Below are 121896 nucleotides of genomic sequence, written 5' to 3' on the forward strand. Positions count from 1 at the left end.
ATTGATTGCTTTTTGAGATAGTTGTTGGTTGATTTCATAATTGGTATAATTTTTCACAAGTACATGAGTGTCATGCCATGATGGGCTTTAGAATCCTGGTAATGCAATGGCCCGTAGTTCAACCTTAAGATCAATAATGTATTAAAACCAAGAGCTTATTGAAATAATAAAAGGGTTTTCGCCAGGGAAGAAAGGCAAGGAAAGAAAAATGCACCAAAGAGAAGTACTTGATTCTACGCCAGGCCTTCACTGTGAAGTGCATTGTTTTCATGCCATAGCTTTTACTCCAAGCAAAAAAGCAAAACATGACAGAGAAAGTCTTAGTGATGTGAAAACTCTGGACTCATTGATGTACAATATAATGTGTGAGCAGCATAAAGCAGCACTTGATAATTCAAGAATCCAAATGTCCAAACCAAAGTTGTGAACACACACTGTTCATTTTTTCATATTTGGATAGCAGTCATCGTGTTGATGAAGCAACAATCCCAGACCGTCTTGCCTACACAGGTCATTATTTGCAGTGCGTGATCAGTGTATAACATTTGGCAATCTGTGGTTCCCTGCTGCTATCTCTTCCTGTTGGATCTTCCTGTTTTGACAGTGTTTGAGAGAGGAACACTCTGTGAGGTGTCAGGTGAAGACTATATGTGACAGATTTGGAGGGGAAATCAAGAGAAGACAAACAGGCAGCTAAATGCCTGGGAAATGCCTCAGCTCTCAGACAGAAGGCGATAAGTGCTGTTGACGTGGACATGACAAGCTAGCAACAGTAAACCTCAGGACACGCAGTCCCACCGGAGGCCCGGGAGTGGACACAATTCTCGATGACTGCTGAATGTGCTTAACAGCTCTTATGAAGAGAATTAACAAGAAGTGCGAAGCCCCCTTCGCCCCCCCCCCCCCCCCCCTCTTCCCTCACCACCACCACACACATCCAACTTCAACCACCTCTGCCTTTCCACTGTAAGCTCTTTGATGTTTCCCTGTTTCTCCTCAGCAGTCAGCTTTGGTTTTGATCAAGGTTTGATTTTCTGTGACATATCTGATACATATCATGAAAGCAATACAAGCCCTCGTAGAGAAGCAGGGTGTCTCTAAACTTTAACTGTTGCAGAGCGGTATACCTGAATAGGGCAATGACAGAAGTACATCTCCTTTTCACACTGGCTGCAAAAAAAAAGGTAAATCTGTGCCTAAGAATTTATACAAGTAAAATGAATGTGTAAAGTTTCCTCACACTGGTGTTGATTTCTTTTTAAAGTGTTTATGGCTGTACACTGTCATGAGAGTTTGACAGAGGAAAGGGAATATTGCGCTTTCATTTCAAAAAATATCAGAGGATCTGGCCTTTCTATTCTGAAGACTACAATGCAAAATCAGTATCATGAGCTATAAAAAAAAAAGCCTACTAAGAAGTTTATATTACCATATAATTAAAAGGTAAAACATGTGATGTCATCAATGTACAAGTAAATATATCTTCTTTAATGTTTCCGGTGGTGGAAATGATGGAATTTATTTGACAGTTGTTTTATAGTTACTTTGCACATAAGGATTTTACACATAAATGTACAGTGAGCTCATAAAATGTGCATTTTTATTGATTAACTACCCATCAGTATATTATCTCAACCTGTAGAACATCTAAATGCTAACATGTTAATGCATCAGTGATAATAGTCCAACAGTCCAATATAGCCAGAAATATAATATAACAATGGCAGGGGCCATTCTGCTGCATGAGTATTTTTATGTTTGATACTTCAAGGTCATTTTGTCTGATACTACATAAGTACTTTTACTTAATGTGGAAGTATTTTAACACTGGTATTGCTGCTATCACGTAAAGCTGCTGTAACAGATTTTTGGGCCACTTAAGGTGCAACAAGTTGTGAACACATCGACATATTATCAACTTTTAAGTTCTTCCACCGCTGCTAGTTTGGGCAATAAAGCAGATGCTACACAGCTAATCACTGACCAGTTTTCCTCAACTCGAAGCTTTCTGAATAACACCCACATCTCACAGGATCCACCTCACTGGTCCATCTAAATCTGTAATGGCTAAAAAAAAACTGATGTATGTCGTTGGTTTGAAATGTTCACACAGAATTGTATGGTGAATCAAAATTGGGATAAAACATTTGAATTACAGAACACAACTGTGATGTCTGCCCTCCTGGACTGCCAGATCATGAATATATATTGCATTATGAAGATGTGATGACATTTAGAGCAATCACATTTAACCCTCTCTCCTCTTGTGCCTCTGTTTCTCCTCTCTCCACTAATGCATTTTGCAGCAAGGGATGCATCTTAAAAGATTCAGGGAGAAATGTCAGCCGAAGCAGGCACTGCTTGAGAGCTGGGGTCATTGCAGACTGGTTTCTGAATTCTGGAGAACACACACATACACACGCACACAAGGGTGGTCTATCCTTCACCCCCCCCTCCACCCCCCTACCCCCCACCACCACCCCCTTTCTTTTTTTATCCTATTCCATTCTGTCTCAGCCCCCTTCCACTCTAAATATTCCTGTTGGTTTACCCTTGTCCATGTGACTGTGTTGGAGGCAGCACAGACGCAGTACCACGAGAGAGAGGCTTTGGGCGCTGTCTCCCACCTCATTACCAGATGCAAATGAAACGGGTACACATGTTTAATATTTAGTGGCAGCAGAAATGTCAGGCTGGCACAAGATGGAATTAAACAGCACTGTCAGCGCAAGTGAACTCAAGGCTTTCTCAGCTATTTCACTTCATATTGAGTTACTGTCACAATTTATTTCACAGCGGTGGGACGACTAGTGTGAAAATGTTCTGTGATGCCTTTAAGGATGGAAGGGGAATCAAGGAAGAAGTGTGAAGGGTATTGTTCTGAGGAGGCTTTGTATTTATTTCTGAGCTCTGTGACAAAGCTTTATTGTCTTAACAAAGCTCTACTATTCATCAAGTTTGTTTTTTTTTACATTATTGTGACTGCATTTCTGTTTCATTGGATAGTACACAGTCGACTGATTAAACACAAAAGTGAGAGCTGGCATGATATAAGAGAGAGCCAGACGCAAACTCACAGTGCTGTTAAGTACAGTAGATAATATTATGCACATTGGACTGCTGAGCTGCAGACCTCCCAAGAGATGGGTTTGGTTTAACTAATCCTGATGATCCATACCCGTATCAAATGTGTCAGCTAGGCCACACCAATAAGGCATGGAGGATTTCAAGCAACGTGGCTTTGCTTTCTGCTATACTATGAAACTAATATTCCTAATAGCTCAAAGAAATATCACATTCTCGAAAACAGTGGAATATGTTGTCTGCGAAAAGATGCCAATTGGATTTTGCACTCTTGTCAGCACACACCAATGCATATTATCAGAGTCAGGGCTAAAGCAAGTTAATGTTCATTCTAATCAGCATGGCAGATAACACCGGGACCCACAGGGACCTAATTAAAGATACTGTACATGAGTGGTTTATCTTCACAGCACTGGAAAAAGTCCCCACATCAGTTTATCCCAGTAAAGAGGCTGGAAGTAAATTTCAGTATATGTTCAGTTGTTATTTCAAGTATAGAAGCAAATTTTGACTCATACATTTTGCTGCCTATCATTTTTAAATGGCCTGGTGAGCAGTGAGGTGAATGATGGTAGGCAGATCAAAGAGAAAAGGGGCCTTGGAAAGAAAAAAAAAAGTTGTCCTCTTAATTAATTGAAAGAATTATAGCACTATATTGTTTGAGTGAATGGAAAATGAGAAAGTTTTGCTGTGGACAGGCAGTCAATGAACTCCCACTGCCTTCTAAAAAAAATAGAACAGTTTCATTATTCCAAGGTGAGGGCTTTAAAACAGCATTTTAAATGTTACCCCGCTGTTCAAGATCATGAAAACCTTTAATTTCATGCAAATGAACAGCAAGGAGCATGGAGCTTAATGTAAACGAATGCTTCTTTTGTACTGCTGTAGAAGTGAGCTGGAGAGAGAGGCCAGGACGAAAATTCCCAAGGATTCTTTAATTGCTATCTGAAATTATGTAAATCCCTCTGCTAGGCTGAGTGCAATTATCCAGCGCCTCTCGCTGCCAGCTTTACTAATGTCTAACAAAATATCGGTGGCTGACATTTAGACGTGGTAATGCAAATGAGAATTAATTTTTCTTCCAAGACAAAGGGCAGTCGAAAGATCACACCATTTTATACAATAAAGTAGGGTTTGCAAGATGACAAAAAATGTTGATCAAGAAATGAGCCAGGTACTGAAGCCCATTTTATATCAGTGCAGCATGGTACAGAATAAGATTATTTTCTCTATTCTGCACTATTAATCTATTTCTACTGCCACAGAGAGGTATGCTGCAAGCAGTAGACATTCATTTAGGGCTGGAATTAATTGCAGACTGTGCCTCATTTTTAGTAATGATATGGGGAACCCTCCCCGCTCCCCATTGTTAGAACACGTCCCTGCCATGGCTGTGATGTTAGACTGTTTGGGTCACATTTTTCCATTTATCTCCCCAGGTACAGAGATGGATGTAGGCCAGGCAATGCAGCCTGGTGAGACTCCCCTGTGTGCAGCTCAGAACACCTGTCCCGCTGTGCGTCGGCACCCCCAATCTTTACCAGGCCAAGGAGGAGCACCATCTCTCTCCGTAACACTTTCCCCAACCCATTGCCTCTTGGGACCCGAAGGAGCAAGATGAAGGGGAAACCTAGAGACCGGTGTTCACTGGGAGATCTGCCGCCCAAAACTGCATTTCTTAACCAGAAATCAAATTACAACCTGCTGACGTGGAGGAAAACTGGCTATTAATATTTTAGTATGGATACTGTGTGCAAGACACCCCCAGCTGCGAGATTTCTCAGATAAAGGAAAAAAACATTGTGATACACCAACAAGTGCCTGTCTACAATGCTGCTACCATGCCGGCATAATGTATCAAAGTTACTACTGTGTCTGGTAGCAAAAAAATAAGCAGTCTAATGATGCACTGCACACGTGGAGTCAGTAGTAGCCAGTTTACATCATGTGTAGCTGTTGTGGGATGAAAAGCAGTGAACACATGGGATAATGATCTCAATAACTATTTGTGATTAATCACGTTAATAAAAATGGAATTCTGTGATTAAAAATCTATCATTAAACACATGACTTCCAGAGTCATATTGTTTTGATTTTCCAAACCACTTCCTTCACCAAAATAATGCCAGCAGTTGTATATTAACATTTTTTTTTTTTGCTTCCTATAATGTTAAGAAACTACATACCCATTGTATTGCATAATGTGTCAAACTTTGACGTACAGATATTCAGATTTTCTAAATTACTTTCAAATGGGCTGTTATCATCAGTCTGTTTCATGTAGGGAACAAATCATCCCAGGTCACAAGAAATAGGCTTTGAAAATTCAACACGAAGGACCTTTATTTTGTTTCGGAGATGGCCTGTCCAATAGAGAGCTTTATCGTGCATGCTAATGTTATCTCGGGCTCTGCACCTACTGCTAATGTGTTGCATTTGTAGGTATTTACTATTGTATATAACCCCCACTGCACCTCATATCACCCTCCTTCTCCTCCTCATCTCCAGTCTTCTAACCTCCATCTTCCCTGCCCCTCCACCACCCGTACATCCATCAGAGTGCTGTCATGGTAGAGGGGCTTCGATGCTCCTTCCTGATGCGGCCATCAAGGCCCTCCATCTAACACAAGCCGACACATCATAATAACAGTAAGAGGCCTTTCCTGTCCAGTGTCATGCTTGGAGAGATTAGTTCCCCTCCACAAAACCCAGGTAATTTGCTTTTGCTGAAACACATTTGTAGATCGTATTCTTTCAGGTTAACTAGTTCATGAGTGGAGATGAGACACTTGCTGCACAGTGTTTGCTTCTTTCTGCCATTATTCCTCTCAGCTGCTTTAAGTACAAACCAAACAGCTTTTCTTACCTATTTGCCGTGTGTCCTCTTGCAGGTGAATGTTGTAGCAGTTCAAATTGTTATCAGTGCTTTTGCTTTAAATTTATGCTTATTATACCCACATGTATAATAGTGCATAAAAACTATGCACTCAGTACAAACCTTGCACTAACTTTTTTGAGCATCTCTTAATGGAAAACAAGATCATAACACAAAAGTGCTGCAAATTGTCTGTCTGTTATACACTAAAACATTTCTTTTTTTCCCAAACTTTGACTGTAGAGATACATCTGTTTTACTTATCATACTGTCCATGTTAAATCATACACAGAAGAGAAGATGACCACTGGGGGACAAGTCAGTAAAGCATAGTTGTTTTATGGGTGTCATTATTTTCTACTGAATTATTGGGCGGGCGGGTTACAGATAGGTATAGAGTTTGAATATGTCACTGACTTAATGGGACATTAATCCATCTGTAACCCTTATGTCAAGTCTCAAATTTGGTCTGGGCTTTTAAAAATATGTTTTTTAAAAGGACACTAACACTACAATTCATTTTCTGAATAAGCTGAAAGAAAAACAAAAAAAAAAAAGTCTTGGAGCAGGAGTTAATTTCTGCAGGTCTAATGTCTATTTCATTCTTTATTAATCGCAGAGGGATGCTCTAAATCCCCTCCGTGTATGAATGGGCTGTGCTCTGTGTCTTCTCACATTTGCTGCATGATCATATTTCATAAACACTGCATTTGAATTTTTATGTACAGAGTATGCAATATTCATGATAAACTGAATATGTAAATAGGTAACCTTTATTTATGAGTCCCTGCCAGACTCATACTCTTAAGTATTACTTTGGATGATAAGATGGATAGACAAAAATGTTAGTTAGGGGAATACTTGTGTGGCCGTGGAATGATTGATAATTAACAGCTTAATACATACAGGTTGGAGATCATAATTCTCCTGCTTTTTTTCTAACAGTTTCTTTTTTCAAGCCAGGAAAAATAAATGATGATATTTGTAATTCTAAACAATGACAAAAAAAAATTACTTTTAATAATTCCACTGAAACAGAGACTTGCTGACTTCTATTAGGATGTATAGTACCACCTTACAGAGCTGAGATTATCTACAAATTTATTTGAATGGATCATCCAGGAAAGGGCCCAAAAATAGTCAAGTCTGTATCTTTTAGTCACACATTTAATCCTAATGCTACATTCCATTACATTTCCAGCCTGTAAGTGCCTTGGAATTACCCGTCCCATCCTGAAGCAGTCCTTTTTCTTATTGTTTAGAGTGTGGTTAGCATGCCGGAGATGCTCCAAATACGATTTTACATCCACTTATGGAAATCCATTGTTCCTTGAACATTTTCCACATACAAACCAATATATGCTTTTCTAAGAGGTCTAAGACCTCAATTACATCAAAGGCAGTTTGTCCTGCTGCTGAGCTGCCTGCTAAAGGGCTTAAACAACTGTGTCAATGCTACCCCCTTGTGACCGCACAGCAGCAGGAGCATTTCCAAACAGCCGTCTTTCACTGCAAGAAACACTGGAGAAATGGTCCACTTCAATAACATAAAAGACAATCTACATATAACATTTTAGCTTGTGTGAAATATCAAAAAAGACTTATATCCTGCACATAGTTTCAACAATAGTGTCCATTATTCTCCACTGGCATTTCTATGTAACACACCTTTAATACAACAGAGCAGTAGTCTGTGTGGTACGCCTTGTTTTGAAGGGCAATCATCTGACGTCTTTACTGTAGTTTGAACTATGAAGTATAAAAAAAGAATAATAGAATAATAAAGATGAAAAGAAACTCTGAGAATCTTTATTTGCACAATGGAATTGAAATGTGTCATCACAGCACCTATTGCATTTGTCGCTCCCAGATCTCTTTCATTAAAAACCAAAGATGTCTACAAAGTTGCTATGCTGACGTGCAGACAGATGTGCATGTCAGAGGCATGAGAGGGAATATTTTGGAGGGCACTCCTCCTGCTGTCCTAGCCCTGGCAAGAGAAAAGCATGCAGTCTTTTATTGTATGGACTTGAAAAGAAATAATTAGACACACAGATGTATAATTCTACAAAGCTGCATGGCTCACTTGTCACATGTGGCAGAAAGAAAAATAGGGCTGAATTCTCTGAAGTGCAGTTTGCCATAGGCTGCCACTTTTATTTCCCAAGTTTGCTCTTTGCACAGAATATTTTTAAGGTCATAAAAACACCAAAAGATGCTGCACCGGCATTTTTTAAAAGTATAATAATCATGTTAACAATGATTATTGTAAATTTCTATTACAAAATATGATCCTAGTTGAGGATTTCTCAGATGATGAGATGACATTTCCCATCAACTTCAACAAATAGTGTGAGGGAGTAGATCATCAATCAGAATGAAAACGTCAATACTAATAAGCATGTTGCCGCCTGAAAACTAAGTTGTCTAAAGCCATGCCAGGGAAAGCATCACTTTTCTTACCATACTTTGCATATTTTTTCCAATTTCATAATATTAAGAAAATAAGCGCATGGAAAACAAACCTACGCAGTTTAAATGAAAACCTATGATTGCCCTGTAAAATTGAACATAGTGAAGTAGCTGCAGGTTAGGTCACATAATCCACAGTTGTTGCTCATAACTCACTTTGCTCCTATGAGGCGACGTCAGCTGAGGCCATATTAGGGGGCTGCACTATGCTGACATCTCACACAGCCCCCCAGGTTAGGGCATGTCAATCACAGGACATGTGATTGCAGGAGTCCCCGCCTGTCCTCTCATTGACACCTCCCATTGACTTTCCTTCACGCAGATCAGTGAGCCTAAACCATTTCATTCAGGGTGACCCATGGTCCCCCCCCCACTCACCCCCATCCACACACACACACACACATGCTGGACAGGTTGATTTGTGCCTCGCTGGCAGCTTTCAACACAGCTCTGACTTTTATCCACTTAAGTATGTATATTTTACCTGACTGTATGGTTTCATCTCTCATTAATAGTCTGTGCATGGAAAAAGTCAGCACACTGGAAAGCATGACTCCTAGCACCATGTAAGTATGCTACCAAAACAATGTTCACTTCAAAAGAAGAGAAATAGTGTTTGAATTATTTTTTCCTCTGACCTTAGGTCCATATATGTAAACATGTGACCTAATACCATGCTACAGCGCTGTTATTTATGTCATATAATCATTTCAACTCCCTCAGGATGCAGTCGGCACACAAACATGACCAAAATACATATTTAGATTTATTTGTCTGCAACTGTCCAATAAAACATATCCTTTGCATTTCCATCTCTGGGCTTTAGTCCCAGTGGGAGTTGCTGGCTGAGAAATGTTGTGCTTTCAAGCTTCAGGGAACAGCGATGTGAGCAATGTTCAGGGTGGGAAAAAAAAAAAAAAAAAAAAGTGGTACGCTGCCTAAGTGTTGTACTATAAAGAGAGAAGAAGTAGGTTTTCACATTCCAAAAGCCTCCAAGGGGTTTTAGCTCTGCAGTGGAATGTGGGTGCAATCATCATACTCATCTCAGGAGAGACTATAGCAGGCTCGACCACTCACTCAATCTCTTTGTCTCATTTTCCTTTTATTTCTCAGTCTGTAGCATCATTTTCATGCTTCTTTTTGTCTGTCCATCTCCTAATGCTCTCTCTCTCTCTCTCTAAAACGAGCCATCTGAGCGGCATGTTTTCTATCAAGGAGAAGCATTTTGAAATACCCAAATGAGCCTTGGTTATGTCACTCCCATTCGTGGAAATAAAATGTACAACTTTGTAATGAAACAAGTCGATTGTAAAAGGAGAATGAAATATTTTATGATGTGCTTATGAAGAAAAAAAAGGAGGGCTTGATGAAAGCTATGCCCTTCAGTGCATTGTGGATTTCATCCTCATGCCATCCACACATGTTTTAGGGTGTTTGTGGCAGGAGAGGCATCCCCTCTGTGACCAGAGTCATAAATGAATTACTATAAAAAGGGTTACTCAAGGGCTAGATGGCTTTTACGTAATTGTGCGGTGGTGAAAGGGGGTAAGGGTCTGTCCATAAAATTTCAATAAATTGTGCATTTTCTCAATGACTTGTTGCCCCAGTGAACGTACAGTAAGAAGACCAGACTGGAACAAATGGGGTGCAAATGCTGGCAAAGGTAATGCACTTTTGGAACTGTTAAAAAGGTAGCGGTGTTCTTTAATAGCATTTGCATATTTGGGTTTATTTTAAAACAACTACAATGTCATCAGGGGTCACTGACATACCTTATGTGATATCTGTATAACAATTGACTGCTAAGTGTAGCTCATATTCACACAATCTTACACGGCTAAATGAAATTCATAACCAGCCAGCCTTTCTCCCTTGAGTAATACAGCAGCTTTTCTTATTTAACACGCCTTTAAGTATAACACCAAGTTAACTAAGTTACAATATAAAACATTTGGTGCTTAAATGGTCTAATTTTCCACAGAAAATGAAACTAAAGCAAATTGAATCAAATATTTTTTTTCAAGCAGACTGGTGCTGACACACAACACAGGTGAGCTCTAACAATATGATAATATGATAATACTACTTAAAGTTGTACATGTAGCTTCAGTATAATGTACATCATTTTTCAAACTAACTGATATTAAACCATCCTGTCCTACCTCTCTGAAATGGTTGGCAGCTGCTCTCTGGCTATCTGGAATATTGGTTTCTCCCACTTTCTGTAATTAGCAATGATCAAGAGGAATTATAAGCGGCGGTTAACAACATTGGACTCCTCAATGACCCTGATAGATGGTCAATTATAGTGATCAGGTCATGGCGTTTATTGGATTTAAAGTGGCAGTGATGGGCCCTCTTGGCCTAGTGTGGGTAATTATCACATTTATGCATGATTTAAGACGACGGTGTATAACGAGAAAGACTTGACTTAAATTTAATCATTTTCTTATCTATGTATTTATGCAAGAGTTAACAATGGATGGCCATGAGTGGAATAATGCAATGAGACTGGGATTAGTGTGATATTCACGTACTGTATAGCCGCTGTGCAGGATGTGTCATATCTGAGTCTGGTGGAAAATTTACTGCTTCAGACATCTTGTGCCAGAACTGGACTCATCTCCGGATTTTTCATGCTTCGCTAATGTACAGTATGTGTGTAATTCACTTCAGTGTATCACTGTTATGTTTTATATTACACTTTAACTTGTCTTATAGCTCTGTGTTTTATTGTGACCTCCTCGAGGAGCTACATGTTTAAAGAATGCTCAGACTAAAACTCATCTCATGGTCAACAGCCTCTAGTTTTGCTTGCAGGGGAAACATGCCAATAGAGAGCAGATGCTATACACTGATCACAGTTGTCAATACGTTTTTCTCTTCCTCCCCGTCATCCATTATTCTCTGCCTGTTCCACAGAAAAAGGCATTTCGCCACTCTTGCTTATAGGCACCCACAGACAGCTCTCTGAATCCAGACACCTGAATATGATCAACTCAAAATCTGCTGCTCTGCTCCTCTGGTAACGGAGGGAATACATCAGTGCCTTGTTTATTTACTTTTTCCACATGCCAGAAAAGGTCAGAGTCAGAGGATTATACTGCATGGCCCAAGTAGAACTCAATAAAAGCTCAGCAATGAAAACAATATCATCCATATTTTAAACAGCTGGCACCAAACAGAGGGAGCCTTACACCAGGGTGCCAATTATTCTACTTCTCAGGGTTTTGCAGCAAACCACAGTTACTCAGGTGTACTTCCCAAATAAATCCATTATTACATACACTATAGTTCCCAAAAAAAATCTGAGATGAGTAAACAAGTATGATAGCTATCTTTCACATTTAGGTGTATTTTCATCATAAACCATCAACTAATACTTAACACTGGAGGGAGAAAAATGCAGATTTATTGGTGTTTAAATGCAGATGTTTTTCAGGCAGGGAGTGTGGTTGTTTTCATAGTCTGGGTTTGTTTTCCCTCCATGGACTTATTAAAGTCAGTGCAGCACAGTCTGTGCTCTATAATCCTGATGTATTATTAATCATGTCTTCCTGTGCAACTCCAAAAAACTTCCCTTTTTGATTTTTAACGTGAAAGTGCTCTGAATTTGAAACTGAGCCAGGTCCAAGGTGACAGGATGCTTTATTTTTCTTACTGTTACAGAATCCAAAGCAAGTAAACACAACGGCTGCATTGTTTGCTGTTGGAAATAGTTTTGGCACAGGCTATGTCTTGTCCATGTACAATGTAACATGTGCATAGAGCATGGTGTTTCTAGCATCTACTGTTGTGAGTTCACAAGCGCTTTCATGCTATAGAGATAGCTGTTGACAGGTCAAAAAATGTGGTGCATAAACAAGAAATGTCATTTCTCTGGTTGTGTCAGGATTTTCTAGCGTTAAATTGTCATGTAAACAAAAGTTTGGCTCCAATAAGACCTTCACTTCTCATCGATTTAAAGAACCACTGACTTGTCTCATTCATGTTGTCAAATTCGTCCCTTGGAAACTTTTCCAAATGCCATCAGCTATGATGCTAAATGCCAGTACTCTTTTTTAGTATTGTCAAAATAAATAAAAGTGCGATAAAATTTGATTTAAAAAACTTTTTTATATGACACTCTGTCTCAGTGAAAATTGATGAAAGAGATTTTTTTTTTTTTACCAATACTAGTTCACAAATGATGCAGATGTCAAAAATGACAAATATGATTCTGTTTCTTTTATCTGTCATATTGTGTATTCCTTTATCAAATTTTCACAAACATTTCAAGAGAGAGTGTTAACCTGTGCCTTTATGCTTGTGATTCCCTTTGTGAATATTCATGTAAGTGAGTTATAAACAGGATGTAGGGTGATAAATAGTCTAGATATACAACTCTACAACAATGCGGGAGTCTATACCACCGGGCCATCACGGCAGGTGCTCATGGCATTTTTTTCTCTCTTTTTTTTTTGCCTCGCTTGGGTAAGATGATAATCCAAGCCTAGTCCACTGACAGACTGCAACATGATTCACTTGGACAGTGACTGACTGCACATCCAATTTGTTTCAACTCCAGAGCAGCAGCTTATTATCTGAAATGCATGAGATGTCTGTGCATGAGAGGCGTGATCAGCTGGGGCATGCGCCGGGGCTGCTGGGAAAGTAATCAATAAGGGATTGTCTCTTGTAGTTTAGGCCGACACATTATGACAGAGCTGAAAATTAAACAGGCAGATATTAATAATAATGGAAATCAGAGGCTCATGGGTGAGAACAGGGGGAGGGGTGAAACTCAAAATATGTATCATGTTCAGCTGTGGCTGTATGTGTACAGGAAGGGGGTGGGGTGTGAGTCTACTTGGTATTTTGTTTGGGGGGTTTTTTTCCCCCTGAAATATGTGAAATATGAGATACATGCAACAGTGATGGCGTGGTGTGTACCTTTTAGAAAATCATCTTACATGAACAGCATTGCCAAATATTTCACAGGCATAAATGTGCCTTTTTTAATTAATAGAAAACATTTCATTAACCATATTTTGAAAAGCTAATTTCTACTAGTTTTATGATGTTTCAGGTCACAAAACTGAACTTTTTGGCAAATGTTTTTCCTTGTGGGTGTGGCATGTAATTGATCAATAAAAGTTCATTTGAGATTGATGCTCATAATAAGCAACAGCTGAAATGTCACATGAGAAATCAGACTCATAGTGGAGAACACAATGTGACTGTAATGCATGCATAAGTTATTATTTAATATGGACTTAATTACTTTTATTTTCCATTTGTCCACCCCATGTACACTTCTACTGAGAAAATATGGGTACGTGGCGTATCCTATGAGCATCCACTAACGGCTCAAGATGGGAATCTACACAAAAAGGTATCTTGCTGCATGATATAACAGTAGTCGTGGGCAATAAGAGAAACACTGAAAGAAAGTGAGACAGCCAAAGATTCCCCTGCCGTGTCAATTAGCCTTGGCAATCCGTTTCTATTGTTTGAGCAACAAACGCGCCATCCTGGGTGGGGGTGGGGTGAAGTGGGGGAGTTAACAAACTGCATTACAGGCTATTACAGATGCAGTGTCATTGATTATTTATACCCTTATAAAATGCCTGGCTCCCCAGTGGACCAGGCTTGTTTGGCTAGCTCTGATAAAATGTTCCCTCTAAATCACCGCACCCGGGCAAACAACACATCCAAATACATAAGAGAGTTGAGTGACAGTCCTGTGTGTGTAATAGATGTGAAGATCACTGTATCAAAAACAGGGAGAAAAAAAAGAACTGACTATCGCTACATCTTATTAAACTAATAACTCTTCGTATTCCCTGTTTTTCTTTACGTCTTTCTGATATGTGTGATTTGAAAGTTGGACAGTAGCCTAGATCACATCCCTCCTGCAGATTTGTTCACAGTGGTTATTTTGCATTAGTTAGCAGGGGAGCAGATGGCTGCTACTAGTGAGCTCATGAGGAAGTCAGCACTTTTTTGAACTTTCATGTTGTAGGTGTCTGTGCTGGAGCAGGGCCTTCTTCAACCAGTCACCTCGCCATGGGAATATCCCCTCTAAGATATTAATGGTCGCCCTTGCCGAGCCGACCACCTCAGCATGCCCACTGGGACGCAGAATAGCAAATGCCACACCTTTCAAAGCCTTGCTTCTTAATGACACTACACTGACATTGTGGCACCTTCGAAAACTACCTGAATAACATATATCAACCGCTTAGTCAACTAAAACACCCGTGTAGTAGTAATTTGACACACTGCCCTCTAAATATTTGTTATTATTAGTAAGATATATTGCTGCTCATGAAATGCATCCTTTATCATAGGTTAAAGGTCCGAACGCCAGATGTCTTACGGCACAGCATGTAGGAAAAAAAATGCAAGACATACACAGTATGTCGAGATAGTGACAAACGCATGCCAACACAATTGCAAAGAGGTAAAGTAAGTCCATATTGGATACACTTCCCAGAGCACGGAAAGTATGAAAGAGAGGACAACATCTTGTATCATCTATCTTCCTTAAATGCTGAAGCCGTGACAAAGTGGATGGAGAAATTATGATAAATGATAAGACGTATTTAGTCAATATCTGTAATTCTCTTTCTTCACTCTGCTGTGTTTTTATCCTCACATTGTTTAGTTGAAAAGACACCCGGTCATTTAAATAGCACTTTGAAGGCCAGATTGTGATCAAATTGAAATGGGCATTGTACATGTTAATATCAATATCTCCATCTAGGAGATAGATTGTCAAGGTGCCTTTTTGTGAATTTGTATCTTATTTACACTGTGAGAGAACCATATCTGGATGCCACACACTGTAGGTGTTTTTTTTTACCTGGCTTTCCCAGAAAACACAACTCTGGACTATCAGCATAACAAGCATTTTTTGTGTGTGTTTTCTGTTATTTGACCACATCATGAACTCAGTTTGAGAATGAGAAAATGTTTTTCAGTTAAAAAAATTATATTGCACATATATTAACTAGTTTAACACAAAGAAACACTATCAGCATACCAAAAGATGCGTTCACTTACAGCGGAAAATAAAACTTCACCATCCTTAACCAGCCATAAACAGAAACTGATATCGTAAAACCTTGGCTTCATAAACATGATCTGCTATCACATATTGGGTGGTTTTCCCCTCCAGATGTATTGTTTTTAGATTTGAGTACATACTTACAAGTTTCAGTGTTGACTTTGGGTTAATGTCATAAAATTATCCTATAACTGATTATGAGGAAGGGTTCAGGGATCAGATTCTGTGTCTGCATTTTTTGATCTGATTCTTCACATGTGATTTATTAGACACCACAGATTGGATTCTGAGGAAATTAAGTAATGATGTGTACCAGCAGTTTCATAATTCAATCGTTTATTAGGAGAAGTAATTTAAGACATCCAAGGTTCCAGAAGTAAATAAAATGGATCCTTGTTTCTGCACAAAATTAGGCATCTGGATGTTGGAGCACTTCTGAGGCTTTGATGGACTTGATACTTTCTGAGTTAAATCATCACAACAAAAGCTTTGAAACCACATTGGAAAAAAATGTTCCCAAGGAGCATTGCAGAAAGAGACATCCCATTACCAAGTTTAGAATTCCTTTTCTTGTGCCACTAATGGCAGACTGAAGACAGAGAATATGCATTGTTCAGTCCTGTTAATACATTCAGCAGTTTAAATCAATTACCTTTCACATTCTGGGTCAATTGTTGATTATTTTTTATAACCTTTTGAAACCTTTTTGTGTTTTTTCAGGAACGCTCTAATGGCAAATATGTTAACACTGTAATGTAGGAATTGTATGTCGAGAACATTAGTACTTATGGCATTATAACAGAATACCAAATGATTAATCTTGTTATTCATGTTAAGTAAAAGAAAAGTTGAAGACCTATCAAATTAAAAAACACACAAAAAGCAAGATGAGAGCCCCTTAAAACAGCCACATGGGTAAGATCAAAACATTGAAGTAAAATCCTGAACACTAGTCCAAAAACTGATGGGTCAGGAGAAAGATTTTTAAGTCTGTCCTCAAGAAAAGCCAGTGAAGTTTGAAAAGGATGGGGGCAATATGTTGGTGGTTCCACTGTCTTAGCAGCAGAGAACTCTTTAGAAACCTTAGAAACAAGTCTTATTTCTTGTGATTCCAAAAACAAGAGCATAGCAGTAGTCCAGCACTTTCCAGTCCCTTTGCAAAGAACGTAAAGCTTTGTTTGTTTGTTTTGTTAAATAATTTAATTTTTCCCCCCATGAATACAATAGTGTATGCAAACACCTGCAGCTGGATTTACGCTACTTTCCCAAAAACTGTCACCTTACTTGCAAATTAGCTTAAAGAAATCTTGTTTTAAAAGAATATTGTGCCCGACTCTGAAAACTTTTATATAATCTTGAAAAAACAGTGTAAGCTAAAATACACTTCTTTTTACAGCAGATATTTTGACATATCATAGCAAGCACAACACAGCACAGCACAGGTGTAATTAATACTATTAACAATGGCTGCATACCATTTGGTTTAGCCAGTTCCAGGGCTTTGGCTTCCTACATGCTGGCTCACTGCTGGCATTGTTAATGTTAGTTACACCTGTGCATCTCCTGCAATGACAAATCAGTCAAAACGTCTGTGCCTCCTACACAAAATGTAAACTGTTAACTTGTGACCACTGGTGTAATGACACTGGAAAGTGGCCCCATCTAGCCAGTAAGAGGACGTGCTCTAAGCTGGCAATGAATTGAGTGAGATGTGTGTCAGTATGAGCAGCCCAGGGAACTGAGAACATGACAGGAAGATGAGTGAAAAGTACTATGCAACACAACACAACATCCCCTCCAAGGAGAAAGTGGCTGATAATGTGTAATGTCTTGTTACACTGCACACACCCAACCCAACTATTCAGAATCCACACAGAATATCAATTTCCTACACTAGATGAAAAGCATCTAATTACATGACCGAAGGATGACTGAAGGATGCAGTAATGGAATGAATGGTGTCGCTGAGAAACACCTTGTTACATACAGTTTCCTGGATGCCATCAGTCATACTGCAGTGGAGAAATACTGCAGCAACAGGTAGCCGACTGTACTGTCAATAGACCTCAAACCTCTCTGTGTGCTTTAACACACAAATCCAGAGAATCCAAAAGGCAAAGGACGGGGACAAGAGAAAAGGACAAGGGAATCATACTGCCCAAAAAATGTTTGCAGAGTCGATATTGAACACCGTTGTTGAGGTTACTATTTATCTCATGCCAGCCAAGTTGGCACGCACATCTGGCGCTGGGTACTTAGTGCAATTATTTATGATTTCCTCCAAGATTTAAAAGCTCTTCGCCCGGCCTTGTAATGCAGTAACTGATTGCACTGCTAATGTAATTAAGGGGAGATTATGATGTCCACGTGGCACACCAGATGGTGGCATTCACAGCGATGGGGGAAGGCACAACTGGCACACCACTGCACAAGGGCAGTGAGGCGCAGTCAGTCGGAGCAGTCCAGACTCCCCACCAGACGGAGGAAAGTATATGTGTGTATGCATGTGTGTGTGTGACGTGCATGCACGGATGCATGAGAGTGTATGGGTGTGTGTTTGATGATAAGTTGAGCTATAAAGTGTAAGCTGGTATGAGATGAGATAAAATACCATGGAAGAAGCCAGACTGACCATCTCTAGATGCGTGAAATAGACATGCACTCTCAAAAATGTAGCATATAGGTCAAACAAAGGTCTTTTGATCTTGGGAGGTTAATTATTAAGGAACCTATTCTTCTTTTGAGTGCGATTTTATTTTTTTTATACTAAAAATGTGATGAATTACGGAATGATTCAGACAGTTCCTTCATTTTCAACTTATGCAATTCACTGCTTTAGCCAAGAAAACAGACGGCATAAATGGAAAATTAAATCACATTTGGCAAAGCCATCATGTTTCAGGAGATTTTTCAGCCGAGGCAACAATGAGACTAGACCAAACTGACCTTTAATTAGGAAAAAAAAAGCATGATAGTGTAAAGCATTGCAAGGCTGTATCCTATGGGGGCACTAAGGGTAGGCTTCTTAAAGCATGTTATTATAAGCTATTCAGGAGACACAGGGTTTTTTTTATGTGTAGACAGAAAAGAGAGGAGGAGGGGGTGAGGGTCATATATGAAATGAGACCTGCAGATTTCTACACAGCCCATAATGGGTTCATACGGGTGACGGGGACATTGGGGCGCAGTAGATTTCCCAAGTTGAGATAGGGATATTATTACTCTCGGGGTGGCAACACAGAAATCTCCATCTTCAGTCCCCAGACTAGTGTCAGCAAATTACAAAACACAGTGAATGACCTTTACACACAAAAAGAAAACCTTTGCTGTTTTTTTTTTATCATTTGGGTGCAAAGTCATTCACTGAGGTATAATTTTGGCCCAGGAGCTCTTCTGTCATCCACTGATTACCTCTCACAACTATACAACATTGTTAAGACTTACCAGAATATGCGTATGATATTTTGTGCATGTTAGGATGTTCCGGTGTTTATGGGGTCGACTTAAACTGAGATACCTCATAAAGTGTTCACGAAACAAAGCGTGAACAAAGAAATCACAGTTTTAATGAACCTTTTCAAAATGCCAGCTGTAATGCTATGCATCCTACGTTGGTTGCTCCCCCACAGAAACCTGCCACGGCCATCATTCATCTTACCCCGCAATCCTCAGCATGTGATGTGCCGCACATTAAAACACTGTAATAACTGATGGCTTTCACAGTTAGCATGTGTTGCTGATATCTCCAGACTCTCAACGAGTGTTTCATCACTTATTCCATAATTAGACCATTACTTTAGCAGGTGTATCTCTTCTCAGCCGGATGTGTTTTTTTTTTTTTTTTTCCGCTGACACCTTAGATTTTATCATATCGACTTTAGCACCGCCACAAATTCTACATAAAATTAGTATGCCTGTGTCAGGAGGTTGTCAACACCTTGATGTGAAAGCATGTGTTTGTAGGTTGTGTGTGTCTGAGCTTGGTTGTGTGATGGTGAGGAGGGTGGGTGTTAAGCCTACAGTAGCTGACGAAGTAAATTAAAAAACAACAACAACAAAAAAACTTCTGCTGTATACATTTCTCTGCTAGAATTATTGTCTCTGATATTGATAAATGCTGCAAACTTACTGCTATGGTACACAATCTTAAGAGCACAGCAGGTTGGGATAGCCATTATGCTATCATCCATTCATTTTCAGTTTTGATGACCATCACTTTCTCATTGGCATACATACAGTACACACGAAGGCTGAAGAAACACCCCTATGAGCTATTGCAGGAAATTTAAAGCCAGTTAGTCAAAAATAATAACAGAAGTAAAAGAGCCTATAGTTTCCCTATGCTTACCACACCAGCACTGTCAATTTAAATACTGAAAAGTTTAGGAGGTACGCAGTGAGGCCTACATTTTTACAATTTCAGTTACTACTACTTAAAGAAATGGTTCAACATTTTGGAAAATGTGCTTATTTACAGTCTGGCCACAAGTTTGATGAGAAGATTGGAAACAGTGAGACAGTTAGCCTGGCTCTGTCTGTCTGTGACAAAACCTGCCTCCCAGCAACGCAAAAGCACACCAATAATTTTGCTTGACATCAACAGGTAGCGTGGAGGTGGTGAAAGATCTGGTTGCATGAGACTGTCCTCTGAATGTCTTCCCTCCAACTATAGAATCATTTAGGACTTGCATTTTTTTAAAAAAAATGGGAAAACTGATCACGTCATGAGCAGCCATGTAAGTATATAAATATATAAATACATTTCACTGTGTGTGGCCCCAATGAAGATACCCCTCCAGCATATGGCACCATGTTACAAAATAGAGCAACAAGTCTTTGATTTGAATAAATTAGGATAATAGTTGCAAAATGAAATCATTTATTTGACTGGTATGATGGGGGGTAGAAATGATCAACTTAGCGATGGGAAAGCATCTGTCACCCCTCTGTTTTTAGGACAGTGTACAAAGAGGCTTTTAAGTTTTGTACTCTGGGAGATGTACAACCTAATGTTACAGCTAAGTTAATACATTGCTCTTTATCTTACTTTTATTTGATTATAGTAATGACATGTGATGATTAGAGAGACAACTGACTGTCAGAAGGCGTGACCGGTAGATAGATCCATGTAATGATATACTTAGTGATGCACATCCTTAATTTAGTTACCATGGCCAAATTAGATCTTAAAAGTTATTGCAAAAAGAAATACACCCACGAGTCAATGTGGCATTGTTGGCCCTGGCCTTTATTCTCTACTTATACACTACTCACACTGACAAAGTAAACTGCTTACCATTTATATAGCTTTCTGATGGTGCTTTCATATTCTGTTCTCATTTGTAGAATTAAATCCATTGCTTCTGTGTAACTCATGATAGCTACAGTATAAATAATAAAATAGTTTTTAAAAAGAAACTACACTGAGTAAGTTTGTGACTGGGCCCTCAGTTAGGTTAAATTAAAATTACTTACCAAAAGAAATTGTGCATGGCAGCTTACAACATACAGAGCACTACAGTAACATACTGTAGGCCTGTTGTCTATTAAACTAGGGAGGAAGTGAGGGCTGAAAAATATCACACAGTTAAAAGCTATACACGCTGATAAATAAACAGAAATTGAAAATGGCTATATTTGTTGTTGTAATTATAAAAAAATAATTTAAAAAATGGAAAGAGGGACTTTGGTTGTTTTGGTTAATCATTTACTATCAGTCATACCCGGAAGCATTACCTTCCGTCAGGTTGGCGGGGTGAAGTCCGAAGTCGAACAGGTGACAGCAGTCAGGAGACCGACACGTTTCAACCAGGTAAATAAAACCAAACGACGCCTACTGTGGATTTTAGTTTCACTTACCTACGGTTGAGACAATTTCTGGTGGGTTTAGGCTATATTTATCTGCCAGGTAGTTACACAACAGATGCACAGTTGTAGCTACAGTAGCTAACAGTTCACCGGGAGTCCTCATGTGGACCTCCGTAAGACATGTATCACAGTCATTAAGTCAACTTACCTGAAACCAAGAGGTTTTCTGATCAACTTCACAAAGGTTTGCTAACATTTAAGTGTAGAAAAAATGGGAGATGGTGTTTGAACTACCATACGAAGCATAAATGATACCATTTTAAGCTAAGATCCACAAAATCCTGAGTAGCGTTAGTTAAAAGAATGAGAAAGGAACAAATGAGGAACTAACGGCTCATTAATTAATGAATAACTAAGTTTCTAAATGCATGAATAAAGAGAACAGAGAGACTATGCCAATAAACTAGTATAAATTTTTAGTCTGCTGTCAGACCACTCTTTCATGTTTAGCTCTTATTTTATATTAGCACCGTATCAGCTGCTAAAGCTTTCTGCTAACTTACCATAATACATTATGTAGCCACACTAGATGGTAGCTAGCTTCCTAGCTAACTGATAGAAACATATTGTGACAAGGTATATATATAATAATACAATGATATAAATTGATAATATAGATTGATTATTCACAGGTAACATGTTAACTCCTCGCTTTTACCAACTTGCATTTATTCCACCTTTTCAACACTGAGGCGATGGCTGCTGCTAACATTTGAAATGAGACAGACTCAATATTATTATTCCCACATACAAATTTTGTAACCGTTAATTAACTTATAATAAGTAATACAATACAAATCTCACAGATAGTATCATACACATGCATATCATACAAATATAAATACTTAACATATATCACAATATCATCATTAACATTCTGTTTTATACAGTAGGCTAATATACCTTCACTGCTTTATGGTTAGAACTTTAAGTTCAATACAGTCACCATAAGAGTGATCAGAAGAACGTTTAGTCGATTAATAGATTAGCTGATAGACAGAAAATTAATTGGCAACTGTTTTGTGAATTGAATATTCATTTTAATAATTTTTAAAGCAAAAATCCCAAATATTTGCTGGTAGCATCTTCTGATGATTTAATGCTTTTCTTTGTCATAGAATTTCTTTGGATTTTGGATTGTTGGTCAGACAAAACAAGACATTTGAAGACAGTACCATGGACCTTTACTTTGTCATTTTTCACTATTTTATAGATTAAATAATTAATCCATAAAATAATTAGCAGTTTAATTGATAACAAAAATAACTGTTAGTTGCAGCCCTGGTCACCATAGACCATTCAACTATTCAATATCAGTTTCAGTTTTCAGGTATATAGCCTATACCATGTAGGAACACTCTGAGGTTTTCTTTGGGAGACGGAAATAAGTTTGGATGGATTTTTCTTTGGTCTGCCTTGATGAGTCTCTCAGCCTTGATGTCGTGCTAGAAAACAAAGCTCATTTTGAACAAATTAATGTTACAAAGAGATCCTTCATTCTATTAGCTAATTTGCTATCCTGTTTCATTTGAATAAGTACAGCTATCTAACATTTGTTAAAGAGACAGCTGTTTCTGGAGTAAACCCCCTAATTTGATCAGCTTAATTGCAATAGATTTTGTAAACATCAAGATTGAATGCAGTAACTTTGTCAGTTAGTACAAGAATGCTTTAAACCTAATCTAATAAAATTGCATAGGGAACCTTTGCAAAGCCACTTACCCTGTAAAAGGCTTGCATACCCATTAGGCAAAAATTCCCTTAGACAGGAATAGATAGCAATTGATTGGGACTTCCTTGAAAATATGTGATCACTCCCTCTAATTTGTGATTTGGTGAAGTCATTGGGTGGTCTCCAAATGCTGTTTTGTCATTGGTTTCACTTGTCATTTTATCCTGGATTAGAAGGCCACTTTTTCTTCTGGATCCTAATAAGCCTCATCAAGAAGTCAATACTGTAGTGTTCTGGTCATTTCAGCCATGAAAACCCCCTGTCCATTCTCCATGTAATGACCCCTAAGGACGAAATCCTCAATGTGTTTCCGTAGCTGCATTTTTGTATATTTATATTTGTATATTCAAAGTCAGATTTAAATCAATGTTTAACAATTTTTTAATTGTCCTGTATGTCCCAAAGTACAAGAATGTTTTTGTACCACATTGTTTTCAACATTTACATGCATTATTAGCAAATCTTGCATTGATTCTCATGATGGATCTGAAATTCCTTCTCAGAAGTGAAAAAACTGTGGATCAGTGTAGTAAGAGAACTCTGGTGAAATGCCAGAAGCGTGCTGAGGCTCTTCTGCTTTTCTAACAGAGCTTCGACATGTCTGAAGTAAGCGACCAGCTGCCTACAGAGCCCATCTCTGCAGTTGGAGTAATCACTTCACTCAGCAAGGCTCCTGATGGCTACTATGTTGTGAGTACTAATTTTGAACTGTAGGAGACTATTCGTCATGAAACACATAGGATGGTTTAGTAGGATTGGATCGTGCATATGCATTTTTTTTAATCTCCTTTACTTTAAAAGCCACGGGTGATTTTTTTTTTTTTTAAAAGAAAGAGAAACAATAATTTACTCTTATGAGGCTCCTCCATAAAACTTAAAATGTTTTTTCCAGCATTATTACAGGGACACAATCTAAAATGTCAATCAGTGACTTCTAATGCATTCATTTCTGTAAGGTTTTTGTGTTTTCTCTCCGCTGTCGGTTGTACACATAATTGTTGTAACTGGCGTACAGTATAACACACTGCTATGATGTTGGCAGCCTTCCAAGGTGTTGGTGATTTATTTTTTCTTTTGTTAGAGCTGTTAGATGACTTATTCATAAAGTTTACTTTGATGATTAGGAGGATTCCCTTCCTGACATTGTTATCTTGCCACCAGTATCACTGACACACCAGAGGCAGAGGTTTAATGATGGTTCGTTTATGCCACACAGAATCATTTTAAGTTTGTCCCTGTGTTTTCGTTATATCCAAGTATACCGGAAAAAAACATCAAAAATAATAGGAACGTGTAAAGATGTAAAGTAGCGCAGGATCCGCTGGTTTGTGTTAACTTTTTTCTTTGTGAAGGAAGAGTTTAAAAAGAGAAGAGTATGCGAGTTTAACAAAGCACAAAACAAGCTTAAGGGCAGATCCCTCTTCCTCTCTCTCTCTTCCTATCTAGTCTTCTTGTTGTTGCTTTCACCCTACGCCCCCAAACCCTCCCTCTTCCCCCAGTTTTTATCTCTTCCTGCTCCACCCTACACACCCAGCTTGTTCTAATGTCTGGCAGATGATGGTGGGTTGGCATCTGAACGAAGCCACTGGCAGGGAAACTGCATACACACCACACGGTAGTGACAAACAGAGAGAAACCCCGTCAGACTTCCTCCTCAGCTGCTCCACTGCGCCAGCACGTTAATGTTGATGTGCAAGTATTGTGCATGAACCGGAGGCCTAAGACCTAGACTCTGACTATACATTGCACTAGTTTGCCACTGTAATAGATGCACAGTATATGGTAATATTTTTTGTTAACCATCATGTAGTACACCTGGGTGGTATTCCAGAAAGTGGGTTTAGTGAAAACTCTGAGTTTGCTATCCCTGAGAGGAGGGAAACTCTTTGTTTTCAGTTCCAGAAAGAGAGATAACTTAAACTCGGGGTCAGTTTCCATGGTAACTGGCTCTGTGAACCTAACCTGCTTGCTGGCAGGTTTTCTTCAACAAACCCTGAGTTTCTCTTTGTATGCTCCCTCTGACAGAGCCAGACAACCTCTTCATTCATTCAGTCCATATCAAAGCATTTATTAGTGGAGGTTTACTGTCTGTCAGAATCAAAATCCTGGCTGGACATTAGTTTGTTACTCAAGGACTATTTAAAGTTACCACTTCTATGTACATCAGTCATTTCTTTGAACAGCAGTTTTTGCTCTCGCACTCAGATATTACACAGCGTGAATTCAGCCTGAGCTCAGAATAAAACCTCTGCATGTCCTTCTGTTATAACACTGACTGCACACAAGACAATGAAATCTTTATTGCACATAATGTGCGATCTCTCTTTAAATTTATAAAATTGATTTGACACTTTATACATGTAGGATCAATGAATAATTATCTCTATCACTCATGATGTGATTGGTCGTACTGATGGAACATCATTCCTATAATATTGGAGATTATATGTTAATATTTCTGAGTGAGCAGGATCGAGCAGCATCACCGAATGTTGTTGAGCCAAGATATAAATAGATCATAAAATCTACCGTATTCTAACCTTGATGCCTTTTCAAATGCAAATCACCAAACACATTATTACTGGATTGTGAGCTTACAGTCCTGTCTCTATGTCTTTGATCTATATATTTTTTAAATCTTTAAGTATATTTTTCATCTTCAGTTGCTGCCTCAGGTGTTTTGCCCCCATAAGATTAAATATATTTAAAATGTAATGTAGCTACAGCCTGATACACAGTCAGATTCCACTTTATCATCCATTAAGGAAATGTAAGTCTGGTAAATGATGAATAAATGGACAACACTGAATAAAACATTATTGTGTTAACTTATTGACACTTTTCCTGCTCCGACTCTCTACGTCTACAGGATCAAAATGAAGGCTCTGCCTTTAATTTACCTGTTACCATGGTGAATCGTGGTATTGGAACTCCATTGGTGATGGCTTTTTCCATTCACTATGCATGCACTTAACTCAGAGTGAACATACTCAGAGTTGATTGAACCGACTGATCAGCTGTTCTGGAGCCGTTCATCAGCTCAGAGTTCAGGTTAGAGTTTGTTGAACCTACTTTCTGGAATACCACCCTTCTGTCAGACATTTGGAAGTAGTTTGGGCTCAAAGCTTAATTCAGAGAAAGGAACACCAGGAAACTATTACTGCAGTCAAGTGCAAGAATGAAACGACTATTTTATGTCACCTTGTGTCATTAGATACATCAGTTTATGTATGTTTTTGGATCATCATTTGGATTATGAACTCTGACTGCCACAAAAAATAAGATGACTGGGGCATAGTGGAAACTAGCCCCAGTCTCATGTATTGGCAAGCTTACATTTGGGTCTCAGAGCTAACTCATCAGTTTCTTTCAACAATAATTAACGAACAATGTTTGAAAAACCCAGAACGTCATTTGAAAACAATTACTACTGTTCTGACGGTATTTTCTGAATTCTCAAAGACCCTTCCAAACATCTGGATTTTACACAATACTGAACAGTTTTAGATGCAATCAACAGCATTTAAACCCAACTGCTTATTATGGTGATTTTTTATGGTTATGGTATTATGGTGATTATGGTGAGCCACTAGTGGTGGCTGTAGGGATGCCAATATCAGCTGGTTGGTCCACCACTTCGGTCCAGACTGAAGTATCTTAACAGCTTTATGCCAAAGTGATCCCCTGAGTTCTCCTCTAGTGTCATTGTGAGGTTGACACTTTTGGTTTTTAGTGAAATGTCTCACTATCGGATGGATTGCCAGGAAATTTGGTACAGATATTCGTGGTGCCAAGAGGATAAATCCATATAACTTTACAGATCCTTTGTCTTTTCATTTTGCACCACCAGTGGGTCAAAGTTTTCACTTATTCAGCAAAATATTTCAACATCTACTGAAGAAAATGAATTGGCACAAAACTTTGTACAAACAGGATGGATTGCTTTGAAACTTGGTACAGAAAATAATGTTCCACTCAGGATGAATTGTAATAGATTTGCACTGGCAAAACTAATAAAATACCCATCAGCCTCATCTGTATGTTGTGTTTAGTTCTAATTAGCAAATGTCAGCATGCTAACACACTAAACTAAAATGATGAACACATTAAACATTATACCTGATAAACATCAACAATTTAACATCGTCATTGTGAGTACATTCTGACGTTAGCATTTAGCTCAGAGCACCACTGCCTCCTGCCACCAGTGTCTAATTACAGCCTCACAAAGCTGCTAGCATAGCTGTAGACTGTTAGTCTTGTATGTGAACGTATCATTGCTTCCCGTCTGTCATGTTTGTCCCTGTTAGGATATGCTGGAATATATTCATGGGAAACCAAAGTTGCACTCTAGATATTGAATCTTACATAGTGTCATTTTTAGTGATACATTTCAATCCGTGTTAGCTTCCTTTTGTAAAAATAAATAGATAAAATGAAAAAGCATGTTCTTCAAGGTAATTAAATATCAAAATCATACCTGTGAATAAAAAAAGTCAAGTACAAGTCAGCCTCTAAGATAACATTCAAGGCTTTTCAGACGCTGAAGCTCTATTTCAAATGCATTTGTCCCATCTTCAAGAACATCTTTTGAACATCAGTATGTGGTCTTTCATCTGTAGACTTGAAATACAAACAAAAATATCAACACTTCACATCAGCGTACTAATGCAGTGCTGAGAAGGGGAAGTCTCAGGATATTACACTGTATTGATTTTTTTTTCCCTTTCATACAAGACTTCTTTTCAAATTCCTCCTTAATACTGACTGCTTACCATACTTACCATACTTTTTATACAGCAGATCAAAGGGCTGATTAACTCTTTTGCTCTCTGATACGATGCGCTCACATCTCTGAACTTGAGCAGGTTGTTCCAACACAAGAGTGCACAGGCCCAGATCAAACACTGTTCCACTGGGATCAGGAGGTTTGCTGAAGCACCAGCAGCCACCCAATATCAAACGCCACGAGCACACTCACACACATTTACACTCTGTGCAAAGGGTTGCAAAGGGGATATGTGTGCATTTCAGATTCACCTGAGCGTTTGACATGTTACCCTCATAAACTCATTACAGAAATCTAAGTGTATTTGAAGAAACATAGTACTAGCTTCAGATTGACTTAGGGTTTAGAAATCCAAGCTGCACTTTTTTTTTTCTTTTTGAGGAATCATTTGTGCTTTAAACTATTCACTCTTTTTGTGAATAGCTAAAAGAGTTTGAAGAGAAGATAGGCACCACTCTCATGTCTGTGCATTACCGTGAGTATGAGGCTAGGGCCAGATGGTGATTAGCTTATCTTAGCATAAATACTGGAGGCAGGGGGACACTAGCTAGCCTAGCTTTGTCTAAAGTTAAAAAAAAAAGCAACCGGCACCTCTAAAGCTCCCTAATTAACTTGTATTCGTACACAAACAGAAATTTGAAAAAGACAATTTGTGGTATTATGAGGAGTGACTTAATGTAACTATTAAATGGCAAAGAGCCGGGAGCAGTCACTTCCCAGAGTACTGACTCATCAGCTATAGGTTGCTGGGCAACCAGCAGAAGTGCTGCACAGAGGTAAAGGGCGGATAAACTGTTGTTTGTCAAGACAACATGTCACCACTTACAGTAAGTCCATCTAAAACCATAAATTCGGAGAAAGTCAAACTAGCTGTTTCACCCCACTTTAAGGTTTTCATTGCTAAGCTAAGATGAGAGTCAGTCTTCTCATATAACTCTCAGCAAGAAAACCAACAAGCTTATTTCCCAAAAGGTCGAGTTATTACTTTAAATCAAAGAGTGTTTTCTAAGTTTCACAACTGCAGTTTTTAATATATAGTCAGGAGTCAGTTTGTCTATTTTCAGTTGAGAGATAAGATCTAAAACAGTTTCCTCCTTTAACTTTTTCTTGTCTTTGAACAGACCGGTTTCCTCTCTTATGTATTCCCCAGGTGGTTTCACTCTCCAGAGATTCTTGATTGTATGCCTTTATATCCTTTTATTTACAGCCGAGCGTCTCAGTGCATCACACTAACTCGCTGTCACTGTCTGTCTTCCTTCATAGGAATATTCAACCCCCCAAAGTGTCTCATAGGTGGGCTTTCAGATCACTGTAAGCGTAAGATTTTAGGAAGTGGCGGTTGAATCTGTCATTTCGTTTCAAATCAAATGATTGCAATATCAGAGCTGCGACATCTCTTATCAGACACGCAGCACTTCATTGATTGAGTTCTGTGTAATAACGAAGCCGTACGGTGGCGGATTCGAAAGTATTAGAGAAGAGCCACTGCAACTTAACGCATGCCTTTCCCGCCGTGGCTCAGCAGTCGGCGTTTCACATTCAAGCTGCGTCGCATCCTTGCTGCCGGCGGCTGTGGCAGGATGATGCCTGAGGTGCCTCCTAGGAGGACCGTGCCCTCGTTACTCCTCAACTTGACTTTGGGTTTCACAAAGCGAGCCCTTTGTTTACGCTGACAGGATGCGCTGGCTACTGACCTGGAAAAAGTGGCCAAGACGGGTTGTCTTGTAAGGAAGAGGGAGGCTGGTGATGTATAGGCTCCTTCTGGGACCTTTCATGGAACTGCTGTTGGAGACGCCCCGCAATCCCTCTCTCTCTGCTCATCTTGTGCTTTTTTTCTCTCTCTCTCTCTCTCTCTCTCTCTCTCTCATCCCGCTATCTATCTCTGCTCCCCACTCTAGTCTCCGCTCTCATCCCATCTAGTCAGTGGTGGTTTTGCATGAATCTCCCCATGCCATGTTTCCCCCACCCAGCCACCGGGGTCATTCATCATTATTGTCAAGGGGGTAATGTGTGTGGGTGGGTGCAGAGATCTATGACTTCTTCATTTGAATGAACCTCATTAGATTGACTCTTCTTTGTAAAGGATCCCTTTAGAAAATAACTCTGGCAGTTATTTAGGTGATTCTCACATGATAGCCAATGGAACATGACGTTTCAGCCAAGCATATTTGCTCGAACGATGGAGGAGTCTCTGTGATGCAGTCTGCAGGTTCTATTTTGCTTTATCATTCTGCCCTGCACACCTACATTTACATAGCAATGTAGTGTAGGACCTTGAGCTTGACTTGTGGTGCCCAAATGCTGTCAATATGATGCAATCTATTTTTTTTTTTACCGACTCCACTGATCATTTACAACTCCGAATGAGCCTATTGTACAAGGACACGCTGCTTAGGTGCTTGAATTTAGACTTATTTAGGCGCACACAAATTGAAATTGCTTTAAATCCTCAGTAATTTATTCTTAGAAGACCTGTCTCGTTAAATAATAGAAGGGTGTAGAGCAGTGAAAGCATTCAAGGTGCATGTGCATCGTTCTCAGTTTACCTGTGTCTCACTCAGGGGATACTACAGAAGGTTTTTAAAAAAAGATACATTCCACATTCACCCCAAATATAATCTCTGCTTTCCCATAGAAGCACACTGAAGTTTGGTTTCCTTATTAGAGCAGATCGTTGTCAGGGCATCTTTAATCAGCCTGGTCCCGAGGGATGATATTTTTAGCCACCTTTTTTGGAGGCTAAGACTCCTTTACCCACACAGAGCACTAATGAGATGGAGCGCTAGTGTAGGCAAGCGTTAATTAAGGCTAGTATGCAAGGGAAGAGGCAAAAGCAACACGCTCATGGCATACATACATTAACTTTATCCCACCTCCTGCATTTTTTTTTTTTCTCTCCTTGTTTTTTTTTTTTTTTTTTCCTTCTTTTTTTCACGTAGGTTGCACAAACAACAGATGGCTCTGATGCCGACCTGTGGAAGGACGGCTTATTCAAATCCAAGGTCACTCGCTACCTCTGTTTCAACAGAAAAACTGTAAGTGTGAATGTAAACTTCTCACTTTCCCTATGCATTCTGCACTAAAACCTCATCTGCAGCTCCTTTTTTTTTTTGTTTGCAAGCGGTTATTAGCTCGGTTTCCTGCCGCCGGAATATATTTATGCACTTTGCACTTTGATCAGTGAAAGTCTCATTTAAAAAGGCCAGTGTTGGCAGTGCAGTTTTGAACTTTTACATATAATGGATTTGCATGCATATTCCAGTTGAATAATACCTCAGTGAGATATTTTTCATGTTGTAGGTCCTCCTGAGGATATTATTTATGGTTATTCATGAAATAACAATGAGCTGTATTTTAACTATTCCTAATTATTCAATCAACAGCGTCCCTGTAGAGAAAATGGTTACTAAATAGTGATTCTTGAAAGGTGATGCACATATAATTGTGAATATAAAAGTATAATCATTTTCAAAGTAAGAAATGACACCACAATAGACACTTTCATTAGAGTTGAGCTATATATAGAGCTCTCAATCTGAGCTCTTATGTGAGGGAAATGATCTTTGATTGGTTCACATATTGCTGTTGGGTCATTTTGGACTGTGTCTGCTGCCTGTAGCCTCTACAGTTGATGTGTTGCTGCATGGCTGTCAGCTGCTCTATGGCCATAAATACACCTGCTGTCTAAACTTAGTGCACGCAGGTTGCCATTGGCTGTCTATTAATGAGTTCTTCTTGGTTGCAGGAAGATAATGCAGACAGCATTGTAAACAAAACCTGCATTTTTGTTATTATTTTGCATCAGCTCAATTTTTAGGACTTAATCAAGTCTCCTCTTTACAGTATGTCCTCTAAAAGCCAGACAACTTGGCAGCCTCATGCCTGAGCTCAATCTGGTCCTTAGTTTAGTATATAGCATACAAATAGCCTTCCACTAGTTCCTGTATATTATCTTAAAATGTGTGTCCACATTGTTTTGAAGACTTTGACACAAATAAAACATGACGGAGCCATCAACAAAGGCTATTTTGTCTGCCAGTCAATGGAGCTCCCACTGTAATTGTCTATGACAAAAACAGATTCTGTAAAATTAGCCCCTGAATTATGTGGGGGGAAGTAAATAGTTTGTGATTTATCATACTCTAGGTTGGAGGTAGAAAGCCCCTTTTGTCAGGTCCTGATGGAAAAAATCTCCCCAGCAAAAGGGGAAAACACTAAAAAAGGTTCCATGCATAGTAATAACATTCATCCATATTCCTCCTTAAGTCAGTATAAAAACTATGAATAAAAAATGTCTTTAATGGTAATGACTGTCGGGCAACTGTAGCAGTGGAATCCAGCCTTTCGGACGCATCAAGTCACGCCTGGCTCGCCCCACTCTCTACTGCCGCTGTGTATTATTGCAATTTATTATGGCAAAAAATGAAAATGTAATGGGAGGCAGGGAAGAGTCATGCTTGAAAATGTCAACTACACAGTCCCTGATTGTTTTTAACCAGTCCCATTCTGTTGATCAGACTGCCTCCTCTGTCTCCCATCTTCCCACAGCTTCTCGCCAAAAGGTTGAGAATGATTACAAGTTCACAGATGCATTCTCTCATTGAAAAAAAAAAAAAAAAAAAAGCTATTAGAGAGTAATTACTTCAGCTATTTTGTCAACCCTTCCCTTTAGAGACTTCCCGAGCTTTTAGTAAATCATCGACTCTATTATCTCTACATTTTCTTTTCCGGAGCCCACCAAAAAAAAAAATGACTAACCTTTTCTTTATCTTGCTCTCTGTCCTTTTTTTGAAAGTTGAATTTGCATACACGACTTTAAATATTCCGCCTTGTCTTTTAGGGGCCCGACGTGGTAGTGGACATGAAGCTGACTGACATTAAGGACACGTTGCCAGAGGGCTTCGCACCTGTGCAAGAAACAATGGACACAAGTAAGTAAACAGTCAATAGCAAGCACAGGCTCACTCCCCCTCTTCTTGTTTTCACTCTCCGACCAGCTTATGCAGAGGTCCTCAGGGGCAGCTTTGCTTGAGATAGTGAATGTTTTATGGGTGCAGGTTAGCTTAATTTATGGTAGACTGTGGGAATAAAATAAACATTTGCCCTGGAGGTACAAGAGAAGAGAATCATGAGTCATTGTTTATCTCAGCTGGAGCTGTGCTTTTCTTTATGAGGGGCTTATTTATTTATGTATTTATTTGGGGAGAGGACGAGTGGATGGGGGTTATCTAATATTAATGAAATGCATTCCCCAATGCTTTAGTGCTTTTTGAGTGCTATGTATTTCCCCTTCACTATCCATTCCTTGGAAATGTAATAATATTTTGGTGTGGGGAGTGAGGACAGCTTGTTTATTATTTTTATTATCATTGCATTTACACTGTACTTTCTAGTGGTGCTGGGGAAATAAATGAGCGAGGCACAGATGCAATATAGGAAAGCATGGCAATGCTTTTTTTCTTTTTTTTTTTTGCCAGAATGAAGAAAAGAGATTATGTTTTGTTTGGCTACGGTGTAATTTAATGTTTTATTACTTTATGTGAATCCATGTTTAATGTATACATGTGACATTATGTATGAGCTTCTATCTAGAATATCCAGTTTAAATCCCTGTTGTGCACTAAAGCTGATGGAGGATTCACTTGCTTCTGTCATTTTACCTACTAAAATGATAAAAATGATAATAACGTATGTGGATTTTGTGGCTTTCCACTGTCCACTCATTTCCCTTTGAGCACAGCAAGTCACCCAGTAACTGATATTAGCCCATCGCTTATTCTGGGATGGGTAATGACTAAATAGCAAAGTATAAGTGGAATTTGTGAATACATAGTTCTCCTAGAGGTTTGAAATGTTTATAGAATTTTTTTATTTTTAGCTTGAAACTCACAGACAGAACTAAATACGCAACCGCCAATTCTTGACTGACACCCTCATGTGTACCTGACTCATCAGAGGAAACTGCCATGAAGAAGAGGAGGCTCTGTGTGAAAATCAGCCCTCGCGCTGCTGCAGAGACGGCTGTATATGACATCCAGATCACTACGAAGTCCAAGTACCAGCTTGTTAACTACACCTGTATAGGGTGAGCTTTCTGGCACTGGAAATAAATGAATTGATGATTTGTATCTTCTGTCAATCACCATACTTTTTCTTTTTTTCTTTTTGTACAGTATGAAACATTTTCTAATTTGCATGAAGGGTTACTATGAATGACACATCCTCTGTATGTCACTTCTTCCTTAAACAGCGAGGTTAACAACATGGGGGTATGGTGTCGTATGGGAGATGTTCCTAAGCATCAGTCATCTCAGGAAGAGTCCAGCAAAGCTACCAGTGACGCCCCATCCGACGTAGCGAGGTAACGTCACGCTGTAATATTTAGCGACGCCTCTCGAAGTTCAACTTTCCTCCTTGCTTCTTTTTAATTCCATGCTCACTTTACTCTTGAGCTGTTGTTGCGTCTCCGTACCATATGTACAGCAATGAAGACACATGCAATTGATCACTCCCGAGCAATCTGCTGTAAAGGTTGTGGCTGGACAACAAGGTAGTGAGGGTGAACCGGAGAGACAGGCTAACTAGACAGGATCCCCTGAACAAGAACATGAGTTCAGTGAGGGCTAAACTCCTGCTATTTGCGGTGTGTCCCAGGAGGCAGAGGCAGGTCGCTCTCTGACTGTGGTGACAGGAGTGTTGTACTGTGCAGACAAAGAGGAGGAGATGTAGCCCGGAGAGGGAGCGACAGCTGCAGAGGAAGGGAGGAGAGCTCCAAGATCTCCGCCATGCTGGAGTGCGTGTGTGTCTGTGTGTGTGTGTGTGTGTGTGTGTGTCCCTCTGCTCATGCTGCTCAGGCATCCTCCGCCTCAGGCCTCACAGAAAACGGAGCAACCCTTTGTACTGTGTCCAGATCAAACAGCTCAATTATTTATCGCAACGAAGAACTGGGGATTTCCACAGCAAATTGTAAATAAACAACTGAGACTCCTTCGGTGTGGCGGGGCTGCGGAGAGGGAGGCTTGGCACCGGGCGCTGATGGGTTTGCCAGCTTGAAGTGCTACGCTTTGCCATCCTGCGCCGGGCTGAGTAAAAGCCACTTAAAAGCCACAACAGGCCAGAGCGACAGATGCCAGCGGGCTCATTCAAACCAGAAACCTCTATTCATACGACCACTCAGCGGGACGAGAACCATAACACGGACAGCCGTGAATTCAAAAACCGAAGTTCAAAATTCAGTAGAATCGCGAATCGCCCGCGTTTTGGAAGTCGGTGGTCAATAATCTTTGATGTGTTGAAGTGATGCGAGAGCTCAAGCCCATGTGCGCCTTCGCAACTCTTACCGGTAATCCTCAGTCCTTTTGAAGCCCACTTTCAAGTTGGTGAGGCCCAGAGGTTGGAATAAATTGCACCTCGAAGCTACTCACACCCCCCTCCTGATGCCTGCTGAGATCACAGGCTGCTGTTTTTGTATTAACATTAAAATTCATTCCACAGTCAGAGAGTCTTCTTTTGAGAGTATTTCCATCCATAATGCACTGACACATAAGGACGGGACTGTGGGCAATTTAGACAGTGGCAGTTCTTTGACTATTTATCTGGCATCCTCTCTGTGCTGTTACATGCACTTTAGACAACCATACATACAGCTATGAATATTTCTGTGGTAATTTGAAAGCCACAGATTAGATGGTTTGACACAGTGATTTATAAACAGCTCTTCAAGACTCACTGATTGCTCAAGTAAGTACAGTACTACAGTGTAACTGTCTGAATAGTATCACCCCCACTATACTTTATTCATATTCAGCAGGAGAATATTCTCTCCTCCATTCCTCCTTCGGGCTATCTATAACAACTTTATGGCCTTTGGAGAATAGCACCTCTTAAATTTAAGTGCTCTTTACAGTCAGTGGAAAAGATGTTTTAAATACAGTCAATAATGTGTACATTTTTAATGACCCTTATAATTTTGAAAGCTGCAGTGATCTCTCTCAAATGTTACGTTGCCTCAGGCGGCGAGAGCTTGTTAGAGTTGTGTACCAACGTAAAAACCACAAATCAGGTTTTTTTTTTCAGCAGTGCAGAGCTGCAGTACACAGTAACTGCAGGGTGTTGCATCATGATGCGATACACACAGTCATCGCATCAAGACTGTTCTGTTTAAATTGTTTTGTCAACTGAAAAATCAAATATTTTTTAAAGTGTTGTATTAGTTTCTTAGAAATTAGTAAAGGATGTACAAGTAAAGATCAAGGAGAAACACCAAAACTGAGATTGTTATTTCTTATTGGCTCAGGCTGTTGCACCATATTGAGCCACTAAAACTGTTTAGGGTACAGGCCTGTTGAGCAGTCTGCTGCGCAAAACTGCGTTTGAACCTCGTGTGTTTAATGCCTCTTTAACAAGTTTGTCTAAAGCATTTCAACCAGCAACGGCGCTCTGTGTTTGGATTCATAGCTGCAGCTTGATGTCAGCCACTTCGGGCTTGTTCTCTGTCAAGACAGACCATATCAGCCACTCCCCTGACTTTGTAATGTGAAAAACCTGCACCATCCGGTCAGCCTTTAAACGTGTCCAGTAAAGTATCCCTCCTCCTTCCTTCTCCTGGCCAACGCTGCCATTTGTTCTCCTGATAAAACTGTCATTGCTGAAGCTGATATCTGACCTCTGCAGTGACTGCTAGCATAAATTAGCCTTGTACTAATATTGCAATTTCTCTCGCTTCACTCAGAATCAAGGTTTTTGACATTTCTCTTAGAATAATAGGTTATTGTACACACAGACACTTTTTAAATCAAACCGTACAGTGATAAAAATGTCAAGGCCAAATATCTTTCTTTTTTTTCTTCTTCTTCTTCGTTGCATAGCTGGCGTTTTCTTTAACACCTAGAGAGTCATCAATGTCAGGATTGGCATGCATATCAATACGTTTCGGATTGCTCTGTCTCCTGCCTGTGACACTCAACACATTGCTGCAGCTCTGCAGGAGTATTGTATCAGCTTTCATTGCTCGCTGGTTAACCAAGACTTCCCCACTGCACACGACTCCTGAGAGAAAAAGAGACACCGTGACTGTCAGCGTGTCGCCTGACAGATCTCCCATCTGAAGTGTTGGAAAAACAATCGTTTCCAGCTCAATCTCACTCATTACTTTGTTGTGTTCGGAAAAAGTTGCAAAAAGTAGCTCAGATCAAGGGACGGGATTCAGAACGGTGTCAGGAATGATCGAGTGATCAGCTAAGATCTGATGGGCTCAGACTGTTCAGTGATTTGCCACCAAATTCAGAGAGATCCTCTTTTCAACACCTGACACCGAGCTTAAAGGAGGATAATGATGGGTGAGAAAGCAGCTTCCACAAAGCAGCACTGTCGGCACATAGAGGAAGGTGTGGAGATGTTGTCACGGGAAAGGCTGGATGTGTGTCAAAACAAGAGCTTCCAGTTTTCTGTATCGCAGCTCTGGCTCTTCAGTGATATTACTCTCATCCTCATCTTACCTCTCCACTGACTACCACTTGTCTGTCCCTACTGTCTCTCCCAGTTTCTCCTCTCCTTCTCTCTCTCTCTCTCTCTTTTTTTTTGTTGTTTTTACACAGACAACTCTTTCCCTTATTCCACGTGGAACAACATAAAGAACACCGTACGAAAAACTCTGAACTGTAATTCACGTCGTCAAGTAATCCTCAGCGCCATGTTTTTGCTTTGCAACGCTAATATGATTTTAACTCGGACAGATTTCATGGGAACATAAGACTCTTGATCTGCGTTGTAATTGTGTAAATCTTTCAGGCCGTGTTCCCAGTTTTACTATAATTTGATGAGGAACTACACTATAATTGAATATTCAAATTAGGAATATGTGTCAATATGGCTCTCCTTGCCTGAAATGAAGATTAATTGTTGTCAAAACTCCAGTGGCCAACATAATACAAGCCCCAACACTGCTGTTGATTAGCAAATGCACTTGCCATGTTTTTGTTTTAAGAATTAGTTGTCTAATTGATTTGCCATATGTTACCCTCTCCAATGCACCTAAAATTGTATTTAGAAATCACCAATTTGGATTGAGACAGTTTTGTGTTTCTAACAGATGGGAAAAGCAACCCCGGAGGTTGCTTTTTAGAAAAGCATTTCATGAGCACATTTCCCTGCTTCCACATTTAAGTACCACCTTCACTTTCTCCAATAGATAGATAACCAGACTTAATGCTTTTTTTTTCACTTTGTTTATGGTTCCTCTGTGTATTAATTGAACAACATTAACGCAAACACATTTAAAGCATTTCCCACCACTTCAACAGTTTTTTTTTTTTTCCTGGGAGGTCTCTGTGCTTTGAAAGATGTGTACCTTTCTTTCTCAGCAGTGGAATCAACCTTTGCAAGGTAAAAGAAGTCTGCCTTGAATATGGCAATCGTTCCCACAAGATTGATGCCAACCTTTTAAAAATTCACCATTGGCCTGGATTTAACATGGCCAAATGCTAATGTAAATGAGGAGAAGAAAAGTCGACCCTTTCATTGCAAATAAATCTGAGTTGCAGGCTTCAGCTCATAAATACCACAGCCTGTCAGAAGTCTTGTTTTATTGCTCTTGATGGAAATTATTGCATTTATTTATCTCATCGGAAGAGATAAGGCTCTGAAAGCCACAACTCATGTGCAGCACCGTCACCCTCAGAATATGCAGATCTGCCTTTTGTCTTAAATTTTAAGAATTTAGGCTTTACCAGCCCTCCCTCCAGTAAAGATTGATGATGTTATCCATAAACAGACAAATACAGAACGTGGATACACAAAACACACACTACATTATTTGCAACTTCACACCTGCTCACTTCCAAAATCTTTTTATAGTTCAGCAGCAGGATCCTTGTCTACCTTACCTTACATGTATGTGTCCTCCAATCAGAGATTTCCCCTTTTAATGATATTGCCAACTACTTTGCATTATCATTAAAGGATCATTTGTTTTATAATACCATTCTGGAGCTCATTTTACCTTCAAAGTATGTCATGTTATGCAGTTTTCTTGAAGCTGTGATTTTTTTTTTTTTTTTTTCCCCCGCTCGCTGCGGATTTATCGATCCGTAGGGGTGAGTCACAGGGTGTAATTCATGATAGCTTGATTGATGAGGATTTCAATCTTATATGGTTTGTTAACTTCAACTGCCCACAAAGTGCATTCTGTGCTGTTTTCTGTAATACAAGGCCATGAAACGTTAAAAACAGACTTCCCTTGAATAATAGAATCTCCCAGTTCCTCCAGAATTAACAAGATCCTGCTCCAAGCCCCCGTTAAAGGTCTGTTCAAACCCCTGGGCAGCTGATGCACGCTTTAACTTTTACTATATTTTCCCCTTTTAGTTTCAGCCTGGTATTCCAGATCTCTGTTTTGCCTGTAGACGGACATAAAAAGTCTTTGTACAAGTAGGGAGTTTCCATGCTAAATTAATACTCTTGGAAGGTCTTTGTCATATAAGTTGCCACGCATTTTGGATGTTTTTAATATGCCGATCAATGAAATAGTACTGCTCAGCTGACAGAGCGCTGTTTCTTTCTTTCTGCCAGCCAGAAGACCACAAGCAGGCCGGACTATGTGAACCAGAACAGTGGGATCTACACCATGACAGGTAGATAGTGTCACACTTTAAATATATGCAAGTCAGTACCATTCATGACAATCACCGTAAACAATAAGTTGCTTAACTGCAGATCTGTTACTCTTAAAAAGCAGCGATTTGGCGTAAAGGTTCATAACTTGGGATCAGGCTGTCTATGTTGCACCGCATGTCTTTCCAAACAGTTTATTCTCCACTTATATGTACATAAAGCCAGCTCCTCTGGTACTTGATCTACAGCAATCTACATCTAGATCTCCTCACTGATGGATACTGAACAGAGCTTTCCTTATCTGAGCAAACGTGACTTCCCAGAGGAGCTCCGCATTACACTCAAGAGAACATTTAACAGCTGTCAAAGATGATCCATCACATGCCATACTTACATATGTACCATGCATGCACTGGACGAATTCCCTTCTCTTTGTCAAGGAGAAATTCAACTACAGTACAATGCTCCATGACTGAAACAGAAGAAAGGCTAATTTGTTTGGAAGCAGAGCTTAGATATGACAGCCTCAGAGCCACAGAGTCAGAGCCGGCTGAGATGCTCTATCTTTAAAGAGCGTGTGATCCACACATGGTGAATGAGGCAGGCAGGTTTTTATCCAGCTGGAGAGAGACACCATGTGGTGAGGATTTCTCCTGCTGCTCCAGCAGAGGCACACCCAAGATCTGGACATGTTACACCCTGCTTTTTAAAAAAAAAACAAAAAAAACCAAAACCCATCTAGCTATCAAACAAATGATGATTTAGAACTTAATAAGAAAACGTTAAAATACATAAATTCATTTGAATTTAAAGAATCTAAATTTAACACAGTTTTGTTCTTTTTTTTTTGTACACAAACAACCATTTTAAGGAAAAAAAAAAAAGATGAAAAACAGTAAGCAATTGACTCTAAAAATGATTAATACATCATTGTGTAGGTATGACAGTCACATTATAAGTTAGTCAAGACAAGTGTGCAAAGTGTGGCCCTGAAGGAGCAGACATTAACACACAGCTGAATGGTTTGTGGCATTTGGTGTGCGATTCCTCCACTGGGACGAGGTTTGAGTGACAGTGAAGAACATGCACATACTGTACAGCGCACTGCCAGCAGTCATCATTTACCTCCAGAAAAAAAATGTCCTTTGCAAAGTACACAGAACCCCTCTTTCTTCTACCTTTACGCGTCCCTTCGTGAGATTTTAAAAGAAAAGAAAGATAATTGAGTTAGCCCGAGACGGTTCTCGCTTTATTGCCTGAGACTGTGTACTCGTCAGCCTTACAGCATCACACTGTGAATGTGAGAGTACGCAACTTCCCTTCATTAACAATGTGATAGCCTGCAGACCAAGTGTGAGGTCGTAGCCGACAGCCTATTTGTGTTAATTGTTAGCGTGGTGGTAGCTGGGGCGTGTGTGTGTGTGTGTGTGCGTGGGTGCGCGGGCGCCTGTGTGTGCACGCGTGTGTGCGGGCTGACAGCTGGCCAGGTTCGAGTTGGTCTAAAACCATGTGCGCTCTGTCAGGGTTGTACAGGCGCCTTCTTTAGGATTGATGAATTGCCTGCTTTCTTGATTAAACCCTCCGTCACTTCCCAACAAAACAAAAACCCCAACACAAAAAAAAAGAGCGAGTTGAGGGGAGGAGAGGTAACATGTCTGGGAAATCTGTCATCTGCAGTCACATCATGTACTGATGTGATATGCAGGCGCTTTGACATTTATTACCAGAATATTAAAAACTAATTCACATTTATTTTGCAGCCCTCTTTCACTTGACAGTTCAAGCTCATTTGAAAAGTTATCAAGTTTTCATAGCAGCTCCAACCTTTTGCTTTTTCTACACCAGCGTTGCTTTGATCCATGCCAAGTCCCTTTGCCAATTAGGTCTGTTATTCATACACTGACAGAAAAAGCAGGATATTTTAAAGGTAATTAAACTTGCATTCTTGAAATGTGTCTAAAAAGCATATGTTTGATAAAAATAAATAAATAAATAAATAAATGCAAAGGAGGTGAAAACTCTAAAATAAACCCGTGTGGCATTCAGGCTGTTGCATATAGTATTCAGCAGACATCCACCTGATAAAAAGGTAAACGTAATAAAAAGTAATACATTTACATATCTATCGCATTAATCAAAAATAAATCCTGACATTGGCCCTGATCTAACGTAATATGGAGAGCAATTATTTCCCTATCCATTAGAGGAACTTCAATTAACAGACACGAGACAGTTCATCCTTCAGAGGAGGAGGAGGAGGAGGAGGAGGAGGAGGAGGAAAAAAATAGGAGGCTCAAAATTAACTTGGGTTTGCAAAATATCTTGGCAGGATGACAGTGATTTTTGATTTTCAGGAAACAATATTAGAATTCTTATTAAACTATGTGCATCTGCTTTTAATTTGCTGCAAATAATTGGAAAATGCAATGGAGCTTTCCAATTAAAGCTCCACTTTATGCTGTTTAATAATACCCTCATAATATTATAGCTTATGAAATGACAGGTGAGTTGGTGTATGAATAAAACATAAAGCCCTGTAATAAGAGACAGGAAAAAAAAAAAAAAAAAAAAAAAAAACGAGACAGTTGTTGGGGGGCTTTTAAATGCTCGACATAATTTGCATATATTAATCTCCTCTTTTCAGCCTTATCAAGTATTCCACTGTATTTGAAGTTAAAATAGTCGTGACAGGCAGGGGTACGCTTCGTTTTTCCAAGGATTTATTACTTGTATAATTCTGGATCTTTAATAAGCCAATATGACTGATCCTCTGAGTTCTGTGGAATTTGGTTAATTGTTCCAGATGGTGCTCACTGATTATGCAAAATTACTTTCTTTCTCCTCTTTTTCCCCCAACTACACCATTTCTTGATTGACTAACATGGAGAAAAAAGATTATTTTTGGCGCAGCACTTTCATTAAGAGGGTTCTCATCAGGTTTCAAACAAAAGTTCCATCTTATCTCCCTGTGTAGTTCTGGGCGAGGCTGTGCAGAGGGAGGAGATCAGCCGACTCTTATCTCATACCATGATGGATCTCAACTGCTTCTGCACCGCTGGGGTTATATTTTAGAATAACACAATTCTTTAGGCTGAGGGATTAAAAAACACGACCTCTGTATAGTGACACAAAAGTTATTATTAGTGTATGCCGTTCTGTTCTTTCTCTTTTCTCTTCTCTTTCTCTCCCGGAGATTGATGAAATTACTAAGCAGCAGGGTTGGTCCTCCACTTGCAGCTCGGGCTCCATCCACAACTCACTAACATTCTGTTTTGCATCAGCTAAACTGAGCTGAATGAATCATTTATGGAAGTGTTATGGGGGAGGTATGGGCAGATTTACTGCCGAGCTTTTACTTTAGATGGAATGGGATTTCTATGAAACCGATCTTGATGTCTGAAGTAATGCCAAAGCTTACATCAAGACATGAAAGGAACGCTCTTAAAACCCACGTTTTGCTTCTTAATTCCCCTGGTCAGCAAAAGGCGAAACAGAGAGAGAGAGAGAGAGAGAGAGAGAGGTTCAGCAGGAGAATAGTATTTGCACCTAATGTGTAGTCACACACACGTACACAGATTGTTTACTACTCCCAACCATGAATGACATGTGAGTGTTGAATTTCTTCTTTATAATTTGAAGCTTTTTGTAAATTACACAATGTTTAAATTTGCCTTAATTCAGATTTTTGTTGGAGCTCTTTCTGCATTTCTCATATTGAAACAGCAGCATGTAGTTTCAGTGTATTGGGGTAAATACTGCAGAAATGAATCAAACCATTGGCTAAAAATCACACCAGCATGCATTAAACTAATCTATGTGAAAGATAACTGTGAAAAAAAAATACAAACAAAAGGTAAGCAGTTATGAGAGAGTGTGTTAGTGTCATAATAAAGTTTTAGAAATTCAAGTTTATGGAAATGACAGAAGAAATATTTGTTACATTTGTTAAATAGTTTTTTTGTGATTCTGGAAATTATTAGTGTGTATTTTCCATAAAACAAAATTTAAACAAACATCCTGACACACATAATCTCTGGTTTTATGTAGAATCTCTAATCTTAGCAGCAAATGTTATGATAAATATCTGAAACATCTATCTGAACTTGTAGCCCAGCGTTTGACCAAAGTACCTTTAAATCCAATCCATTGTGATTTGTATAGACCGTGTATATCTCCTCAATCATAAAGCTCTTTTGGATTCCAACAGATAAAACAGACTTCTCTGAGGAAACTCTGTGAGTGTTTATCCTATTGATATGTCAAATATCCTATTGGTCCGGTAGCAGAACATGATCGATCCCGGAGTGATGGTGCCATTAAGTATTTGGGGATCAATCCTGTATAAAACGTAATGGGATTTTTGACTGGAGCCTTGAGACCCTCAGGCATTTTTGGACCTTTATTACAGTCAAATAAGAGACTTTAAATGGCTTTGCATTTGCAGGCCAGACTGGACTCTGGAGTCTCATCCCTCATTGCTTTCTATCCATCCCTGAGATAGAAGCAGTGCTCCATTAGTTTCAGTGTCCAGACGTGGACAGCCTCAATGGATGGGCCTGTCACGGCTCCCTCATTTGCCCCATGTACAGCAGGGTTTGTTATCACACATCTAATTAGAACTTGATAAAAAATATTTCACAAAAATCCAGTCATTAAATATAGTTTAAGGAGATTTATGGTCAAATATGCCTTAAAGATCTTTTAATGGCTCTGCTGACTTGTTAAGTTTGTAATTAATGATCTTCTAATACATACTGTGGTGTGATTTAGAAAGCACAATGAGATTCTGGGAATGAAGTCGTTTTGGAAAAGGGCATCTGGGGCTCCCAGAAGCTATATTAAATAGTTCTGCTCAGACTGGTTTGCTTAGAGCCATGAAGTCTGCTGTGAAAAAGTTCAAACACATCAGCTTCTTTACATAGATGGGGCCATTTCTGTGTTAGGGTGCAAGGAATAAAGCGTGGTTAAGAGACAGTCCTTTTGTCATTTCATAATGGTCAATTAGTGTGTACAGAAAAGTCCTGGGCTCCTCCGTAGTGGGTGTTGGCATTTTTTAAAGTACGTTGTATAACAGTTTTATTTAAGCAATGGAAAGTTTTTTTTTTGAAGTCCACTAATCCACACACAGTGAAACTAATAAGCAAATGCATGTGTATCAAACTGTAAAAGCATTATACTAATAACAGTCGCCTGTTTCATCAGGAGAGTAATGGTGTCCTTATTAGCATAATTAATGACAAATGGCAGCGCAGCATTGGTGGATTGGTTCTAGGGGATGATAAATTGGTGGATGCCCAGGTTAGTGGCTGCCAAGGAGGCCTCTTTGGCTGTCATCCCTCCTGCTTCCGCTCTGGCACAGTTCATTACTCACCGTGTGAGATGCCACTTTACATTGCCTGGTACTGTGAGCATGGAGAACTTAATAATGCCACCCACAACCATGCAGGGCCTGCTGCTTTACCCACAGTCCAGAGGGCAAGTAGCTCAGCAAGGGCTAGGGGTTGTGGGGAGCAGGGCAACATGGGAATCATCTCCTGCAGCTGCACTGATCAAAACAAATCATGCGTCAGTCACTACTTCGGGGGAACCAGGGCCATATGACCCAGTCTCCAGTGCTGGTGAGTGTTTCTTGTTAGGATTTCTGGGGCTCGCCACATCCCTCGCATCATTACTGGTTAGTTTGCCCACAGAACTGCTAATTAAGAGGGGATTTGTGTAATTGTGCCTTCTGCTGTGTCCCATCCGGCACATGCAATTTACTGTCAGCCCTCTGCCAGCTTTTACACTTGTCCAGAGAGGCGTACCCCATTTATACACACATTCTGCTGCACATTTACCAGCAGCCACAGCTGGGGATCAACGCCAGTGCCATGGCAGTGTCTTAAAAGACACTGTGCTGCTGATTAAAGTCTGATTGTCCATTTAGTTTCATGAGATTTCTCAATAGCTAGCCAGAGAGAATGGCTCTCCCAGTACTTTCCCAGTACTATGTGAAAAAACTGTTAAAACTGGTTTTGTAATTATACCAAATGAGCAAAGAATTTTGGTTCTTACTTGACCTTTTTTTACATATAGGCACAAAATAATTCGACTTACAGTGTCTGTATTGGAGAAGTGATCACACTTTACACACCTCCTCGGAGCATTCTGTGTTATGCAGCGGTGTTTGTGGCCAACTCACCGTAGGTGTTACTGGCTCTGCCCACTTTCTGGAAGACTGATGGACCAGCGCCCGACTGGGACTGCCTCCTGGCTCCCTACCCACAACCAGATTTCAAGGACTGCTTGTCACAGATGGAAAAGTAAGTGGGTCATTCTACATAAGCTTGCCATTTTGCATCCCTGTGGTAACAAAAAAAAAAAAGTTGAATTTTAATATCTGTGAATCTGCAAATAAACCTGCTAGATGGCATTTGGAAAGTTGTTTTTTCATGCATTTGTCACTAAATATTTAACTCTTCAATACTACATAAAAGTAATTGTACTTAGATTGTACTTAAAAGTTGTTACATACAGTCATTGCATTTAGCTGTACATATTTTAGGAAAGTAATTGTGTATTCCATGCATTCTCAAATATTATTGCAAAAAGAGTAGTAAGAAAACCCAACACTTTGTTAAACCAAAATGATAAGAATAATTTCTTTTTAAAAATATTTGTGAATGTGGACAAACAGGAAGCTTGTGTAGAATGACCCAGTGCTTCTCCTCTCCTTTCCCTCCTCATTTTCTCTCTATAAACCTTAAAACCACTTTTTATGCACCAGATGCCACGCATACTACTTTTAGTATTAAGAAACATTTAAATTAGTCTACATTTCTGAGCACTCGGATGAGATGAGATTAATATTTTAGTATGAAGTAACTGACTTGCTGTCAGGAGAATTGCACCAGAGGCTTGCGTACACCACAGTGAGACTGGGGAAACGCGCTGCAAGAAACAGCAGGCAGAAACAAATAAAAATAGATATCAGAAACCCTCAACATCATTTCAGTGTGTGATCTATTTTAGTATCGATGTTATACGCTTTTTAAAATGTTAATTGACTCCCCAGTAAACACTTAAATAATTCAAAAGTTACACTTCCACTTTTGTAAGTGAGATTTTTAATATATCGAAGAGTTGTTTTTTTTTTTCACTCTTCTGTCTAGAGGGCTTGAAAAAGCGGGAAAAAGATAAAAGAAAAAGAATGGGTTTCATAGAGCCATAGTCATTAAAAGAATCTGAAAATAGCAACTCGCTATCATCTGTTCTCATAGCACGGGTCAGGAGCTCTGACACCTCCAAAATTCCTCCTGTCAGGGTAGGGGGCCATTTGTATTCTCTCTCATTAGGCAATTTGACTAATGACCTGCCGTGGCTGCAGAGCTACTGAGGGACCCGGAGCCTCGCGCCCTCTCTCTTGCAGCAGCCTGAACACACACCCTCTATTGGAATGGCACAGATGGCATGCCCGGGCGACAAAATAAACTACAATATGTCTCCGAGATGCTGTCAGGCCTGGGCACTATTTCTCATGTCAGAGCGGGGCTAAGGGCTGTGAGTGGGCATAGGGGGTCCTCCTCCAGCTCTCTGTTCATCTACTCACCATTATCTGCAGAGGTGACAGAGAGAGGGGGTCTGCAACCAGAATAGCATTTCCATGGTCTGCATAAAGAATTTGCCTCAAATTGAGAGTCACACCGACAGGAAAGGTATTGCGACGTCTAGCCTGGCTACACATGGAGGAAAGGCAACATCCAATTGTTTGGAATATGAAATATAGCGGCTTCCAGATAAAGCTCTAACCTGTTTTTGAGCAGCTTTACTTATTATTTCTTCTTATTTTAAGATGCTAAACAATACATATCACCTTAATCATGAGTAAAAAAAAATCGTAATAGATGCTCGTTGCCCCGACTGTGACTTTCTCACCTAATTCAGGTGCGAGACAGATTCAGCCAAGTAATCACACTAGACAGAGATCAATGCAATTCTGCTGAATTAGTGAAGTGTAAAATAAAAGTTCATCAACATTCCTAAAGTGTTACTCTTGAGTTGTGGTTCAGGTAATATGGGGTATGCTCGATCACCCACGCATATTTTTCCATCAGTCAGTGTCTGAGCACAACTCGGTGTGGTTTATGTGTGTGTGTGTAGGTGTGTCTGCGCTCACGCCCGTGCGCACGGCCGTGTCTGTTAGAGCCCTGGAAATGCAATGTATGGCGCCGCTGAAGTCCTGGGTGACAGTGCATCCAACAATGGAAGAGTGAGGGATTAGTGCTCAGCCCAGCGTACGAGGGAGCCCTTCCCGCCCTGAAACAGCCATTCATCTGTGCCCAGGGGCTGGAGATGACAATGCAGCCATTGCTCATCGCACCTGACGGAGCCATTAATAAGGCAATGATCCACACGGGGCCTGTGCTGACTCCGTTCTTTACACTACAATCACTCAAGCCACAGGGTCCTCCTTACTTAACGCCACCTCTGTGTTCACCGCTGCCATCATCATCATCATCATCATCATCATCATCATCGTAGTCATTGTACCAAAATTCCTGCCAGATGTTTTCATATTGACTGCACTCCACATACTCCAAATGCCAAATAACTACCCAATCCCCCATATTGCAATACACCCATGAGTTAATGGACTGTAGCCTGGCCATTTGAGCGGCTGGAACATGTTTCATAGCGGGATTCCTGGTCAGAAGATTGGATTTACATTATTTTTGCCCTCTGCACCTTCGGATTTCTCCATGGTACGGTATCCATTTCTTACCACCAAGTCATCTTCAGCACCTCTCCATTTGTCTGGATGTAAGATAGCCTCTCTAGTATAGATGGTGGAGGAATACAAAGTGAGATCTGGTTTTAAATGTAATCCTTGAGCAATAAAGAAACTCTCTGGCCTTCAGCACCGCACGTTCATCTGTCCGTGCCACACAGATCCATCAGCAGCTACAATCTCTGCTTCCCATTGCCGACTATTGATTCAAATGTATTCTCCCTGCCTACTTATGCCTGGTTGTTGGCGCTCCCAGCGACACGGCGGCGTGTGTGTATTCACTTGATTTTATGAGCTTAAACAAGCCATCATGCCCACCCAGTCGCCTCGGTTTGCTGCTCCAGATAGCCACACATCCGAAGCTGCCACAGCGAGGAGGTTGTCAAAGCCGGGGCAACCAACAACCTTTGGGTGAGTGGAAAAATGGGGAGTAAGGGCTAAACCGTTTCACTCCTTGCACTTTTTTTTTTTTTTTTACTACTACATTTTTACTGTAGGAGATGATGAGAAGTCAGGAAACTAAATAAGCTTTCCTGTGGTCATGAGGGTGAGGGTCATGCTGTGATTACAAAGATCACATTGTACTACACTTTGCGTGGTAAGTGCCAAACCATAGCTCTGCGTAATAACCGAGAAAGGAAAGCAAGTCACTTAAGTGTCAAAGCGAGGGATATTTTAGAATTTCATACTTTTAAATATTGCTGCGAACAGGAAAAAACCAAAAGGAGTGTCAGCTTCAAAACGGTGACTCATGAACAGCTTCGGCTTACATTTATGAGTTCCTGTTCCTGTGCCAGCGGCCTGATGGACTGTGGGTAAAAGAACACCAGTTGGAAGCTTGGCCTCTTGATATTTGGGGCTCCTGCTGGAGCCAACGGCTGCAAGTTTTGCGCCTCCAGATTTTGGAGTTTTATAATGAAGCCGAGCAGCTGCAGTTTTCCCTTCAGTCTGGAAACGAGAGGCTTTGTGTCCCTTGTCACCCTGTGTTAATTTGGGCCCTAATGTATTTTATAAACAAAGGGCTGCTCTCTAGCCTGACAGTCGTGACACCTTGATTCCAGTGCAGGATGCATGCAGTATGGGGTTACACCATTAATAATCAACTGGCAGCCATCACACCATTTTAACCACGATCATTATGATAAAGGGCATACACTTAATTACAGGCCTGCTTAATTATAGCTCTGTTGAAGCTCGTTTGTTTGGTCAAATGCTAATTATACCACCATGCTCTTGGCAAGTCCTCATTTCAATCCACTTTTTGCCGGCTGAACAGTGCGGCTTATTTTCATGCAAATTTGATATCTGGTGAATGTTTTGTCTCTCTTCTTTCTGCTTTTCTGTGCCTAGTGTGAGCGTGTCTTTGTTTCGGAGGTGAACATCTCTCAGACAAGACGGAATCGGGAATAATCAAGAGTAATTAAACTGGAAGAGGGTTGGGAAGGGCTGGGTTGGAGGAGAGAGTGGAGGTGCTCAAATACAGCGGAGAATTAAAAAAAAAAAAAAAAAAAAAAATCCTTTCATCTTCTCTCCATAGACGGAAGGAGGGGAGGCGCCGGGGTGGCTGGGGATGTTGATAGCTTTGCTGTTTTATAATCCCACATTTAGTCTTGTTGAAAAACGCAGGATGAAGAAAGGGGAGTAATATATATATATATATTTTTTTGCATAAAAGTCAAACTTCAACATTGTTTTTGCTTACTTTTTTGCAGCCCTCGATGATGTGCCCTTTATGATCTCTGAGCAGTTCTTTGAAAACCCCAAAGAGGTAAAATATGTTGATACAATGCAGAATTATTGCAATATTTGCATGCAAAATTGGTCAATGAAACAATTCAACAATTATAGTAGTATAAGCCACATTACAATCATGATATTTGGTCCTTTCTCACAGTATGCAGCCTATAGTCCCTCTCTTCACTGCACCTCCTTTCCTTTCCTTTCCTTTCCTTTCCTTTCCTTTCCTTTCCTTTCCTTTCCTTTCCTTTCCTTTCCTGTCCTTTCCTTCCCTTCCCTTCCCTTCCTCCTCTCCTCTCTCCTCTCTTCTCCTCTCCTCCAGACTGAGTGATGAATGCGTGCAGTCAGGCAGAGCTGGCTCAATGCAGTCCATTTGGCTGGCTGGCGGCGGTTGTCACTATAGCCCCGTTTGTATTGACACAGAGAGGGAGAGGATTAAAGATTTTAAGCATGCTTACTTAGCCATGAGCCTAACCACCATGTTTCTTGTGTGTTTTTTTTTTTTTTTTCTTCTTCTCTTCTCCCTCCTCTCCCTGCTTTTGATTTCAGATGCAGCAAGTCAATTTAATGGGCATTACGATCAAATCCCTGGCAGAGATCGAGGAGGAAGTGAGTAGAGGCTGCAACGCTCGGCTGCCGCTGACGCCGCTGGGCCAGAATGCAAAGCAAACGGTGTTGGGGTTGTAATTAAGTGTCTGAGACAGCGAGGCCCTGTTGGCTCCACTAAGCCCCAATTGAATAAAAGCATGGCCAGGCTAGGCAGCCATTCTCCCTTAAAAGCTTCGTCTCCTGTTCCAAAACACTTGACTTTTATTCCCCGATTCTTCTCTCAAACAGCTCAATCTAGCATCCCTCAGAGTGCTGTAGATTCTGGAGCCTTTCTGCTCAAAAATTATGACCAGATTCTGCAGGTTTAACTTTTTAAATTCCTAATCAGCTTGGTCTTCAGTGAAAAAGTTAAAGAGATCGCGCAGAGCAAGTCAAAGCGCTACAAATTCCTCCCCATTTCTGATGAAACACTGTAGCCTGCAGGCATTCACAGGAAGAAAATCATGTGTGTGCAGCTCCTTCTTAAGAGCCCATGTGTTTGTGAGAGCAATAGAAAGGAGAGTGTGTGTGTGCTGTATTTGTGTGTGTGCGCTTTAAAGAGAGTGACAACCCCCCTTCTCTCTCATTAGCACGGTATCTTGGTATCAGAACTGCCAGGAAGTGACAGACCACTGTAAAAGAACAGGTGCTGTTGGGTTTGAGATGTGTTACAGAGCAAACACTCCCTCATCAAACTGGGTGTCTGTTCTGCACTCTGCCTCTGTCTTCTGTCACATACTATCCAAATCACACAGAGTCGCCATCTTGTCATATGGTCATCTGAATGAAGCTCATTGTCAGCGCAGGTATTAATGGCGTGTATGTGTATGTGTGTGTGTTTGTGTGTGTGTGTCCAGGGTGGAGACAGCCTGGCTGCTCATCCTATGTGCTCTTGTGTTTTTCTTTTTTTTTTTTTTTCCTTCTTCTTCCTCTCCTCTCCTCCTTCCTTTCTTCTCAGAGAGTGTGATTAGCAGGAGGACACATGGTGAGCTGAGCTGGGGAAGGGAAGGGAAGGGCATGAGAAATCATTAATTACAGCCGCGCTGGAGCTGATGAAGTAAATGTGAGATAGTGTAACACACAGGATTTAGTGAAGTGGACGACAGCACAAGATTAATGGTGGGGCCAGGCTGATGAGGATGAAGTCACAGCTTAGCTTGATAATTAGTTTCCAAGTGGAAACATCCCTCACCATTGTGTTATTTTTACTTCTCTCCTCTTATTATTATCTCACGATGATATCTGCAGAACAAGGGGGAAATGTAGTCAGTGTTATTCTCACAAACATGCCGTACAAGGAGTGCTTTTTTACAGAAAATGATGCATGTCTGTAGTATTGGGCTCTTTTCTTTGTCTAGTTTTGGTTGTTTTTCTCAATCAATATTATGCTATACATTGAATCTCTTCAGAGTTTCTGTAAAAGTGGCGCCTCATTCTGGGTGTGATATATATATAAAAAAAAAAAGGATTGAGATTTAGAAAAAACAGTTCGTAGTATGAAACTACACCCAGTTTTGACCCTTGACCACCTTTTTTTAAATTTTTTTTTAATGTTGTCGAGCATCTTCTCCTTCTCTTGTCCAGAAGAGGTCACTGTCTGTGCTTAAAAATGCAGAGGGGCTTTTTTTTTTTTTTTTTTTTTTCTCCCCTTCCCTCTTCAGAAACTAGAGGCGCTTTTAACACAGACTCTAATTGCCTCGTTTCTAAACCCATTAAAAAATATAGATTCATGAAAGAGATGTACTTTCTAGAATTATACATACAGTATGCACATGTAATTGAGGAAAACTGTTGTAATCACAGCCACAGTTGTAGATAAGACCATTTCCTAACAGGCATCACTTAAGCCATGTCTCAGATGATGTTGGTTCCAGCAATTAGGCATTCTTTTCATTTCCCAAATGACTCGCAAAACTTGCGGATATTATAATTGCTTTTAGCCACGCATATCTAATTTGTGTCTTTTTAAGTGTTAATTAGTAAGCGATTTAAAGTGACATCTTTATGTAGTTTGCTCTGCTGAAAAATGTTGTTGGCGGCTGGCTAATGATTTTCAGAGGGAGTATGCTAGAGTGGAAAGAAGTGTGTATGCACACATGACAAGATTTTCATTAGCACCTATGTATGATGGGTTTTCAGTATTTGTAGGGAGTTATTCGTGTGTGTGTGTGTGTGTCTTTGTGTGCTTGCGTATACTTGTGCTGAGCTGTGTGTGTGTGTGTGTGTGTGTTTCCATGTGAATGTATGGAGGGACAGTAGTCTACAGGGGTATGTGAAAGGTGTGAGAGGGAGAGCTCCAAATAGAGGTGGAATTAATGAAGACAACATGTCACATATTTTTGGCAGTGGAGCAGGGACAGGAAATGAAGCTCGGCTCGTCGGGGTGACTGCCGCCCATGTTCTAGTGTGTCACTGTCCTGTCAGCCTGTGTGTAAAACTGGCAGACATTGATACATGCTCTCCCTGATAACACCCCATTCCCCCATCCATCATCCACACACACACGCACACACACACACACACACACACACACACACACACATACATGTACTCGTACACAGGATTATTTATTTACTGTGCCAGATGTTGAGACTGAATTTTTTTTTTTTGTGATAGCGGGGCTGAATTTCTTTTCTTCACAACTAACAGGCTTGTGATATGTGACAGGTTTTGGGTAACTTGCAGCTTCCGTCAAGTAAATGAAAATCAGGGTAGGTGGTATTTTGATCGAGGGAACCCGGTTTCAGCCGTTGTGGTACAGCGACTTCTGTTGGAGATTTGGAAACTTATTTCAGTGATCATACAGCATCACCTAGTGCTCTGTCGCAGTAATACAAGTGTCTAACACGGTGAAGTGAGCTCTGTTTTGTGCCATAACATTTGACTTTTCTGTTCTTTCAGCTACTTCACAACAAAAATAAGAATATCTTTTAAAAAGTTTCAACCTAAACTTGAAAAATGATAGTGTTTGTTATAGTATCAGTTTTGTTATTACTCAGCAGCAGTATTGAGAGATTCTTGAAGTTTTTTTTTGTCTCTCTTTCAATCTGTTCTTAATCATTTGGATCTATTAAATATAATGTGGAGAAAATGGATTTAGTTACGTTTATGTCCCATCTGAACACCGCTGGGACCCTCACAGAAGCCTTGTTACTTCTGTGTCATATATTTGGCTCGGGGTCAAGCACCAACATTTGATACGTGTACTAAGCAGCGTACTTAAAGTAGAGGGGAGTTAAGATAATGATTTTGAATAAGTGATACTGAACAGAAATTACACGCTTTCCTGCATTTTAATGCCACATAAGCCAAGAATGTTTGGAGCCTTCCTGCTCTATAAAGAGTCATGTCCATGCCATGCCAGAAGGGGGCGGTGTGTGTTTATATTCTGTCATCCTCCTCACTCCACATCACCATGATGTCTCTGCTGTAGGGTAATTGAATACCTGAAGTTTCCAAGAGGGAGGTCAACATTACGTTAATAAGTTTTTAATCTATGGTTTTGTTAATATACATTCAGTAATCTGTGTAAATGAGTCTGCATTTCATTGTAGTATTTGTGATAAATGTACAATTTTGGTTGCTTTGCATCAGTTATTAAGCTAATACAGGTTTGTGATGTTTTTGTGAAAATGTGCTTTTATTCATCAATGCTCGCTTCCTCTTCTGTCTCCTTCTTTTTCTTCCTCTCATGCAGTTTTACTACAACTTCAGCGCAGAGAGAAGCATCGCCGTGTAACTTCCTTCTCAGCTCCCACGAGTCGACGCACCCGAAAGGAAAGAAACACTGCTGATGGACAGAAGGGATCTAAGAACGGACTAATGAGAACAAACAGAAAGTTTGGGATACACAGCAACTGTATTAATTTAAGACAGAAGAAATGTTTTTACATGTAAATTCTCTGTTCATGATTCAGTACTTTTTGTTTGCACAGAAAATGTTCTGACTAATTTATCTTGGAAGTGAATTTTTAAGATTTGTGTTCGCTCTTATCTTACTAGTCTCACAAGAGGTGTTCAAAGTACTGCAGAGCTCAAAATAAATCTAATTAATATCCTAAAACATTATGAGTTATGTTAGCAGTGACTCATCTGTGAGAAGCAGTCAGGGGGACAACAGGGAACATGGAAGCAGCCTCATCGCACACAAACAGGCCTGTGACATGCATTTTCCAGCAGAAGCATCTTTCCATCACAAAGTTCTTCATGAGCAGCGTACAGCAAGAACGAGCAGAGCTTTGAGACATGGGAGCCTTTACCCCAGACGCCCACCCACATCAGCAGTGACTCCTCTACGTAGTCAGGTTTCAAAGAACAGAATCTAACTAGAATTAAGTTTCAGCTTTGAAATATGTTACTTTTCTCACAGCCCTGTGCAAAGTGATTTTGGTTGATTTTTCTGGGGAGGGGTGTACAGTTTATGGAGCAGAACTCACTGGGAAATTGCTTCTATAATATGAAATTCAGTATAATGTAAAAGTTATTACAAACTGTATGAGCCTTTAGAGTCAGTCGCTTAATTGGTTTCCAGTTAGAAGTTGTTGTTGTGTCATAGGTTGGATTTGTAGCTCTCTGGATTTGGGGTATTTTTTTATATTCACCAATCATAATTCTGAATTTCCAAAACACAAGAAAATCTTTGTTTATTAAAGTTTTTTTTTTTCTCTTTAACAAACTAAACAACATCGTGCTGCCAATTTGCCGCTAGACTCATTCAGAAGCAGAATTTACACTTGGATAGCAAAACATCACTTTCTCCTCACCCCTGCTCACATGTGTCTAATTAAATTGTCAGAATCCATTTGCACATTTTTGCAGGTGTAATTAGTATTTAGAAACTCATTAATGGATTAATGTCCCCGCTGTTAATTACACTCTCCTCCTGCTAAGTTTGTGAACTTATCGATTCTGCTAACAGTGCAGGTATCTTTTTTTCCCCCCTAACCAAAATTCCTAATGACTTTTGGTATTCACAGGTGTTAAATGAAGCATACAACAGATGACAGCCCTCTACGAGCGTTCATGTTAACTCCTCTGTTCTGCTGCTGGAATCAGAGCGACGGTCTGAGGAATTCTCTGCAGAGGGAACAGCTTTCACGCTCCTTCATGAAGGTGACACTCATGTCAGTGATGCCCTAGAGCACAGTGACAGGCTCTGACAGCACTCCTCCCCGCTGTGCATAAAGTGCATATACTGTATGCCATATGTATCAATATTCATATGCACACTGTAGAGGCAAAAGGAGTGTTAACTCTCCATTCTCCACCATTACAGTCTCACTCTTCTTACTAATGTGTGTGAGAAGAACTCTGCGATGATTCATAATATAGTGATTACTTAATACACTGAAGTTTTTTAGGTTATGTTTTCACTTCTCCCGGTGTTTAGACTGGATGTAATTCATAGCAGATACTGTATGATGTCCTTTCTGGTGATGTGTAAGATTAAACAATATTTAGAGTGAGTGCACAATTAAAGGAAAAGTCAGATGATATTCTATATTTTGTATGTATATATTATATGTATATATTAACAAATCCCATGAAAAGACCAAAACCAACAATGAATAACATCCATAGTATTGTATGTTTAGCCAAAGCCTGATATAGCTTATTCATCTGTGCCATAGAGCTCCATTGTTGTCAAAAACCACATTGATGAGCCACATCATTGCAGTGGCTGACATGTTCCTTCATTCTGCATTCTGATTAACACGGGTACTGTGGTTTATTTTGAGTCAAACCCATATACACTGTCTTGCAGCGTTAAATGCTCACTACCACACCAAAGGCATAGCTGAAATTAGTCCCCAACAAATGCAGTATTTGCCCAGCTGTTTCAGGATATTATTTAGCCTTTTTTAAAAATGAAAGTGTGTATTCTTGGCCCGTTTTAAAAGATTTACGTTGTCAGTACAAACAAATAGACTCGGGGCTGAGTGCTACAGACAGGCTAGAGAGATTTGAAAGTATTCACAGGTATACTAGCACATTGTTGGTTTTGCTCTTTTCATGGGAAGTGTTGACAATTATAAAGATGCAGAATATCTTTTAAACATTTTTAATGTGGCCCCTTTTCTTTGAAACCTACAACAAACATGGGGTACTATATATGAGCAACATTCAAGGTTTTGCTGTTTTCGGACATGGACACCAGGAAGAGTGTGATGTTAGCTCTGCAGTTGAGATGCATAGTGGTTAAAGTGAAGCTGATCACGAGTTGGAGTTTTGTGTCGATGGTGGGGTAAAGAAGTGTAGCCAAACTCTCCAGATGGGCACAGAGCAATGTCGCTCTCAGAACCACAAGTCCCTCTTGAACCCTGCCCAGCATCGCCCATAAAAAAGCTGCCTCACATGGTTTCACTTTTCCATTTACTCCACTTTATGATATGGAAAATAATGATGATTTTCAGAGACCACATTTTAAAATTAAAATTCTTTTTTGGAGGGGGGGGATGTTAGCCGTGGAGCAATTTAAAGGCTAAAGAAGTAATTTGAGGCTGTTGTGTGTCTATGAGCATTTCACATCTGGCAGTTCTGTTTCAAGGCATCTTTTAAACTCTTTTGCTATCTCTAACCTACCAGGCTCACTTCAGGCTCCTCCGCTGCTGCGTTGCTCTGAGGATTTGGCTCGCTGAAGTTGAGCTGAACTGCAGAGCAGCACATCAAAGCCCCACCCTCTGTGAGTCTGCCAGATGTCCCGTGGTCATTTTTAAACTCACACCCCGGCGCATGACATGGAGCGGTGTGTAAGCATGTAGACAGAGGTGGATGGGCTGCTTGGAAATTGGAAAAGGAAGCCTATATTTATGAGGTGGTTTGAGGTGCTGTGTTAAGACGGGCTTAAACTGCCACTCTCCCTCTGACAGCCCTGTTTCCCCTGAGCTGGGGTGACCAGAGACAGAGAGAGGTGAAGGAGTGAAGGCAGGAGGCCTGTCAAAGCAGGTCCAGACCAGACCTGGACCCACAGTGCACAGCCTCACAAGCAGGTGATACAACAAATCACATGGACACAACAGCTATTCTAGAAGATATAAAGCCACATAATGTTCACTTGAGTGCGGTTTTGTTAACAAGAGTACGAAATATAGGGTGAAGTCAGGTAATTTGGGACGCTTTTGGTAGATTACCAAGAAAACCATCTAAAATTCTGAAGTGTTACTATTAGAACTTGTTATGGATCTCTGATATGTTTCTATAAAGAAAATATGTTGCTGAGTAAAATACTAGAAACTTTGAACCCTCAAACACATCAAGAACCTCGACCTCACTCCAATGACGTGTTCAAGTAACAAGTCACAAAATTGGCCGACTGAAAATTGTAGGCTAATTAGGCCTGTAAATTCCTTACAGTCCTAATTATCCTACAATTTGCAATCTTTTTCTAATGAATAGTTAGGTTACATTAATGATTTGATGAATTGATGACTGAACTGATTAATAGATTTAACCATTTAAAAAACAAATATGAAATACAATTGTTCCAAAACCTGTAATATGACAAGGTGGCACACAATAGCATAGTAACTCTAACTCTTAACTCATAGCAATTTATGGCACCTGGTAGCCTAGAAACATGCTGGTTTCACTTCAGTCCCATTTCGGCTTAATTTTTTGGTCCCAGTTTACCTAATGCATTGAGGTAAAATGGGACAGTCACTCAAAACCCTTTCCCATAAAAAGTAAAGTGTATTGTGATAATATTTTGATTATAAGTAAGTGAACACTTAATAAAATGCAACATCCTACAACCATTTTGGTGTTATACTCTTATTGTTTTAGCTGCAGTACCCGTATTACCAAAAAGAGAAAATCAACATGCCACATGGCCTAACTTTTAAGTTCTGGGACCAGTGATTTTTTTTAATCTTTGCTCCGCCCATCCTAGTTATCTCAGACCAATCAAAATGATGGTTTCATGTAAAGGACATTTGTTGCAACAATGCAATAACATGACAGGAAGAGATTTGGTGATTGGCTGCTAATATTCAAAGAGCCCAAGATGCAAAACCTTATTTGTCCCATTTTACCTGATGTCCCAAATTACCTGACTTCACCTGATACTGTGCTTCCTAATGAGATGCCTTCCACCCAGTGCATGCTGTGACAGGCTCAGCTTCCCATGACTAGCCCGAAACAAGTCCTAATGTTCACAAGAGACACAGCCACACAGATTGAATGCAGTGAAACAATTACTGTACCGCTTACAGGTTAACTCCAGCAGTCTCTTGTCTCTTTGTTGCATGCTGACGTCATCACGTGTTGGAGTGTCCCACTGAGACATAAAGCAGGAGGTTAGACGTGTGGTCTTCTCTGTACCGCCACCTTAACAAGCCCCCGGGCTGCACTCCGAGGGGAGCTGCACATCAAATCTGTCTTTCCTTACCTCAGCTAGAGGTATGATGAGTGATCTCCCAGAGCAGGGATCCCCCTCTCCTCCCCCACACAGCGACTCCCCTCCCATCTCTCTCTGCCACGGCGGCCAGCCCATGTGAGTCAAATTATTGTAATTGAGCAGGGATGTAGTCGGGTGTGAGGTGATCTCTCTCTTCATCCCCTCCCTCCTTCTCTCTCTGAGATATTTCTGCACATGTTGTGAAATGACCAGCAAGCATCTTTTTTTTTCTTCCCCCTAACACTGCCTGTAACACAGAAATCAATTAACTCCTTTCAAGTCAGATCAAAGGCCCAAATCGCCGTCCAGGTCTTTCCACAACCTGTGGGACAATTAACTCTCCCTTTGGACAGCGACCAGGCTGGACAGATGAAGGGAGGCTGTTGCCACTGTTCACATACGTGTGAAGTAGTCATAAACAAACAGGAAGTGATTGAGTAACATTACAACTAGCATCACCCCGATGTACCGGTTAGTTGTGCGTTCATACAACAGGATAGTAGGTTTTACCTCATCTGCAGAGGACTTCATGGTAAAAGCAAAATGTACGTAGACTTCTGCATATGTCTAGAGGATGTTTGCACTACAAGCTGCCATGTGACTGGCACCGTGGTGGCACAACATGGAAGTGTGACATCAAACTGATGGGACACGGGGGGGGCGAGTGGAGCTTTCGTCCACAGACAGGTGCACTGACCCTGTCCACCCCTGAAGGTGCCACTTGCATTTTATTTGACATTAATGGCCGGCCAGCATTTTTTAACAGCCACCTGGATGCAATAAAGGGCCAGCTCCTGAGCTCTGGCTGCCCAGAGGATTTCCCAGCAGCTCCCGTGGGACCTCTGGCTAGTTAAGATGTTTATTAAGCTGAAAGTGGTCCAGTGGGAAAACACAGCACTTCTGAGAGATTCAGGCCAGCAGTTTTCTTGTTAGTCGGAGCGCTCCCCCGAGGATTGGGTTTCTTTTCCTTTCAAACCTCGGAGGGAGGACAGGGTCAGTTCACGGGGCCGTGGGGTTGACCAACTGGTAACTAGGCGCATGAACCCAGGAAGGGAAATATCTAGAGACCATCAAGGTCAGCTCGAAGCGATTCCCACAGTTCCCAAACTGAGCGCTTTAGATAAACACAACCTAGTTAGCTTCGAAATACAATTGTGGAGCCACTGTAAAAATTGAATCGTCAAAATTCCCAGGAAATATCTTGTGGAGATATCAGCAATAACAATATAAGGGTTGCATCCATCTGTGAGGAGGTTTGTTCTCATTAAGACATCTGAACCAGAATCATTGCTCTTTCAGAATGATTGATTCTATGAAACTTAAAGACACCCTCCAGACATGTTTCAAGACATATAAAAATACTTTGCTTAGAATATTAATATGCAGCTTATGTGTTTTTCCACAACAAGTTTACCTCATCAATTTTTTTTTTATTACATCTCCTCCTTCTCCTTCATTGAAAAATCCCGAATCTTTGAATATACAAATATTGTTCATTTCAAAAGTGTAACTACAGACACAAGATGTCTCCTACTTCACTGAAAAGTTCGTTCTCAGTTTACGTGCACCAGAGACTTCATGTTTCCACATCACACGTGTACATTTCATGCTGAACCAGGATCGGCTCCAAACCGGTTGTGAATTCACAAATCATGATCATAGATACACGTCTTTAACTCAGAGAAACTTTCCACTTCCAGTCAGATGAATATAAAAACAGCCTTCTAGTGTCAAACTCTGCACATTGAAGCTCAAACGTCCAAGTGAGGGAACAATAATCGAAACACATTTTTGAGTTTAGGGGGGACTTCAAATGTTAATAGCAGTGAGGGCTGTACAATTAAATGCGTATTTGTTTCTTTCCATCCACTGCACAACTGAATTCTCATGAAAGGCTTTGGGAATCTGAACGTCGCCGCCGTCCAGATCATCATCATCATGTTAGTTCTGCCCGGAGTTTGACAGATCTTGACCTCACTAAGTTCTGGTGGACCTCTAGTTCAAAGCCCCGGTCTCTAGCCTCAGGCACTCTGCCCTAATAACTCCAGTTAGCCTGTTAGCCCTTGTTTTGTTTTCTAAGAGTTATCACCCGCATTCTGCTTAAAGGAGAAGAGTTGAGAAGAAATCATTGAGGAACAGTGGAGTTAAAATTGCATCTATACCGCTCAGCTTGATAAATATTACTTTTTTTTTTTTGTTCTCCTTTAATTTTAAACTTTTCTCGGGGCCAAACTGCAGAGCCTGTGGCGAGCACATTTTGAACTGAGCAGCACGTGCAGCCGGTGATGGGTTTTTAGTGCTCTCTGCCTAATGTTCAGGACAGATTAGAAATGTTCGCCTGTGACAGATGCTGTCTAGATTTTCACTACCAGATCCACCCAGCTGCAAAACATCTGGTGGATTTCTACCTTTTCTCTGAAGTGCAGCCTATTAATGACACACTCACAATCATACATGCGCACACACACACACACACACACACACACACAAAACACATCCAGCGTGTTTGATTGAAACAGAGAAAAAGAATAACACTTGTGCAGCGTTTCCTTATGGTCAAGTCAAAATAAGAAATGTCTGATTATAATGATGTTTTATTGCCGCTGGCCCGTGTAGCCGCATTTTCTGCGTGTTTCCTTTGAAATGATTCGCTTCTTATTTATCATTTTTAGTTTCTATCAGACAACGCATGTAACGTCTGGATTAATGCCGGTTACAGGTACTGACCGATTCTACAGGTATGTCATCCCATGTCATGCCTCTTGCAATGAAAATAGACCCATTTAACTCCAGCTCAGTATCACAGCCAGTATATATATGTAGATGTATTTAGAATATCTTTCAATACTTCAGCCACAAAGTCTGCGAGCACATGCAATTTATTCAGCAGACACAGAATTTATGCATTCCACATGAGGAGCGGGTAGCGAAGGCCTTCGCTTGTTGTTAATGGCACACATCCTAAAATCATGCTCCTGGCCTCCTGTAGCCTCCACTTTTTTCTTTTTCTTTTTTTTTTTTTTTTTTTTTTGTCAGAGGAAACATTATTTTTGCGGAGACAAATCCACTGAATAACATGATCATCTGATGAAAGGAGCTGCAAATCTTGGCCGAGCTGAGACACTTTTGCTAATGATGAAAACAGTCACGCATGTAACAACAAACGTCAGGTTTCCCGCTGTGACGGCGACATACAATATCAATTGCTTACATGCACACGGGCCAAAGTTTTTCAAGTTTCTCAAAGGGCAAACCATTGTTTTGTTTCTGTGCGGCTCCTCCACTCAGCACCTCCGGGTCGGTTATTGGATGTTCCGTTTTGGAGAAAGATTTAAGATTCTTAAGGCGCTCATCAACAGTTAGAGAAAGTCACAAATGCACGCGGGTGTGTGTGTGTGTGTCTCATGGAGACATTTGGAGCCCAGGTTTTAATTTTGCTTGAAATTACCCTGCAGTAAGTTGTTCCTCATGTGTCTGAACAGCTTTGGCTCACATGCAGACTTGTTTGGCCATCGCCTGTGCGTGAAGTAAAACAGAAGGGAAGGAGAGATCCCCACATCACAGAATAAAAAGATTTTGTTATTGCTGGGTTTCATAATGCTTCATCTGTTGCCATCTGCGGTCCAACTTTGAGCAACTTTTTAAAAAATGTTTTGGAGATAATCCTTTGGAAAAAAAAAGAGAAAAATATTCATTGGACTTTCAAAACTCATTTCTTTATATTGTTATTGTATGACACGATTCAGAACAGACCTAATTTGATTTATATTTTAGATGTTATTACTTCACTTACTACAAAAACAAATTGTATTGAAAGAAGAACTCCAACTTGAATAGAAAACACTCCAAAATCACAGGAAAGCAATTATGGTAAGAGGAAAAATATGTTATTGTATTGTTTTGTCTTTTTTGGGATGAAAGTATTTAAAAACACCAAATGTATTAGCTATCAGAGTCATGGCAATAATATGATAATAATAACAAAATGTTAAAAGCATAGAATTAATGCAGTGTATTTAGGGAAAGTCTGAAATGAATGAAAAACATATTGTTTATGCCTGTTTATCCAAAAAAAATGTTTTTATTATTACCGTAAATTCAGGATTCTGTGAAAGTGGTTGTCATCTTGCTGATTTAGCATTTAAATGAAATTGTTTTGGATTTTTCAGCTGCACCAATATTATGTATCACAACTTCTACACAACTACATATATATATATATGATAACTTACATGGTTAATATTGTTTAAATGAACAAAAACTATAAGGTGATAATATAATATAAATATACCAGACAGTCTTTCTGCATTTTTTTCCTTTTATTATTCATATCAAAAAAGAGAGTAACAGAATAACTAAACAGGAAAATTAAACTATTAAATTATTGCAAATGTTTTACAAAATAGTCATCTAACATAGTATATTTGTCCTCTTATATATAAATACATAATTCATTTCAAGATATGGATTTGAACAGACCTCTATTAACTCAAATACTGAACAAATCCAGCATGTACCTCATTGAAAGTTTTACAAATAACAATGCGTAGTGTTAATGTGACTCGACAGGATAGTTTGATGTTTATTACATTTAATAAATATATTTACAGCACTAAGCAGCTACTCCAGTACCAGAAGTATAAGAGTGACTGTGTTTTACTGGAGCATTCTTCAGTCGTGGCGTTTCTAAGACCATATCGATGAGACGCAGGATAACTTGTACTGCCTGCTTTCGTCCAGCAGGTGATGATGTTGTAATTCAGATAAGTGTGTTGGGGGGGGGGGGGGGGTCTCGGATAACATCAACATACAATTGTGAAGTAATATGTGTTTAGACTGAGCCAGGGGGACCAGGTGCATAAATCTGACTGCATCCTGGATCAGTGTCATCAGATGAGCCGCTCTTTCACCGTTTCTGAAGAAATGAAGCCTTGTAGCTTAGAATGATCATACGTGGTGGTTTTCTACTGAAGTGAATAGATTTAACAGAATGTGTTATTGCCATCATTTATATTTCACAAGATTTTGATGAAATATTTCTTATTTCATTTGATCTTATTATTGTTGATAAAAGTCCTGCATTATGTCATTTTTTTCAGTCATACAACAACTAAACATTACTGTGATTTTAATTAAAAACTGGAGATGACAGTATTTCTCATGTTTTACATCAATCTATCCATCTGTCTATTACAGGGACTTGCTTTTACTTTTACTTTAACAAGTTAAAACAATCAAATGTGTTATGATCTTCAATTTAAAATCCTAGTTTAGGTGTATGGATTTATTTGTATTAGTAGTGATGTTTCTATTAGTAGTAGTAGTATGAAAATGAGCATAATATTATTGTTAGTGTTGCTTTATAGCCTGTCAGTGGTTGGGGACCAGGCTTTATTATCATATTAATTTAATTACAGTACAGTTTTGCTCCATGTTAACAAACAACACAAAACAGGTAAACAGTTATTTTTCAGACTCCTAGTACATTTCAAATTTGTCTGTCAGCTCGCTGTCACACAGGAGCCTGTCAGGCCATCTGTCAGGAACTCAATAAATTTGTCAGTGGAAGAAAAAGCTGAATCCAATAAATCATAACATAAACAAATCTAGCCATGAGTTGACAGTGCTGCATTATACTTTGGCTTAATCCTCCGGGAGTTGGGATTATCCTGCAGTATCATTCTTTTGGCTGTCTCAGTAAGATAAAAAGGGCCATGTGGTTCAGGCAGGATAAAAGCAGAAATATGTGAGTGGATGAGATGAAGTGGGATGAGACATAAATAACTTAACTTCTCTTGTTTAGGGAGATAAAAATGAAATATTAGTGTGTAAAATAACACCTTTAAAAATATACAAATTTTAAAGTGTCACATGAAGCCGGATTTGTGATTTGCGTAGTTTAAAAAAAAAAAAAAAAAAAAAAAAATCAAAACGAGTTGTTGAATTTAGTATTCAGGAGCCCTCATAGGCCTGCGGGGCCCTAAATCTCATCGGCTGTTTGTTATTACAACACTGTACTGCTTCTCTGCTTGCTCTCTGTGCAATCACACTATTACAATATGCATCGTTTAAGCTATGAAAGCAGCTACCAAAAAAAAAAAAATTTGCAGAAAAACATAAAGACTCAGCAAAGGACAGATTCAAAGTTGATTCGTCGCAATCTGCCGACGTGCAAACCTTCAATAAGCTTCACTGTTGATCCACGAGCGGCAAAGCGGTTCCGTTGACTCAGTCCCTGAAAACGCTTTCTTGCAGCCAGAGTCAGAGATTTTTTTTAGACAAAGCGTCCATATGAAGGGATGGTGTGCGGGTTTCAGGGGTATAAAAATATAAAAAAAAATCCCACCCAATTCCTTGTCTGTGTTCAAGATCAGAAATCGTGTGCTGCACAGTGTCTGTTTTTAAGATGCTCAAGTGCAACACAAATTAAGAGTGCCTGTATGTTTTTTTTTTCTTTCTTTCATTCTAGCTTTTTTTTTTTTTTTTTTAAAGCATCATGGAGAGCTTAGAAACACTCATTAAAAGATCAAAGTGAGTTCATTATCAAAGTCCTCTAGCCCTAGCATTTTAGGGAGCCATTATGCTCTCGCTTTGCCGAGTTTCTCCTTTGAGGATGTGAAGTTTTTCCCCTTTTTTCACTGAGGAAGTTTGTTTTGAAAATGATTATCGACGCGCTTTTGTTTTGTGCATGATTGAAATTGTTCAGTGTCCAGCTGATGCAAAGCTGTGGTGGTATCCTGCAATAATAACAATAATAATAGCTTAATAATAATGGCGCTTATTAGAGTACACATTATCAATTAAATATGTTATTGTTTTAGGTTGCAGATAGTTTCTTTTTTTTCTCAGGCGTTGCAGTCATCAGCCTCCGGGTCTGCACATGCAGAGCAGGCCTGACACTCAGCTGGAGCTGTGAGTTATTGTCTCGGCTGGAAAATGAATGCATCCTGCGTGGCTTCTAAACGGCTTGATGGAAATGTAATTAAAATTAGAATAATTATGTTTCTATCTGTATTTTAGTTTGATTTGAGGCATTTGTTTCGATGACTTTTAAATTCACCGAAATGTTTAAATAATGTAATTTATTTATTGCGTTTATTTATTTATGATCAGTTTTGTTCTATTCTTTGGCACTTTTCAATCTCTTCGGGAATCTGTCCGCATTAATGCGTAATGACGCATTAATGTTAATGCGTAGTGACGCATTAATGTAGATTAATTAATTATTATTCATTCAATAAAATTATTACATTATTAACAATTATAAGTTTCGATAGTAGGCCTCTTTGTTTTTTTATGCACTTTGCTCCAAACTTCAAATCTGCCGGTTTTGAATTTAAAACATGTTTTTTTAAATTTTTTTACAAATATGTAACTTTAAGAATCATAATTTCGCTTTTTTCTAAAATCATTTATTCTTCTCCTGCATTCAAAGTCCACATCATTATTTATTTTATTTTATTTTTTTCCTTGATATCCAGAGTGGTTACACTTCTGGTCAAACCTCTAATAGAAAGCACATCAGACATGCAGCCTGCATTAATGTGCGCTGCTGCTCAGTAAAGGTGCATTATAATGGTCTCTTACCTTTCCGTTGGATGCAACAGTTCTGGTCGCTTTAAAGTAAATTGCTTAACTTTAGGGACCAGAGCTTTCTGTACAGAACACCTGCTGCAACGTTTGTTTTTTTTTTTGTTTTTTTTTTTCTTAACAGAAAGTGAGGGAGGGCTTGTCAAGTAGAGGCTCATTAAAGCACCGCAGGCTAAAGTTGGCGGATTGATTTATTGAATGAATGTTTGATGTCCTCATTCGCACAAGTGACCTGCATGGCCGATAACCGGAGAATGGATGGATGGATGGAGGTGGGGGGAGGGGGGGTCGTGGAGGAGGACGGGGTAGGCTTCTACTTGCTTTATATGTTTGTTTGTGTTTTTTTTTTTTTCAAACGTATTGATTATATTGTATTGATTCTCAGCTCATAATGCCGCTCAGTGGTAAGATAATCCAATATAGTGCGAAGCAGAGGTAATTGACCCCATGCTGATAGAAGTGATGGAAATAAAGGGGGGGAAAGCTAAGCCGGGGGTGGATGACTTCATGACTGGCATGGACTCACTTGAACAGAGCCAGTGTAGCTCTGTGTCATTCACTGAAACATAGAAAGACTCCAATATTTATATTATATTTCCGTAAACATCTCTGTGATTGTTATATACTTCTAAAAATAGGTGAAAATACTATCATCCCCCCCTTCTATATCTGACTCTCCTGCATCTCTCAGATAAGCTCAGCTATTCTCGCAGTGAACGGCAGAGGGCAACGCCAACAATCTGCTCTCTGTTTCCCCAAACTGGGCTACAGGTCATCGCCTTGATGCTTCACAAAGGACATCAAAAACAACACGCAGCCAGGCCTTTGGACTGAAGGTAAACACTGCGCACACTGATTGCACATAATTGTAGAGAAACATTTTGACATTTGAATCGCTTGTTCCGTCATTTCATAAAGTTATTTTGTAATAAATTGTGTGAAATAAAGGATTTTTTTTCACTATAATTTCCAGAAACATTATTATTATTATTATCATTATTATATTATTATTATTGTTATTATTGAGGACCAGCGTTGGTTTCGATGTTACAGGTTCACCATCTCTTCTGAGCAGCATGTAGTTGTTGTTTTTTTTTTTTTTTTTTTTTTTTACAATTAAAATAAAGCACATAACAGATCTGAACATACAGCAACAATGTTTTTCTTAAACCACATCTTATCTGTTATATGTATCCACTCTTTTTTTTTCCTTGCCTGGGCCTGTAGCTTCTTCTCCTTCTTCTTCTTCTTCTTCTTTTTTTTAAGAAGTTGATAACAATCAGCCTCTCATGCAGCGTGACATGGGAAGCAGCGCGCAATCTCATTAGCAACCCTGTAATTTCAGACAGGCCTCAGTGAAATATTCCTCAACACCTGCATGCAAATGTCTCCACTTTGACACACACGTTGATAAAAAGACAAAACATTATACTGATCCTTCCTGAATATTATTAGCTTACAGAACTCTCAACGCCCAGAATGATGCTTATTTAGATGCTATGATTTTTTTTAAGTATTGTATATAAAGTGTAGGTTGGTTCGACTCTACACGGGAGCTCATTCTCTCAAATGTAATCAGTTGTTGAATAGAATAGATACCTAAAGAAATACTTATCAATCTTATTATTATTGGTGTTTTTTTGTTTTTTTTTTTCTCCCCTGACCGAAAGATGGACAGCCATGGCTCGCAGTGGCCGCCTCAGAGCCGGACAGGCCGCTGTTATCACCGCTGATCGCCAGGTGCATCAGCTACTTCCACTGGAAACAATGCACAAAAGAGCAAAGAAACATGTGATGCTCCAAGACACACACAGAGCCTATCTGTGTTTTTCATTATGCAGAGAAATATAACAATTCCTGATAAATGTAGAAGGTTTTTTTTCTCGCTTTAATATTTTTAAGGTGAATTTCTGCTAAATAAAGAAAATAAATGTATCATTTTCTCAGAGGGCGCATGTTTTGTAGACCCTGGTAATAATTCAATTATGAGGTAATTACAAAATTATTATTATTATTGTTGTGGTTTTTATTATATCGCCCTATTGTTTTGCATCGCCTCGGTGTCAAACTGTGTAAAATATCATTTTTTTCTGCAGTCTTCTTTGCCTCTGCGTGTGTGTTGTTATTGGACTGTGTGGAGCGCACTGTACTCTGCTCCAATAGCATCCCAATGGCAGTGAATGAGGAATGAAAAAAAAAGTGCAGCCATGCATGCAGGAGTGGGAGGATCCACTCGCTTCAATCTCGATCTCAGACTTTTGCAGCGACAGGGGCACAACCAAGCAACCGTCTCTGTACTTCCAAGAGTTACTGCCGGGACATCTACGCTCTACCTTATCTTTGGATTTGTTGTCAAGCTTTTTCTTCCTCATTTTTTCCCCCCCTTCATCAGTGACAAAAGCAGTTATTTCTCGCCTTGAAGAATTTTTTTTTTCCCGGCTTCTTTCTTCCCGTCGGCTTGAGGACGAGAAGATCAAGCTTCCTCAGTCGTGATAATAACAGGTGACTGTTCAGAGAGTTTTCCACGTCTGTTGTTTGCTTTCTGTCTCTTCTTCGCTTCTCTTGACACATCAGGGATTTGAGTAGCCGCCTTAGACTGCTTATACCTCCTTACTATTGTGAGCATCAGAGGCGAGTCTTTTGTACTTCTGTTAAGTTCATTTTCTTTTTTTTTTTCCTCCTCCAAGCTGCAGGCTGTGTCACACGGAACTCAAAACGGTTTCAGCAGGTTTCTCGTCTGCGGCTCTTCCTCCAGACAGCTTTTTTTTTTTTTTTTTTTTTTTTTGCTTGTTGTTGTGCCCACATTCGGGATTTTTTCTTGTCCAGTCTGATCCGTGTTCTTATGGATATTGCAACAGGTCTGGTGTCACTGGAGCGCCTCTCCGCGGGAGAACAGTCCGAGACGTGCATCATGCTGGACGGCATAAAAATTGAAGATCATCCCCTGCGATCGGGACAAGCCACGCTCGGAATCATGCTCGGTGAGTTTTCTTCTTCCTCCACCTTTAGTGAAACCTCTGCAAGTCACTCTGAACTGCGAGCTGCAAGTCAAACACCAGACTGTTATTTATGTCTGGATGCCACTGCTTTATGCCCGCTGCTCTTTAGTTTCCTGACACGTTTCTCACCTTTTTTTACAATGCAAAACCGACTAAAAGCTCATATTTACGCATGCAAACGGTTAAAACAGCAAAGCTAATAATGGCAAGTGTGGTTTTATCCTCGTATAACTGTCAAAGAAACGCATCCTGAGTGATCCATGCATCTAAAAGGTTGGGTGAGCGATGTAATGAGCTGGTCTTATTGGATAGAAAATATCAAATCCAACCATTTAAAGCTGCTTTTTTAAATTGAGTCTAATATCACACACCTGAATGAATCTCTATGAAGAGCCTGTTAAGGCCTGTAACGCTTCGCAGCATTTTATCAGACATTGCAGCCCCGTGATTCAGGCCCTGTCTCGCTTTTCCTGGCGGGCCCTGTAAATACAACTCCTCTGCTGCTATTTTTTTTTTTCTTTTTTTTTTCTAGGGACTGAATGTCATCATCCATCCGTGTGTGAAGGATGCCAGCGTCCCATCTCCGACCGCTTCTTGATGAGAGTCAACGATTCCTCATGGCATGAGGAGTGTTTGCAGTGCACCGTGTGTCAACAGCCTCTCACCACCAGCTGTTACTTCAGAGAAAGGAAACTTTACTGCAAACACGACTACCAACAGTAAGCACAATTCAGAGAAGGGGGGACTCCCTTTTTTTTTTTTTTTCCTTTTGCATTTCTTAAGATGCTTTGGTTGATGTGTGCAGTGGTTCAAAAAGACACTGTGATGGCTTTGGCTGGCCTGTAGGCCTTTGTGTATGTCTCACTCACTGTGTTTAAAAAAAATACCGTCTGAGCAAGTCATCCAGCTAGTGTGAAGCCGTGTTTAAATTTGATAGAATTTATTCAAGTTTGTTTAAAAAAAAAAAAAAATGGAGACATGACACAAATGAACCTGTTGTCATGGATTTATTCCGCCGTATTCAAGATTGACATGTCTCTTGGAAAAGGGGAAAAAAAAAAGTGCAAGAGGAAGAAGCGTAATTAAATTAGATAATTTCACTTCAACATATTTGATTTATGAATCTGGAATATGGAAATGTTTGCAGAGCGCGCGCGCACTGGCTGGAGGACGCACGCACGCACGTATTAGTGGTCATATATATTCTTGTCATACGCTTTGGCTTTATTATTGTCACAGTGGCCCACGGTATTTCCACATTTGTCTCTTCAGGACGATTGCGTTTATCACGAAAAGCTGCGATCCCACTCAGGCCCGAGAATGTGCAGGCGGAGAGTCTCGGTTTTTTATTCCGCTGTATGTCACTTATTTCCTGGTTACATCACGAGGCCTTCCCCTACCTTTCAAAACATGAAAAACATTTTTTTTCTATAGATTTCCATTCAGACTGTGAACCCACAGCGCAGTTTACATTTACTTTCCGATCAGGCTTATTTTATAAATCTACCGCCTCATCAGGGTTTTATAAGTTTTATTTATCTGGACGTTGCATTTTTTATTTTAGTTTTTGGATGATTTCATTTTTTATTTTATTTAGTTGTATTTTATTTTATTTAGTTGTATTGGATATGATGGGTTTTTTAGCATTCGGCATATGCGACATGACAAGCATTTAACAGTTGAATGAAAAACATCTACATTTCTGCCTCTATAGGGAGTTTGTCTACCTGCGAGGCTCAACACGTTATTGTGGATTTAGAAAGAAAAAAATAATTCCAACTTGCACATGCAACTCAAGAACACACACACATAGCCACAAACACACACACACTCACACACACACACACATACACACACACACACACACACACACAAACAGGTTTTAATGGCATTAATTTATTCATTGAAGTGGAAGTTTCACAGTTTGAAAACATTTAAATCTTTTTTTTTTTTTTTTTTTTTGGAAGTTATTTGGACTTTAATTGAGTTAAAGCAGCAGAACAATGTAGTTAAATACAAATTGGTAATTTGATCATTTGTCCTGCAGAATTTACAGCAACAAAATAAAAATAAAAAATAAATAAAAATATATGAATTCTACTAACAATAATAATTTCACTCATTATAAATAAACAAGAATATTGTAGGATTTTTTTTATAGTAAATAAAGGCAATAACTAAATGAAATAAAACTTTAAATTGCAAATTAAACTTATTTTGGGAAGCATTTTAAATCCATTATAAATTACAGTTATATTTTCCCAGAGTAAAAAAAAAAAACATCATTACATCCATTAACTACAGAGTAAGATAAATGAGTAAATTGAGTTAGTAGATTATCACATAAAAGCAGCAGAGATGGCAGATATAGTGAGGCAAATATTGAGGAAGTAACAGTGCTGAGGGTTGCTGTTTTGGCCTGTGAGGACCCTGGGGTGCCCTGTGTTTCTCATCGCATGAGCGCTTTTCATGCTTGTCACTGAATTTTCAGCTTTTTGTGTTGGGCCTTTTTAACAATTCTACTTCGATTACCGGGACATTATGGCTCTCTGCTAGATACCTCGCCGGCAACAAAGAGTTACATCTATTGCCATGTGTGCCATTCATCCAGCTTTGTGACAGGAGTGTAGTCCGGCTGATAACAATGGAAAATTCATAGCAGTAACTATGGGATACCGGAGTCACGGCGTCACGGCTCAGAGGTGGCTGGAAGCTGAGACGGTCCGGCCAGAGAAGAAGGATCTCTTTCTCATGCCTGTTTTTTACCACAGTTCACTTGTAGTTTTCTATTTGTTTTGTGTGTGTAAAGAATGAAGACAGAGATAAACATACAGAGACAGACGGGGTCTATTTTGCTTCCAAATAATATTCTTTCCTGACATTTGGCTGATATGCCTTTGTAGAGCTATATTTGGTATATAACTGACCGTTTCCCTCTATACTTTGCTACCTTTGGTATTTTAAATGCTGTGAGCTTGTGTGGCACGTCCGATCGTTCCAGCCAAACACAACAACCCGCTGGGCGCCGTCCTGCTCTCACACACTGTTATTCATCACATCTTTTAATTCTTCACCTTCCGTCTCCCACTTTTTTTTTTTTTTTTTTTTTTTTTTTTTTTACCCCTCCTTCCTTAAAAACTAGCTGGAGGGTCCCTCCATCACACAGACAGAAGTATCCCTTTTTTTCTGTTTATTTCATTTGCATTGATGGGATACTTAAAGATGTAATTGGCACGTTTTTGACTTTTATGACACCCATTTAAGATGCATTTGTCAGCCCACAAACTGCTTTGGGCTGCGAAGAGAGCTCCTAGCCTTACAGAGGTCTACGTGCCTAATTACATTCCTACAGCAACTGATTCATGCCCCGTAATCAGCTCTCACTGGCTATAATAAATCAAGGAATTGGCAAGCAGTCTTTTTTCACACCTTTGGAACAGGTTTAAGTGCAGACGGGGGAAAACAATTGTGTACCGTGTTATTAAAACTCCCACCAACACAGTTCAGCCCATCTTGCTCCATATGGTGCAATTATATAGTAACAAGATTGGATTTTATTAGCCTTTATCCCATATGTTTTCCTCTTTTTATGTCATGCAGCTGACCCATGTTTATCGTCCTTGTCTGGATATGAATATAGAGCAATTGGTATTTATGTGAACAAGAAATAGTTTCGATGGCTTTCATTTTCCTGCAAGATTTAGGAAAAAAAAAAAACACACAGATGTACAGGTCAGACGTCAGATATATTTTCCAAATAGGAAAATAAATGTAAATATGTTTTTTGGAAGAGGAGAAATGACATGAATATAGCGCTGCCTTTTGCGAAAATGTTTTTAGAGCCAGTTTGATAAAAAATGAAGGCAAACAGGCAGAGCAGTCAGTTGGACAGGAGCCGTAGCCGTAGAGGAGGAACAAGCTTGAACGAGACGGGCGGTATGTAAAAGGTAGAGTGGAATTACACCACCCCGAGAGAGTTTGTTGTGCCCTGGTGTTTGGAGGTCAATTATACATCATTAGAAAGAAGGCGATCTTTTCCCCCAGAGGGACCTTTCCTCTAACCAAGCAGATGCTTTGAAAGGAGCCATGTAATAAGGCTATCACTTGGCCGAAGTGTTGGACAACACCCCTGTAATGGACTGCCTTGTTAGAAACTGCCATGGGCTCCATCTACAAACATAACATTAACTTACTATATTATGCAGCATGCAGCTTTAAATCTTGCATTCCAGAGTGGATTTCTTCTACACTTTATAAAGCTTTACCGTTTAGTAAAATGTTATTTTACAATATTTTGTTTGTAACTTATCCAAATACATCAGCATGCAGATTTTTTTTCCCCCAAATTTTGTAATTCAGCATGTTGTAAGCAATATGAAATTCAGGTCACGGTAGTGTGAGTAGTAGAAAAACACAGCGAGCGGTGATGAAGCCATAAAAGCGGAGCTCCCAGAACCTGTCTCACCTCCCATGTACGCCGGGCGATCCCCCGGTGTGCTGAGAGGTGCTTTTTAGAACTGTTTGGAGTGCCCTCCTGTGAAATTGTTGTTTTTTAATTAGCTGTGCTTGGGACGCTGCAGCAGTGTGCCGGATAGATGCTGACGGCTGGGTTTCTGTGTTAGCACACCGTGTGTGTGTATGTGTGTGTGTGTGTATGTGTGTGTGTGTTTTACTCACTCTAGGACACTCCCAAGTGGCCTGGCACTTTGTGAACACTCATACACACCAAAAAAAAAAACAAATACATAAATAAAAATGGATGTGCTTTGTGTTGTCAACCCAGCCGGGTAGGTTTGTAGTTAATTAAAGACTGTCCTCGCGCCTGCTAAAGTATTTCAGAAAAATAACCAAGCAGCTCTGTAGGCTGATCTGAGGGTGTACCTTCCTCTGTGGAAGACTTTCTAACTTTCAGCTATAGTATAGCATAGCTTATAGCTTTTTAATATATATATAATTCTCCCCTAAAAAGGATAAAAATGTGTCTTTAGCCACCGCTCTTGGGTAAATAAAAGAGGACCACTATAGAGAGACAAATCTAATGTTAGAAACACTAAGCCGGATAATATTGCTTCAGCTTGCTGGGATTTTTAGTGCTCGGCAAGGAGCTAGCTGAAGCTGGCCTCGTTCCTCTGTAAGGAAGTATTGGGTTTTATGTCAACATGGCTCGGCCTGTCCCAGCAGCATACTAGGATGCATCATCTGTCATCTCATGGTTTGCTAACTGTTCCCCCCCAACACCTCTAGACCCATTAAAAGACCTGTTGGAGTGGTATTTATTTGCATCACTAGCTCCATCTTCCAACTCTCTGTTTTTGCTCTTTCCGGTTCCCACATAGAGCTTCTTTGAGTGATAAATATTTGATTTAAGCGTATTGTTTTACATGAACTCTGGTATGTATATGAATAGCGCTGTCACAAATTTGATACCAGCTACATCCATAAAAGATCCAGTCTGCTATCTCATTTTGTTGCAATACTGTCCGTAAATCTTCAGTGAAAGCAGTTAGGTTATTAAATCAGGTGATTTCATTAAGGTTTATTTTTGTAAAGGCATTTCCGCTGTATGTTTGTGTGTTTAAGTGGGTGTGGAGTGTGTGTGTGTGTGTGTGTGGGTGGGTGGGGGGTGGGGGCTATAAGCATAGTAGTGTGTGTAGCAGCAGTTGGAACACAAAGCACTTTGCAGGACGCTATGGGAAGCCACAGAGGCTCAGCCACGGTAATGCCCATCACCACTTTAGAGGCCAGACTGGTGGCGAGGGATGTGGAAAGAGGTCTCTGTGGCTTTGTGTGGGGGAGCTGTAGTGCAGGGGAGGAGAAGGATCTGCAGAGGGATCTGCCTGGTGTGCTCACATTACACTGGATGATAGCAGAGGGGTGCAGAGGAACTCAAGCATGCAATTTGTTGGTAGCCACAATTTAACCTCATCTCCTAAAGCCGGCTGTTAGGCAGCCAGTGGGACATGTCAGTCAATCGGCAATGCTAATCAGTGACGGTGGAGAGAAAGCCTTCGGCTCGGCAACGCAGTGATTTTCATTACTGGCTCCAAGTCCTCGGGCCTTCAGGTTTATTTTCACAGCATGACAACTCTTCATAACAAAAAGGAAGGCAACCACAAACCATTAAATGCAATTTACAAATTAGATTTTGGCTAAATCTGTGAAATACTGTAATAGGCTTCTTAAAGTAGCCAGCAGAGAAATATACACACTCAGCAAATGTTTTCAATTTCAATTTGCCAGATTTACATGTTTAAATCAGGAGAATGAACATTTTTTTAGTGGCTTGATTTTTTTGCTGCACTGAAATTATTTATTCCAAACTCTATTTACGGGTCGTCGGTGAAAGTCGGACTTTTACCAAATAATTTCTGCACATTTACAGCATTTCTAATTACATTTCAGATGCATTTGTCTCGCTTTGCTCCCGTTAAACTGCGTTGGTTTGGAAATAGCCCACACTTGTTTCTTCAGGCAGCCTGGTCGAACGTGCTTGAGAAATTGAGACATGGCCTCTGCTGCTGGCTCACAGTATCGCTGCTGGCCCCAACTGTGTATATGTGATCCCACTCTGGAATGTTTTTCCAACACGTAGGCTTTTCACAGATACACTAGAGAGGACTGGCATCATAGTGGCAAGTGCTGCATTCAGACTGTTGTGTGCCCAAGGCTTACTCTCACACTCACGTCACACATTCTAGCTCTACACGAGAATGGGCAGAGCAGTGAGTTTGTCTACATACACCCCAGGTTTTTTGAGGGTGTGGGCGCATGTGTGTGTGTGTGTGTGTGTGTGTACACTTGCTTCCTCTCTCTTCTCCTTTCTTTGTTTCTAATCTAAGATCTCTTCTGTTGCCTCACGATAACTTTCTGTATTTTAAAGATACATTTCAGCACATCTTTGCTCGTCTTTGTTGCTGCATGTCAAATCTGATTTTCAGCAGTATAGATGTTTGTACAGATGCGACAAAACACATTTCTTTGTCTTGTTTTTCCTTTTTTTTTTTTTTACCCCTTTTAATCTTCATCAAATGAGATTAGCCCCCAAATACCGGTATTCCTGCCCAAAGTGACTGACAGAGATTTGCACTTTTATCATTAAGTGTGACACTAAGCTGGTCGGAGCTTTGTCTTGAATGGAGGGTCTGACGGAAACGGGGGCTCCTAATCCTTTTATTTGTGTCAGGCCCAGAAAGAGGGAAGAATGGGGCCGGGTGGGATGGGGCTGCAGAATGCCACGGCCCTTAGTCCCCTCCAGACCCAGCCTCCACAGCCAAGTGAGCATGAGACTCATCTTATGTGGTCTATGCACTCGAGCGGACGCATATACACTCACGCAAGCACATACACACACACACACACGTTAGCGCGTTTGTGCATCCGCGGTGCAGTATGTTCAAATGTTTGCACGAGCACATGCACACAAACATAAATACACCGTCTTAAATACAAATGCACATGTTTGCAAACACAAACACACGAGCGCAGTCGTTTTAGAGTTTGTACCTGCTCATAACAGATCATTTGCCTGTCTATGAGAGCACGGATTGCAATAGCAGGAGGTTCAGTCTAGGATGAGATTAATAAAGTTTGCCGGTTCCCTGGTCGAGGTCCAACGCTGGCTTTTGTCTGCAGCTCACATCGGGTTGTGGGGCTTCAGCTCCTTTGTGTGTGCACCCTTGTGGTAATCCATCTCCAGCGGGAGTCCCCTGGGGCACTTTATTTACTCATTCAACTGTTTGGAAGTCTGTTAGACTGCAGATCAGATGCAGTGAGACCAATGTGATTACTTTAACCAGCACTGCAGATTCCTGCCCAGCATCTCCTCTCACCCTGAGCTGGTGTGCTCTGCAGGTGGGAGGGAAGGTCCACACCGGCTCATCCTTCTCTGTCTATCCTGTTTACTAGCCTGGTTTTAGGGGCCTGTCCAATATTCTTGCAGCCTGTTATGAGAATTCTGCATTAGGTAGCGAAGCTCATGCGCCCACACGCTGTAGAGCTGATTATTTTATACAAGTTGCATTTCCAAAACCGGTGGCTGCATGTGTCAGGTCTCTTTCTCAGTAGATCATAATTCAGCACCACAGCAAGTGTTGTGTCACAGTGTTAAAACTAACATCTATGTTTTATTGCAAACAATGAGATGCATTCGGTTATCCATCCATCAACATAAACCCAGAGCTATGTATTTGGGGCTAATCCCTGTGTTAAACCACTGCAGTCTGTCAGGCTCTCTGAATTTACTCTCCGTCTCTCCTGCTGGTGTGACAGGGGAATATGGTTGAAATCAGCTGCCAGGACCAGCATCTAGCTCAAGAGCTCCCTAAAACTCACTGTTTAGAACCAGCTGCTGATTGGTGATGGCTGCCTTGGCAAGAAAAATAACCCCGTATGAAAACAGTGCAGATTGGGTTTCTATGAGTCTGACTCACTCCCGTCCTCTCTGACCGGCCCCCCCACGGCAAGCCAGCATGATTTGTGCATGGGGTCCCGTGACCCATGGAAGCTTCAAAAAGCAGCGAGGGGAAATATTTGGATGATCCTGATGGGGGAGTGGAGACGTGGGAGGGGAGGCAGAGATGATGATGGGGGGGCTTGGTAAGAGCAGGGCTAACCAGTGTAAGGCAAGGCAGATGTGGAGAATCTGCAGTGCAGCCGTGATGACAGGGTAGTGTGTGTGTGTGTGTGTGTGTGTGTGTGTGTGTGTGTGGGTAGAGTGCAGAGAGGATGACATCCTGAACGCCCTCCACTCAGGCACCACAGTATTCCTTAGGAGAACTGCAACACCACGCCGCTACATTCTGCATAAAAAGGTGGCACACAGTAAAGGTAACTGTGCACCGGGGGGGGGTTGGAAAGAGTTGAAATAGTAGAGGCATTTTATCATCAGGTACCATGCCATGATACTGATCGTCTGTACCCCACCCCCCTGCTGTACGCCCCAATCCTTTCTCCTCTCCCTTTACCTTTCCTCTGCCGGCTGGATATTAATATTTCCCTGAAAGCTGCTACAATACGTCTTCTTGGGAAATTCCACGACTCCTGAACGCTGCAAAATGATCTGGTGTCTCTGAAAGGGATGGATAAGGGGATAAAACATAAAGATTTTTCAAAGTGTTTTTTTGCGTATATGTGATTTTATAGTGCTCTCTGGATGGAGATTTCTATTCGGTTGCCTTGATAAGAAAAATGTGTTGCTGCAGGTGAGGGCTGAGTTGTTTGCACTATTCATCTAAATTTTCTCCTCTGGCCTATAGTTATTGTTTGATTCAACCTCATGGCCTCATAGCAACATTATTTATGCACAGAATCCGCCTCTGGGGCCAGTTCAGTGGAGACCCCATAGAACAGAAATAGCTGCAGTAGGCTGAGGCTTGATGCAAACTCAAACTCAGCACTTAAAAAAAAAAAAAAAAAAAAAAAAAAAGCAAAGCTGTAGTCTGAGGCCGCCCCAATCAGTCTTTGGCCTCTATGCTTGTCACTGCCTCCTCCTGAGAATGGGTGGGTTGCGTGGGCCCACTGACCCCCCTGGGTGTCTGTCTGCCTCACGTTTGGCCCTGCAGGCCCAACCACACAGGGGAGTGCCGTCCCAGCCCCGGGCCGGAGTAGTGCTCTGAAACCAGAGCTCCGACGTTGTGTTGTGATCCCAGCTGGAGAGACAGCTCTGGCTCTGAGCGGAGCCCTCTCGCAGCGTGCAGCCGGGGTCACCAGTGGCCTCTCAACCTTCATCACTCTGCTGTGCTTCTGCATAGCACCGACAAGGACTACATTATTTATTGACTCGCAGTCGAATGGTTCCAATGCTCTGTCTCGCAACAAATATCAGAGAGCTGAAGTTTTGATGAGGTCATGTTATCAATTACATGTAGCTTGAGAGGTTAAACTACCCAAAGTGTCATTGCTGTCTTCGCTCTTTTCTAGATGAATGTTTCACATGACTTTTAATGTCAGTAATGACACACTGGCAGTAAAAAATACAATGAGGCCTTCATCTGTTATGTCTGTGTTTGACGGTTTCACCCTCAAACTTGAGTCTGTAAAGTAACCAGAAAATCTGGTCTTAGGAAAAATGCCACTGTAAGTGTTTGTGGCGTGAACGTGTCTTCATGTCTGTGTTTTTGCAGTTTAATACCTAACCATGTTTATCTCATGGCATCTTATGGGTTCCAGCTTTTACTTTGCGTTTAATCGTGTTTTGTGCATTCCTGTGTGAACTGGCTCGCATGTGTGTAGCCGTATGTGTGTCAGCTTATGTGTGTATGTGTGTGTGTGTGTGTGTAGTGGGTCTGTCACTCGGCCAGGCATTGGACATGCTGTTGGCAGGCGACACAGTCTGTGGATTCTCCTCTTGGTCGTGCTGCTCTGGAGGCAGAAAGCGGTGCGTGCCACCCAAACCACCAGCCACCCCCGCCTCCCACTCTCTCTCTCTCTCTCTCTCTCTCTCTCTCTCTCTCTCTCTCTCTCTCTCTCATCAGCCGACCGGCCCTCTCCCTGCTCTCCTTGCTCTCCTTTCCTGGGCCCCAGAGCCTGGGCTGTGGCCTGTGGATGAGTGCTACATCCTGGCTGTCAGCACAGGGGTTAGCTGGGGATTGGCCTGTGGTGGAAGCGCAGTATCAGGGCCTGTCTGTCAGCTCCTCGTTCCACTTCCTCCCGCCCCTCGGCACAGGCTGCAGTCAGTGGCACAAACATACGCCGAGTCTTGCCGGAAAGCGGAGCTGTGACTGACTCAGATCTGCGGCTTGAAAATGAAAGGATCACCCTCAGAATAGGCATATTCATAGCCATGCCAATGAAAAGGGGCCGTTTAAAGCCTGTTAGTGCTCGGGTGTTGTGTTTTTAAACAGACCGCGAAAGCTTTGACAGATGGTTTACGATTTCGCCCCGGTATTTCATTTCAGGTACTTTTAACTGTTGCTCTCTGACTTCCGAGGAACGACAATTCACCCGCAGCGTGTATTTGCATACAGTTACATCTCCCTTGCATCCATTTTTTTTTTCTGGCAAAACCCATTCTCATTTATCAGATTGATAAATGTTTCCAAAATGTCACTCAAAGTACTTCATAAATCTCGCGGCTCATACTATATTTTCAGCCAACATATAGGATTTTGTGCGTACACATGGAGCAATACCTTCGCTCTGCGGATCACATTATCTCATACACACACACACACACAGGTACATACATGCTTACACATGGACACACATCTGCACTGCACATGGCCACAGACAGGCCTACACATGTCGGAGGATTTGCGACTATAATCAGATTAATTGGTCCATCTCTCCTTGGAAACATAGCTTTCAGCTGGATGCTGCTTACACTATCCAGAAGCCAGGCAGCAGGCGCAAAGGTCAGCAGGGTCACAGCACGCTCTCTGGCATCAGCATCTCTTTATGGCGAACATGTTCAAAAAATTACTACAGCACTTACAGCCCGGTTCTGTCTGACAGAGGAGGAATTTCTATCTATTCCCGTTGAGAGTTCTGACTCATTTAAGCTACACTCTCTTTTAGTTAAATTTGACACAGAGAAACATTTTTTTTTCACAAGGTAAACATGAAAGTTGGTGTTGCTTGGCAGAAGCCTCGGCCTCTTCAAAGACAGTGGCAAAACTCGCTTGGCCTTTGCTACGAATATCATAAGTACATTAACCATAATCCTTATTAACATTCTCCGAGCTGCATGCAGGTTCAGTGCCTCAGTGCGCGGCGTATGTTTTTCTTTTTGCCCACAAGTATGTCTATGTGAGGGACTATCTACACACATGCTGCCATTCATGATTTTATTATAGGCTTTAGCCTCACCACAACTTATACATAGGAATGAGCAATGCTCACTGTTTCTCCTTCTCCTTTTCAAATGGTGTAATCTCCTAATAACCACATTTACTTCTGTTTGCATATATTTTAGCAATCATTATGTCTTGAGGGCAACTAAAAGGTCGTCATTACTGGCAGTAAACGGTGGGAAGAGTCATGTCATGTTGCTGTAAGGGGCAGAAATATGATATATATGTACACAAGTATAGGATATATATGTACACAAGTACAAGGAGCGACTTCCTCTTCAAAATAATGGTACATGACTGGTTGGATGAATATTCTTTAGTGCCATTTTTTAAAATCCAAATTCAAATATCATTGTGTTGTGGTTTACCAAACTTCAGATAGTATTAGGTAAGCTGTCGATCACAAAAACACCAAATTGACCTTCACTTATTTTCACATGATTGTCCATATTTTCTGTCTGCCTGCACTTCCTTATGTGGTAAATCCCGCTCTGCTGGCACTCGGTCGGAGCGAAACAACCCATAAAAACATATTTGCAAATACCGTTTGACCCGGCTCTGTTTTTTTCACACATTCTGGCTCTAATAAGCTCTGACACACCCTAAACAACCATCCTCTCAAAAAGTATATCTAGTGTGGAGCGGCGGTTTGGTGTCCAGGGGAAGCCTGTGGTTCTGGAGCCAGAGTAGGAGTCGTGCCCTGCCGTCCCACAGAGATGACAGGAAGATAAGAAAGAGAGGTGGCCTCTCCGCACAAAAACATCCCACCAGGAACTAACCTAACCTGGGGGAAGAGATGGAGGCCTTCAGGACTCGTGTCAAAATCTATCCTCGCTGGAAGAAAACACACAGGAGAAAAAAAACAACATTTATTTCTACATCACAATGAGTCCTTGAACGAAGTCGACTATGGAACGCTAGTCATCCAGTAGCCGTCACGATCCGCTGTAAGATGTTCTCGCTGTATCACAAATATTTATATCAAGTTTATACTACAACAGCATGCCTCTGTATGTCACAACTTTGGCTTTGTGACATGGCTCCTCTTAACCAACAGCCACAGAAATAAAGAGTAAGGGGTGGGGGGGGTGGTGGGGAGTTGGGGGGGGGGGACTAAGTACAAACGGCAGACTCTTGGCAGACACAGCCCCAGCAGTTATAACTTTGAAAACCGCTTATAGTTTGCAATATTTGAGAAGGCGAAGTGAAAAGGTAGCCATTTCTCCCAGACGATGCGTAATGAGGGAACTGTAAGGAAGGAGAAACAGCGAGCGGTTTCTGGAAGCGGCACTAACACACGGATCAGCAGCATTAAAAGAGATTTACACCCCCAGCTCTTAAACAGTTTTCTTTTGCTCAATGGTTCCTCTTTTACAGATATTTCAAGGAAGTAATAAACTGCACTGACAAGCGTTCGAGTGGCTTTGAAACATCCCTCATGGGCAACGGAGCTCCATCGCTCTTATCTCAGTGCCTTAGCTCTGCGTCATTATTTCTGTAGAAGTCAGCCTTTTTCTCTCCGTTAACGGCATTTGGCCCTCGCCTGGATATTATGATCAGCTTGTTGTTGTTGTTTATATCAAAGAGATGTTGCGTAACTAACTATAATACATCAAGCATTACACTCTTCCCCAAGGGCAAGTCAGTTCAGCCTTTATCTAGTTGTGAGTGGTGCTGTTGCTGTGTGGTTTAGACTTTCAGACTGTTTTTCCTGATGGTTAAGTTCTTTTGAAGCTGTCTGCATGGTCCAGAATGAGGCCCTGCACAGTGTAAGATGTCATACTCCCACTGTGCTGACCAACATGCTCTGTGGGCCTTGATGTGCCCATAACATTTAATGGTGCTTTGGCAAATGCTAATGGAAACTCTTACTTTGCCTAGCAATCACATTTCATTCCCTTCTTTCTAGTTGCTGGATTTTTTTTTTTTTTTTTTATCTTTTTATTTACCATAATTATTAGTTTGCGTCTTTGATATACCCAAGTATGAACTCATGGCTGAGAGAAAGAGTGGAAAGAATATGCATTATCTGCTAATTATTAAGATTAAGGGTGGGATAAATAAACCAGAACAAAAGGGAACATTTGTCTTGAGTAAGGCACGGTTCCCTGCGTTATGCTACCCCACAGCATGGATGTTTGTAGTCTCGCTGGGATAACAGAACATCACAGAGTGTCCCTTCGGATTTGGAGCCGGGACCGGGGTTGGCGAGGTACTGAGGAAGAGAGAGAGGGGCAGGTCATGCTGTGGCACGTTCGTGTCTCAGTGTGGGATGAGGAAACATCTCGACCTCGAGCAGGTTCAAGAAGAAACAGCCTGCTTCTGATTAGTCACTCTGATTCGCAGTGATAAACAATTCCTGTGGTCTCCTGCTCACAGAAACATCACTGGCAATGATTGCATATTCACGGGTGGTTTGTGTGTTCGCATGTGTGCTCAGACATGCAGGGTTCGTGTGTGTCAGTGTGAATATATTAAAAATCATTACATAATTCGAATCTTAAGGATCCATGTTTTACCAATAATAGCGTAAATTTGGATGTATCTGGTTGGATGTGGACATCGGCTACAGTATATTTATACGAGCTTGAAATGGAATAATGTGATGTTTTTATGGTGTAAAGGCCAAAACACAGTACGCATCACAGTAAACAAGTACATATCATACGTGTATCATGAGAGTAAAGTAAAAAAAAAATTCCATGTTTTTATGTATGAAAAGACCCAAAATGAACACTGTAAGCAAACTACTTGATTACTATAAGTGAATTATTTAAACAGCATTTGCATAGGAATGATTCTGTCCCGAGCTTTTTGATCCATATAAGCTGTTGATCACTGTAACCATGATCACTATGAGCGGTTTCCACTGTAGTTTGTCGCTTGCTTTTCACTGTAGTTTTAACTAGTTTTATCTAGTTCACTTGTGCCTGTATCTACTAGTCAAAAATTAATTAATTGTTGATTGATCTGCTGCTTATACTGCTCAGATTATTATTTTTTCAAGTTATTAATCAAAAATAGACAACTGCAATGGGCAACCCATTGCACCCATGGCATTTTGTTGTCCCGTGCTGTACTCACAGTACTGGAGTTAAATCCAGGTAACTACTATATTGATGCACTGCAGCATGACACTTCCTATTGATGCTAGGGGCGGCACTTGACACTCATCATATGAAGTGCTGCGGCGGTGGTGTGTTTTCAGTTTAAAATAACATCTGAGTTGTAATTTGCAATCCAAAACATCAGGGCTTGTGGTGTTTTCATTAACCTGCAGTTAAGAACTTTTACATAGAAGTGAATCTCCGTTACATTCAAGCTCCCGCCAAAGGAGTTCACATAATTCTGATTTAAGCCTATCAGGGCAAGATAAATCTCTCTGCATTTCACAGTATACAGAGTTTTTAAATCTAATGTCGGGAGTGACATTCCCGCATTGGCTGTTTGAATGCGCACCCAGAGACTTCCACAGGCCAAGCCGGCTAGCCTCCGGTTAGCCCTCTGCTAACTTGAATGGGGATAAAATAATTGAATTGTGCAGCTCTTCTAGACTTTCCAAATGTTATCAGACCAAATGGATCAAATTCTGATAGTGAAATGAGTAATTTCACGGGGGGTTGTGTGACGCTCATGGCAATTTATCCACCGTTTTACAGCCGAAACGGTAGCGAGTAGGCTACAGCGTAGCCTATGACGTAAGCACATGTTGACAGTGTTTTTGTAGTGATGCTCTCCACCAGAAGGGGGAGACAAAAGTCCCCCACGTATATGTTGTATTAGCTTTAACTATTGTAAGATAGTCACATGTTTAAACAGCGCAACAGATCAAAAAAGACATGCATGATATCTCTTCATGCCAAATCTACAGCTCACAATAGTCCAAAACCACCCTGAGAGCGATGGAGGAGTTTAAAACATTTCACTCTGAGAGTCTGTTGTCCTCTTTGCCCTTGCTGGTAACTGTCAAGTTTATCTGTTGCTCCACTTCCGCGCAGATGCCTGGCATCAAGCCTCAGGGTGATAAAAATGTCTTCAGAAGGTAAGTGTTTATGGTGAGGATCCATAAGGTTAGCAGGATCAAAGCTCTGTTGAAAGGACATTAAGCAAAGAAACAGGAATAATAAACAAAACAGCCAGTTAGTCATACAATCCGATTTATGACATCTAGAAACCATGTCAGGGAGAAGCAGATTTCTGTCATGCTGTTCTTTATTGCTGTGAAAAACAGCCTCCAAGCACCCCCCAAAAAACAGGCCAGTTAAGTTAAAAAAACAATAGCAGTGAAGGAGGGAGAGGAGCATTTGAGATTTCACACCACAAATATACAGTAGATCTTTTTCTGGAACTTTATATTGCTGTTGTGTTATTTTCTCCATCTTGTCCAGGATTGAAATAAGACACTGATTGGATGAAAATTGTGTTTGACTTTTTCATTCTCAGTGAATTTCTGGGTTTTTGGGGGGAGGGGGGGAGGGGGGAGGAGGCTCAGCGGCCCTCTGTCTGTACAAGGGAAAGTATTTTAGCGTCAGACAAGAGCCTTGTGTATGACTCACTTCTGTCGCTCAGCTTGGGCTCTCTCTGGTGCTCGTCGACCAGGAACGGCTGATTGAGTTGACTGCTTTAGCTGGGTGTGTTCACAAACTGGGCTCCCACCTACCTCAAGGCCAGATTTCTCTCAGGGTAATGTTAATAAATATTCACTTATTCTAACCTTAAGGGATGTTAAATCATATATTTGTTTTTGTTTGGGTCACATCGGACATTCAAATCAGGTTTTCGGAGTGTTTTTCAGGAGGTTTTGTCTGGTATTTTCTATGGTAGCATCTCAGTGAAGCCTGTAGGAGTTCTGCGAGGAGTGGGAGTGGTGTACCACCCGGGCCTGCGATTCCCTTCCTGTCCAGTCATTTGCTAGAGGCTACAGCTTTAAGTGGGAATTATTACTGTGCAGATAAGTATGGAGATAAGCTGGTCCTCTCCTGCAAGATGTATGAGGTGTCTGGACACCGCGAGAGGTGCACCTGACCTGGAAATGAATGGTGTGAAGGTGCAAGTGCAGCACATGAACCTCCTTTTTCATCCGTCGTCTGTCTTGGAACAACGCCCCAGATCGTGACACAGATATTAGGAGGTGCAGACAGTTGTATATCTGGGATTATAAGATTTTATCGGACATTAAGGTTTGTCAGTCCTTTGTATATTTTAGCACTAAAGCTGTAAATTTGTATGTAATAACTAATATGTAATATTAATATACCTTATAAAGCCTGAAAAATATAACATTTAGTATCTTTAGCTGCACTAAATGCATGCAAAACATCAACAGAATTATGAACAAATACGCAAATAAGGAATTTTCTTTTTGTTTTTTGTTTTTTTTTTTTTAAAGAAGAAAAGTGATTAGATTGCCGCTTCACTAAGGTGTGTGGGAGAAACATTCCTCCTGCCTGGTATGTTAATTCACAGCTCCGGGGCCTGTACCATCCTTCGTTCTTTGAAGTTTCCCTTCACATTGCCTTCTCCCCATCAGGTGAACTTATGGCCTCTTACCATTTTTATTTATTAGACAATCCCTCACATGTAAAGGATGATAAAGTTGACATGTTACAGGCAGTCGCCGCGTTCACACGTTGAGAGGAGCGCTTTGTTCAACACCCCAACAAATTTGAGCTTTAAATTTGATGACACTTACATGCCAAAGGAGTTTGCTCATTGGACGGCTGCCAAGACACTAAAAGAAAAAGAAAAGAAAAAAAAAAAAAGCCAGACCAGATCATTATGATCTTACAAACAGTGTCAGTGAGGCAAAAGCACTTACGGGATGATTTTATATTTACTTATCTCTATCACTTTTAAATTTATAAATCACTTTAATCTATTTGATTCATTTGAAAAACTCGCTGTGTTGCAGTGTGTGCGGTACATTTCTCCTAGTTAACTAGCTGGAACATTTCCTCTCATTGCCAATATTGCTTTTTTTCCCCCCTTTGTCTCTAAAACTCTCTACTAAGAATCATTATCAGGCAGACAGCTAATGTCCAAAAAGGTCACCCAGCTGTTATGACTGAAGCGAACGCTGGTGCTTTGACCTGCTGCACAAAGAGTTATAGGTGGCTGGTCAGCTTGTCAGTCAGGTTGGGTGGTTTTTTAATCATTTCATCTTTGCTGGGGGGCTCTCCTGAGACCCCTGCAACGTTTAGCAGTCTGCAGCTCAGGACCCCGGGGCTCGTCTAAGCCTTGCCTGTATCCGAGCTGCCATTATTAGCTCTGCTCTCCAGAGCACGCCGCTCATCTCTCCCCTGAGAGGGCGGCTGAGAAATGAAGCACGCTGGCTGGGCGCGGCAGCAGAGGGCCAATAGCCCGACATGGAACAGTAATTACTCCATTGATATTCCTCACACAATAACACTGTCATCTCTCATTTGCATAACCTCGCTCGGCTCACCACGGCAGATGAATGCATATGATCCTGTCAAGAGGCAGCAGGAGTTTAGACGGCATATGAGTGGAAGGGGTTTTTCACCTCTTTCTAGGTGCCAGTTTTGTTTCAAACGCACGGGATAAACTGTTTGATTATGATTAAGTTTGCAGGGTGAAAGAGGAAACCATCTTACTACTGGTCTGTATATACAGAGCATTCTGGCTCAGCTGTCTTTGTGGTATTAAAACATAAACAACAAAAGGGAGAGAGAAAGGAGCTGTGGTGTATCAGGTTTGTAACAGTGTATATATGTGTGTGCGTCTGCCTGAGAGAATGAGAGTGTGTTGACGGGGTGGGGTGTCAGTGGATGTCATAGGGCCCTGTCTCAGTCCTTGGTTAATGGCCATTGGTCATAGGCTGTCTCCCCTTTATTTCTTTTGCTCTCCTGCTCTATCCTCCCAGGTCTCCCACTGGAGCAGCGCCCTCAGGCACCGCATCATTTATTGCTGTCAGGAGTCACAGGGGAGAGGATGGGGGGAGGGGGGGGGAGGGAGGAGGGGATGGAGGGGAGGGGAGACAGGGAGAAGATGTGCTGCAGTGAGAAGCCAATGGAGACGATGGGGAGAGGCAGGCACGCTAGACTGTCAAATCTCAGCCGTTGAATATTTAATGGAGCCTGAAGTGTTTATTTAGTTAGCCTGTCGATTTTTACCGCTCTGTCAATAGCGGCTCTCGTGTAGCCTGCTGATGATCTTTAGTGTCTCTTCCCCCAGGAGAGGCTAGGCACTAAATGCAATTATGGATTTCCCTGCACCGCAATGTGTTTGATATTTTTACTGATCTAATTTGCAATCTGGTAGTTTATTGTTTGGCATTTTAGTGGCGCTCAAGTGGCAAGGCAAATTTGATTTCCCCTCATAATTCTTTATAACTTCATTAATGCTGTTAGCACATTGGCACAGATCTTAAATAAAGCTAGAGAATCATCTCATGGATGAATGCATTCCTCATTTTATTGTCTCCATGCCCCATTCTTTTTACTGATTCTGGTTCTAATTAAAAATCATCCTAGTGGTGTACTGTCTTTGTGAAATATGAAATCATAATCGGATTTGAATGGCTCCCTTCACTGAGGCATGCATATTCAACCATACGCCCGGATCTGTTGTGGGCAGAACAAAACAGAATCAAAACAACTTTCTTTCAGTGGCATTCAGCATCTTCAGAGACAAATGAGGGTATTAGTAGCAGAGCAACAAAAGCAACAGAGGCAAAATAATATGGGTGATTGTCTCCGAGAGACAGTGTGGTTCCACGTGTTTCAGTAGAGCCGTAGGATTTCTAGCCCTATGATGGATGTGTTAGTTAGAGGGGCAGCATTAGCTGTAATGCTGTTAGCATGTAGCTGTGTGAGTGATGTGCTAGTTAGATGCCCAGCAGTAGAGCTAATGGTGTTAGCGTGTTGAGCCTTCAGAGGGATGCAATCGGTTAGGCTGTGATGGATGAGTGTCGTGCCGCAGAGGCCTGCAAGCCTCCTCATTCGCCAAGCTGTCAGCTTCTTAAGTGGACGTGCACAATTAGTGCTGAAATCAGAAACTGCTTAATCTGATGGTAGGCTTAACATTCAGTAGGAAAAAATGGCTCATGTAGCTGGTGATGAGTGAATGATGGCTGCTATAAAAACAACAGTCAGAGCAGGGTAAGAGAGAAGGGACTGATAGACATCTTTCTCATCCTAAACCATTCAGCATTGCTGCAAATGTACAGTAAGTAGGACATGTGACTGAAACTTGGTTTTGGTTGAGAAAGCGTGGATAGAGGAGATCTGTGAAGCACTTCAAAGACCAACACTACTTCCTCTCAGTCTCAGATAAAAATCCTCAAAAAAAGATTGAATGATCTGTGTTGACTGAATGACAGACAGGATGTCATGTGTCATTGAAGTGTTTACCCACCTGCGTTTTGTGAAGACCCGCCCCTACTTTGCCTCTGATTGGCTCTGATCCTAGTATTTTTACCCTAACCAACAAAGTCAACAAGTACTAGCCAATCAGAGGCAGAGTAGGGCAGGTCTTTGTGGAATGCAGGTGGGGGGAAAAAATAAGGTGTCATAGGCAGCTCCCACAGAAACTTGCGTAATCAAACGTGACTTTAGAAAAAAATAAACATGGAGGCGGGCTGTCATTGTCAGCTGGTTGCACTTGTGTGTGCTGTGTTTTGCACCAAATAAAAACAGGGGCTAGTGCAAGCTACTGCCACAAGCTAACTCACACTGTTCCCATAATTCCACAAGCTCGTCCTCCTTTTTCTACTGTCCACCGGGCTCGGGAGACAAAAGTCCTCTTTGCGCTGTTGGCAGCCATGTTTCTGTTCTACACGAGTGCGCAATATCCGGTTGGTGACACTTCCCAGTCAGCTCGCTCGCTCAAATTGAGAACAACCCCTGCAATTGTCGGGAGGGGTGAATGGGACCAAAAATCTGTCCAATTATCCTCTAGTGTGAGGCCAGCATTAGATCACAAAAGTTGTTCTCACTTGGCCGGGTGCTGCACACAAGACACACAGCTGTCATTACAGCCCAAATTATTGACTAGACTCTGCTGTTGCTGTTGAGAATAACCACAAATGACAGTGTTACGCATTTGTAATGTCACATTCATTATGCCTCGATCATCTGGTGGTAAATTGACAGGTGAAAATGACAACAACAAAAAAAAAACAATCATTTTAATTATTGAACTGTTTTCTACATTGATTTTTTTGGTAATTTTTTGTCCTGATTACTCTTCTCCCAATTACTACGCAATGAGAAATAATGATTTTTTTTTGTTGCGACAGATTCAAGTGAGAGAGTTAAATTTGAAAGTTGCAGTACAGGTTGAGTTTGAAGTTTAGATAAACAATAAAATGTACAATTATCTTGTTAAGAGTCTAATTACAGTGAAGACGCTCATTAAGTTTAATGTGTTCTGTCTGTATTAGCAATATATTATTAGTTGACAGTCTGAAATGATCTTATTTCAGATTGTCAATATTTCTCATTATCCAATCCGAAAAGATCTTTATGAAGCTCTCTGTAGTGTTACCATATGTGCTTTCATATACAGCAGAAAACATGTTGCTTGTATTTGCAGTAATCCCTGCAATTGCTACTGTTAAAGCCCAGTTTGAACATGGGCTCTTATTTCGTATAGACGTCTCTGACAGCAAATATCCCTCCTCTAATTGAGGACTGTCATCAAATCAGCTGCAACTCACACTCTTCTCCTCTTGCATCATTTGTGGTTTCAGAACACAAACCCTCTCGGCCAAATCTTAATGATACGAGCGGAGATGAGAGATGTTTGCACTCTAGCCGTGTATAAAATTCATTGCTCTTATCAGCTGAGATGAGAGGGGGAGCGAGAATGAGGAGGATTTCTCTCGGAGCAGGAAATGTCATTTCTCTGTAATAGTTTATGATTCATCCCTCCACCTTTGACTAAATAATGAGGGATGACAATTAGAGCGGACCATGGGAGTAGGAATCAAAGGGTTGAGATTCCCCTTGGCAGAGTCAGGCCTGTCTGAGTGTGCTCCCAGCAAACTGTATCCAGATGTCGAGGTCTGCGCTGCCATAGGCTGCTTCTGCCACAGCCACACAACAGGGTCTTTCTGCCAGCCAGCCGCTCAGTCAGCCAGCAGCTAGCCAGCAGCTAGCCAGCCAATCTCTCAACCTCCACGCTGCAAACATGACAGGAGACTCTCCCGGAGAGAGCCTGGGACAGAGGCCCCACTCCAAATAAAAGAATTCCAGCTCACAGCCCTCACAGAGCCAAGGGCTGCAAAGTATCATTTCTTTGCATGCTGTGATTTATCTAACCCTCGGTTTGTGTCTCTATCCCCTCTTTGTCTTCCCCCCGTCCTTCAGTTTGTGTCTCTCCCTGCTTACTGTGCATGTGGGCCGGCTGGTAGAGGCAAAGAAGAAGTCGTGTGTTTAAATACGCTTTTAGTAGGTGTAATACATTCAGAGGTTGGCATGAAATTGTTGAATAAGAGCCAACAGATATAAAATTGATTTATATGGTTGTGCCTTCATTATCTTCTAACCTCTTGAATGTTTCTTGCAAAAAAAAAAAGGACAGCGCTTGTGTAAGCCCATAGACTGTAAGCGATGTGATGTGTCTGTTGGTGGAGATGGGGGGGCGGGAGGGGGGAGGGGGGGTCGCATGTTGTCACTCAGCGTGGCGGCTGATTCAGTGGTCCAGTGTGGCAGAGAAAAGGCCAGCAGAGCGCTATTGATATGTTTAACAAATTAGCCCTGATGACGGCAGGTGTGATTGTGAGCACGGCTCTGAGGTCAGCTCGTCATATGGTGGCTAACAGACACGATATTGCTGCGTGTCCTGATCTCTCCATTCCCTCACAATGGCATTAGGGGCACCCCAGGGAAATAAAGTCCCACTCCCCTATCCCCAGTGCTCTTCAAATTAACTCCCCAGAAGGTTAAGCTCCCTGATTCATAATTATTCAAGCCCACCACCACCACCACCACCACCACCCCTTCCCCTCTCCACATCCACTTCCCAACCCCTCTTTCTCCCTGCCACTTCTCCTGAGTGGCACTTGGCTTTTTGTGGGAAAGCCCAGGAATTAGATTAGCTAAGCCTGACCTGTGAACATGCAGCCAGATGACGGGAGCGGGATTGGACTTGATCTCTGCCTGTCTAGCTGTCTCTCTATTCAATCTAGCTGTCTGTCTTTCATATTGTGTGTTATTGCTTGTGAGCGTCCCTATGGATGAGACATTTTCAAGCCTTAGTTATTCCGCAAATTGCATATATGGCTCTCCGAGGAGCGGCCAGTGTCGTGAGTACATCTCACTTTGCATGGACATGATTTGAATGATGTGAGGTGCTATCGGCCTTCAGCTCTCCCTTTTGGGTTTTGTGACAGTTTCAGGAGTGGAATCAGTTTGGTCTGCTCATTAAATACTCGCCAATGACAAACAAAACATAGTGACTGTTATTTAAATCGACAGAAAATTAATCTGCCACTGTTTTGATTATCAACTACTGGTTTAAGTTGTTTTTCAAGCCAAAACTGGATAGTTTCATGTTCTCGGAGCATTCACTGCTTTTCTTATATCATAGTACTGACATTATAAGACATTTGATGAAGTTCCCTTTGGCTCAAGGATATTGTGATAGACGTTGTTTTTGTGTTTTCTAGTGTTTCATAGACCAAATGATCAAGTGATTAATCGAGAAAATAAAAAGCAGATTTCATCGATAACAAAATAATCGCTAAATGCAGCCCTAACTACGCTCATATGATTGTAGCTTGAGGTTCTCTCCTCCCAGAGTATTATTTTTTCTTAATATCTGTGATCTAAAGGGGAATGTTGGTGGTCAGAGGCAATGCACTCAACTGCTTTTAAAAGCGGTTTCATTTCGAATCAAATGCACAACGATTATTCATGGTTTTTAAAGGAATTTGCTGTTCCTGAGCTCAATAAGATTCTGCATTTCACTGGCAAACAAAAATCTTTGTGTCTGGAAAGAAAGCCTTAAATTCTAGGTGGTTATAATGAGGAGAATTCAGATTGTCAACCGTTGTAAATTCACAGGAGAAGTTCATTAGCGCTTTGAATTAGTTCTGTACTAGGATACAGAGTCTGACTCCCAAATCACCACAAAATGACGCTTTTAACCTCAGCAGCTTGATTGTGACCTGCTGGAATTACAGCACAGCAGTGCTACCATAAAAGAGGTGCAAAATCCACTGTTAATAGTTGTCGCTGTTCTCAATCAGTGTAGATCTTCTGTGGATGGCTCACGGTGGAGGAGCTGTGCGCTTCTAAAGTCAATTGGGTTTCTCTGGAGGCCGAGATAATGTAATGAGGGACCACTCTGACTGAGGGCCAAGCTCCTTTTTCTACAATCACATAATTAATCTCCTGATTCGACCACTCACCGTGTCATGACAGATACGTTTGTGTTTGGTGCATAATGGTGAAGTGTTCTGCACTCCCGCATGCCTCTGTTTTGGAAAATGGTTATAAAGCCCATTCCTTTACAGCCTACAGAGGGTTACATACAAAACAACACTCCCTTTGGGCCCTATTAGAAGAGAAACATACACACTTCTCAAGCAGGTACCCTAATAATATGTCGGCAATTTAGATAATGACTGGGAGTGAGATAAACTGAAGTGTGTATTACAGGTAATTGGATCTGCAGTGTGTTGGCTACCTAAGCATCTATGGGTTGTGTATTGTGAGCTGGTTCTTCAAGGTGCACCAGAAGATGGTCTGTCAATGATAAGTATTCTAAGTTTTTCTATCATAAACAGCAGCAAAGGCCGATTCGAGATATTTTACACGCTCACACCCACGGACATCATCGGAGCCCGAAGCAAATCAGAGCTGGCTTCGGATACCTAACTCCAAACAAGGCAGACTTTACATCATTTCTCTTCAGGTCCCCGGCTCTTTGCGAGCACGTCCAGTTAGTCGGAGGATGACAAATACAACACCCGGGGCTGTCAGAATGATAAAGTTGAGAGAGTTTTTTTTTTTTTTTTTTTTTTCTCCACGGTGATGCCTAGAAAAGTTGGAGCCATAATGAGAGTTGTCAAGCCTGTGAGGTGAAGCGCAGAGAAGCAGGCAGTGGGAGCAACGCCGGTGCCTTTGGGGGCCGGCGCTCTGGATCTCCTTGGCCTTTAAAGAGATTACCTTGGCAGTGTAAGGAGCAGGTTTACCCAGAGGGTTTAGGAGGAGATAGGCCAACCAGCCCATTACCAATACTGCAGAGGACCCTCACAAGCTTCATTAATAATCTGATGATGAATCACTACTTTAATTGGACCTTTATAGCTGTTGTCTAATCCCTAGTCCCATCTTCTCAACTCTCTTCTTAATGGGGTTGGTAGTTTGTTTTTATTTCACACAATAATCTTTTTATTTAATTGATTAAGTTTTTCTCACTTATTTCATGAAGGATGGGTTCGATAAATCACGGCGAATGCTGACGACTCTTTAAAGAAGCGTTCCTTTCTTTCAAAATGGCTAATTTGAAGTGTTTGTGTGGATATGCCCATATGGTCCTAAGCATTGGCTGTTTTAAGACTACACACAGGGTCAGATTTCTCCCACTCTTAATTAGATGAGGGATGGTCTAATTAAATCAAATTCATTATCCTCAGCTCTAGAAATCAAGAGGCTCTATTGGAAATAAGGTTAGGCTCCCCCTCATCCATCATGCCCTAACTAACCAATTTACAGACCAGCCTTTTGCATGAGGCATTATTACCTTGTCATAAACACTTACCTTTAAAATCCACGAATCAAGTCGTGATATGCTAAGCTTTTATCACATTAGTTTGTGCTACTGTGTCAGCCTCTTTCTGCCTAAGATAAAGTAGGCTCCAAATAATTATATTAGCCACATAAGGCGGAGACAGTGCAAACGACTGCTATTTAAAGCTGGCTGATAATTCCGTATAATTAAGACATAGTACAGTTCCTCATACAGAAGAGGGATCGAGGGCTTTTCTGCGGTGAAACAATGAGAAACAGAACAAACAGAACTGTGTTCAATCGCCTTTTTTTTTGTTTGGTTTGTTTGTTTTTGCAAAAAAAAAAAAAGGCACTACACACTGAGAAATCACCCTGGCATCACCATTTGGCTGACACATTTATCTACGAAGGATTTTACCTCAGTCATGTCTTCTGCTTTGGCTGCATGTAAGTCCCAATATCGTTAACTATACACTTGCGGCCACAGTGTCTCATTCCTGCTGCTGTGAGTCATGGAGTCACACTGCGTCCATTGTCTCGGAAACACAAAAAGCTCCCATCATGATTATTCTGATGCTCATCTGAGCCGTCGAGCCGTTCATTGATATTACCGATGCCAAAAATGATTCGAATCCTGCATTTCAATAAACTGTTGCAGCCCTGTTTGGCGGGTTTGCATATTAATATCTGATTAGCGCAGGTTTAGCGATGTGGACAGTATGGTTAAGATGTGAGAATGCTGTTGCATAAAATTTATAACAGTCCACCATAGGGCCACAAGCCCTTTAAATGCCACTCGGTGGTGGAGCCATATTCTGAAACACATGAGGCCTGTCCTCTGATCTGTGTTGGAAAGTGAATTAGTAAGCTCCATTCTAAAGCCGGTGATAGCAATGGTCTGAGAGCAGTGATTTGTTGGCAGTGTATATTACAGCCCACGGTCAGGGAGGGAGGGATCAGAGAAGCGTGTGTGTGAGGGATAGGACAGGGGGCCTTATCACTCAGTGTTTACTCACAGTAAATTGAGTTGAAATAATAGTCTTTCTCTGAGGCCAAACAATGGAGCAGGCTGCAGGCCGAGGGCCCAGGCTGTGGCAGAGCTGGCCCGCGCCACTTCAAAATGAAAGGCTGAGCCCGGGGCCATGGGGAGGAGGCACGATGGGAGGGAGGGGGTCCTTTATGCGGACGGCTACACCAGTCGCAGAGCAGACACCCCTCTGACAGGCACCTGGATAGGACAACGGGGAGAGAGGAGCGTGAAGCTGAGAGTGCGGGGAGGGGGGGGGGCAGAGGTTGGCGGGGGTGGAGTGATGAGGCCTCGGGGCTCTGTCATTAGGTTGGTGGCAGAAAGGAAGATGACTGCCCCGAGGACAGGGGAGCGACAGGTCCCGGTGGGACAGCGACCACAACCTCTCTTTCCCCTGGGTCTGCACTGGGACTGGTGGGACGTGTCAGTCTGTTAGCCCCCCCCCACCCCCCCCTCCGTTTCAACACGCTCTCATAACCTCTGGCTATGGGTGAGCTCCAGGAGTCTAACCTGCAGAGAGAGAGAGAGCGTGTGTGCGTAAGCAACAGCGAGGCAGACAAACAGCATATCCATGTAATGCACAGACCCTCCTATGCCATTGTTCCTGCTTGTGTGTGTGTGTTTCAGCTGCAGCTCAGCTCTGCCTCTTCTCCTTCATTTATCATTCTGCAGCATAAAGTGCTGCCACAGCATTATAGAAACAGCTGCTTTTTTCAGACAGCCAGAGAGAATAGGCTGCTCCCCAGCACACAAAGACACTCCTGGACCTAAAGAGAGTGTAAAATTGGTGGCTGAATACAAACCTTTTTCCTTGCTGAGAGGGCTGAACACGGGTGTCAATGCGGCAGGAGACATTGTCATCGCATTCGAAGACAAATAAGGTTCCATATCGGCCAGATCATGTGTACAATGAGTGGCAGGGGCACCGGAGAGATCGTCCTTGTTCAAAGCCAAATTCGCATAACTACAGCTGCCGCCACACCGCGCTCTCTTGAGAATTCATATCGAGCTGTTTAACCGGGCCTCATATGTATAAATCATCAGAGCGGAGGCACCTGTATCTGCGTGCGCTTCAGTACAATACAATGTCAATTTATTGAGTCCTCAGCTAGAGCAAAGGGGAAAACAAACCCTGTCAGTGCTCTGTTAGGGGTCATAATGCAGTCACTAAAGGGCCTCGCTCAGACCACTGAGTTGACTCGAGGTAAGCGCCGCGGGGCCATGCAGATACACTGTCGGTTGGTTTGCGGAGAGACCAGACGTGCCGTGCCATGCTTTTGCCATTCCATTCTGTGCCTTGAAGGCTCCACGTGGAGAAAAGGGAATTTTGTCGAACCTGTTCCCTTCCAGCTGGAGAGATGAGATTTTACACTCCGCCAACCACATGACAGAGAAACGCTCGGTGTGCCTTTGTGTGTGTGTGTGGGAAAGACAGAGGAAAGTAGAGAGAAAGAGCAGTAAGGGCATCAGACAAGTCCTCTGCCAGACCTCCCGAGGCAAAATGCATGCTCGAATACTTTAAGACATGAACAAAATAGTTTCACAGTAACATTAGCTGCTGCGACGGGAGAGAGAATTTCCCTTTCAAGATTAAACACACAAACATGCACATACACAATGCAGGTTTGAGCACGCATCAGAAAGGCAGACAATTCATTTATTGTTCTTTTAAAGGTTGTTTGTACCTCCCGCGGAATGTTTATCATAGATAACAATGATAAATTAGGAACAGAAAACACTAACAGCAAAACAAGACGATTTTATGCAACATATTTCAAATATGACACAACAATGATTGGCCGGTGAGTACGCACGACTACACAAACGGGAAACCACATTTTTTTGCAAGAATTGAATAATATGAATCATACAAATAGCTTTCCTGAGAAGTCCTGGTACTTGTGCTTTTTTTTTTTTTTTTTTTTTTAAACCTTTTCTAGCTCCGTTTCGTGTGGCGAGTGAAGATGAAATGTTTAGCGCTTGGCATTTCGGTGAACACAGCATGATTCTTGTGAGGGGAGCTTTTATCATTTGTTCTATTCTTCCAATATAAATTCATCACTTTTATGTTTGACTCCGTTGGACATGCAGGCACTCTTAAATCAAGAAATGGGAAATGGGAAAGAATGTATTTTAAAAAAAAAAGAAGAAGAAGAAAAAATGACGATGCAAAATGACCTTTCTTTCCCTCGCGACCCGGAGATCCCTGGAATTTGTTGGTGGTCTCTATAATGTAGCTGATGGTCTTTAGTGAAACAGCAGGTTTTTGGTTTGCTCTGCGGTGTGTGTGCGCCCCTCTGTCTGTTTGACACATTCCAACACTGCACCCCTCTCCAAGGCTCCTAACTACCATTCAGTCGCCATGGTTACAGCCATACATCCATGCCAGCCCTTCACACTCAAAGACATATTTGTTTGGCTAGTGTAGCTACGTTCCGACAAAAAAAACACAGCTTTTTAGCATAACACCTGCTAATCTTGGGATTTAGCGCTTTGAAGAGGATTGCTGATCAGAAATTCAAATATATTATTTGAATGCTAATCTGAATGTTAATCCCTGGCCCCCGGGTCTTAAAGCATCCTGTCTTTCAATAACAATGTTTATTTTTCATTTGCTTTTGCCTTTTTTCATTTTCTCTCACACACCCCACCCTCCCACCCCACATTTAGCTCTGTAGTCCTGTTCCCTCAAGGATATTATAGGTGGACTCGTTTTTTTTGTTTTTTTTAAAAAGTATGTGGCAATTTGAGAGAGCGGATGATTTGGATGCATCTAGAGAGACTGATTATTATCGTTGGTTCTGATGAGAATTTAAGTTGACTGGTCTTTCTGTGAAGGCTGCCTCAGGTGAAATGCTTGGTATTGATCCTGTTTAATTAATGGATCCCACCACAGTCTATGAGGCACCACCAGCTTCTGATCGAACTTCAGCCGTGCCCTAATTTTAAAACTCTTGCTCGTGTGTGCTACCTTCTTATTGTGATTGTCCATTTGTCCTTTTTTTTCTATTTTTTTTCTGCACCCTTGAAATTGTAGTTTTTGTCTATTTTTCCTTTCTACCTCTTTTTTCTATTCTATCCATTTCTATTTCCATATTGTAGATGTTATCTGCATCGCTATGTGTTTGTATGGCTGAATGTTAGCATCTACAGGAGATGAGTGGGTGGCTGATTTGAGCGTTCTTTAAATTATGTTTTAGTTTGGATAAATAAATGCCAAGAAAAAAAGGTAAAGATAACGAAAGGCTAGACAAGACCAAAACATATACATCCTTATAAAAACTACTGTTGCTTGTTGACTTATCTGAGCAGTTAACATGGTGTACATTATGCTGTAGAGTATCTGTGGGCTCTGCAGTCAGCAGACTTCACCATGGTCGCTGCTCTTTTGATATCTTGCTTCTATAGAGCTGACTTTTGTCTTGGTTAAGACACAGAGACAGAGAATCAAGGGCAGCAGGATCACAAACAGATGAATCCGGATCTTGTGAACAACGTCTAATTCCTGGTCGCCTCACATTCTCTTCCCCCCCAAACTAATTTTGGGCTTAGACTGAATCTCTGTTAAGTAAACAGAGCCCCCTCATACAACCAGCCTCCATCACAATGATCTCCAGATCATCTCTGCCCATTAAAACCTGGGCAAACACTTTACTCCACACCAATATACTAAAGATTGGAGGAAGAGAAAAGGGGGGAAACACACAGGGGCTTTTTTTTCCAGTGTTTCCCAGATTGTCTCTTTCTTCATTAATCCAGTATCTTTCAGCCCTGGTAAACTCCTCAAGATGGACATTGCTTGGTTCAGGGTGGAAAGGGGTCAAGCTCCATTGGCCTCTGCACAGAGCTGTGGAATTTTTCATTAGTGCACAGCTGGGTCACAAGTGGCTCCAAAGCCGTCTTAATATTGTGTAGGCCCACAGATTAGGAGCGGAGAAAAGAAGCCAAAGCGTGATGCTCTCCACCAGACCCTGTCTTTGCATATTTGCAGAGTTGTGCTTTAGAACACCTCATATTACTGTTTGTTTTATTTCTTAGACCCAGAACCTCTGGGTCAATAGTAATTATAAAGCCCTCCAATCCAAATGTTGTTTTTTAACCATTCCAGCGCTGAATCTGTAAGATGAGTCCATTTATTTTCTTACAATAAAGAAAGTAAAGTATCTTAGTGTTGGTTGGGGTTTCTTCTACTTTTTCATTTCATGATTTAATCCACTATTTGAGAACTAATTGTTATTAGACTGACTGGACATGAGATCATAATTGTTTTCATTTCTCCTGAAGAGATATAAGCACGATGACTGCTCCTGAGTCCACCTTACAGTCACTCTCATTAAAGAATTTTACAAAAAAATGCACCTAGAGTATCTGTGGGCAGTTATAGTCAGCTATAGCTCTATAACATGTGATAGCCATTACACTTGTTGTAGCCATCACTCTCTCTGCTCTCCCAGCTCTTTCAGAAGCAGCAATCAAGTCCCGGTGGCTCGTCAAGAGCGAGGCTGAGCCCTTAATGGCGGGTTCTGCTCCACTTCACGCAGATTAGCTTGGAAGTGGCGCACAAACAGACACCCGGCGACAGAATTATTAAAAAAAATATATATAAAATGGGTGCAGATGATTTTACAGGTGCTTTTAATGCGAGCTATACAGACTTCTTTGTTCGGTTCTTGGCATCTTGCTTTAAGAGGGTTCTTGTTGTAAACATGTCACATCTCCAGCGGTGATGGCCCCTTACAAACTCTTACCGGAGTGACAAAAGGCAGAGCAAAGCAGTTTATAACAGCCTTGTAATTCACAAGCTCTTAATTTATTTGTTTAAGGATAAAGTCTGCTTTCAGAACAGGTAAAAAATATGCAGGGAAAAAAGCCAAAACAGAAGAAGAAAAAAAAAAAAAACGTATCCAATTTTACAGTCATAATTTCCTCACTGATGCTGTCGCTGCGACCATATTGTTTACTCTAAGCTCTAAAAACTGAGCCTAAATGCGATGTTGCACTCATTTTACATACTCGGGAACACCAGCTGTCCAAACAGCATCATGTGTGCCTGCCTGCTTACTCTTGTATTTAGATGTGTACTTAGCCTCCTCTGCTGCCCAATACACCGTCCTTTTCACTCCATGAGCTTTGTTCTACCTGTGTGGCTGTGGAGGATTATTTCCACGCAGAGAGAGAGAGAGAAAGAGAGAGAGAGAGAGAGGGAGAGAGAGAGAGAGACTGTTTTCCTGTGGACTCATTAGCAGTTACACGTGAAGGAGAAGCAGTGGATCACTTGATGCTGCAAGACAATTCTCAGCATGCCGCTGTTGCTTATGGAGCTTTGCATGGACACGCAGTATTGACTGTACGCAGTGTCATGTGTAGCCTTATCGTATAGATTTCTCTTATCTCCTTTACCGCACCTCCCAGCCTCGAGTAACACACATGATATATTTAAAGCAAAATAGGTGAAAACCTGTAACAGATATGTGCACGCAATTTGCATGTTTTTAAACCCTCGCTGTCAGTTAAAATGCACATGTGTTGAGTAATCTGTGAAACACACAGCCCCTGGAATGAGATCATTTGAATAACGATTTAAGGGTTAGGATTTCTTTGTGCAGCTGTGCAGTATAGCGTTCTGCGTAGATATGCAGAGGGATGTCTGTCTGGCCGGGGACTGGTCTGAGGAACTGCACATTCCTGCACATAGGAGCTCATGCTGCCATAGAAATAAAGTGGCCGTATTTATTTTCGCAATAGCCGACTTGTAGGACAGAAGATCCTGGAAGCACTTCACTCCAGACTAACTGTAACCGGTGTCTTTTTACTGATACAGTATAGTTCTGTTCAGCAGCTATTACTAAGTGCGCTCCCTCGGAGATGTAGGGCAGGTGCATATGCATACACTAACACGTTGAACATGTCTCCGCTATTATCTTTGCTATGCCAAGTGCAATCAGCTCATCTCATTCCTCCCCGGTGAGCTCGCAGGCAGCCGGTGCTGTGCCTCAGTGCGGGGAACAAGCAGAACCCTGTGGCCAGAGCTGTGTGATGAAGAAGGCACCTTTGGGCCATTAGTGGTGTACACATCTCCCGTTAATGTGTTTTACTTTTACCTGCTGGGAGTTTAATTAAAAAACAAAGAGCCTCAATTTAAAGGCCATTATTATGCTAATGTAGTAAGCACGGGATGGTGATTAAGCAGCTTTTAGAGCTGACTGGAGCTGGCCCTTGGGAGCAGAAGGATGGCACTTTTTATTTGGCTTCATTACTCTCCATGAATCTATGCTCCAAAGAGAAATGCTGATACTATGAAACAAGGTCAGCCACTGAGATCATTTACGCCGACAGCATTTTCGGAACCTTTTTTTTATGCTGTACTGTTCATGCAGACTGAAAGTTTGTTTTAACCTCCTTTTCACAGAGGCAGAATCGTGTTGTGTTATGATAGAACTTTCTTTTGTAATGAACGTTTATCAGCCGCCCCTCTGCAAACAATCAGACACTTGTATTAGCTCAATCCAGGTAACTAGACGGTGACCAGTGGTCACCATCTAGATTCTGCTGCACTGAGAGGACAACAGGACTGTACATAACAAAGTAATTTTCAAGATGTTGAGACGAAGTTGAAAAGGTTTGCCTTCATTCATCCGTGTGTAGCGAAACATCTGGGCATCAAATGTTTTCCTCTTTAGCCGAAGCTCTTGATACTGTTGCTAAGAACCAATTTTCACATAAGGCGTGTCTCATGAGGAGCTGAGAAGTGGCTGTTCAGCAGTTCGGAGACCGCTGCTGCCTCGTTCAGACAGCTTCGTCTGTTGTCTTTCCAGACAACAAACAGAACAAGATTCCACCTAAAAATTTGGACAAGAATGAGCTATTCACTTAGTGCAGGCATCCGGTTAAAAATTGAGTTTAAATAAATTTTCTTTGAAGGAGAAATTGCACAAAGGTTTGCCAGGCAAACAGTGTCGACCCGAAATAGTCCACAAAACCACAAGTTGTCATTTTTACACAGATTAGACAAACAAGATCATGAGTAAGATTTAGAAATTGTGGTAGGAGAATTTTGTTACCATTCCTCTGTTTTCAGTCTATTTGCTAAGCTACGCTAATTGGCTGCTGGCTGTAAGCAGTATGTTTACCAGACAGATATGAGAGTGGTCTCAAGTCTTATAACTTCTCTGAAATCAACAATTTCCACTTCAGCTTTGCTAAGCTGTAAAGGAAAGACCAATCTGAGATGTAGCCAATAAATCAGGAAATAACTAGTGTGCACGATTGACCGATTGCTCGACACGCTCTTCGTCCTGCCCGGAGGCCCTGATCTGACCTGCCTCGAAGGCATCATCTCTCACCTCAGAATGATTGGCATGGCCACAGGTTTCCTGCCCAAACACAAGAGCCCATCTTCAAAGTAATAGCTTACAGCTGCTGCCTGGATAATCCTCATCCTCTCTGTCTTTGAAGGGATGCGGTGACATAATAGCCCGGGCTATTCTTCCCTTAATTGTTATGGTATTTCTCCGAGGCTTGTTCAATAGCAAAAGGGGAGTAGGTGAGACAGTTGCACGTGTTGCTAAATGTAGCATGATTATAAAGCGCCGTAAGCAGCTCCATACTCTCCCCCACCCCCCACCCCCCACCCCCCTCCTCTCCTTCTCTTATTCTTCTGGGTTTCTTTTATCCCGCCCAGTCCTCCTGATGCTTATCACTGCGGCAGAAGCATTAAATGTAAGGTCTGTAGAAGGGAAATCATTGGCAACATGTGGTGAGAGCTTAAGATGTTGTCACACTTTAAGTTGCCTATAATCTGTTCAAAGGGAGAGTGCATAGTTCTCCAAAGTGCCTGGAAAAGAGGGGAAGAAGAAGAGCAGCGGAGAGGCCGAAGTCTCTCAGCTGCACTTGGCTCGGCTGAAGTGTTCATCACACAAAATAACTGCCAGTCCCTGTTGGCTTTATCTTCACAATGCTCTTTTTTTGTGTTGCTCTTGTCTGTGGGTTTTTACTAAAAACACATCCCGTAGCCTCACAAGCCTTGACAGTGTGACGCTCCGTCACGGAGAGAAAGACAACACCATAGATAACGTAAGAAAGAACAAGACAAGGGATTACAGGTGTATGGACACAGGATTAAAAAGAGGAACGTAATGATTCCTCTGGGAGAAGGAGGTATGTGCTGAGATGGGCTCTTTTTTCATTTATGAGTCCAGTTCTGGGGAGGCCTGGGTAAATATTGACAGTTCTCTCTGCTTGAGATGCAGCCATTGATCCACACGGGAGGGTTTCATCCCTTGATCTGTGCGCTCAGGTGTGGGAGGAGGAGGAGGAGGAAAGCGAGAGCTGGGACGAGGGTCTCATGCTGGTGGTCCTCTCCGCGACAGTGGGAGTCATGTTACCCAAGCTGTCCAGAAAGTGAACTTTAGGTGGAAACAAGTCTTAGTGTGACGGGTCAGTGGGATCAAGTAGAGGCAGAAAATGGTAAATGATCACCTAAATCACTTTAAGTCAGATTCCCGTCACACCTACAGCTCTTTGATGTCTCTAATATCCCAGTAGATCTTGACAGAGAGCTTTTCAGCTAACCTTATCAACAGCCCCAGTTGATATGTTTTTTTTTTTTCTATGTATAAAATCATCATTTACATCCTGTCTCCTGTTGGCATGCTGTTCCAATGGCCTGGTCCCCAAACCACTAATCAGGTAATGTTGGGGAGGTTGAATGGCGTGCCTCCCCCCGGTCAACCTTCACTGCTCACACAGTGGTGTTGTTTTAAAGAGCATTCTTTAGCAGCTGAACTTGGAAAGGTATTAAAGTGGGATTAGGCTCCTCCACAATCCACTGCTTGTGTCATTCAGGGAGTTTGTGTTCTCCTCTCCCCACTGCCACCTCCCCACTCCTCCTCTGTTTGATTGTGGCTAGCCGCAGGAGTGGGACTGACTGTGCCTTTCAAAGGAGAGGGGTAGGGTTAAATCCCTAGTCCACTGCTCCCTGCTAATTCTCCTTGTTCCTTAGAGAAGGATTTACTTCTGCTGCCAGCTTCTCAAAGGCCTTCTCTGCCCATCCGAAAAGTCGCCGTTGCCTTCCTGTGGAGGTGTGGTTGCCATAGAAGGGGCGTCATGCATGGCTATTCCATCTGAACCCCGCTGAGAATGGGGACCAGGGGCTGAAAACAGGCAGAAAGTCCGGATTAGACCCGAGGACAAAGCAGGACAGGAAGATTCCAGAAGGGACGAATAGGAATTACAGCAGCAAAAATAATGCAAAGTGACAGAGAGGGGAAATAGAAAAATAATGGCTTACAAGATTAGACTCGGCGAGGAAAAAGAAGAAAGGAAAGAGGGCTGAATGAGAATGTTTTCATCTAGATGAGAAGATTTGAGAGAGCGGTTGTAGGTGAATGCGGAGTCCTGGACGTATCAAAACCGCGCTAACAAGTCATTTCCTCAACTTTTTGCTCTCTTTCTTAGCCTAAGCCGGCAATCATTAGCTAAACATTAGAGCTAGAGCTGGGAACTTGTCTTGACAGATTCATCACCTCTTTTCCCTGATCCCAGCATGTAACACACTAATCCCTCTAAAAACGTGAAACAAGTCCCTGAATATTCAGTTTATCTTTACTGGCATGAGTCGACTCGACATTTCCTGCTTTTAATTTTTTTTTTTTTCCGCTTTTTTTTTTTTTTTAATACTGTTGCTCTTGCCTTTTTTGTTTTCCAGTGACCGAACACGGTGGTTTGTTTAGAAGATAGATCCAGGTTGGCAGGTCACTTGAACGAGAACCTTGCTTGTTTGAGAAACATGCCAAAATTTCTTTTTCATGGGATTATCCTTAAGGTTTTTCCATAGTTGAATAATAATCTCCTTAACTTATTGTAATAAATGAAAGATTAAAGGATTTTATGAACCCTGCAAGAGCCAGTTCTGGTATCTCTGTTGTTTTGCTGCTGCATGAAAATAGGATGCTACAGTTTAACAGTTTGCTGTGACAGATACAGCTCGTGATTTTGGTTAGAATGGATGGACTCTGTCATGAAACTAGCAAAATAAGCTATCAATTGTTGTGATGTAATTAAGATAACATAAAATTATGCTTTGCTGATGCTGCTCTGATGAGCAATAGCCAAGCAATTATTTCAGAGAGCTGCTCAGACAAACCGCACTATCTCGTTTCCAGCGCGCATACAGCTGCTCTGCGCCGCATACACATGTGCTCGCACGTGTGAACACACACATACACACGCACCGTATCAGTACTCAATCAGCACCTATAACAGCATTACCATAACAAAACCATCCTTTGGTTTCCCTCCTCTCATATTTACACATTATATTCATCACTATCGCTCATCCCTGTCCCGAACCAGCAGATGATGTCAATTGCTCCTCTCGCTGCCTCCCTGCCTTGCACAATGAAATAGATGTTCACCACAAATAGATAGGCGGTTGCCAGCTGTCTTCCAGACCAGGGCAAACAAAGAGGCCACTAATAAATCCAGCTTTACGGCTGGACAAGATCAACCACACTCCCTGCCTTCTTGCTCCATTTAATGTGGCTTCTTGTGAACAACAGAGAACAAATTAAATGCCTCTCAGTCACCAATAAAACAATGCAAACATCTTCCTGAAAGGGTATAAAAGAAGATGGAGGTGTTGTCTAGGAAATGGTGATAGAGGCAGTGTTGCGCCATAGAGGCATGATATTAGACAGTCAGATGAGATATGAACCGAGTAGAGGGCAGCCCAGTAGTCAGCAATGAATCACGGTCTCTGATGTGGTATCTGATGCATATAAATTATTGTGGATATGAGAGAAATGTGTAAACTGGCAGCAGAAACATGATTGGGGTCATCAGGGTTTGGTGATCGCTGCATTAGAACATGATCCGGCCTCTTTTTTACATCTGTACAGGGGGGTGGGGTGGGGGGGTTTGGGTGCCCATGAGTGAGCTCACTTGGAATGACGCGGGGCCGGGCCCACCCTAGAAATTTTAACAGATGAGCTACTGCCAAAAGAGTCACCTCCTTGGCTGCCCACAGGATCAGCCGGCCAACTTGACTCTTAATCAAAACCCCTCGATGGGCAACTCAAGCGGGGCTGTGGAACAAAGTAAAGCCACACACCTCGCTTAAGAAAAGCACAGCACAACACTCTTAACAACAACAAGTGTCGTTTTCTCCGTCATCAGCACACCTATAACACTCCTTTTCTCTTCTCCCGCAGGTTGTTTGCGACCAAGTGCAGCGGCTGCATGGAGAAGATCGCCCCCACGGAGTTCGTGATGCGCGCTCTGGAGTGCGTCTACCACCTGAACTGCTTCTGCTGCTGCGTGTGCGACCGCCAGCTGAGGAAAGGCGACGAGTTTGTCCTGAAGGAGGGTCAGCTGCTGTGCAAGATCGACTACGAGAGGGAGAAGGACTTACTCAGCTCGGTCAGCCCGGATGACTCAGACTCAGGTGAGCCCTCTGCACCCTCTCACACGAGAGTGAGAACAGCACTGTGGTGCTATCATCATATGGCACCAAGGTGTTGTATTCTGTATGCTCTGCTCCATCACACTGGTAGCCAACATAAACGTCCTAACTGAATCTAACTGGTTTTAGTGCTATATTAGTAATATTAAAAAGAAAATAATAATAATAATTTGTCCTTAAACTGGTTTCCGGATCATTCGACGTAACATCTGAGAATTTCTCCGAAATCTTGCATGCAGCCCAGGCAGTAAAAAACTTCTAACATGTCTACATCTGCAGCTTTTCACTGGCTGATTTTGTAGCGTTCTAATTCGAGCGGGGAGCGTAGGTTTATGATACAGTAGGAAGTGGAAACAGGACGAAGCCAAGCCACCCTGTATTAATGGCTCTCCATGCGTGGGCAGGCTCTGGTGCTGGAAAGAATTAAATCACTGTATCATGGTGAGTGACAGAAGGATTTGGGGCCTTTCTGCAGAAAGCCTGCGCCTCCACTCTTATCAGCTCTAGTGTTCCTCGCCTATAGCCTCCACACACAATGAGGCATCTCGCCAAGCCTCACTGTTCACTACCATCTGGCTCACATTTAAACATGCACAAAAGCGGGGGGAATTTGTCAAATACATCTGTGCCTGTGTCAACTTTTGTCAACTTGTGGGAATATTTGCTCGGCTTCGTCCTCGTTCGGTTGTGTCCCAGTGTATCGCAGAGGCATGTCTTTTGTTGCACATCCCCGAATTTCAAGATGGAGAAAATGTCGACATGAACAGAGGTTAACCTCGGAGTGTGGCAGATGAAATGTAGGTTTTTCGGCAGAGAAATGTAGATACATATCAGAACCAGATGACAGGAGACACCGAGCCGTCATGCGTACCTCTCCTTGCAGCCGCTACACCCCGAAATCATCAGGATTCATTAAGAGCACTGCTGGTTCTGATTTGGAAGCATTTGTTTTCAGCCTTACATAGAGGGATAATCAATGATTTTTATTTATTGATTTATTTCTCATCTAACATTTATATGACTTTGTGGCAGGTGATATTGAAATACAGTACATGGCTTACTACTAATGTTAAATTAAGTGCCATATTTCATGTAACATTCATTCAGCCCAGTTCTTTAACAACAAGAGTTTCAATCGTTTAAAAAAAAACAGAAGTGAAAGTAATTATAATTCACTTATTTACCATTAATAGTGGATAAAGTTTGATAAAATGTGTATGTCTGTGTGGCACATAAAATTATTTTCCATTAAGTACAAAAATTCATGATTTAACTTGTTGTTATTTTGTGTTTGTTTGTGATAAAACTGAATTTAATCTTAAAAAAAAAAAAAAAAAGTAACCTAACAGGCATTTACTTGTGTAACAGATCTCAGAAATCTAATAAAACCAAGTTATTATTTAGTTTTAATGGCACGTTGTGGGATGGAAGCATAAAAATTACACCGATTTTACTACCCAAAACTGTAATATCCTGCTGCTGACAGTAAAAATGTAGCCATCCATATTGGAGTTGTCATTATTGTAAGAGCAAAAATTGCATTTTCTTGCTGTGTCATAGGAGATGCAGTAGTCTTATCAGAGATTGATTCAGTGTAAATCAGACAAAGCTGAGCGCAATAAATTACAAGTGACGCATTGTCCAGTTCACTGACAAATGTGCATATTTCATTGTGCTCTCCAAGCACAAGTCGTAGACTTCTGTAAGTCTAATCGTACATGTGGCCTTTTCCTTTTGTAATAAATTGATAACAAAGTATTAAAAACACATGTGTCTCCTTTGATTATGCACTTGTGGTGTGTGAATCTCCTGGAATGGGAAAGAACGAAAATATATTTATCAGCAGACTGTCACTGACTAAAAGGGTGTAGTCAGTTCAAACTCATGCTGATGATACAGAAAAATTACTCTCTCTGCAGAGAAAAGTGACGATGAGGAGTTGGACATCAAGCCGGAGAAAGGTATAGGAGGCCAGGGGAAGGGGGATGATGGGAAGGATCCCAGGAGGCCCAAAAGACCACGAACCATCCTGACCACCCAACAGAGACGGGCCTTCAAGGCCTCCTTTGAGGTGTCCTCAAAACCCTGCAGAAAGGTACGTCTGTAAGCTTCAATAACAAAGCAGATTCAGACAACAACAACATTTTTAGGCAATTCACTGATATCCATTTGTTAGTACTGTTACACTACTGTATTTTTTAAACATTTTTTTTTTTTTATATTCCCTGTTCTGCATTTGCACTAATGGACACATGGAGATTTAAACGCCGACCACGAGCCCTGCAGTAGTTTCACAAATAAAATTCTCAAATTAAAAAAATCTCCCCCACCTCCGAGCTGAGCTTTGAAGTGGCAAGCAGCATTCTGTTCTGTGTTAACTGAGGCAGACTGGTGTAACGCAGACCGCCTGCACCAAATGACATAGTGAGATAGGAGAGCCGCCTCCATAGGCTGAGCCCTAAAACAGGTCCAAGGCTTTGAAGAGGCAATAACCCAAAGGTCCAGAAAGACCAGTGCGTTTATTCAGCGTTCACTGAAATCAAAGCAAATCAAAGAGGCAACATACCTACTGAGAAATGTGGCTGATAGGTTTAGGAAGGCAAAGCATTTCAGTGTGCTGTGAAGTATTTTGTTTTCTTGTGTGATGGTGGAACTTTTTTTGTCTGGATGTCTTCAGGTGAGGGAGACGCTGGCCGCAGAGACAGGACTCAGTGTTCGGGTGGTCCAGGTGTGGTTCCAGAACCAGAGAGCTAAGGTGAGAGCAGCTAACACGGGATGAAGTAGTTCTGTTGGTGAGCGATTTGTGTCCGCACACAACAGCCTTGTTCCATCTCAGATTTACAGAAAAAAAAAAGAGTCCAGCAAATAAATCACCACAACTATGTGTGTTAAACTTATCACTGCATTCCTTTCACAAATGTAAAAAAAAAAAAAAAAACGGCACAAGGAGTTGCAAATCTAGCTCACTCTTGCATTAAATGTCTACGCCCTCCTCTTTTCTGATTATTATCTTGTGAAAACCTTTGATACTTGACAATGAAGTGCACTCAGATACAGATTTTATGTAGTTCACTCGAGGGTGAACGGCGAGGAGCATCCTTTTTAAATTAAAGAGCGCATGTTAGTTTTGGGAGTTCCTCACAACTTTGACTCCTTGGTTTCAGATGAAGAAGTTGGCAAGAAGACAGCAGCAACAACAAGAACAACAGAATTCTCAGAGACTTGGCCAAGGTACAGTCCTGTACATACCCCACATACACAATGGAGGCACATTGTCTCAAAGATCTTCTCGCTGGGAATTGTTTCGTCGCTACATATTTACTGCATTTTACATTTTTCTCACATTTTCTAAATTTTAAAGATCCCCTCCAGACGTGTTTTAAGACATAAAAATACTCTGCTGTAAATAATAATTTGTGTCTGATATGTCTCACCTCCCCCACAAAAAAAGTTCAATTACCGAGTTAAAAATTCTTGATATTACTGTTCTCTGGAGTCCAGAATCTCATTTCAAGTGTTTATCTATTGGACACAAGACGTCTCCTCAGTGTACAGTATATGTGCTGTTTCCAAATCACACTTGTATTAGTTGCATATTGGACCACGACTGGCTCCAAACTAGTTGTGATGTCACAAAATTTTTCTTAAACACGTCTTAAATTTAAGGTGAGCACAGAGAAAATTCCCTCTTTGGTAGATGAATGTTAAAACAGCCTTTCAGTGTCAAACTCTGCATCATTCTGCATAGTGCAAAACATTCAAGTGAAGCAACAATAAGGAAAACACATTTTTGAGTGGAGGGGGTCTTTAAGAAACCACATAATTACTACATTTCTCATTCACATTTTCTAAATCTTAAATTGTCCTTGACGGCACTATACTGTATGAAAAATACAGTGGTTATTCATGTACATGCGGCCAGTTAGAAGGTGCAAATAAGAAGTTATTTCCATATCAATAGCACTATCATTGAAAATCTTAATTTAAAAAAAGTGCTTTAGTTTTTTCTCTTAACGTTTCTGTACTGTAGACAAATTCATTGAAGTTTGTCCAAGAAAAAAGAAAAAAAATTGAGCAAATACAGTTTGGAAATATGTCATCAGTGTAAACAAGAACACTTAACATCAAAAGTAAGTTGGAAATTATGTTTGGAAGCCGAACAGAATGAATGGCAGACATCATTTCACAAAGCCACTGCAAAGGAAAGTGCAGGCGGGGGGCGGGGGGCGGGGGGCGGGAGGGGGGATGGGCTCCAGTGATGAAGCCACAAGAGCTACATGTCCCTCTTACAAGTCAGTTAGCCAAGAGCAGTGTCTGTGAAGGGAATTGTGGGAAAAGCCACAGAGCTACAGGAAAGACTACTGTAGGTTTCCATGGAAATACTAACAGAAACATGCAGGCTGTTCAGGTATTTGGAGGTTATAGCTCTCGCACAAGCACCCGACTCCAATTTGTCAGTATTATAAAGTTTTTCATGTTCTAACAGTCTAAGAAACATGTCCTCTGTCATCATGGTTTCCTTGTTTTCAGCTTATCTGTAATGGTTTTCCTCGTTTGATGTCATTGCCTTATAGAAGTAATGTCCAATCGGATGGAGGGGATGATGAACTCCTTCACACCGCTGGCTCCGCCGCAGCAGCAGCTGGTCGCCATGGATCAGAACGGTTATAGCACAGACCCGTTCCAACAGGGGCTCACCCCCCCACAGATGCCCGGGGACCACATGAACCCATATGGTGAGCATCCCACCCCCACTTTACCAAAAAAAAAAAAAAAAGAAAAAAAAAAACACACACACGCACACCCACTCCTGCTCTCAAAACACACACATGCCTGTCCCTTGATTAACCTCATAGCTCCCCAGTGTGGGGACATTCAGGCAACAGCCCCCCTGATTTAAGCCGCTCACAGAGAAGTGCGAGCAGCTTCTCCTCCCACACGAGATAGCACAAGCGTACCCATTAGCTATTGGGTTTTGAAGTTCATTTTCAAATCGCTTTAATATGGTTTTAACTCTCCGCCTCCGCTTTTGAAACATGCCTGATGATGTTTTTCAATGGTGGTAAAAACATGTGGTCAGTGCGGACAGCTTGAGATAAAGTGCAATCCCGACAACGATTGAGGGCTGTGTGAGCTAATGCATCAGAACGGGGAAAACAACAACTCCTAGTCTTTGATATCCGTGTGATACAGCAAAGAATTAAAATGCAAACACATTAGAAGAGGGGAGAAAATCAGTCAATCATGTGTTAGTCCACAGGATGTAACTGGAATAACACATTTCTGAGTGATGTCCTCAACAAGCCCCAGAGGGACCATTTCCTGAAGTTCATAACTTCCTTATAATTTGCCTCCATTTAGTTCTTCTCGGTAGTAAGAACCCAAATCCCCGGTCTCATCACTCTCCTTTGGTTTGGGGAAAAGAACAATATTGGCAAGGCATTAAAAGATATGTCTCAAAACACTGTCCCCATTTTGTGCAACACTATCATTATGATCCAGAGTGTAATAAAGTTAACTATTCCCTCTAGAGAAATAACATGTTGAGGTTTTATGAAAGGCGTAAACAGTTGCTATTAACCAGATCTTTTAGGAGGATGCCCCTTGTTTACATGCTCCCTCAAAGACCACAATTGTCCCAGCGAGGGCAGCAAAAAGTGAGCTTTGATGATACCGAACAAAACAGTTTTCACGATTGTGAAGACACACAACAGCAATTACTCAAAGTGACTATTAGTAATTATAATTTCCCAAGGCCGCTATAAATCTCAAATACGAGATTTGTGTTGATTCCATCGCCAGTGCCGTGTTGTTCTGTTTCTGAATGACGCCTCTGCCACCGGATCGTGGCGGCTAATCTGCATATTGTCTCTCCGCAGGTAATGATTCTGCATTCCATGACATCGACAGCGACACGTCTTTAACCAGCCTCAGTGACTGCTTCATGGCGTCATCAGAAGTCAACTCCATGCAGGCCCGTGTGGGGAACCCCATCGACCGCCTCTACTCCATGCAGAACTCTTATTTTGCGTCATGAAAGAGAAGAGCCAAGAACGTCAGCACAGAATAAACTGCCCATCTCAAACCTAAAGCGCAGCGGCCAGGAGTTTCTACACTAACACGGACACGGCAGAAGAAACACCTCCTTGCAGTAGCTCCTGGCCTTGTGCAGAAGCTTACTCAAAGATAGTAAAAACCACTTGTAGGACAGTGAAGATTCCTGGGGAAGACTTGTTAATTGTTAGAGATTATTCAGTAGGATCGCTTATCTGTCACAGGAGATATTACTCTTTACTTTGTTCACTTAAAGAAAACAAGTAGATATTGAAGCCACTGATTAAACACTCTCAAACCAAATAACACAGTGAATTTATACAGTGCATGATCAATTGTAAACTAAAACTTTTTGTAAGCCCCCCCACCCCCTCATTCCTCCCTCCCCTCGGTTAAGATGTGGTGTTTGGACTGTTTCTTCTTTACACTACATGGATTTCCATGTTCACCGTTAGCATTTTGATCACTTTCAATAGGTTTAGATATTGTGTTAATAGTAAATAGGTGCAGCATGTCTGCAAGAGTGACTGTACATTTGTGTATGTATGAGAGTTGGCGGTGAGAAAGAATCGTTTAGAGGTTAGAAAAAAGGCGGAGAATTTGGTGGTCGAGTAGGATCAGTGAAGTGTAAATACTTTCCCCAGGCAAATTGGATGTGCATGTTAAAAATGGAAAGCATTCTATTTATTTAACTATAACAGGCTCTTGAAGGTACATATTAAAACTGAAAAGCTTTATTTAAAAAGGAGAGCATTTTTGTTTTTGTTGAGCAATTAGTGAGTTCATGAGTGTCACCACTCATCTGTATGCCTTTTTAATATGAAGATTAACCCTTTTGTTTTTGTTTTTTCTTCAGCCAAGCTGTAAATGAGCAATGTGCTATTTATTTCGTACAGACCATAAACCTTTTGTTGTCATTGTCATATGTGCATTCTCAAAATGTTAAAGTTGCTAATTGACCAAAGTTGACTGGTTTGATGAATAAACAATGTCTTTCTCCTGATAACATTAAATAAATGCCATTCAGTGATCATTCACATGGTGACATTTCAAGTCCCAAAAATCACCTGCTTCATTCTATTCTCGACTCATTACATTATTACATTTAGCCACTGTTGGATGGATTGCCATGAAATTTTGACATTCATGGTGCCCAAAAGATGAACCCTAATAACTTTGGTGATCCTCTGACCTTTCCTCTAACATCAATACTTTGATTTATGACTAATTAGTCATTGTTAGCATGCTAACATGGTAAACACTATATGTCAGCATTGTCATTGTGATTATGTTAGCATGCTGACATTATTTAGCTGAAGCCTCACAGAGGTGCTAGCATGGCTATAGCCTCTTAATGTTATTAATGCCAAACAAAACAGTGAGCACACCCCGTTGATTCACCAGTGTTTTTTGACTACAACATTTGACCTGATCTGAAGTTTGAAAACATTCCAGTGTATGACTTGTCTGTGGGGGAATGATGACGCTGAGGCAGGAACATGTACCTGTAGCGAGGGTGAGGTCAGAGAAAAGTTAAGGTGACATACCAATACAGCTGCATGACTAGAGAGCGAACCCCGCCCATAACCTCAGGGCCTGTCAGGCGGCTGCTTGGAAGTACCATCTGGGTGCGCTTCATCTCTTTGACAGCTCCTCAATGTGGCCAAGTAAGCTTCCACCCACTGTCTGTGTAGTCATGTGACCACACAGATAAACATTTATGATCCCTCGTACTCTGACTCAATAGAGTCATACTCTGACAGGGTTTAATAAGCTTGGCTGCTATTCCTGAGCAGAAGGAGCACATGAAATTGTCAAATCTTAAGAGATTTAGAGCATGTGTGGTATATATATATATATCTCTACTATCAAGTCTTCAATCTGACAGCCAGGTGTTGGACTTGTTGGCAAGTACACTGCAATTCATCTTCACTTGTCACACCAATAGGCTATAATCCCCGGAAGCAGTATGCAGTGACATCAACTTAGTCTTAAACCCTGATTGGATGAGATTCGTTTGAGTATGCAAATGTTAGAAAAAATGGGTCAAAGCCAACCGACAAACAGAAGTATTTTTGATTCTTTTCCTCGTTACCCAAAGTTACATTGTGGTTAAGAAGGACATATTAGAAATCTGCAGATGTCACGTTGAACAGGAAATGGTGTGTGTGTGTGTGTGTGTGTTTGTGTGTGTTGGGCTCATGTTATATATGTGGATTCAAGTGTGAAAGACGACAAAGACTGAGTAAACAGACGTGACAAAGGCTCACATTTACAGTAAACATAGATGGGGCTGCTACGCACACATTGTGTTTGCACGGGATAGACAGTACAATTGGCTCGAACCTCTCCCTTTTGAGGGCAGGCCAGGTGAGCTTACAGCGAGGTGTTTGGGTGGCGAGGGGGACAGAAGCCCCTGCAGTTGATATTGTAGAGGAAATGTGACAATAAACCCTCAAAAACCATAAATTCTCATGCATGATATATATTTTTGCGTGAAAGTACTCTAATAACTGCACATCTGTACAGTTATTAGAGTACTTTCATTATTGATATCATAAAAAAACTATGCTTTAAAGGTACTATAATCAATATTTTTATATTAACAATGGATCACATGACTACTTGTATGTGACAGGGGTTACTCACAGTGACAAACCCACAGGGAATTATCACCCCATTCTGCAGTCCCCCTCAGCTTTATGGAGCTTTTTAGCGTCTTTCAGCTTATTTTGTTTTGGTTTTCCAAGTCTTGGAACTTTCATAGTTCTCATTATATTGTGTTCGGCCGCAGCAGGCAACTGTTTTCAGCAAAAAAAGCTCTAAAAACTCACCGTATTTAGTGGCTGAAGAGGCAGATAAAGTATGTCCCTCAGGATTTAGTGGAGGCCAAAAACAGAGCAAAAAGGAGAGTGAATTTTGGACTTACATTCACCAGGTGGTCAGAAACACGACTCCAAATGAATGCTAATGTTCATCCGTGCTGGATGTGTAAATAAGCAACTGTTTGCCACATAAACTTAGAAGGCAATGATACGTCAGCGGTGTGTCCACAGCTGATTTCCGCTGCCCCAAGTGGACAAAATCAGAGTGCAGCTACATTTATCCAAAATATCTCAGTTCCACCCATTCTCTAGGTGCATAATACAAATAAAAATGTCAATTTTTATTGATCCTTTATACCTCCACACTCTACATCCTCTTGTCCTTGCTGCTTGTTTCTCACCTCCTGTCCTGTTCAATTTTTCAAACACCAGAGGCAATGAGTGAATATAACCTATGTCATTGCTTGTTCGCTGGCACTTGGGCGTGAATCGGCCAAAGAAGACTCTTAGAGGTTGAGGTAAGTGTGGCCTCGATATGAAAACAGTCAAGCTGAAACCTGAGCCGGAGACCCACACACACACACAAACTCACGGAGAGTTAAGAGTTGGCCTTCAGTAAACTGTTCACACATTTACTCTTCTGCCGTTCTGGCACCACATAGGAAATGAGTCTAGTGACAATATTTTCATTAGATAACCAAAATCCTGAAATTTTCCACCTGAGACACAAATAGAGGTTTGTCATTCATTTTCTTTCTTAGCCGTTAGCTTCTCCTGCCCGACCTATGAAAAACATATGCAGCTTGATTTGTTATTCAGGGTAATTTAAAGCAAAATTCTCACCAGGTGCCCCATAAAACCACAGCAGGACGTAAGACAGTAGCTGAAAGTGAGCAACAAGACTGCACATCCCGCAATCACTTCATCATGTTAAATCAGTCGGTGAGTGACTCATTCAAACCATGCACCATGCTCATTCTGAAATAGTCATTGTTTTGAATGTACTGTACTTTAAATTGGCATGCCAGTGACATTCCTAATTGTCATTTTTCAATATCACATTTACAACAGACCAATATTACATTTTTTTGGAGCAAACCAAGCCCAATTAATTGTTGCTTTGCCTGGCCAAAGACACTCAGACGTTTTGTGGGTTCAATACAGTCTAGATTTCTTCTCATGATTTCACAGAGTTCACAGGAGTTCACAGTGAGTCCCCAGTGAGAGCGCGGGGGGGGGGGGGCGGCTTTTGGGTGTTTTCATTGGGCATTTTCCATGGCGTGTGGTTAATTGTTATGGGAGACTTTTAACCAGCGTCTGACACATATTCTTTGAGCCTTGAGGGCTTGTGCATAATCAAATGACTGACTATGCTGCAGTTTTGACCAGAGAGAGGGGTCGCAGCCAAACATCCAAGCATGTCCTCACAGCGGTGCGTTGCTTTATTGTGTCAGTCAGTGGCACAAAAACACTGCTGCCACTGTATGAGGCATTGTTTGCATGCTACAGGTCCAGCACAGATGTAGTAACAGCGGTTTACTCTTAGTTTTATTGATCCCACAATAGGAAACTATTTTACTGAATCTAACCACAAGTGATGCAATACCGAATAAAGAAGGACACTTCCCATAGAGGAAAGTGTATTAGTGATATATAGAATCTTGTAGTAAATGAAAATACAAGTGAGGCACAATTCAAAGGGAGGTTCATATGCAATTCATTATATTCATTCCTCTCATGTCTAGCAATAAATGACCATTTGAACCTCTCCGTAGACATTTCTGGGACATGTAAACATATTGCTGCAACTGTTTTTTTCACCTCCTACCTCTGTTCCTGCGCTGAGAAAAAGATGGTGTGAGATTCACCTCTCAGTGCCCAGGGGTGCAGATAGAGCCCTGGATAGGGCTCCGTAATCCCCACCACTATTGGAGCCCATCTGTTTTGGTTTTCATTTTTCTGCATTATTAGTGCTTATTGGTACATGGTCTAGGAATGTAGCCAGGGTGTTTGAAGTCAAGGAGGAAGGTGATGCCAGGGGCATTAGCTGAAGGAATGATGACCTTAAGGTCTAACACAAGCCAGCACTCCTAACCTCCAGGAGCCTCTCCCTTGATGTTGGAATCCAAGTCCTGCTCTCGCTCCTACCTCAGACGCCCTGGACTTTGCAATTTGCCATTTCATCTGGCAACTGAGTAATGTCATGAGATTTTTCTGGTATAAAGACAACAACCACACATTTCTTTCTGATTATTACTCATATTTTTTCTGCTTTAAACTATAATATAACTACTATGTTTTAGCATTATCTGCTGCCTCCATTTGCCACAAGCAATTGATTTCTGACATTATATATCATATAATTTTATTTTAAATAAAACATATGGAAAAGAAAAAGTAGCCACTGTGTTTGTGGATCAGTCCTTGCTTCACTTTTCTTTTTTTTTTGCCTTCGAATAAATTAAAGTTTAAACAAACATTCTAATTGTCCACAAAGTGAATTTTGCTTTTATTATCAGTGTATCAGCTCCAGGCTGCTCTGATGCGTAACACTGAAGATTTGAATCATCGTTCTGTCCTTTAGCTCCAGCAGAGGGTAGTTCATGCTCACATATATGTGTCATTTCTTCTTTAATATGTGTTCCGTAACAACATAGATCAATCTAATTTTAGTCATATAAAGCGACTGATAACTGACTCATAATTAGTATTGTTCTGTTTTCCACCGCATGACACGTGCGGCTAACTGATACCTGTCTGTGTGCAATTATTCCTTGACTTCAGTTACCTTCTGGCAAATAGACAACACCAGCACTGACTAAGCAAACTTTTGTTTGCCGGTGTGTTGCATGGATGTGCATTTGTCAAACTGGAGCTGAGAATTAAATCTGTCAGTGAGGTAGATAAAGGCAGCAATCATATTAACCACAAGAGCTGGAAGAGCGTATGCAATGCAGTTCATGTTACTCAGGCAATTTACAAATCATGTCAATAAGGATCCCCTTTTATGTGTGTTACTGCTCTTCCCAAAACATGTTTGCGTATAACTTTTCAGTTTAATCTGAAAGTTTGAATTCATAGTAACTCCTTTTTTTTCATCTGGATAAACTTGGAAGAGGAGAGGAAACTTCTGGCTCAGGCATGACTTTGGGTAGAGTTGCTGTTCACAGCAGCTCTGACAAACATTACCTCTGGACGTGGGATACAGCGATGGACAAGGTGAGCCCTCAGCTGTATATTTAAGCCCTGGATGTTTCGACAGAACTCACCTGTGAGGCTGATAAATCACCAGCAGTGTGCACCCGGGGTTGAGCGTGGACAGTAAATCTGAAAGTCAACAGCCAATGAAGGCTAAACCAAACTGTGAGGAATTCAGTATATGGCACACTTCCCGTCATGTATGCCCTATTTATTATATACCCTTAATGAGTCCAATGAGAGGACTTTTGCTTGGCTTTCTGGAGGCCATCACTGACTTATAAGACATACATTTGCTCAGAAAATAAAGCTTGACCTCTGTCCTTCATGTGGCAAGTTATAAAAGATGTCTGTTATATTATATGGTTTTTATTTGCTTATATAAATTCGATCCAATTTTAAGTAATTCCCAAAGATCTTTATAAAACTGTAAATCTGGTGAGTGCCACGCTGGCTATTAATACGGTACTTAGAGTGCAACTATTGCACCGAGATCATCTAATGACCAGTGGGCCACATTTGACCTCCTGGATGACCCGTTCTAAGTTGATCATCAGTATTTTTAGAAGACAAAGGCCAGTGATACTTTGCCCTGAAGTGACCTTTTTCATTGTAGTGAGAACCGACATCATTATCAGTTCATCATGAGAATTAATAATCCATAATCTTACATATGAATATCATTTGTCAGTAGTGTCTCTCTGTCCATTTTGCCCCCCAGAGCTGGAGCTCCTCTAATAGAGCTTTGATTTGGACTGCATTGATTAGCCTCATACTCTCCTCCTGTTAACAGCAGACAATCATCCTTTGTGCGCCGCCTGGCCTTTTTGGTGTGTTTCTGACAGTTTTATTATGAGGACTAAAACGGCCCAAATAAACTGCAGAGAAACAGCCCCCTCTCGCCAGCTTTTCAAAAGGTTAGTAAATTTCACCATATGGATTTTTTGGTGTCTCTCCCAAATGTCATGGCTTAATTATTAACTGTGGGGCCATTTTGGAGAGAGATTTGCACTTTTACAATATTGTTGTGCCTGGCGAGGTTAAGTGTTGAAAGTGCAAGAAAGGCTATTGTCCTTCGTCTGTGTTTAATGAAGATGGATTTAGAGATGAAATGTTGGGTGTAATAAAGACAGCGTGACCTTTAAGGCTTTACTGCGGAAAACAGGTTGATGGTCTGAAAAACAGACAAATAATATGCTGCAAGATTTAAAAGAATGCAAACAGCTTCTCACTGATTGTGAATTCTAAGTAAATAGAAATAGATATCTGTGCTATATTACTGTGCTATTGCATCATCATTGAACATTTTTCTGTAATTGTTCAGTGAGTTGTTTTTTTTTTTCTTTTTTCCGATAAATCAGGATCTATGAGCTCTAACTCAAGATTATAACCAGTCACAAACACCAAAGGTCATGACCTCCCAGTGTGGCCGTTATGAGTAAATATTGATTACACTACAGTCAGTCAGCTAAGTGGAGCCACCAGAGCTGAACACAGCCATGTACTGTGATGTTTTTTGAAAGAAGCAATATCTGGCCTAATCCCAGCGTCAGCCCAGCCCTCGCCCCAGCCGGTGCACTTCTTTCTGCTGTGCATATCAGCATGTGTGGCTCTACGCCGGGCTCAGGTTTCTCAGAGCTCCTGCTTGGTTGCAGTCAGACCTTCACGGCAGTTTGTCTGAACAGGCTCCTGAATCTCAAAGTCCTCGTGCTAGCTTGGGCTTCCTTGGGGCACCAACTGGCTGACTCCCAAGATGGCACGGCGGTATCTGAGTTCACATGTTCCTCACCCCCACCTTCATATATGTCATCAGACTAACCGTGCCCGCCTCAATGAAAGCTCTCTGTTGACTTCCTCTGCTGACAAGTGAGACGTGACCAGCTTCATGGCGTTGAGCGCTAACCACTGAGCAGGGTCTTGAAATAGAATAAGTAAAACTCTGTTATGAAATACTTTGCTTTGCCAAATTCATGATATAGCCCCATACTGTAGCTTTCTGTATTAAATAGGCTCTTTTTGAGAGCGGAAAGTTTGATTCATGTGCGACAGAGATCCCAGTATGAGCTTGTTTTAAAGGCATTGTCGACATTTTGGAAAATACGATTATTTGCTAGCTGAGAGTTAGATGAAGAATAAGATTGATATCACTCACATATCTGTCCAGTAAATAAAAGGCTACTGCCGGCAGTCGGTTAGCTTAGCTTAGCATAAACACTGAAAACAGGGGCAAACAGCTAGCTTGGCTCTGTCAAAAGGCAACCAAATCTACCTACCAGCACCTCTAA

At 41.2% G+C, this 121896-nt stretch overlaps 2 protein-coding genes across 17 annotated transcripts; both read left to right on the forward strand.

Annotated features, from left to right (window-relative positions):
- Positions 1 to 21212: 21212 nt before the first annotated feature.
- Positions 21213 to 54403, forward strand: mvb12bb (multivesicular body subunit 12Bb). Of its 2 annotated transcripts, XM_042420954.1 has the most exons (10): positions 21213 to 21294; positions 23671 to 23772; positions 30811 to 30906; positions 32712 to 32802; positions 33827 to 33956; positions 34122 to 34232; positions 39440 to 39501; positions 49961 to 50016; positions 50535 to 50594; positions 54271 to 54403. In XM_042420954.1, the coding sequence occupies exons 2-10, from the start codon at positions 23680 to 23682 to the stop codon at positions 54310 to 54312; spliced, it is 741 nt and encodes a 246-aa protein (XP_042276888.1). In that variant the 5' UTR covers positions 21213 to 21294; positions 23671 to 23679; the 3' UTR covers positions 54313 to 54403. The 2 variants fall into 2 exon arrangements, with proteins under 2 accessions (XP_042276888.1, XP_042276889.1); XM_042420955.1 differs by lacking the exons at positions 49961 to 50016; positions 50535 to 50594; positions 54271 to 54403 and adding an exon at positions 45668 to 45748.
- A 64-nt stretch (positions 54404 to 54467) lies between these two features.
- On the forward strand, positions 54468 to 114605 carry lmx1bb (LIM homeobox transcription factor 1, beta b). 15 transcript variants are annotated; one of them, XM_042420951.1, is made up of 15 exons: positions 54468 to 54877; positions 55550 to 55685; positions 57159 to 57318; positions 57443 to 57562; positions 58842 to 58867; positions 58965 to 59064; positions 67250 to 67394; positions 69417 to 69539; positions 70090 to 70276; positions 107284 to 107516; positions 109454 to 109629; positions 110212 to 110289; positions 110699 to 110765; positions 112109 to 112270; positions 113414 to 114605. In XM_042420951.1, exons 8-15 carry the CDS (start codon positions 69470 to 69472, stop codon positions 113569 to 113571), a joined length of 1131 nt encoding a protein of 376 aa, XP_042276885.1. In that variant the 5' UTR covers positions 54468 to 54877; positions 55550 to 55685; positions 57159 to 57318; positions 57443 to 57562; positions 58842 to 58867; positions 58965 to 59064; positions 67250 to 67394; positions 69417 to 69469; the 3' UTR covers positions 113572 to 114605. The 15 variants fall into 15 exon arrangements, with proteins under 15 accessions (XP_042276885.1, XP_042276876.1, XP_042276881.1 ...); XM_042420942.1 differs by adding an exon at positions 65818 to 65946 and having other exon boundaries at positions 57443 to 59064; XM_042420947.1 differs by adding an exon at positions 65818 to 65946 and having other exon boundaries at positions 57443 to 59064; positions 67330 to 67394.
- The last annotated feature ends 7291 nt before the right edge of the window (positions 114606 to 121896 follow it).

The sequence above is a fragment of the Thunnus maccoyii genome, chromosome 9 (assembly GCF_910596095.1).
Source record: "Thunnus maccoyii chromosome 9, fThuMac1.1, whole genome shotgun sequence".
Taxonomy (NCBI): domain Eukaryota; kingdom Metazoa; phylum Chordata; class Actinopteri; order Scombriformes; family Scombridae; genus Thunnus; species Thunnus maccoyii.

What these genes read in the sequence shown, in the direction of transcription:
- mvb12bb (XM_042420954.1), top strand. Translation starts at nt 23,680, where the DNA reads ATGTCTGAAGTAAGCGACCAGCTGCCTACAGAGCCCATCTCTGCAGTT. An exon ending in TCTGTTTCAACAGAAAAACT is followed by an intron (nt 30,907 to 32,711) that starts GTAAGTGTGAAT and finishes CTTGTCTTTTAG; the next exon opens with GGGCCCGACGTGGTAGTGGA. An exon ending in GCCCCATCCGACGTAGCGAG is followed by an intron (nt 34,233 to 39,439) that starts GTAACGTCACGC and finishes TCTTTCTGCCAG; the next exon opens with CCAGAAGACCACAAGCAGGC.
- lmx1bb (XM_042420939.1), top strand. Translation starts at nt 69,401, where the DNA reads ATGGATATTGCAACAGGTCTGGTGTCACTGGAGCGCCTCTCCGCGGGA. An exon ending in CACGCTCGGAATCATGCTCG is followed by an intron (nt 69,540 to 70,089) that starts GTGAGTTTTCTT and finishes TTTTTTTTCTAG; the next exon opens with GGACTGAATGTCATCATCCA. An exon ending in CCCGGATGACTCAGACTCAG is followed by an intron (nt 107,517 to 109,453) that starts GTGAGCCCTCTG and finishes CTCTCTCTGCAG; the next exon opens with AGAAAAGTGACGATGAGGAG.